The sequence below is a fragment of the Anastrepha obliqua genome, chromosome 4, assembly GCF_027943255.1.
Source record: "Anastrepha obliqua isolate idAnaObli1 chromosome 4, idAnaObli1_1.0, whole genome shotgun sequence".
In the NCBI taxonomy this organism is placed as follows: Eukaryota; Metazoa; Arthropoda; class Insecta; order Diptera; family Tephritidae; genus Anastrepha; species Anastrepha obliqua.
Window position 1 is genome coordinate 38,811,837 of NC_072895.1, and position 144,179 is coordinate 38,956,015.

Here is a 144,179-nt window from a genome sequence, read left to right on the forward strand (position 1 = left end):
ACAATAGAATTCGCATCTAAATTAACCTCAATTGGATTTGTGAAGAAAGTTGCACCAACGGAGGCCGAACCGCCTATAATAAAATCGGAAATATCCATCTTGAGCCTTTGAGGACCAGCAAATGTAGCAGGGAGTCCAGTTTCCGATAAGACCGCTTAAAGTCACTTGTCACAATGTCCCATATATATGTACGTTTTACATGCTTATTACCGCGAACACATTTGTACACTACAATGCACTATAATGTCAATAGTTCTACTTCGGTTGAGGTAGTTTATTATTCTTTTATGTAAAGTCGATTTTATACAATTCACTTTCTAGCTTTCTAGCGAGAAATATCAGCTGACAGCACACTACACCGGCGAACCGCTATACTATTTGCTTTGATTTCAGAGAACGCAGAGAACGTTAATGTGGATAACGTAAACCTGTTCTAACATCATTAACGTTCTCTGGTTCTAATGAGAACGCAAACTGAAAGAAGTAAATATGCTTCAGCGCCATCTGCGTTATACTGGTTTTCGAAAAGCAAAAAGGTTTGGCACTTGGATAAATTCGAACACTTTCGAATGCACTGCTCTCCTTTCGCATGCCCCTTATTCGAAGGTGTAAGTCCGAAAATGAACATTGTGCAGAAATTCGACAAATGCATAAATAGGGGAATGTGTTGAAATATATATGAAAACTTAATTACATGCTTCACACACTAACATACATTCATATTCTTATTGAAATCAACATTCGTTTCGAAAATGCATGGTTTTCGGAGGCGTGCCAGGATTTTCAACAATTTTCAAACATAATGAGCATTACTTGAGGGGAGGGGCCGGTGAGGTAGACGCGGCATAAGAATTTGATTTACCCGCGCGCATCTAAATGCACACAAGTCCATTTAAAATAATGTTTATTGTATTCAAAAATAAATTCGATTTTATAAGATTTACATAATGCTGATATTTTATTTTATCTTTTCCTTATAATATTAAATGCAAAAATTTCTTTAAGTAATACTTATTTTCATATACATATGTACCGAACACGCAAGTAAGTGAATTTTCAGTTCTAAAGGGTTTTTCAATAAGGGCGGGTAGATGTTGAAATGGAATAAAATGGCGTTTGCTGTGTCGCACGTAGCGCCGTCCTGCTGGAACCACATGTCGTCTCGGTCCATATGGTTCAATATGGTTGGAAGGGCCACCACGTCTACCGAAAAATGGGCGCAATGCGCGCAACGTTTGCGTTAATGAACACTCATTTTGATAATAAAGTTTTGTCATTTGAACGTGCTGTTCAATCGTGTAACTTGCCATGATGATTTGGCATAAACAACTGAATAATAAACAAAAGATTTGACAGATGTCACCAAAACAAAATGGCTGCCACAGGGCGCCAAAATCGACCCGCGCCAATTGAAGAGCTGGTTCAGCTCTTCTACTTTCTCCTTAAGGGTGAGTTATTTGAAAGTCAAGTTTGAAAAATTTCACTATTTCATTTTCAACGTATTTGGTTGTGTCTCTCATAAAAGTGCACATCACATCTATAGAAGTCTTTCCAGCGTCTTTAAGCGCAATAAATCTTTTTTGGTGCCAAAATAGATCTCACACATCGCCGCAAATCATCTTTAGTAAAGGGTTTTCCAATAAGAGGTGTTATTTTGATATTCAAAGAAAAATACTATTTTTTAATATATGTAGATGATCGGATGTTTATTTTATTATAAAGAGGCAGGTATGCCGTTAATAGTGAAAAATAACATCAGGCAAATGACCACCACGACCACGCTTACAGGACAATATCCTTTTCATGAAATTTTCCATAACCGAATTGCAAAGTGGCTGCCCTATGTCCTCGATAGCCTCACGAATTCCATCTTTGTGGCCTTGAATCGACCCTGAACAGTGGGCGTAGACCCTCTCTTTCACGTGACCACAAAGAAAAAAGTCACAAGGTGTTAAATCACAAGATCTCGGTGGCCAATTGTGATCACCTCTTCAAGAGATAACACGGTCCGAAAACTTTTCCCGTAAAAGACCAATGGTTTCGTTGCTTGTGTGGCACATAGCGCCGTCTTGTTGAAAATAAACGTCATCCAGATCAATACTCGTACCATCCAATTCCGGCCATAAAAAATCGTTAATCATCTCTCGATAGCGCAATCCTATTCAAAATAACACCTGTTATTGGAAAATCGTTTGTTTAGATTATGTAAATGTCTTCCTAATTTTTTTAAATTAAATTTAACTAAGAATAAACGGAATTTCTTTTTGCTCGCCAATAGCTAGTAGAATTTTACAGAACTCTTGGTCTTCTGACTCTTCTGTAATACCTCTTACCACGAGAAAATCTAGTTTAAAGTTAATAACATTTCAAACATTGCTGTGAATTGAATTGTTTGAATATTATGGATTTAATTGGATTCAATCAAGACTATGAAAATTATAATATTGGAAATTTCGAAATTCCTCATTTTATGGTGCGATATTTCGTTTTAAATTATGTATGTTTTTTAATATGTCTTGAAAGTATTGATGAATGTTTAAACATGAACTCATTGACTTATGTACTTTTACGGACTATAAAGAGGTAACCAACTTTTAATTAAATAAAAAAGTGATCCTTCCACAAATAAAATTCCTTTACTGACAATAATAATAGAAAAAGGTTAAATAGGGGAAATTTTATTTAGATTACAACTACATATGTTCAGATAATAAAAACGCCATAAAATGCAAAAAGCTTACAGCTTACATATTGACACTTGCACTTTAATTATTTGGCAGCCACCAACACGAAGTTGCTTGTGTGAGACTATCATACGGCTAACACCTCAATTGATCAACCGAATGTCTGTAGAGTAGCTGAAAGAGCCGGCGAATACCAGCACATACTACGAGTATACACCTTACCTCGCAGATCGAATAGTCTCGATACCGACTAATCCCCACAATCACCTGATTTACAATAACATCTGCCGAGCCTTGCTCGTACACTCATTTTTCTGCTTATTAAGGCATTTAAAGGAAATATGTATTATCCACTAACAATTCGAAGGGAAGTTGCTGAAATGACACTAAAGAAAAATGTTCTTAAAAGAGCTCAGGGCATGTTTGCCTGTATGTAGCAGTTGCCCTTGTTTGTAGTATGCACTTGTTTAATATAGGGTGTTTTTTTAGAGGTTAGGTTTTCAAGATGAAATAAAACGTGTATAATTTAATGTTAGCTTTATTATAAAGATAAGGGTATGCCATTATGTTTTAAAAATGATTTCGGGCAAGTGGCCGCCGCGGCTGGCTCGAATAAATTCCAGCCGAGAGGCCCAATTTTCGACCACTTTTTGCAGCAATTGGGGCCGTATGTCAGCAATAACGCGCCGAATATTCTCTTCCAAGACGTCAATCGTCTCGGGCTTATCTGCGTAGACAAGCGACTTCACATAGCCCCACAAGAAATAGTCCAGCGGTGTTATATCGCACGATCTTGGAGGCCACGCCACAGGTCCACGGCGCGAGATAATGCGCTCACCAAAAGTTTCCTTCAATAAATCGATTGTTGCGTTGGCTGTATGGCATGTAGCGCCGTCTTGTTGTAACCAAAGGTCGTCCACATCAACATCGTCCAATTCAGGCACGAAAAAGTCATTAATCATGGGTCTATAGCGCTCTCCATTGACTGTAACATTATGGCCGGCTTCATTTTTAAAGAAATATGGACCAATGATTCCCTCTGCCCATAGAGCACACCAAACAGTGACTTTTTGAGGATGTAACGGCGTCTCAGCAATGGCTTGTGGATTATGTTCACTCCAAATGCGACAGTTTTGCTTATTGACATACCCATTCAACCAAAAGTGAGCTTCATCGCTGAACAAAATTTTCTTCGATGCGTCGCGCGAACCGAACCATTATTTTCGTAATAAATTCGCACGATTTGCAAACGTTGTTCAGGTGTAAGTCTATTCATTATGAAATGGCAAACCAAACTAAGCATAAATCAAGTGACAGCTGTCAAAAAGACCATCTACGAAAAAAGTAGTGCCAACTTGAAAACCTAACCTCTAAAAAAACACCCTTTACATGAAAATTGAGTTTTCGAATTGAATATTTTCAATTAATACGCCTCGTGTTGACGATCGACATGACAGCCTGTCAAAGGCAGTGTGCATTAAATGTATTTTGACAAAAAAGTAACTACAGGTGTTGTTGCAAAATATGTCAATTACATTGCTGCTCACTAACATTTACATGTAAGTGAAAAATTGCAAGTGAGCGAGTATGTTAATACACAGCTACTTATATAAATTCTAGGTGCATACCTATTGTATGTGTATGTATATACATACATACTTACTACTACTTTACGTGCATTATTTGAAATTTTTGCACAACATTTTTCTGTGAACACACCATAATTTGCATTTACTGATGTCACCATATGTCATTTACAGCGTAAAATGCTTTAATGAAAAAGGGTTACAAGAATTTTTTCTCGGCAGAAGATACAATTTCCATCCACAACAATTTTAGCGCTAACGAAATATATTTTTGCTAAAAGGTGATATTGAAACCTGTTTCCATTTGCAGTTGCCTTGTTAAAGCTTTGCGAGCTTTATTTAAACTTGTATAAAATGTGTAACCTTTCTATTATGGCGCTTACAAATACCACCGTAAAGGTCATTGTGCAAGGAGAGTGTTCTGAATAATTTCCCATTATATCGGGAGTTAAACAGAGCGACGCTTTATCAACATTGATATTCAACCTGGTCCTGCACGCAGCAATTACCGAACTAAATCCAAATGGGACTTTATACGACAAGCCGGTCCAGCTTTGCGCATATGCAGATGATATACTTATCATAGCGCAGAGTGCATTTATAAAACTAGAAAAGAGTACGAACTCTCGGGCTAAGGATTAATACAGAAAAAACGAAGTTTATGGTTCGGTCCAGCTCCGGTTTAAGACATGACGACCTGCTGATCGGAGACTATGCATTCGAGAATGTACAAGAATTTACCTATTTGGGTATCAAAATATCAGCCAATAGGGATACATCATTAATAAAAAGGATAGCGTTTTAGCAGCAAATAAGTCTTATTACTCTAATTTGAAACTGCTTAGTCAAAAGTTAAGGATATACAAAACCTTGATCCGCCCTGTGATTACCTATGATTGTGAACTATGGACGTTAAAAAACACTGATATTAATTATGGACCATTAAGACTGCAGGACGGTACTTATCGAATAAGATATAATCATGAGCTGGAAATTTTAGCAAACACGAAACTGTGATTAGTTTCATAAAATCACAGAGGATAATATGGCTTGGACACGTGTTTAGAATGCCCAAGGCGAGAACAACTCGAAAGGCAGTTGAATTACACCCTGTTGGAGGCCGAAGGAGAGATGGCTCGAAGACATTGAAGGTGACCTTGCTAAGCTGAACGGGCGGCGGTGAAAGGAAGTAGCCTTAGATAGAGACGGGTGGCGCAAGGTTGTGAATGTAGCAATGGTTCACCAAGGTCTGTGATGCTAAGAAGAACGGTACACTAGGCAGGGCTAGTTTACTGGGGCGGCAGCCCTTGGTCGGGAAAAACCCGAGTCATTCCGGTATAGTAGAACCGGCTGCCATGGGAATGTCGAAGAGCTCCAGCTTCCCCGAGAGTCCCGTGTAACCTTGGCACAATTACGTTCTGGATACTGTAGCAGGTTAAACTCCTACTTATCCAGAATCGACCCCGACATACTAAACATATGTCCGGCATGTGAAGGCACACCGCACGACACTAACCACCTTTTCACATGCCCCATCAAACCCACTCATCTAACACCTCTCTCCCTCTGGACCCAACCCGTCGAAACAGCTAGTTTCCTGGACCTACCGTTAGATGAGCTAGACGAAGACGACCAGTGATTACACTACACTGACAGGTCGAAGATACTGCTACAACAACAACAACAACATGCTAAGAAGAAGAAGATAAAATTAAATGAAAACATTTTTTTTTTTAATTTTTCTGCATGTTAATACTAGATTAGATTGATTGTAATGAATTTAAGAAAATTTAAAATCAAATTAAGTAACTTTCTACATCCATCGTAATTTTTAACTTCAAAATAAAGCGTTTTTGTCATGCAAATGCATATATCGTTCATCAAGGTAAATTAAAATGTGTATGTTCTGTTTAAATATTTAACTAAATTTTTAAATGACGAACTTTCAGAAAATTTTAAATTATTATTATACAAAAATTAAAATTTTGTAAAACTACTAGGGTGTTCAATAATTTTTGCCGTTCGATAATTAAAACGCAATTTTATGGTTTGAAATACACTTTGTTATACAGTTGAATCGATCTGCACATCAATACACTTCTTCCAACGAGATTCCTATTTATGAATTCCATCCCTGAAGTGAGAATCTGAAAGGGCGGCAAAACAGACCTCTGCGTTTTTGCATAGATTAGCATATCTAGGCACAGCTAAAAATATATAAGTACATCTCAGCTCAACTGAGTACAGCTCCCACACACAATTCCAGAAATAGGTATGTCGCCACAGAGATCCTGAAGTTCAAAAATAAAGCCTTTTACCATCTGAGCGGAAAATAGGCATTTGGAACGTCCGTCGATAAAGCATCATAACTTTAACAATTCTTTTCAGATTTTCATATTTTGATATGCTAAAGAATACACACTAAGCTATTGATCCACCAAATTTCATTCACTTTCGATCATAATTGTTCATGCTTCTGCAGTTTGATTTTCACAGAATGATGGAAATCTATTAAAAAAATCATGCTTTTTCTATTCAACTATTATTTTTATTGACTTGCTCAAAAATAGCCATGAATTTTTGTATATAATTTGTCGGCGTATATCGCAATCGTAATTATTGTTTTTCATCAATATTTTGGTCGGTCACCACCCACAGGAAAAAATGGCTAATTTTGCATTATTCCAGAAATTAATATTTTTTCGGAATATCTTCAAAATAAGACCTGACCGGAACAAATGAACGTTATTTTCAAAATCAGCGACCCCAAAATACAAAAAAACAAATTCAGAACTCTACGCCAAATAGAAAATTGTTTCTTATATACCAGTGATATTAAAGATTTTACTTTTGAAAATGTTCCTTGAACAACGAAAGTACTGCACATCATCCCACATCACGCTATATTTTACATACGCATAAAAATCATTTTTTTCATATCCAACTAAGAAAATTTCTAAATAATTTGTATAATAGAAAAACATGTGCTGATTGTTTTGCACAATGCACGTGCGTAAAATGATGGCAACAGCTGCGTTATTCACAAATAGTTCCCATATTTATTCCGAAATATGCATAGCTTATTAAAAGGACTTAATGTCCAAAATATAATTATATGTAAAAACCGCGTGAATAAACCAACTAGATGCATATGCATACCATACATTGCAGTAGTCTTGCATACTTATGCAGCGAATGAACCAGTGCCAAATGCTGATACGAGTAGAATGCTTTGACCATTTATGCCAATTTAGTAGTTTTGTGCCTGCATACAAATAATTATTTTCATTTTCGCAAACTAAATACCTCCTATATATGTACGCATATTAGAATGTACGTTGTTTGTGCGTAAAGCTCGAGCCTGGTCTGAAAGGCTAATTAAATGTCACTCATACGTCCGGCGTACCGCAGGCACAAAACATAGCCAATTACGCCAAATGAACCACACGATACAGCAAAGCAAATCATCAGTGGCGACACACAAACGAATTTCCTGCAATATTATTGTATTAAATTGCAATTAAGCTACATGAAATTTTAAAACTGAGCAAAATGCCAAATTTCAATGTAATCAGTCAAGCGCGCATCGAGTACGGCGTGTGGCAAGTGGTGAGTGGTAAGTGTTACCTGGCTGTGGTGTGATATTTTTATTTGTTGCATACTTACTATTTCCACAAAGATTTGTTATGTTTGCCAGTGTTGTTGTCCTAACGACGATTGGAGAGGCTTCAATGCCGCTTAAGCTGTTACCGTTATCACATTGATGTTGCTATTACTGATGTATGACGAGTACATACGCATATGCAGGGGTACTGCTTTATTACGCGGTTAACTGTTTTGCATACATACATCGTATATGCGCGAGTGCAGCGAGTGTGAATATGCATGCATGTGTTCTGCCAATTGTGGTCGTTTGCACACGACTTCTGCTGCAAATAGGGAATTAGCTCAGTTGTGCTTATACACAACTCAGAGATATTAGTTGCCTGCAAAATGCATTTCTCCTCCCTCTCACTCATGTTCACATAAAATCATTGCACGTCGTGAGTTTATTTTGCGCGCACCCAGTCTCTTAAATATACAAACAGTGGTGGATATGAGAATTCAGTCAACTTAAAAGTAAAATTTGTTTAATATTATATTTTATGTACAGGGTAATTCAGTAACACCGTAGATTTTTTTTAATAAACAAAATGTGTCTAAATTTTATTTCTTATTTCATCAGTTTTTTAGCCTATGGTATTTATGTATGCAATACCCTATCCGTTAAAGGCATACCACGACTCCTCTGTATACATATAAAACAAATTTCCATGTCGAAAAAACCATGTATTTGTTATATAGATAAAGTGCGCAACAGCGTCAAGGGAAAAATTATAAAAAATCTTAAAAAATTTCAGCTGCTTCAGACTTGCACTTTATTTCACTAGAATTTTATGGGTTATAAATCTGAATACCCAAATTTCTTAAAATTCTGAATAAAATGTTTGAAATTTTTGATGATAATTTGTCAAGTTCTTATACATTTTATAAAAAAATTTTTACGCTGATTTATACAAGGTGGTGTAAATTATATGAATGAATTTTCGAACTTTAATTCTGTAAAACTTTTTTACTAAATAAATAAAAAATTATTTTGAGTGCTGGAAATCTTTATTTTGGCCTTTACACGTTCCAATGTTTGTCTGTTTGTGCATTGCAGCTGTTGTGTGTAAGACGGCATTTGAAAAAAATATATATCTTCCGATAAGGTGACTAATTTAGCGCTACCTTTTATAATCAACTACATTTTTTTTGTTTGATGACAGGAGCTACTTCGTTTTGTCCTAGTTCACCAGCAGGCCCTTTCGCTTAGCTTCTATTGTTTACCCACTGTGCTTTCAAATTACAAGTTCAGATTTGCATACCTGCTACTGTTGAAGCCTCATGAATTCAGTTTTCTCAAATTCAAATTGAAATCAGTTCCCAAACCATTGGTAATTTCATTTTTCACTCTCCTTACCTGCATACTCATACGCACGCCACACACATACATATAAGTATATATGGGCATACAAGCATATCAGCTTACTAGTATTGCATTGCACCGCCGTCCAATAATAAATACCATTTGATGCTTAGTGAAGTAAGATTTTCTCGTTTTGTGGAAATTATCTGCTGCCTGACCGTTACCGAACTGGGCAGTGACAGTAGCAGCAGTGTTTTATCGCCTCATCGATTCCACAATTAGTGCTTAATTATGTGTTTACTGGTATGGCAATAATCGGCGCACACGAGCCTCTCATTCTCAATGGATACACAAATACACATATTTATGTATGTATGTGTATCGTATGTTTGTAAGCGAACACATCTATCGCTCCTAAGACTATGCTAAAGGGGGCGTCAGCGGCACAACATGAAAAATGTTTATCTGCAGTGCTTCTGCATCTGACTTCTGCCTATGAAATACATTGCCTATCCTGACTGCTAAAGCGAAAAAGCCAGTGGCCCGCTAGTCAAACAATGTTGTTTACTTTTACGAAGGCACGTTCGTTGGAAGGTGGTTTCAGTTGGGTGATGGGATGAGTTCCAATTGCATGTGTGCTCGTACTAAAGATATGTAGAACATGCATACGTAAATGGAAGTGCTTCTATCATATCGGCTTGCAATAAATATGCAACAGAATATTGATTTGACTAACATTTCTTTCTAATCTACATCTCGCTCTAATCGTCTTCTCGCTAGCATTCAAACGCTCCTGCATACATATTTATTTATTTACGTTTATACATTTAAGTTTAGCTTATTGGTGCAATTTGTTTTTGTCCTGATTAATACAACACGTTTTCTAACACTTTTAGCACTTTTCTAACGATTTGCAATTTGTTGACTTTTAATGATTTGCCAAAGTTTTTCTACAAACTTTCATACAATCACTGCAGTGCCAACAAAGTGAAAATGGTCGATTTTCCAAAGGCAGAGGTTGTGCGAGTTTTGAATTGGAGTACTTGCAACAGAGCGTCGCCAATTAGCAACTGAAAACAAAGAAATTTGTTTTTGAGGTTGTGTTGGTAAAACGCTCAACGAATCGTTTTGGCAGGCAAACTTTCATTGGCACTGCGCAAACACTGTGGAAAATAAAGAATAAATAATAAATCATTAAAACGACACTAGCATATGGACTTCATGGGATCTTTACTACCACTTCGAACAAGGAGGCTTAAAATAATAGTAGTTTTTTGGCTATAGTGGTTGCGTTTCAAATTTGACAACTTGAGACGATTTAGAATTAAAAAAATTAATGCGCCATGTAGCATAAAAGAAGTAAAACTTCTTGAGAAATTACATTGAGTTGCAAATTTGGCTTTTCTTGGTGCGCTTTCCTAAAGTCACAGGGCTACGTGAGTAAGCGGTAGCCGACCAATGCCCTCAAAGTTAGCATACCCCGTTCCATCGCTCAAAACCTGATTAAATTCTATGCAGCAGTGTCACTGAAAATTGCACTTCTCCGTGCGTAGACACCTTAACGCTGGCATATTAAATACACAATGGCCATGCATCGGCCTTTCAAAAAAAAATATTTCGTTATTTTCTCACACACAGCTTATTTGATTTAATTTGTACCCATCCTTAGTGGAAACTCTTCTAGTTGAGGCTTTTTACTCTGTAATGTCCGGCATTGCTGCATTTAACAAAAAATTCCATTGAAAATGCGAAAACAGCGCAGCAACAATATCCACAAAACGAGGCTTACTTGCTGCATGACTGTTAATCGAAATGTATGTAGTGTGCTGCATATGCTGCCAATAAGCTTGGACAAGCAGGAACTCTGTTAATTGCAAATAAGCAATTTGTGTACCGAGTTGCCAAAGGTGGATGACAGAATGAGGGCAGATATATAAAGACCTGACACTAAACTTTACATAGTAATGGACAAATAGCCCTCCGCATTTCAGGTTTCCACTCTTGGCCTGCATCAAAATAAATCTTGATAGATCAAGCTTCTTCATCTTTCTATATAGCCAATCTGCCGTCAATGCTTTTTTCCAACCAAACGTTTATGTTCAAGCTTCTTTAGGATCGCTATGACTCTTTCCACTTTTTATAGAAAAATAAAACACAGTTATACCCGGGTATTTTATTATATTTTTTATTAATTGTATTTATGGCAACCATTTTGCCGCCGTAGTTAGCCATCTTCTATTACTGAGTGGGTAAACTCAGAGCGGAGTAAGTACCGAGTATCTGAGACAAGCGAAGATATTTGATAAATCCTTTGGTAGAAATTACATTAAGTTGTTAGACAGAGCTAACATTACAATAATTTTGTTTATTATGAGTGGCTTATAGCTGCCACATGCTACTTTCAGAAGCATTATTTGTGGTTCTCTGTACTCGACTTAGTGCTATTATAGTTTTTCGAATTTGTTACGTTCTTATCCAAATAAAATGTTGTAAATGTCTCATAATAATTCCTCTGAGTTCGATCACTGGGTCTCTAAATAAAAATCACAGATTAAGTTGCAAGTTGCCTATGCTTGCTCTCGCACCAATACAAAAAATCATCGGCAATTCAAAAATTTCCTTCAAGAATTAATGAACGAAGAACTTCCAAATGATATTAATTTCTTTTCCACTGTTAGATGGTTTTCTAGCAACAAAATATTAAATCTACAAAACGAGATTAATTTGATCCGATAACTGCATTTCTAAAAGAAAAGGAAATAAACTATTCAGCATTAGGCGATGACGAGTGGTTGCAAAATTTAATGTTTTTGACTGATGTCGTGGATTATTTGCAAACACTAAATTTACAAATGCAGGGGAAATATGGAATAATATCTGACCTTTCACAAGTATATTTACTTTTCAAACTTTTTCAAAAGGACATTACAAATAAAACATTTTCTCAGTTTCCTCGTTTAAAAAAAATTGTTCCAATATTAAACAGGAAAAACGCAACGAGTGCATTAAATAGCTAGAAGAAATATTGACGAAATCCCAAAATAGATTTCAATACTTGAAATATTTTAAATCGTATCTTCATTTTTTTCTGAATTCATTTGAAATGAACATAATTCAAGGTGAGTTTTCCAATTCCAATATATTGGGTTAGGGAATAAGATCATAGCGTTTTTATATTTTCTTTTATAATATTTTACAACGATTTGTTCGCTGTTTGGCAAAGAGTAATATTCATTAGATAGAACTCTTTCTGCTCTACAAAACTATGTTAATTGTATTTTTTAATTACTTAATTTTCACGAGTTTTGAGGCTTAGGAATGGAATACCCAGGAGGCAAAAATCAAAATTTTCCACACCTGCTCTACTTTGCTTTTCATCGAGGTCAAGAAACTGCCGAGGCAGCCCGGGACGAGTATGGAGAAGGTGTCATAGGCGAGGCTACGGCCCGGAAATACTTTGAAAAATTCAAAAATGGCAACTTTGACGTTGATGATACGCCCCACAGCGGAAGGTCTTCTGAATTCAATGAAGAATGTCTCAAATCACCTTTGAAGAAGCGGAGGAACGGCCACCAAACCAGCCGTGAACTGGTGGAAAAAATGAACTGCGATCATAAAAATATTCTCAATCACATTCAGTCTATAGGATTTACTGCAAAATTAGGAGTCTGGGTGCCTCAAGAGCTCAACGAAAAAAACAAAGAAAGTATCCTTCAAATTGCTTCTCAGCATCTCACCCGACATCGAGCAACACGCGGTCATAAACAACGCTCTTTGTACCAAATAATCACGGGAGATGAGAAATGGTGTCTATACATCAATATGAAACAAAGAAAGGAGTGGCGGCCAAAGCAGAGAGTCAAGCCGGATCTTCATCCCAAAAAGATATGTATTTGGTGAGACTGCGAGGGCAACAAGGAGCTCTACATTGCCTAGTTACACCGCGTGAATGAGGCTATTCGACTGAAAAGACCTGATCGACATGGTCAAACCTTACTCCTTCATGACAATGCCAGGCCCCATGCTGCACAAGTCGTCAAGAGCGCACTCCAAAAGCTCGAATGGAAGGTCATTCAGCATCCGCCATGCGCCATATTCTCCGGACCTTGCACCGACCGATTACCATCTTTTCCGCGCCCTGTCCAACCATATAAAGAGAAGTATTCGGTAAAAATGCTACGAACTTATTCCCCAAGCTAATAATTATGATCCAAGACGTTCCCACGACAGTCGGTTCTACGTAACCGGAACGACACGGATTTATATCTGGCCAAGGACTGTCATTTCAGCAGCGTTCCTCGTATATGCACGGGGAATGTTTATGCTGCTACAACAACAACATCCAAGAAACATCTGGAAGTTTAGAAAGAAACATTAGAAGTAATAGTGATGCAAGAAGATCAAACTCTACAATTAAAATCTAAGTCGACGTCGATTACTAAATTTTTGATATTTTTACCAGAATGAAAGGCAAATTTGTATCAGAATAATTCGACAAATTTCAGTATTCGGAACAACGTACGTACGTGAATCATTTTATTCCACTTTAAATTCGTGAAATCAGAACACCGTTCAGTATTGACTAACCAGCATCTCAAAGAATTACTGAGAAGTGCTGTCGCCAATTATTCACGAAATTTTAAAGAATTATCAAGCGAAGTAAAATAAATGTGTTTAATTTCTAATATTTATAGTCAGTACAATATGAATACTTTAATTTACAATATATGTTTTCAATAAATATAATTTCTGCAAAAAAATTTTTTATAAATACGTATTTAATTGCGGCTCGTGAAAAATTTCAAATTTTGAAAAATGTCTCAGACTATCAAGGAGCCGGACCACCCCTGGTCTATAGGCAAATTAAATCAAACATTGCTCAGATTTTGCAAGTTGCGTGAATATAATTCTAGTATCTCTTCATAATTTTAGAGCATACTTGCCCATACATTTGCACATTTAGGTACGAGTAGGTAAGGTTGCACATAACCAAGAATGTAAACTCGTACGAAATAAATATTTTATTTTTCGTAAAGTGTATCGACTTGATTTCATTTATGTTTACTTTGCAAATACGAACTCACTGCAGTTATTTACTGTTTTGGCACTTCGTCGCTGCCGACAGCAATAAAATACATCTGAAAAGCCACATTTAGCTTATTTAATTCTAAGAAAATATTTTACAACAGGGCTAATGGAAATATGCATCAAACATTTTAAGGAGCTTTTAAATTAATTATTTCAATTATTCAAGCGAAAAGATACTCGTACTTTTAGCATTTTTTTCTTTAGCAATTTAAAGGTTAATTTTGCAGTTGCCGTCTATAAGGAGTTTTTACACTTCGGTTAGCAGCTTGTGAAAATACTTATACGCGCAGGCATGTGTGTATATACGAGTATTTATGTTCGACATGAAGAATATTAAGCTCAACAACGGAATTGCTTTATTCCATGCAAAAAATTCTGGTATCGATTCTCAGTATCATATCTATATATATATATATATTGGCGCGTACACCAATGGGTACGCCGAGTATTTGGGTATTTGGCCGAGCTTATTCTCCTATTTGTGGTGTGCGTCTTGATGTTGTTCCACACAAGTGGAGGGACCTACAGTTTCAAGCCGACTCCGAACGGCAGATATTTTTATGAGGATCTTTTTCGTGGCAGAAATGCACTCGGAGGTTTGCCATTGCCTGCCGAGGGGCGACCGCTATTAGAAAATTTTTTTTTTTTTAATTTTGGTGTTTCACCGAGATTCGAACCCACGTTCTCTCTGTGCATTCCGAATGGTAGTCACGCACCAACCCATTCGGCTACATCGGCCGCCATATCATATCTACTTATCTTAAATTTTTCAAATAATTAATGATTTTTTACCCATGGACCAGATCGTCCAATTCTTATGATTGCTTTGTAACATCGATCGCTGAATCCGAAATTCTACATCATTCTTTTTTCTGTGTTGGAGTTTGTGATATAACGCAAAATTACGATTGTGGATCAAAGAAAATAAGGTAGTTGTAATATCTGGAGAATCTGTTAACCAATCAAAACAAGTGATACATCAAACGAAAGGTAGTTAAAATTTCTATACTTCGTTCATGCTTAATTTTTCTTTAAAATTAAGTATTTTCTATATATTTACAAAGTCTAAAAATTATGTAGATTTTCAGACTGAGCGACCGAAAAGGAACTGGGAGGTCCGGTTTTTGGGTTGTTTTTGCTGCAAACTAGTGCAATCTAGCAGTTATCAAATTATTAATAAAAAGACTAATTACTAATAATAAGGTTGTAGTTTTTGTAGTTGTGCAGTTTGTTGTTAACCCATAGTTTTCTCATCAACTAATAACAATTTTAATGTTTAATATGGTATACTTACTTACTATATCCGAACTACATTAGACTTCGGATTATCAAAAAGTGGAAATTACAAAATTCATAACCAAAATATCAACTTTTACTCCTGCAAGCGGCTATTCGGAATGACGTAGTTGCTCAATCTTATATCTCAAAATAATTATATTAAGTTAGTAAGAGAACAGAGGGCGACATGTGTGTGGATGATGGGCGCAATGAGAATGTACCCTACGGATGCCCTCAATGTTATTCATCTTCATATGATAATGCACACGTCAGCAGTGTCTGCTGTGAGAGCTCACCCGCAGTGTGCTTATATCTAGAAAAAAGTGTTGATGGTCAGATTATTTCTCCTTTTCTCGCCACTATCAGACAGAGCACTGGTTTGGCGTGTTTTTCCGACTCAAGGGGAACAGAAGAATGTGTTTTCCTTTACCTCATTTTATGACCGTTTTCCAGACAGAAATATTTACCATTACCAAAAACTGCAGTCCTTTGAAGCGCCACCTTTAAAACGAACGTGTGACATCTTCTCAGATAGCCGAACTGACATTTTGGCTCTGGCGCCATTCACAGCCAATTCGATTTTAATTAAGTAGAGCAGAACTTTATTGGATAGCGTCTGTAAATTTATTTGAATTCTTGGTGATCGAAATATTTCCGGAAACGAGTTCCTCGAAAAACATCTTGCTAGAAAGGGTTCCTTAACGGCCTCAATCTGGGATTGAATAACAGCCGGAGACGGATTTATAAACAGAAATCTGGTGATAGATAAATCTAACCTTAAGTGTACACCCGATTTATTAGCGAAACCCAGACCTAACTGAGGTCTACTGAACACCGAGTTTTTGTAATATGACTTAAAAATATATAAACTTTGTAACGGGTGTTTTTTAGCTACATGAGAACTATCGATATTGATAACTATAGTTTTACAGCTAAGAATGGAAATATGCGTTGACATTTCTGTTCAGTAAAGTTTGGCCAGTCATCATGAATTGTTTAACGCGAGAACAATGCTTCCAAATTATGTAAATTTTCTTTGAAAAAAAAAAAAAATCTGTTCGCGAAGTTCATAGAGCGCTGGCGCCATCATCGGTTCTTATTTCTTTCGAACTGAGGAAGTAGCTGCCGTTATGGTGAATTGCGATCGCTATCGAGCCATGCTGACTGGATTTTGGGTTTCCGAAAATGAATCAGCAAAACATCGTCAAATAGGTACCATGAGACATTACTACCAGATAATAATAAAAAAATGTATTTCAGCAATATTTGCCTCGGCCAAGCCCCCAAAGAAGTGTAATCACCAATTATTATTATTATTTTTTAATATTTGCCTATTTTCTACAAAATAGGTAACCTGTTTTAGAATTGCAGAGAGGAGTTTCGCAAGGGTCTATTGTTGATTCTCTTTTCTTTTCTTTGTAAAGGGTGGTTAAGTTTCAAGGGCCGGTGTTGATTTTGAATAAAATACAATGTTTTTAGGAAATTATTGTAAAATATTGGTATGGCTCATTTACGTATGGATCAAAATATTGGCCAAATGGCCGCCGCGGCCTCGGCGGCACACCTCCATCCGATGGTCCAAATTTTCGATGACGCTGAGGCATAATTGAGGTTCTATGCCGTTAATGTGCCGAATTATCTCATCCTTTAGCTCTTGAATTGTTGCTGGCTTATCGACGTACACCTTTTCTTTCAAATAACCCCAAAGAAAGAAGTCCAACGGTGTCGTTAACGTTTAGGTGTGGTTCACATTCAACATCGGCCCTTGAAATTTAACCATCCTTTACATCAACGACCTACCAGCAATATTTACCGAAATGCATTCTCACTTGTATGCAGATAAAGTCTTAAAACCAATCAAAATTTATGCCGCATTAACAAATAGGCATCCAACAATGCACTAACCCTAAGATGTTTCAAGTGCTTGTTATTTCCAGAAAGCTTCTCGGCACTTCAACTTTTCCAAAAATCTTACTTGACGGCATCGCTATCAATTATGTATGTGCATCCGACTAAAAATCTCGGAATCAGTTTGAACCAAAGATTAACTTGGGATAGTCACGTATATTTAATCGTAGGTAAGTTGCACGGAATGCTCTCTGGACTACGCAACGTCTTACTCCTCTACGCATTCGCATCCTAATTGTATAAACATATGTTACGCCATCGTTATTGTATGGTTGTGAAATCTTTGTAAAATGTGGTTATGCGTGTAAACACAAGCTTAATGTGTTGTTTAATAATATTACTCGTTATGCGTTCGCGATAAAGGCAAGAGACCACGTTTCTCATCCTTCTGAAGCAATCTACGCCATGTCCTTGGATAAGCTTCTTCAGTTCAGTTCCCCCTTATTTTTGCACAAAATCTACTACTCGAAAGTACCTGGGTACCACGCCCTCAGAATAACTGCCACGAAATCAGTGAAAAACTCCTAGCTGCTAGATATAAAACCCTAACGTCAGAAAGACAGTTCTTGGAGCACGTGACTTGACTTTTGTATTCAACCCCTTAGAATATTTTCAGAGCGCGTCGGAGTTAGTCACGGAGACAATAAAAAAAATACTGAGTTGATTGGAAGTTCAACAATTTTCCTTCATTCTATAGTTTGGATCGCTCATCACTCATTTCTCATTTATGAATGATTTCATGAGTGAATGGCTCTCTATACATATTTCCCTATTTTCGTCCGGAAAAATAAATGGTCTTCCTTCAAGAGATTCGCCTACAGAGCGATCGTAATATTTTATAATAGTTTTGATATTTAATTACTAATATTAATCCAGAACTCTTCAAAATTTGGCATAAAAAAGAAAGCCTTCTTAGTTTACTATTACTATTAACAGCGGAGGCGGCCGCCGTAGCCGAATGGGTTGGTGCGTGTCTACCATTCGGAATTCACAGAAAGAACGTAGGTTCAAATCTCTGTGAAACACCAAAAATTAAGAAAACAATTTTCCTAATAGCGGTCGCCCTCGGCAGTCAATGGCAAGCCTCCGAGTGTATTTCTGTCTTGAAGAAGCTTCTCATAGAAAAATATCTGACGTTCGGATTAGGCATAAAAAAAAACTGTAGGTCCCTCCATTTGTGGAACAACATCAAGGCGCACGCCACAAATAGGAGGAGGAGTTCGGATAAACACCCAAAAAGGGCGTACGCGCTAATTATATATATATACAGTAAAGCGTCGATTATCCGAAAGCCGGTCATCCGAAACGTCGGTTAACCGAAAGGAAACATGACGCCTTTTTCGGATATAAATAATAAAAAAAAGTATGTACAAATGAAATAGAAACGTTTAATTGAAATGACTCAGAGAGCGACGCAAGGGAACGTCATGATTTTGGCATTTTCCGTGTCTTCATCGATAGCATGTTATATTTAGAACATGATTCATAGGTATTAACAGCGTTGTACATATGTATATACTTGCTTTCTGTCACGCGCTTTATGAATTTAAGTTAGTGGACACTCATGTGGACACTCAAGTATTTATCGAGTGGTATGCCGCAGTATTCATTCCAGAGGTAAAAAAACATCAGATAGAATCGGCCAAGAGGAAGATAAAAGAATTCTTGAAATCTACAAAGATATTAAGTTGAAGGATGCTGTTTACATGGCAGCAGAAGCGTGGGCTTATGTCAAAGCGACTACTCTAAAGAAATCCTGGAATAAGCTTTGTCCGGCAGTTGAATCCAAAGGTAGCCTTACATCTGAAGAACCAACAAATGAAAACTTTGTTTCAAAAATGGTTGAGTTGATGAAAGAGGTTTCATGATTTGAAGAATGTGACCAAAAAAACGTGCATGAATGGCTAGAATTTGACGAGGATGATCCTGGCTACGAATTGTTGACAGACGACGATATAATAGCACAGGTTCAAGTTCCTGAAGATGACGACGATGAAGACGAAATTAGTGATGGCATCGTCTCAGCTGAAAAATGTCCGTCCAATGAAGAAGCCTTTAAATGATTTGAGACTGCTATTAAATGGTTGGGACACCAAGGCGAATGCGATTCAGTGCAGTCTTTAAAACGCCTTAGGGATTTGGCGGCAAAAAAACGAGTCTTACAACTTAAGCAAACATATACGTTCGACTTTTTTTTAGATTAGTTTTGTACTATTAAAAAATGTTTAGATATATGTATTTATGTACCGTGTGTGCAATCCCTACTTAAATGTGACTATTCATAATATGTACTGTACTCTAGTGTATCATTAAAAAGCATTACATATGTATATGTATTCCTAATCCAATGACATGTTTTATTACCCTACCCTCAACAAAGAACTGGAATTTCGCAAATGTTCGTTTATCCGAAAAATCGATTATCCGAACACCCTCTGCACCAATTGTTTCGGATAATCGGCGCTCTACTGTATATATAAATACTACCAGCGGAGGTGGTGCACTAATGTGCAATGTATAATTTAAAATTTATATTTAGCAGCATTTTATTTATAATTTAGCAAAGCGTCCTTATACAAAATAAGTTTCCTTGCAATATGCAGCTTTAAAATCGATATAAAAATACATACATTTAATGAATACAAATGTAACAACCACTTGATGAAGAAATTATTAAACACAAAAGGTAGCACAATGAAATAAAGTAGAAATAAAATATGTTTTATAAACTAAAATTGCGAAAAATAACATTCTGTAGAAAATTTTTTGTATATAACATAAATACACATACATATATACATATTCCGTATGTAACGGTTTATAACTTTCAAATATTAATTTTTCGAGAGTCTCCTTTAGCCAATGACATTAGTCCAACTTCTCTACTCATGGCTTCTCATTCAATTCCCTTTCAACATAGTCGCGCTTGAAAACCACTTTGTAGAAAGTGGCGCTAACTAGAGCACTGAGCATTGGAGCAGCCCAGTATATCCAGTGGTCCTGGTAATCAGAATTCCATACTGCGGCGGCAACAGCTTTCACTGGGTTCAACATGGCGCCCGACAATTGCCCCTATAGTAAGTTAATATAATACACAAATAACTATAAATCTGTTAACTCCATTCCACTTACCACCGCCAGACTCAGGCAAGCAACGGTTAAACCAAAACGAATTGGCAATGAGTCTTGGAATGGCATATTTCGTGAATCAGCTGCGCTGCAGGTGGTAAAAATCAACATAGCAGTGGCGATAAATTCAATCCAAAAACCCTGCATTGTGGTTATGTCTGGATGTGGTGTAGGCACACAAACGCCATGAGCGGCACCACCCAATGAAATGGCATCAGCTGGTACTAGCGCCTTCATAAGAGCATAGCCGGCAAAAGCGCCCAGCAGTTGTCCCAAAAAGAAGACGCCCGCCATTGTTAGTGAAATCATATCGTATATGTAAACGGCCAAAGTGATCGCGGGATTTAAGTGTGCGCCACAAACGCAACCGAAGCAATGCACGATCATCATAACAACCAAACCGACATTTAACGACGATTGTAAGGGACTGTTCACAAAGTGGTCGTTCTGTACACAGCCCGTACAACCCAGAAATACCAACATTGCAGTGCCGATGACCTCGCCAACGAACTGGCAGAATTGATCCCAAGTATTGACTTTAATATTCAATTTGTCCAACCAACTGAAAAGTGTATGAATGATTACAAAATGTTTAAAAGAGCACAATCAACACTAAATATCGCTGTAAAAATGCCAGAAACAACATTTAGATACCCTAAAATCCATTATTTCTAAAGCATGTCATATGGTAATGCCCTACGCACATAAGTATATATATACATATATGCGCAAATACGATATATACTTTAGTACCTAATATTTTTACTTACATATACTCGTGCATATGTATGAGTTACATTACGTTAAATCAAGTTATGATTTTTTTAGTTTCCGGTTTTATTGAAAGTTGTGCTAAGCTCAATTTTTATGGGTTTGTATGGATGGGTGTCCATTTGTGTTCATAGTTTTCTTCTTAATTAAATGTTAACTTCCATATATAAGTACTATTTAACAGTAAACATTGAATTGACTTTACTATGGAAATTTAAATCGATAGCTAATTTTCGAATGCGTGTCAACTCCCAACTGTTGAAACAGTCGTAAACATCGATACAAATTCGAAATCCATTAATTTGCATGAATTATAATTATATAATCATCTCCAAAAATTTTAGGTGCCAATTACGTGATAAATATTTACTTATAATGCATTCACTATCTAAGTCCATTATCGTTATTTATAAAAGGATTTTAATTTCCATCTAGAAAGTACTCAATTTATGTTAATAAAAGAAAGCTACAAAATCCACTTCTTTTGTTTCTTATTTGGTCTGGCACTTATTTCCGATATATTTTTGTGCACGTCATGGTTTTGGGAAACTTCAAAGAACTGCCGTGCTGGAGACTTCATCCTATGTGAGAGCAGGAAAACGCCACTCAGGGTCACACAGCTGAATTTGGAGCTAGGCTGACTCCATTTAACGAGGGGCGTTCTTTTCGTTCTAGACGGGATATGCCGATTATGTGTGTGAGAACAGTAGCAAGAGGGTTTGCAATTTTTGAAGTACTATATTTCTTCGGCCGCAAAAGTTCTCACAACAAAGTATCTGCCATTCGGACGTGGCTTAGAACTGTAGGTATCTCCATTTATGGAACAACATCAAGACGCACGCCACAAATAGGAGGAGGAGCTCAGCCAAACACCCAAAAATGATGTAGGCGTCAATATTTTTTTCTGCTATTTTTATAATAATTATTATTAATATTTTTACTATTAGGCTACTGCGCACTGCGACCAAAAAGGATCTAAGCCTGCTGAAGAACCCTATATTTTAAGGGTTTTTATGAATTCTAGCACATTCTGCGGTTTATTGTTCCATAATTTATATGAAGGCAGAGCAATACCACCAAGGTGATGTAACCGTTTTCTGCCTAGTGCAGGATATTCCCAAAGAATATGCTCAGTATCTATTTCACAGCATTGGTAGATGATGGTCTCAGAGAGCTGAATTTTGTTTAAGTGATATCTAAGGCTGCAATGGCCTGTAAAGTAACCAGTTCAACGTTGTAAATTCCTCTGTCCGGCATTAGGAATTGTTACGCTGGTCACTGTTGGAAAGAACTATGCCGGTGTTCAACGTAAAAAACCGTTTATGTGATCTTTTGTAATTCCACAGAAAGCTCAGGGCCTATTCGAGGCATGTTTGCCTCTTATTTTGTTAGCTATTTAACTTAAATCATATCCGTCATGTCCAGAAACTCAACCTTATAATATTTTGTTGAAGTTCCCTAATACGTAAAGAAGGCAGCCACTTACCATTTTTGAGGTGACTATTGAGGCTTTCCAAGCCGCCTAACTATCTGAAATTATGTAAACGTAGTTTACTTTCCGACGGAGACATTTCCTCGCACATATCTCAATGGCATGCATTTCTGTCTGGCAGATTGTTGCGTAAAACCCCATTTCACTCGATTTTTTGAATTCAGGTCCATTGATTTCCGACCTTTGTTCAATCATCTTCTAATTTCGGTCCATCAATCAACCATATCTGGGAGCCAGGTCTGAAGTTGATAGACTTATTTTTCCAGGCCGTACACAAAACAACAAAACTCCAATTTGGTTTCGCCTTTACCGTAGTTTTTTTAGTTTTAGCTCAACTCATTCATTGAGAAAGTTATTGCAATGGTTACGTCATTCGTTTCGATGCCATATTCATAGATCCATGTTTTGTCGCAGGTATATATGTGCATCTGCGATATTACATATTTTGTTTCAAAAAAATTTTCTCTAGCGACAACAATTCGATGCTATTTTTCCAGCTTTTTTTTGTTTTTCAAAATATTGCGTTTAACGCTCCGAATGGATACCAATATCGGCTGATATCTTCCTGACGCTTTTAATTTTTTCGAGGCTGCCGTCAATCAACAGAGTTCGACGGACGACTGAACTGTGTCCTCGACATTGGCGAGCTCTCAGTTTCGTTACCGTTAACATTTTTAATGCTTCCACAATGGACAAATAATTTTAATCAGACTCTTTGACTCATTTCGACAGCTAAGCTTGACACAGAAAAGTTTGCAAGATTAAAAAAAAAAACAGTGACAAGTTTACAAAACCATTGCACACAGATTATCACAGTTGGCGCAGTTACTTGCAGATGCGGGAATCTAAGAAAATATTACTTTGACAATAACTCAAACACAGTATTACTGTTTTAAAGCACATGCGATCCTGATATAAATATTATATTATTTATCCTCTTTTTAATTAGTCTTTAATGATTACACTTTCCAAAGGACAAAGCTCACTTAAAAAATAGGTAATATTACAACAAACCTTTTTGTCCACTGAATTGGTTGTGGTGTTCGATCATATATCGGCAGTTGTAATGATTCTACGGCCATTTTGCGTTATTTTTACTCCTTTAGGAGGGGAAAAATCAAAAACGTTACTGCTGTGGTGGATTGAAATGAAAAGTTTTAAATATCCGTGCACTATATGAAAATGAAAGGCCGCAATCTAACAAGCTCATCCAACCGAACGCTGCAGTCGCCAAACACTCCAATTGTAAAAATAGCGTATCGGTACTTATATGTTGTCTGTTTTACTAAGCAAAAAAAGCTCAGCCGACCAAATAATAAAATCAAGAAATACTGCATTTGCTGAACCCATTTATCGGTACTTGTATGTTGTCTACTTTTACTGAATCGGTAAGTGTTTATTTGACGCTTTTCCAAAACTTTTGAAATTATTTTAACTTAATCGCTATTCTACGAATGAAGTGCTAAACTATTGTAGATATTTGTTACATACAGCTGCATTGAAAATAATAGGAGAGGGCATGTGCCGATAAAGTTTTCATTGCCATTACGTTCTGAAAATGCCTCTATGGCAATGGAGCAAGGCCCACAATTCCATGTTAATTCCATTTTTTTATATATTATATGTATATACTCGTATAGTATAGCTACTTAAAACTCCACATAGCTATATCTTCTAGTGCGTACTGAAGCAAAGAGTTTATGAAGAAATCGCGAAAGCATCACCTGGAATATAAATTGAGTGCTTTTCAGTAGTCGCGCTCGTTACAGGGCCTCTCTCAAGAACGCATGGGAATTTTTAAAATTGTTTCTTATTGACCAAATATTTCGGGTGCTGCGTCCAATTTAGGGATTTCGTGCTGAACGACGTTCATTTCTGACGAAGTGATTCATCACGTGACTCTATACTCCGCAAAAGTCACTGTTTGGTGTAGATTTCACCAAACAATGTACAACAAAGCCAATTTAACATAGAAGCTTGAGAGTATTTTAATGAAAAACTTGTGTTTATATGTACCTAAAATTTATTTCGCTTTAAAAAAGATCAAACAGCTAAAAACAATTTTGTGTTGAAAAAAGGGAAGGAAAAATATATTGCATATTAAAAACTGTAGTTGTTCTATTATCTTGAGCACAGCTGTACGTGTGCTAGTAGACGTCTTATATGAAAAAGAAAAGATTGTGGAATGCCTACTGTCTGCCTAGTAATATTTATGTAGATGGATTAATACAAGTAGCTCTTCAATTACTAGACGCTTGCTTACTTAGTTTTAAAAAACTTAAAATCGGAAGACTATTCAGTGTTCATTACTGCGCTCGTACTTTTGCTTTTATCGTAGCAAAAATGTTGAAGTACAGGAATATTTTTAATTAAATTGCATTAAAATCATTTTCTGATGCAAGTCATTCATACATTTTCGACTTGGTTGCTAAGCGAAGAGTACAACTTAAATCAGTTTACTTCAAGCGAGCAGAGCAATAAGTGTTTTTAAGTAAGTAATTATGAAGAGGAAGGTGGAGTGGGCAAAATTTAGAAAATATATATATATGTGTGTACAATTGTTGAATATATATACATACATTTATATTAATATATATATTAAATATGGTGGAATAAATCTCTGCAAATAAGAAAAGAGGGCAATTAGAAGTGAACACATTTGCGAAAAAATGAAAAATCCCTCGCAACAAAAATTCTTAAAATATTATGGAATCGCTTCATCATCGGTAGAAATCAGAAACCCATAGTTTAATATACATAATTTGGATGCGGTCGTATCAGCACAAATGACGCCGATCGCTCTGGTCGTCCAATTACGATCACCACACCAGAAATGGTATATGTATAAATGAATCGTATGATGTTGGACGATTGGTGGTAAAACGTGCGCGAAGTTGAGAGGTTTTGCGTGCACGAAACATGGATTTATCACAAAATTTATTTTCTTTGTTTATTAAGTAGTAACTTAGAATTTAAACTATAGGAAAACTAAGTTATAGCAACAATGGCCTTCAGCTAATGCTCGACTGTAATCCAAAGGGATCAAGCAGCAGTTGTTGTTTTAGCATAAACTAATACCTATGCATTTTAAAGAAATGCTGCTGAAGTGGTAGTCCTCAGACAGATATAAATCCGGGTCGTTCCTGTAACTTTAACCGACTAACTGACTGTCAAGAGAACGATTAGGCAACAATTGACTCGCCGGTGAATAGAAGCAGTAGAAGTTCAAGATTTGTCTATCGACCAATGTGATCTTGTAAAGGGTAAGTCAACCACGGATGCATATTATGCGTAGCTGTTGGGTCAATTCGAAGTCGTTTTGAAACAAAACTGCTGCATGGGCGAGGAAGAACGCTTTCTTCCACTAAGAAAACGCACTCATGAAAAAGTCCCCAGTCTGAAGGTGTTATTTGGAGGAAATAAATAAATTGAGGAAGCATTGAATGCCATGTTTTGAGCTAAAAGGTAATGTGGAAAAGTAAAACTTTCTTTTGTCGAATAGAAAGGATATACATGGGAATAGGAAACTCTGATTTCGGGTGAACAATGTTGATTACTGTTATATATGATATATATATATAACTGATGCTTACACTCATTTTGGACGATTGGCCGAACTCATCCTCCTATTTGTGATGTGCGTCTTGATGTTATTCCGCAAATGGAGGGACCAACAGTTTTAAGCCGACTCCGACGACAGATATTTTGTAAGAGGAGCTTTTTCCTGTTAGATATGGTAAATTTTTTTCCTGTACCTTATCTGCCTTCACTACCCAGACCTATCAAAAGTCGAGACAAAAACACTAGAGAACATACTATATATTGTATTAGAGATATTGAATTTTAATATGAGTGAGAATAAGTAGCTCATTGGGACAACCACAAGCGAGAGAGCCGTCAAATGTGGCATTTTCGTTTCGAGTTTCGTTTTTTGTTTTTTTTTCTCAAGATAAACTTTAAGCCATATATTTCACGAAGATGTACTGCGGAACTTTTTTCTTCTCCTTCTTCTTTTAATTCTAGTTCTTCTTCATATCGATTGCCGCGATAACCGTTTAAGCGATTTTGCTCGCGGTAATCAGCACCAGTTGAACGCACCAAGTGAAGCCAAGTCCTTCTTCAAATGATTTTTTTAGACATTTTTTTAGAATTATGTTTACAAACCTGTTTTCTTTGCCAGCATCCATTTTATTTAGTTTTTACTTTTACGTTTCTCCATACATTCGTAATAATAATTATTGATACCACCGAAAGCGTAGGATTGTACAAATTGTTCAAAAAGCGTTTTAATTACGGATTGGGAGTAAAGCTCGAAAAAAAAGATAATCGAATTGTATGTTATGTAAACCTATTATAGCAAAAGATTTTTAATAGAGGCATAATAAATTGTTAGTTGTAATAGTCACCGCTTATCTTTTATACCCATCCTTTTTTGACTCGATCAAACAGAAAAAAGTCGCAGGGAGCCATATCAAGTGAATTCGATGGCTGTTGGATGGTATTCGTTTCGTTCTTGGTCAAAAGCTCACAGATGATGGCACTGTGCGACGGTACGTTAGCATGGTGCAAATTCCAAGAGTTGTTTATCCCACAAATCCTTTCTTTTTTGATGAATCGCTTCACGTAGCGTCTCATAACTTCCAAATAACAGTCCTTATTAACTGTCTGGTCTTCTGGTAAAAATACGTGGTGTACAATACTGCTTTATTTTTTGACTGGAAACGACGCGTTTTTTTGGTATTGGTTCTCCACTGGCTCACCTGAAGTCTGAATTGCGTGTCGTATATATCCACATCTCGTCTCTAATACTGATGCGTTTAATGAATGTTGGGTTCGAAATCACGTTTTTGGAGATACCAACGCGATCTCTTTTCCGCATGAAGTTGAGGTCCTTTGAGACCAACTTTGCCGCAACACGGCACCAACCCAATTCATTAACTAAAATGCCTGATGGGATTCTTTAGCAATATTCAAGTACTCTACCAGTTCTCTGATGGTTAATTTGTGGTTATTGATCAGCTTTTCTTTCACTTTTTTGATGCCTTCATCAGTCTTCGGTATCGACAGCCTGCCACTGCGTTCGTCATCCTCGATGGAATCACGATATCATCTGAAGCGTTCACGCCACTCGTAAACGGCTGCTTTCTTAGAGTATCATTGCTGAAACAATTTCCCAACATTTATAGGGTTTTCCCACCAATGAATTCATTTTTAACGCTAAATTCAAATACATTTTTAGAACTGTCAAAAATCAAAAACACGACAGAGAGGCGGTGTAAATTTTACAAATGTTAAACAATGGCAAAGTATTAAATTTTGGTAGGAATGTTAATCACAGATATGGCAACCTAACTAAAAAACAGAACTCAATTCAGTTGACTTAGAGAGTCATCTGGCAGTAGTTCCGGGAACTTTTCGATCAAGACGGTATATACGAATAAAGATTAGGATTTTTTTCTATGATAAAGTATCATATAACCAGATTCAACCTAAGCCTGAAAAACAGCTGGTACGGATATCTAAATTTACTACTCTGGCGCTTCTTTTGGCAGATGGCAATTGGAGTAAGAAAGTTGTACACCCAAAGAAATTAAAATAGGTAATATTGGCTGACTTCGAAAATGTACTGCTGCAATGCATCTATGCTTCTACTAGTACTATATAGTCTTCCAACACTGAAAGGTGTGACACTTGGTCTTTCCGATGAAGTTAAATATCTAGAAGTAATCTTGGATAAGAAGCTGACTTGGGAGACACACGTTTCACTGAAGGTGAATCGCGCATTGAGGATTTTTCAGCAATGCCGTAGAGCCTTTGGTAAAACCTGGGGTCTGAAATCTGCTATGGTCCTATGGATATACACAGCACTTAACAGACCAATCATCACTTACGCTTCTGTGGTCTGTTGGCGACGGAGCATGGTTAAGTCCACAATCCGGGAACTATACAGGCTGCAAAGAAGTGTATGCTTATGCATCACGGGTGCCATGAGTACAACCTCTGGTGATGCCCTAAATACTATGCTTGATTTACTCCCCCTGGACCTTAAGATACAACAGGAAGCAATGAAAGCAATGTGTAGCCTTCATAAATATGGTTTCTGGCACGAAGACGTAACTTCGGGACACAGAGAAATCTTTAAGTTGCTATCTGAGCAGTATCCACTGTTTCTGGCACCTAAAGATGACCTGATACCCACAGTTTCATTTGGAAGGAAATTTGATGTCAAATTTCCATTGCGCGAGCAATGGAGCAATCCAGAATGCATGCAGGGAGGTTTGACGGATATTTTCTTTACCGACGGGTCCAAGAATGAAATAGGGTCTAGAGCCGGATGGTACTTAAATGATAGTAATAAGTATCACTATGCTATGGGGGAAATGGCAACTGTTTTCCAAACGGAAGTTTTTGCCATCCTGAAAGTAGCCGAATGGATAATCGAGAGGAGATGGAGCGGGAAACAGATTGGAGTTTTCAGTGATAGTCAGGCTTCACTAAAGGCCCTGGAGAACGCGAAGCTAACCTCAAAGATTGTTCAAGAATGTAAGAAGAAGCTCAATTATGTCGCAAGACAAAATAGGGTTGTACTTATAGGTATAGATTCCTGGACACTCAGGTGTTCAAGGAAACGAAATCGCCAATGAATTGGCCAACCGTGGATCAGCGGTTCCCCCACAAGGTCCAGAGCCAATAATCGGAATCAGTTCCGCAGGAATCATAAATTGGATCAGCGATTATTTAGGCAATCTACATAAAGAGCGATGGTCTAGAAAGCTGCAGAACTGCAAAGTGTTTTGTGACAAGTCCGAACAGAAAACTGTCAAACTTTCTACTAAAACTTAGAAGAAAAGACGTTCGGTTGATGGTCGGTATCATTACAGGACACAACCCAAGGGATCAGCATATGACCGCTATTGGAATCATTGAGAACCTAATGTGGCTGTCGTGCGTGGAAGAGGCGGATAGCACTGAGCACTTTCTCTGTGAGTGTCCTGCCTTTGCTAGAGCACGGCTACGAGATTTGGGTTCTGATAACATGAGAATGAGTAATATTCGTTCTCTAAAACTGGAGGATATCTACAGATTTGCCAGAGAATCTAAGAAAATTCTCACAGGACTAACTATCTCTATCTCTGTCTCTATTCTTTCCTATCACTTTCTCTGATACTTTTCTCCTTCCCTCCTTGACTATCTACCCTCTTTCCAGAGCTTTAAATACAATGGGATTTTAGCCTGAGTGTTTTAGGAGCTACTAAATCTCTTGGTGCTTCTTGGCTCGACCTTTTCAAATTTCAATTTCAGTACTATATAGTACAAAAACAACATTGATCGGCAATGTTAAGATTGCTTTGTATAGTTTTGCATTATCGAACAGTACTTTTGCAAAGCATGACGTTTAGTATGACTAGAGCCCTATATGACACTGAGTAGCGAAATGGGCGCGAACGTAGCAAAACTAATTCTCTAGCGCAGCAATCAAAAGCGTTATAAGTCGAAAGGCCTGGAAACGTGTTTTTTCCGTTCCGTACGAAAACGAAACTAATATGACATAGACTAGTATAACATACCGCTTAAGTCAGGACATGATAGAGTAATTGAGGCACTCCGAGATCGACGCATTAATGGATCATTTAAAAAGCTTTCTTTTTTTGGATGTGATGATTTTAAAATAATTCAAATTTTGCAAATCGCTAGCATTTCCCAAAGAGTTACAACAGGGAGAATAGTTGGATAGTCCCGACGCGGTCGCTAACATTGCAGACTTCACTATAAGAAAGTTTGGATTGGCGCAACTAGTTTCCAATGAGACTACCTTTACGGGTACATGGGTGAGTGAAGTGTGCAAAGGAGACTTAGTAAAGCACAGTACCAACTTTGTGAGTAATGCTAAAAAATTGGAGCTGGTATTCAAAAGCGGCAGCTACTGAGAAAAGGTTATTGCGTGACAAGAGGCTTTTTCCAAAACAGGAATGTACAAATGTAGTAAGTAATGTAAGAATAATCGTGACTTGGAGGTAAAAACTCCAAACCTACGTGGGCAAAGCGTAGGAAAATAAGGTGTCAATGAGTTCAAAGTTCGTTATTAGTCAATTAAATGTATTCATCATATGAAATTCATCATGACCCTATTTTGCTTAGGTAACGTAAAATCTTCATATTTGCGAAACTTCGCGATCGGTTTAAGATTTAAAAATTAATTCACAAAATATAATCTGGGATTAAGTCAACCTTTTTTTTGTTTTAATATCACACTTGACAACTTGCCCCAATAACATATATTTGTACCATATATTTATTTATACACATAAATATAGACACGTTTGAAATATGTATAAATATATTTACATTGATCATAAATATGTTATTTCTATTCAAATACTAATTATAAGTTATGGGGAACAAACCTTTAATAATTGAATCATGCTCAGTAAACACCTTTCCCGATCCCTCTTAACAAATCGGCTCCCTTAGCAAGACTCTGGGTAAGGTTAACTCGTAAAAAATTTGAGTAAAAGTGGAGGAAAAGTAAAATTTCTAAAAAAAACACTACAGTTTCAAAATGGTCTGTCTAAGAGCAACAACTCGCTCAGGAGTTCGTATTGGTACGTCCAGTACCAGTATGGCTGGGAATGCATCCCAATATGGTATACAGGTTAAATCAGGACATCGTAGAGTACTTTTTTAGGACAATGCATGCGAAAGGTGGACTTTTTGACAATATGGGTTGCAAAAATACTTACCAGGTAAGGTTGCTTCAAATATACTCAAATTACCAAGAATGCATTACTCAATATTAAGTAATTAATCATTAAGTTACACATCTATGGAGAATTTAAAAGCTTCCTTTCTAAAGGATGAGCTTATTCTGAAGGAATTCGCTTTTTGCAATCAGCTACCATTTAAGAAAGAGCTAAAATAGGGAGAAGAGTTGGCATTGCAGATTTGATTGGAAGAAAACTAGGATTGTGGCACGTGGCACGTGGCACGTGACCCTCTATAGTGTCGCAGAGTTCGAGTGTGATCTGCTTGTGATTAGCTTGTTTTTATTAGGTGTGCTCTGCGATTTTCACTATGAATGAAAGTATCGAAAAAGAATTTGTCTTAAATTTTGTGTTTTTAACGGGATTTCGTACACCGAATCGTTGAAAATGTTGCAGAAAGCCTTTGACGAATATGCTTTATCAAAAACACGGATCTACGAGTGGTATAAGATTTTCGCAGATGGCTGAGAAGTCGTGGAAGATTTGCCCCGATCTAGTCGCCCATCAACGTCTTCAATGAATGAAAACGTCGACAAAGTCAAGGAAATGGTACTGGAAAACCATCATTTAAGTTTGGGTGTCGCACGAATCAATTCGCAACATTTTCCAAGAGAGTTGAATTTCTTTCTGGCTGAAGGCATGCTTGAGCAAATGAATTCGGACTCAACGTTTGTCAAGCACATAATGACAGGTAATGAGACGTGAGTATATGAGTTTGACATGCAAACCACTCAACAGGCGGTTGAATGGCGCTATCCACATGAGCCGAATCCCAAAAAACCACGTCAAAGTCAGTCAAAAGAGAAAGTCATGTCATTCAAACGTGTTTAAAAGGTGCTTTGATGACTGGACTAATCGTTGGCATACATATATGTAGCGCTTCGAATGGAGCCTATTTTGAGGGCGACAAAATAAATTTCGATGCTTAAACAATTACTTTCCGTTCTATTGAACAATTCCCGGTGCTTTTTTGGCAGAACGTATTATTCATGCTACATTCAAATATTAATTTTAATTTATTTTTTCATTTAAGAGCGTCTAAATGGTTTCATGATAAATAAATACTGAAGTTCCTGTGTTACACAATGGCACCACAACGGTCCTAGATGGTCTAAGTGAGTTTGGCTACTCTAAGCCGACTGCCACAAAAACCTAACCTAACTCTTCACAGTTTGTTTTCGTTTAGGTAAAAAAAATCGTTTTTGCTATCATTTTTACCAAAACGGATTTAATGTTTTCCACTTTCTTCACCCTTCTTAAATGTAACCTTTTGTAAGGAAGTGTCAAAACTCTAATGTCACAAGTAAGCAAACTTTGAATAGTACACTTAAATGTGTAAAGGAAATAGAATAAAATTCACTCTTTTCACTCTTGCAAATGGTCCATTTCTTCAAATTCGCGCGGAAAATGTTACAATGAAGCATAAAATTGTATCGGTACACAGTGGTCAAGTAGCCCGACGTTTTGGTCAGAAAACAATAAGTCAAAGAGAAATAGTACTATTTTGATGAAATTTTTACATATAGGGTTTTTGGGGTCGCTGATTGTGAATATGAGATCAGAATTTCAAAATTCATTTATGAAATAAACTTAAATTTTAATAGGAAGAACATAATATACATTTATTCATATCTCCTCGTCATTGTTCACATCAAGGATGCTGTCTGAAAACTTCATTAATGTATATAAATTAATATAAATACATTTATATTAATGTAAATTTATGTAAACTATTCACCGTTACGCTCGTTGAATCGTCCAACCAGCTTTTATTATTCTCCAGGAAACGATTTTTCGTACTGCGAGCATTTTTCCATTTCTATTTCAAAACAGAAATAACTTTTATCAAAGCCATTTTTGATTTTTCTTCGATAACATATGAAGGTGTTGCGTTGTCCATTAGTTTATTACAGATAATTTGTATTAAATTATCAAATTTTTCTAACAGAAAAACATCATGGATGGCATCGAATATTTTCCTCCTTGTCCTTGAAAAAATTTTTCTCTTGAATCCTATTAAAAAAAAAATTACTTTAAAATAATAATTTAATAACCATTTAAAAATACTTATTATATTAATTATTTTATTATTATTATTATATGATTTTTTAATATTATCAAAACATGATTTTTATCACTCTTTTGCATTTATTAATAATTATTTATTGTTTTAATAACAATATTCACTATAGAAATTGAGATAAAAGTAGAAATAAACACTCTGCATATATTACATTCATTCCTAACATTTCCCAGGCATACACACAAAAAAAAAACAGTTTCGATCGCCCCCCGCGGCTCAAATGCCCCAACACGCGCTTCAAGCTCGGCAGCGACCTGCTGCAAAGAAAGCGTATTTTTGACGAGCGGGGATAGCGCGGGAGTAAGATCTAAACGGATTCGAAATCTGTATACTTTTCTGCACTAGGAAACTTAAATATCTACGCGGCAATTCGTGGCAATAAAAATAATTATCTACGAGAAGAAGTGCAATTGAAAAAAAAAGGGAAAAAAGGCTTGTACTGCGTCATTAATATTGCCTCTAAAAATACAACAATATGGTTAATGTACATACCTTTCCGAACAACATCCATTTTAGTTTGCCCTTTTTCGTTGAAAAATGGTGAATCTGCAACTATTTTTGTGTGGCGCTCGAAAACGTGCATGCGTACTGTCCCGCGCGAGTCCCGACAAATGGCACTTTTGAGCGTTCACCACGGAATATCTGTTCAATGTAAACATCTGTCCCTTTAGATTTTAATGCTCCAGTGCCATCTGTTGACGAATATATGAAGCTTTACCTCAAACGGTAACTTTCGATTTTGGGATTTTTGGCCAAAACGTCGGGCTACCTGATCACTGTGCGGTAGTGTAAGTAATGAACTTTAACATTTTTATGCAATTCAACTACTTTGTGGATGCGTTCACGAACACAATACAATGTAAATGCATCGATACATGCGTTTTTGAATATACAACTTTGTTCGATTTCATTGCAATTGACGGTTCCAAGTCAGCCATTTTTTTGTTTCAAAAATCCTAACGATTTAAAAGCGATTATCAATCGTATTAGATTTTATTTAGTACGTATTTTTTCGACTTTTACGTAATACAATATATGTACTCGTATATAAAACAACTCTTCTATAAATTGGGATAGTTACAGTTCATCTAAATTTTTGAACTAAATTTATTTTGTTTACAAGAAGCGGCAAAATCTTTAGCACATGTGGTTTGGTTTTATAGGTATTTAAAAAGTAAATTTGTCTGCTTTGTAGACTTTATAAATGCTCTTCTTAAGTATACAACTTTATTAAAAATAAAATATTAATTACTCCAGAAGTTCGATTTATTCTGCAACATCCGTAAGAATGTCGATTTGCTTGTTTTACTCGCTCTTTGGTATTTCGACAGATATGTTTGGCTTACGAGAGTGGCACTTCTTCCATTGCACGCAATTTGTTGTTCACTTTATCTTCAGAAACTTCGCGTCTGAAAATCGTCTTATAGACAATGGCACACACCGCAGAACCTCCCAGTGGACCAACCCAGTATATCCAATGATCTGTGAAGTCCGTGTTCCACAATGCTGGTGCAAAGGACCTAGCTGGATTCATACTGGCACCAGTGAATTGACCCTAGTAAAATTGAAACAATTAGTAAACATTTGCCGAAATATTATATAGTACTTAAACATAAATAAACATCTTAGCTTACCGCTGTGATAGCCAAACACGAGATGGCTAAACCAAAACGAATTGCAACAGAGTCATGAAATTTGGAGTTTCGTGGATCCCATACGCCACAGCAAGTCAAAATTAGCACACCAGTGATTATAAATTCAATTACACATCCTTGCCATGACGAAATTTCCGTATTAACAGTGGTGACGCAAAGGCGATGAGCACCACCGAACGCTACGGCACTCTCTGGGATGAGTGCCTTCAATAAGCCATAACCAATGTAGCCACCCAACATCTGCCCCACAAAATAAACACCAGCCATCGTTAGCGACACCATATTATAAATGTAGGCAGCTAGGGTCACAGCCGGATTTAAATGTGCACCAGAGACGCAGCCGAAACATTGAATAATAACCAAAACAACCAAACCGAAATTGAACGTCGCCTGGAAGTGAGTATTTTCATATGTGTTATTTTTTATACAGCCCATACATCCGAGGAAGACCAGCAGCCCAGTGCCAATGAGTTCGCCGAGAAAGGCGCAGATTTTGTCCAATGTACTGGCCTTCATTTTCACCTTCTCAAAGCAACTGAAATAGAGAGAAAAAAATTAAATATTTATTATTACAAAAACGTAAATAAAGAGTACACTGCGTTAGATCACATAGTGTAATGATACAAAGTGTGCATTCGTTTTCAGTACGCACACCTGACTCATTTTTTCAAAAAATATTTTCAAAAATAGAAATAAGGAAACTGGAAATGTGCGAGCATCAAACTGACTGGCACACTTTTTTGAATTACATTTTGCATTAAATGGCTATAGTCTAAGACATACTGACAAGTTTTGAGAACTTATTTGTTTCTGAATTTTAATGCTGATTTTATGAAAATATAGTTCAAGCTCCTACAGGTCCCATATACCATATGTATGTGTGTACATCTAAGTGTCAAACTTTTCGCAAATTAAAAACAAAAATCAAAAAAGTTTCGTTATAATTCCACACTTTTTAAGCAGAATTTACAGAAAAATTTCGAGTATTCAGCTTTAATGCTTGTAGCTCACTTTGAGACCAAAAAGCATTTGAAGCTGTTCTTTAGTTAAACGTTATATCCTAACGACCTATTTCACTACCGCCTACTCTATAAAAGTGATGGAAAAATTATTAATCGACCAATTAATATAAGATTTGAAGAAGAAAATATAATTCCTGGGCACCAATTTGGATTCCGCACTATGACTATTGATCAAGTCCATAGGATTAATCGAGTAAACGAGAATGCATTTGAAGAGAAAAAACATGATCTGGTGTATTCCTCGACGTATCAAAGGCATTTGATAAAGTATGTCGTGCTGGGTAATAAACAGAATAAATGCACTATTACCAAATCAGCACTATCTCGTTTTACAAGTCTCTACAGACAAACAAGAAGGAAGAAGAAGTGGCTCAAGGAAGTGTGCTGGGCCCCTCCCTTGTTTACTATTTACATCTGACCTGCCATGCAATCAAAACTGCGTGACAGCAACATGTGCTGATGATACAGAAATACTTTCAGTAAGAAAGACTGCAAACGTATCGGCCTCGAAATTGCAAATCGCCATAAACAATATTTGCGATTGGACAAAGAAATGGCATATAAGACTTAATGAAAGAAGTCTGTACATGTAAACTTTACATACAAAAAAGCACAATACCTTCCTGTATACATAAATAGGGCACAAATTCCCTACCCAAATACAGCAAAGTACTTAGGCGTGACACTGGATGCTAAGCTCATATGGAGCGAACACAAAACAAAATGAGTTTGAATTTAAACATAGAAATATGTATTGGCTTATGCGGAAGCCAATTTGGACTTACGGCGCTCAGCTACGGGGTTTTTTTTATCGAAATCAATATTTAACTAATTCAATGATTTCAGAATAAAGTACTGAAATGTGTCATTGGTATATCCGTAGCTCTGATTTCCAACGTGACCTCGCTCTTGATTCAGCTCCAGACACAATAAAGAAGATAGGCAATTCTCATAATGACAGACTGAATAAATACATAAACACAGAGGCCTCCGTCCTTAATAACACAATTAAACGGTGAAGAGGATTAAACTCAAAAAGGCCAAAGGGACCTGGTGAATTAAAAAAGAAAAGAAAAACAAAACTCGTTTACTTATTTCCATTACATTTAAGCAGAGTATCGCAAGTTTTAGAGTATCTCGTTCGTTTTAGATATTTTGCAAATAGATGCAAAGAAAACTTAATAAAGCAAAACAAAAAGTTAAAGAATGCGGCTCTAGTGAACTCTGAACTTGGAACCCAATCTGATTTATTAAATATTTGGCATAAGACTATTTTTGACGAATGAAGCTAATAGCGCTAAAATCCATAGCCAAATATTTATGATAAAGTTTTGAAGCCTCATTATAGATCTGGGAAATAGATTCAGGATAATAAAATAACCAGGCATAACTCCATAATAATATTTAATCCTTTTGCATCACAATTTTTCATCTCGAATAATCAATGATGATTTTTGATAGGTATAGCATTGCAGGTAGAAAATGTGTGAGCTGCAGTATGAACTTTAATTGGCATATACATATGTATGTATATATGCATTATTATTTATTATTATTATGTATTATTTAATATTTATAAACGTATTTACTAATTATGTGTACTTGTAAACCCGCGTCATTCATTTCCTGCTGCATGTAACAAAAATATGGTAAAATTATTGCTTAGCAAGTATGTATAAAAATATAACTGTTATATAGTATACGGCATTTGAGCTTATGGCACAGCAGGCATAGCAGAGCATAAGCTTCGTAGCTAATCGTAGTGTAATCATGCAAAATGTGCCAGGTAGCAATGATATTCGTTTTCAGTACGCAGACCAGCAATTAGAATCTATTAAAGATGAGATGGTATCAGTAGAAAATGAAATGGCTATTCGCACCATCCTCGTATGTTTCTAGGTCCAACTACATGTCGGATGTGCAACGAAGTTCGTCCATTTACTTTACTTTTCTACTTTCTATTGTCGTGACATTCTAGTGAATGACTTTGCAGACTTGGCAATTATAACGGGTGATCAATTAAGAGGAGTTTTTTTCATTTGCGTTTTTTTTACAGATCGCGCGCGAGTTGTGGCAAACTGTCATCGTAGATTTGTTGAACAGCGTTTGGCATTTCATCATGGAAAGACTCACACCGCAACAACGTCTACAAATTGTTCAACTGTATTATGAAAATCAGCGTTCTGTGACAAATGTTTTTCGTGCGCTTAGACCGCATTATGGTCAACATAATCGGCCTGCCTTAAACACTATTCGACATACCATCAACAAATTTGAATCCGAATATTCATTGGTGGATAATTCTCGACCGAATAGACCACGTCCAGCAAGAAGCATTGAAAATATAGCGGCAGTAGCAGAGAGTGTACGTGAAAACCGCGATGAATCGATTCGGCACCGTTCTCAGCAACTTCGACTGTCGTATGGAACAACTTGGTCAATTTTACGGAAGGATCTTCATTTAAAAGCATACAAAATACAGCTCGTACAAGAACTAAAGCCAAATGACCTTCCTGCACGTCACCGTTTTGCTGATTGGGCTCTTGAAAAGATTGAAGAAGATCCGCTGTTTTCGAGCAAAATTTTGTTCAGCGATGAGGCGCATTTCTGGCTCAATGGTTACGTCAATAAGCAAAATTGCCGTATTTGGGATGAAGAGCAACCAGAACAGGTTCAAGAGCTACCTTTACACCCAGAGAAAACAACGGTCTGGTGTAGTTTATGGGCTGGTGGAATCATCGGTCCATATTTTTCAAAAATGATGATGGCCGCAACGTAACTGTGAATGGTGCTCGCTACCGTACCATGATATCGGACTTTTTGCTACCTGAAATTGAATCTAATGATCTCTACTACATTTGGTTTCAACAAGACGGAACCACTTGCCATACAGCTCGTGAAACAATGACTTTATTGAGAAGTCATTTCGGAGAGCAGCTGATTTCACGTTTAGGACCTGTGAGTTGGCCACCAAGATCTTGTGATATCACACCTTTGGACTTTTTTCTTTGGGGATTCGTGAAGTCCAAGGTCTATGCTGATAAACCAGCTACGATTGAAGCTCTGGAAGCCAACATTACGCGTGTTATTCACGACATACCAGTCGAAATGCTCGAACGAGTGATTGAAAATTGGACCTTCAGAATGGACCACCTTAAGCGTAGTTGCGGCCAACATTTGAATGAAGTCATATTCAAAAAGTAAATGTCAAAGAATGTCCTTTCAAATGATAAATAAAGGTTTTGAACATAATTTACATTTTTGTTTTTTTTTTAACTATTGAAAAAAGCACCTCATGATTGATCACCCGTTACAATCATTTTTCCATATTCTGCCTCATTCTCTAAAAAAATTTTAGCCCGCTTAGTTAATATTTTTTTGAAATTTAAAATAAAACGTATGTTGCCAACTTAAAATTGTTGAAAAGCCCAAGTCGTTTAAAATGCACTTGGCTCAATTAACAAAATTGAAAACTCTCCACAACTAGTTTTACTAAGTTAACCTATTTCTTTTTTATAATGTTTTACTATTTTAAATTCATAAATGTTTTTTTTTTCTACATATCTACATATGAATGCAATTGCAGATATTGGAAAAAGTTTTACGATTCAGCATCTAGAGCTAAATATAATGAGTTAAAATCAAGGCAAATTCATTAAAGGTGGCGACACTAGGCCGACAAAAACATGTTTTACACTATAATGTCACGTCAAAGTAGACACTAAAGAAGTAATTTATTTATTTAAAACAAATTGCGCACTTTCTTATTATATTATTTATTTACACAAATCCTTTTGCATTTTAATTCATTAAAAAACTTCAATTTTCAAATTACAAAATTGAATGTAAATAATACGTTTCGTAATTTAATTTTGTGCTGACTTTCGAATGTATACAGCGAAAAAAAAAATTATCTGGTCTAGTACTACCATCTTTAATAAATTCGCCTTGATTAAAATCCTAAATGGAAATTTGAAAACTTCAAGTGCGCGTACATCAAACTGGCTGGCACAATAAACTTTTAATGAACTCAATTTAAAGTGCCATCAATCAAAAATTATGTGGGAAATTTTCGAGCGAAAAATCAAAAACAAGATAACTGGCAGATAACTGGTTTATTAATAAGACAAAATATTTACAGGCGTAAACTTGCGGTTAACCGAAAACACTATTTAATTGCAACACTAAAATAAATATTTCAAAATTGTTTACTTTTTCTTCACATTGATATTTATATAGTAATTAATACTGGTTTCGTATGCATCAAGCAACACTTAGTTCTGAATCTAAAACAAATGCATAGCGGACCTTTTCTTAGACTGTGGTTGAGTGTTTGAAGCAGATACCGGATCAGGCGCGGACTCTACTGTCATATTAATTTATTACAGTTTAACGGTAAACACGTCCTTAACGAGCAAAGTGAAATCCAATACTGCACAATGCAGAATTAGAATGGTAAAAGTTGAGCTACTCTTACCCACTTATCCAAGAAAGAAATGACAAATGATTGACAAATTCAAAAATTAAAGTAGTTGAAATGTTTTCCTGCCCCCACCTTCAAGTAAGTAATACATATTTCCCATCTAAACTTGAGATTATTCTTATGAGGAGGATATCAGCTTGAAGCACTTTTTAATGCCACTCAAAGAGGTTTCACGATTACGATAGTGTGATTGTGGATTATTTAAGTAACGAGAACAAATCAAAAGTGGACCTGAGTAGATGGTATTAAGTATTTATTAACGTACATATCTATACTACATTGATACATATTTATATTGAGCATATAAAAATATTATTATCTAATCTCTCTGCACTTGTATACCATATGTTTACATATTCGCGGCCACGAGCTACTTATTTTACGGATATATTATACCCAGCGCATATACAAAATAACGGTTGTTCATTAAAGCCCAACAGAATCCGTATAGTTGCACATATATATACATTAGGGTGGCCGCTATTTCTGGAATTGTATGATATTGTCGAGTGTGAAGTTCGAAAAATTAGTACTTTTATAAAAGTAAGATCAAATAATTTAAAAGAAAATATTTATTTTCCAAACTACATTGCAGTTAATACCTATGATCTTCACATTTTCAGAATTCTATGATGGGCTGATGGATGGATTGTGAGGTAAATAGCAATACAAAAGAATATATTTGAAAAGGAAACTCTAGCGTACAAACTGTTGTATGCCAGCTCTTCGCTAAAGCTATATTTTTCACAGATTCGCTGTACGTATTTGAATGTAACCCCAAAAGTTGCGGTAGTTTCTTCATGAAAGTTGCAGGTATAGCCGCTTTATAATATAACAATTTTAATATATTGGCGCTTACACTCTTTATTGGGTGTTTGTCCAAGCTCCTCCTCCTATTTGTCTTGACATGCTTCCCGAAATGGAGAAGACTACAGTTTTATGCCGCCTCCGAACGGCAGCTGGTGAGCAGATTTTTCATGGAAGAACGCTCGGAAGTTTGCCATTGCCTGCCGACCATTTTCTATCATTCACAGTCTCGTGACCGGGGTGTCAGACCTGTGCATGTCCGAATGGTAGTCCGCACCAACCCATTTGGCTACGGCAGCTGCATAGTCTAGGCTATTATTAAACGAAAAGTAATACAAAAACTCTGAGGGGTTTTTAAAAAATTATTCCATAAAGCATTTTTCAAATTTGAGGCTCAAGTCAGAACCTTTAAACCTTTTCCAATCGGCTTAAAATTTAAAATTATTAGCTTTTTTGATAGAATTACAAATCTAAAGGGTGTCCGTGTATATGTTCTTTCCCGCATTTAAAGTATAACCATTCATATGAGCCTGCGGTAAATCTAATAAAAAATGGAATATCCAAATAGAACTTGGCACTTGTGATGGAAAATAATCATTATTCTTTACTCAAATTTACACAGAAAATTAAACGTTCTGAAGGTCGCGTAGTACTTTGGATATTTGTACATACATACGTATGCATCTGTTTTATTTTTATATACTGTTATAATTTGCAGCTATTTATATTATATTTCATAAGTGTTACCCAAGGTACGTTGAGCAGGTAGTATCAGTAGAGCAGCTGATTTGCTTTTTCTATTTAAATTGTCAAATTTGGTTTGAAGAACTCCCCGACTAGAATTACAGTGAGGCATGCCGAAGAATCAGTTAGGCCCGAATTAGGCAGGCCTTATTGAGGCACGCCTCACTATTACCTTACTAGGCCCACGTTAGGCAAGACAAAGATTGGCATGCCAGAACAATACCAAATTTGGTTGTGGTCACGAAAATCTGTGGCAGTGTCTCACTTAGGCATACATTGGAATCCCTAACTGATTTGTAGAAGGGCATCCGGAGTATTACCGAAGTTCGGTTTTTCGAACCTGCGCCTAATGAGGCAGATGTGTGGCAATACCTTTCGGGACTTGGGCCTAGTTTGGCTGCCTTATGAGGCGCAAATTTGGATTGCGGTCTGCCTTATTTGTGCCTAATCACCGCCTTACCAAAATTTCTAGTCGGGTCTAAACAGTTAATTTTTGGTGATAGATTTTCACGTTCTAGAGACCAAAATCGAAAACAAAATACATGGCTATTGTTGTTCTTGCGCCACTGACACTACCTGCTGAAGTCGCCGTGGCGTTACCTATAAAAATGGAATGCAATGATGATTTGTAAATTTTTCATTTTTATTTTCACAAATGTTTTTTCAAGAATAATAATGTTTTTTTGATTTTCTTTTTGCACCAGAATGATACTCAACCGTTGTTTTTTGTGTTTCTCAACTGTTTTTTTTTTTATTTTCATTTTTCATTTCTTGAATATTTTTATTTGTGTATTTATATGTAACTTTGTTTAAAAATTGTCGCTCTTTGGTGCAACCTCTTAAACTAATTTTTAACAAATCCTTGGCTGAAGGAATATTTATTGATGATTGGAAGCTGACTTCAGTCACTCCTATTTTCAAAAGCGGTAATAAAAGCGATATTGCTTCCAGGCTTCTAGAATGGTTTCCAAAGTGACGCTATATACACGGATTTCTCTAAAGCCTTTGATAAAATCTCCCATACGATTTTTAGTAACTAAATTGGCTTGTCTCGGTTTTCATTCAACTTTCCTTGATTGGGTACGATCCTATTTTATAAAGAGAATGCAGTACTGTAGTTATCGATGGAGTTTCTTCGAAACAGTACATCGACACCTCTGGTATCTCACGGTAGTATTTTAGACCTTTGTTATTTGTTTTGTTTATTAATGATATATAGTATGTTCGTGTTTTCCCTTCGCAAATTTTCTTCTCTATGCTGATGATACAAAAGTGTACTCTGAAATAAGAAATTCAAGTGATTCAGCCATCCTACAGTCCGAGTTGATTAATTTATTTTCCTGGTTCCTTATGAATCGTCTATTGCTTAATTTTGAAAAATTTCATAAAATCACATTTTCTAAGCTTCAAAACCCCCTTAATACCGCTTATAATATCAATTATACATATCTTGCTTCGTCCGATATGATAAAAGATTTAGGGATTTTCTTTAATTCAAAGCTTAATTTTATGACGCACCTAAAATTTGGCCGTTTCCAATTCACTTTAAAGCCTTTATTCTTGATCAAAAACCTTTTATTAAAAATTGTGTACTATTATTAATTTAAAATGACTTCTATCCCTGCTTAGTACAAAATCACACATTTAAGGATACATTTTTAAACTAATAAGAAACAAAAGTGTTCTTAAATGTACAAAGTGGCGCAAAATTAATCACACTATCTTAAGATGTATAATTGTATCGTACATCAATAATATTTGACACTTATGAACTAGACAGCTATAGTATAACATACTTATATAAACAGACAAGAAATGGAGCGCGTGAAGGTCAAAATAAGGATTTCCATCAACATCATTTGATATATACACACCTACAATAATTTCAAAATTTACAAACTCGTGCAGAAACCGCACGCACTTCAGAATTTGGAGGAATTCATTCCTTCTAAAACGTGCGCTAGGTGCGAAAAGCTCGCTTGTGTCCGAATTTAGATGCCTGTATACTTATTGTATATGATTATTTTGCATAAAAATAGAAAATATAGGTATATGGCATTTTTTGGCACATGATGAGTGGTAATATATATAAATGACTTTCACTCGTGATATGTGTAAAACAAATGATAATCACGAAAGTCAACTAATACGAAGTTCTGGCGATAATATTCATGTTCAGGTCGCCACCAGAAATTATGAGGGTGCATATGTATGTATGTTTAGTGAGACTCAACACGGTAAAAACACATAATATTTCAATTCAATTCAAATCCAATTTGGAGAATACTTTTTTTATTGAATACGAAAAGCCAACGAACTTTAACCTTTCGTCAGAACAATAAGCTTTTACAGCGCATTGAGTTTGGGATAAATTATCTAAATCAATCATTTTGCAAGTCATGCCAATTTTTTCGAAGATATGAAAAAGGCCGAACTTTAAAAGGTTGAGTGTATTTTTTCATTCTTAGTTCGCCTACAGAATTTGTAGACTATTTCCCGGTAGTTAAGCGCCCTCACGACCTTTCCTCTTTGCCACTCGTTAAGAATAGAGCAAATATATTTCCTTTGCAAGAATTAAGGTTTTCTTAATATAATATTTGCCATTTATACGGCATATGCCATAAGTCCTTTTATCGCTTCTTTGAGCAGCCTCCGGTTAAATTCATCACCGCCTGTTTAAATGGAGAAAGCTGCATTTTTGTTTATTGTTTCATTTGACGAGAAGATTGCTACATCAAAGGCTTATGGATTGCTAAACTTAACCCTGTGTGGTCGATGCAGCCATAGTGCCAAAATTATAAGTCGTTTAAACGTCGGTGCCGCCTGTCTGGCGGCAGGAAGTAGGAAGGAAGGAGGAAAGGAAAGATTTCGGTGTCAGTAGAGTTAGGATCTGTAGAAAATCGAAGGCTAAAATACAATAAATCAGTTTCGATAAATTTTGTGTTTTTTTAATATCAACACATGTAATTACTTTAATTCAGTAAAGGAGAAAAAATTCCGAAAAGGGGCATTTGCTCTCACTAGCTGGTACTCCCATCAGAACTGGTACTCCCGATCGTATAAGGTTGCAGCGTACACTGCGGGCATACTGGGAGCATGATGATACCGCAACGCATCACGTCAACAAGCTCTTCACTGCAAGAGCAGCTCCACGACCCAAGATCTCATCCTGAAGCTCAAATGCCGAATGCACCAACCCATTATATCAACAAGCACTTCGAGCGACTACAACACTCACCGCGCCACAAGGCTCAATAATTTTATCCAAAGGTATTCAGCCGTACGACACTGATTATAAATCCCAAATAAATAAAGCTTAAATAAAAATCACTCAATCTTCGGTCCCCCACTCTCCCTAACGCTAAACTGCGCTAGAAAACTTTCAGAAAAACGTTGGTCTAGACCAGCAAACGAATTTTTTGGTCGCGAAGTTCTATTAGTGGTTGGAACCCTTGACTTTTAGCACTTGTGAATTCGTAAATCGCAATGAACTTTAGGTAATTCGGTAATTGAACCGGTAAATTGAGTTCGGTAAATGAATCATTTCCATCATTTTAACTCTCATTTTAGCCGATTTGATATACTCGTATTAGACTTGATTTACAACGCTAAGAAAGCAACAGTAACTTCCTCTATTAAATGATTGACGATGGTGTAGACTTAAATTTGTATACAGCCGATAAATTATTTTACTTAAGATCCTGAAAGTCCTGCTTTTCATGTTTCCACTCCAAAAAAGGATACCTATATTAGATAATATAACGGATTTCCTTCAAATTTCCTCATGGTATATTGAGGTTTCCATGTTTGTCGAATTTTCGTAAAATATAAAAGTAAATAAAAAAGTATACTCGTGCATAGGTGCAGCACGTATTTTTAACCACCGCAACACTTATGAATTTAATGAAATTATCGATATAAGGAAGTACTCGTGCAACACCTTTAACCTCGCTCTATCGCCATTTCACTACATACATACATACATATTTACTAGCGTGATCATATTTTCAACACTTCTCGGCTTACTCATCATATACAGCTGTGCTTGCCCTTCAGACATATGCAAATACCCACCTTCGCTGCGTCTCTGCTGGCTCATCCACAATTTTGATCGCTTGCGTATTATTGTTGGACATTGTTCTCACTATAGTTATAGCACACTATATTAATTCAATTGCTTTTGTTTGAACACAAGTATCCAGCCTGAACTATGGATGGGGTTGTAGTATGATATAATATTTAATGTCGCTGTGAATATATTTAGAGAAATGCTTGCAGGTAAAAAGTGCTACTTTAGCATTCTAAAGCGCTTTGTTTACCACAAAAAATGCAAAAATATAGTTTGCTACACATAAACAAATATATGTATGTATGCAACTTTTATCGGGTCCAAATTATTGATTGATGCCCCAATCTTTAGACAACCATAAATTACAACGAATTTTTGTTAATCTGCGAGTGGCCCATAGCTTTATAAACCTGCTATCTTATCGACATTACCACCTTCAGCGAACAATTATCGGCTATTAAACTAAGTCGATGAAGCTCATTTTTTATGTATGTACGAGTACGTATATTTTTTTTCGAACTCTGTCAACTGGCACATCGGCGTCACTGGTATAATGCTTAAATTTAATTTTGAGCTGGTTATTCCTTTTTACTCTCTATCTAATCTAATGAAGCCCTCATGCGAAAATTTTTGTTTCGTCAACATTCACAAATTGGTAATAACTGAACTTCGACAACGTTTCTAAAACCTGCCAAGGTGTTATCAGCCAGCATGTCAGTTAGTCGCAGCATCACAAACCGCAGGCTGAAAGAGAAACACAGTCTCTAGTGGCACTGAGTTATCATTTCATTTTTCATTGTAATAACACTCAAGGCTTCTTCTAATAAATTATGATTAAGTTTAACGACGATTTCATAAAAGTGTCCCAAAAATTTATATGTAGAGCTTACACTGTCGCTAATCAGTTAAATGTCCTGACGTGGCTGAATTATGTGATTTAACAAGTAAATACTTGGCATGCTTACGCATTATTTTACGTAAAAACTAGTTGCATCCCTTTATTTATGATTTTCTTTCATTGATAAGCAACTTTAATCCTCTAACATTACTACAAGGTGGCGCAAACTTAATTATTTTGTTTTTGAATAACTTTTTACTAAATAAAGAAAATTTTTGCTAGGTTGCCAGGTCTGTGGTCAGCATTCCTACCAAAATTTGGCATTTTATCATTGGTGAACATTTATAAAATCTACGCCATCTTGAATAAATCTAGATCTAAACGTATTACAGTTTTGAAAATGGATTTGTATTTCCATCAACGGGTTTGTATTAAATTTTGTATTAAAACCGGATTCAATGGTGGGAAACCCTTAAAAATGTTGGGAAACTATTTAGATAATGATACTCTAAAGAAAGCAGACGTTTACGAGTGGCATGGACGCTTCAGGCAAAATCGTGATTTCATCGAGGATGACGGGATGACAAACGTAGTGGCAGGCTGTCGATATCGAAAATTGATGAAAATATCAATAAAGTGAAAGTAAAGCTGCCCAATAACCACATACTAACCATCAGAGAGCTAGCAAAGGACTTGAACATTGCTTATGAACCCATTCAGATCATTGTATTTAATGATTTGGGCTTGACCGTGTTGCTGCAAAGTTAGCTCCAAAGGCCCTGAACTTCATCCGGAAAGGGGATCGCGTTGATATCACCACAAACGCCATTTTCCAGGCTGAATATGACCCAACATTTTTCAACTCATCACTACTGGAGACCAGGTGTGGATTTATGTATACGACACAAAATCCAGACATCAGGCGAGTCAGTGGAGAACCAAAACCAAAAAACCGCGTCGTTTCCAGTCAAAAAAGAAAGCGATGCTCACGGTTTTTATGGATTACAACGGTATTGTACACTACGTATTTTTACCAGAAGACCAGACGGTTAATAAGGACTATTATTTGAGAGTTATGAGACGTTATGTGGAGCAATTCTCCAAAAAAGAAAGGGTTTGTGGGAAAACAACTCGTGAATTTTGCACTATAATAACGCACCGTCGCACAATGTCAACACTATGCGTGAATTTTTGATCAAGAACGAAACGAATACCATCCAACAGCCATCGAATTCACCTGATAAGACTCCCTGCGATTTTTTTTCTGTTTGATCGAGTCAAAAAACCACTACGAGAAAGGCGTTTTAACAGTCGAAAGGAAGTAATGGAAAAATCGAATACGACTCTGATGGCTATACCGAAAAGAGAGTCCCAGAAATGTTTCGAGAGATGGATCAAACATTGGCATATCAGCGTTGCAGTTGATGGGGAGTACTTCGATGGTGATAATATCACTGTTGAGGAATGAACTGAATTTTCTGAATATATTCTAAGAACTTTCTGATCAAGCCGACGTTTACTTAAAATTTGGTCAATCCACCACCTTTCATAAATATAACGAGAGTCTTCAATGCTTCGTTTTTGCCAATCACCTAACAGCATACTTACATAATTTTTTGTATTTACTGATAGAAGAAATATTCAGTTTTGTTGCTGTAAGCCATGAAATTCACATTTGTGAAAGTCAAACAAATAAATACAAAATGATATTTTTTATTTGGACGTATTCAGCCAAGTTTGTTATTTCAATAATTTTAATTTTTTTACTCAAATGAAATTCAAAACAAAACTTCCTACTCTTGTTATTTCATCATCTAAAATATTATAGTGAAATACGGATAAGTCTAATACTTGTACTACAACAAAATGTATAATCACCACTTATTGAATCACGCCACATACATAATCGCTCATACATACATACATACATCAATAAGTAAGGAAATATACAAGCACATAAATTCTTCACACTTAAACCTCCTTAAATGCTAGTATTAAAGCATTTGGCTGCTTGACCCTTTTGACTCTTGGCACTGCCCTGTGCTCTACTAAAGCAAATAAGATGATATATTTTTGATAAGCATGTTAAATAGTTTATATTGATAAGCCCTACTCAAATATCAGTTAGCACTTACATAAATATGTATAGACAATACATATATACAGTGGGTGTCGCTGAAAATCGTACAGCCATTTTTTTTTGCAATATAAAAGAAACTTATAAAAATCTACGAAAATTCAACAAAATAAAAAAAAAACTTGTGTCAGTTTTTTAGATTATTTTTGTGTTAAAGGTAGTAGTATGAGGAGTGGTCAAAGAGTTCCCGCAATGATAATCTAAATTATTTTTACTTTTCGACATATTCATCTGGAAGTGAAATCTATTTTTCAGATTTTCTTAAAGTTTATTTTTACCATCAACAAAAAAATGTACAGCAAAAGTCGACTGCAATTTAATATCATCAGTGAATTTTTCTCCGCGAACTTTTTCCCCCTCTGAAAACTCCGGGCCCGGGGGAAAAAGTACCCGGGGGAAATGTACCCGAGCCCGGAGTTTTCAGAGGGGCCCGGACTCGAGATTATACATATTTATATGAATTAAACATAATTGAAAAGGGCCCGCATTTTCAATTTTCCCCCGGGGCCCGGATATACTCTCTACGGCCCTGCTAGTAGTAGTCGCCTCTCGACAGGTAATGGCAAGCCTACGAGTGTTTGAAAGTAATGAAAAAGCTCCTCATAAAAGCCATCTGCCGTTCGGAGTCGGTTTAAAACTGTAGGTATCTCCATTTGTGGAACAACATCAATAAAAAATAAGAGGAGGAGCTCGGCCAAACACTCAACAAAGGTGTAAGCGCCAATTATATAAATATTAGATATTTAAAAATCTGAAGGGACTGAGTCTTTGAATAGATTGTGATCACTAAATAGATGATTATGTGTTTTGAAGCCACTTTTTGAACTGTAGATTTTATTGAACTCATTAAGTGTCCGAGTAACAGGGGAAAAATTAACATAATTAAATTTAAATAGGACATCATTAAAAGGATAATAGGAACTTACTATCTTAACTTACTATTAGGTATATTGAACCTTATCTGCTTAAGAAGTGTCTGGGAGTTAATTAAACCATATTTTACCATATATTATCACTAAAGACTGAATGGTCCGCCTATTCGAAAGAGGATTCAGTTCTGATATCAGTTGGTCAATAAGATTCCTTCTGAATCACAAACACTCGTATCTATGATCTTTCCAGCAAATTATATAACTTGAAGTTCTTAGGCGGTACTGCACATATTTTTGCAAAGACCTTTGCTCAAATTTATATATAAAAGCGGTCCGTTCAATGCATCTCTTTTTGCTTTACGAAAACTCACAATCTCTCGAGTGAAACTTATGAATAATAAAAAATTGTTGAAGATTCTGATCTTTTTATACTCTTTCAGAACTGGTTTTCCAACTTTATCAAAAATCCAAAGGGGCTCCCCTCAATCGGCTCTCCGTGCTTGAATAAACTATGCCACTTACAAATCAATGCATTTAATGGGCAAGAGTTTCCATAAACGTATTAAATCGAAATTTTCAAAATTAAGAAAAAGTTTTTTCTAATACCGGTCGCCCCTCAGCGTTTCCTCCATTTGTGGAACAACATCAAGACGCACGCCAAAAATAGCAGAGGAGCTCAGTTAAACACCCAAAAAGGGTGTACGCGCCAATTATTTATAGATCTTAAATCTATTCCATATTGATCTGATATATTTACGCTTGCTAGTGAGAAACTTTAACCATAGGTCATGTTCTCCTCACTATGGAGAGGTTTGTCTAGCGATCTATACAAAATTAATGGATGATTTAAATAAAGTTTCCAAATAGTTCTTAATAAAAACAAACCACGCTTCTCCTCCCCATTCTTCGATTCTCGGTGCTACCATTTTGCAAGGTTATTTGTCTCCTACTGTACATTAATTTATATTATAAATGGTCTTAACAGGCAGCGCTTGATAATTCAGAAGTGATAAGCAATTGCCTGACAAACTTGCGTACTTCCTCTGCATAAAAAAAATTCCTTCATATGGAGATTATTTACAATACTATCAGTCAAGCTTCTATGCTATTAACAGTATACATTTAAAATGTGCACCTTATTGCATTAAAATTTAATGAGCTTCAACACTGCATACCCCGAAAAAAATATTGAAGACTCAAATTTTGGATTTATTTTCTAAGTTTTAAAAAATAAATTGTGTCTTCCATTTATACTGTTTTTGTTAGATTCTAAGCTACATTCTTATATTAAATTAATTAAACAAAAACCAATAATTTCTGTACTATTTTCAGCCCCGCTCACTGTGCTTGCACTTATACAGCCCGAAAGTACTAATACTTGACGTAATGTATTTACGATCATCCTTGAAGTGGTTGTATGAATTGCATGCTCATAAACATGCAAACACGTGTAGTTCGATGCAAGACTTTCAATCAACAATTCGAAAGTGTCTTTCAAAGTTAACAGCGAACTGCATACTGGTTAGACTCACTCAAAATGCACAAATGCGTAAATTGTGCGTACAATAATAATAATATCAATAAGTATGAGCGCAAGTGCGTAACCGATCAGTGACGATCAGTGACGATCAGTGCCATAAACTAGTATGCCATTGTTGATTGATTCAATCAGTGGCTTAAATTGCAATATAGACGCAATTTGCACTCATTGATCTACTATCGATCAATTGATCTCTTGCAGCTCGCTTTAGTTTCGCTCGATTTCTACGTGAGAGGTGCATGCTGAGTTTGACAGCGGAGTTAGATGTTTTCGTTTTTCCCTCTTTCCATTTAAATTTATTTTTCCTTGAAGTAAATAGCGTACATTATTGGCAATTATAGCCGCCTATTTGCGCCTAACAAATAGTTTAAATTTTCCGTAAACTCAAACCCAACAATAGTAAAGGGCATAGAAATTGAATTTTAAATTGTAAATTGTTTCTGACTCGAAATGATCTAAACCATTTACTCAATGAAAAAACTACTACATTTACAGTTCTTTGTTCCAATTTGTACAGAAAAAATATGCAAACTGCTTGACCTTTACATTCATCTTTGTAATAAAATTGTTGCTATCAATGCGAACGTTACGAAAAGGCTTTTCTTAGAATATACGAATGTGCAAAGCTAATAATACAGAACTGTTAGTCTTAGTAACGAAGCTCAAGCTTAATTAAACTAAAGTTTTTTTAAGTTGAATGGAAAATATCCTTTTTCTTTCAGCATTGGAGAGCGCATATTTGACCTGCTAATATAGTTTTTACGAATAGATCAATTTGTAAGTGTGCTTGTATTTGTTCAACAATATATATATATTTGTTCTTGTTGTATCAGCATGAACATTCCCCATATATGTACGGAGGATGCTGCTGGAGTGACAGTTCTGGGCCGCATATAAATCAGAGTCAATCCGGTGACGTGGGAACAAACAAAAACCAACAATAAACACAAATATATGTATATAACACCACTATTCTCCAAAGCAAGCACAGATGAAATGAATGCATGTATTTTCGGGACCAATTAACAGTGATAATTGAATTACTTTGGTCATTCTTTCGTATTTTTGTATTATACTAATTGGTGCCCGCGGCTTCGTTTGCGTATGGAATAAAATAGTTAATGTACTTGACACTTATAAAACACTGTAAACACTTGGGAAAATAGCTTGTTTTCTCGGTAGATGGCTGTAGTGATCGATATCTCGTAAAGTATCGATCAAACAATTTAAGGTTTATGCGCGTTGTCAAGGTGACACTCCACACTAAAAAAAATGTTTCCTATTTTTTGTTTGTCTGTTGTGAATTACAGTGTTTTAACAATAGAAGTCAACAAAGAAAAAAATTCGGCACATATTACAGATTTTCTTAGATAAAGGGGAAAATGTAAGCCAGGCCAGTAAATCTGTGAATGGTGTATATAGTGCCAATACTTTCGCCGATACCATTCAGACATTTTTGATGTTAATATATGAAAATGTCGATAAAATCACAGAAATATTTAGTTGAAGATGACCGGCACGCTCGTAGTCGTAGCATCGCCCAGGAGCTAAAGATCGACCATAAAACAGTTTAAAACCATTTGCGAAAAAGCTGGATGCAAAAAGATGGATCGAATCTCCATCTGCGAAGCCTTGACCAAATGGAATGAAATCGACACATTTCTTAAACAGATGGTGACTAGGGATGCGAAATGGGTCACATACGACAATATTGTGCGAAAACGATCGTGGTCAAAGCGTGATGAAGCAGCTCAAACGGATCGGACTTGAAAGGAATAATTTATTATGAGTTGTTTGCGTATAGCCAAACACAACATTCACATCTCTACTGTCAACAACTGGATTGTTTGAAGTTATCGAATGCAAAACGGTGCACATTTTACCCAAATTGGACAATCCGAAACATCTTAAATAAAGTTTTGAATTCTATGAAAAAAATAGTAGATTGGCGCGCACACCTTTTTTGGTTGTGATTTGATGTTATCCCACAAATTTTAACGTATGCACATTATTTATACAGGGTGGCGCACGAATCGTGCTACAAAAACAAAACGTAATAACTTTTTTTCTGTGTGAGTAATCGGCTTTTTTTTTTTTATTTTGCAGATTAGTATTTAGATTTACAAAAAATGGAGGCTTGGGATACCGAAAAGAGGATTTGGATAGTGCAGCGGTACCATGCTTTGCACTCCATCATTTCCGTCCAAAGGGAATTTAGGCGGGAGTTTGGCGGCACTCCCCCGAACAGATGGACCATTATGAGGCTGGTGAACATGTTTGCTGAATCTGGAAGCATCGCACGCAGACCGTACCATCGAGATCCCCATGTTCGGGTCGAAGCCACAATCGCGGCTGCAGCATCGTCAATTCAGGCAAATCCAAGAGTTTCGACTCGTAACTTGTCGGCGCAAATTGGAGTTAGCAGACGGTCATTGCAGCGGATAGTTCATGATGACTTAAACTTGTTTCCGTACAAAGTTCAAATCACAAGCAAATTAAACCCTCTGGATTTGCCTATTCGCCTGGAATTTTGCCAAAAAATTATTGAAATGGCCGAAGAAGACAACAACTTCATAAATTGCTTGTTTATGTCTGATAAGGCCCATTTTGATCTAAACGGCAATGTAAACAAGCAAAATTGCCGTATATGGAGTCAATCAAATCCGCAAATACTCCATGAGATGGAACTGCACCCAGAACGAGTCACAGTGTGGTACGCAGTTTCATCAAGGTGCATTTTCGGGCCATACTTCTTCGAAGAAAACGGTGTAACAGCGACTGTAAATGGGGGCCGTTATTTAAACATGTTGAAGGAGTTTTTTTATCCAGAACTGCGGCGAATACGTATCCCTTTTAACAGCATTTGGTTCCAGCAAGATGGAGCAACTGCACATATAGCCAGACCGGTTATGGAGGAGCTCCAACGAAAATTTAGAAATAAATTGATACCCAAAAATTCCACTTTCCGCTGGCCCCCAAGGTCACCTGACCTCACTGCACCAGATTTTTTTTTATGGGGTTATCTCAAACAAGAGGTGTATAAAACAAAACCAAGTAATTTGACTGAATTGAAGCAGTCCATCACAACAATAATTAAGGCGATCCCGACTTCAACCCTTCAGTGCGCAATGAACAATTTTCTCATCAGGTGTCGCATATGCGTGAATGAGCATGGAAGTCATTTACGTTCTATTATTTTCAAAACTAATTAGTTACATAAAATAAAATTGAATTATCTATACAATAAAAAAACAAAAAGTTAAATACATTGATTAGAAAAAAAGTTATTACGTTTTGTTTTTGTAGCACGATTCGTGCGCCACCCTGTATTATAAGGCAGTTCCAAGAACCGGCACCCACTTTTTAAATACAACATTCTCAATCATAAGTTGGGCCATAACTACATCGGAATGCATCATTTTTTTACACAGTTATTTATTATTTGAGCCTTAGGAGTTAGAAGGCATACGTCACAAATTTGAATTAAAACTATGTCATTCTTTTAAACATATTTGCTTAATATAAATATCATAAACTCTAATGAAATTTTGTTACTAATTTAAATTTTGTTTAATTAAAAACGAAAATATTTCAGAAATGTTATTGGATTAAATATATTACATAAATATGTTTTTGTAATTTCTATCTAATTTCTAAAACAAAAAAATAGGTGGCAACTCCAGCAAAAAATATGTTTTTATTAAAGCCTATTTAAGCATCTTTTTTTCGTTACATATATATTTATTTTCGACTAAACTGTGTTATTTTTGCACAGATCCAGGTGGCAACGCTATAACAAAAATTGTTGAATATATTTTTCTAAAAATGTTTGCCTTGCTACTTATGTTGTAACACTCATGCCTAGGTTTATTAAATTTTTTTCAATACAAGCAGGTGGCAACACTCTCTTAAAATAAATGTTACCTTTTCCAAAGGTGTAGAAAATATTAAACTTGTGTAAATAGGTTTTAATGATGCTCTTTCCAAGAAATTTTCTACGTTTTTATATATTTTTTGTTTTCTGTTTTTATATTTATGTAGAGATGTAGAGATTACACTGCCGTACGAGCTCTATGATTAACTCTCCGGCCAAACTTTATAACCGAAACTACTATCAGTTGAGCTGTCATAATACTTCACACTGGTGCCCGCCTATCTATGTATTCTCTCCCTTAACCGATCGAGCCATCTGCTCGTCTTCGCCATGTACAAGTTTCACGTGTAAATCCACGTCCAACAAGCTCTACAGTTTTATGTCACCTCCGAACGGTTTAAACATACAAGTAGATACTCGTATACTGTTAGTGTGCTTCAGTAAAACACTTATACAACAAGTCTCATAATCATACTACATAAATATGTACGTGGGTATATGGGAAAAGTCTACATTTAAAATTTGTTATACCCGCACACTTGTGCTCAAGGGTATCATAGTTTTCTTCACCATAACGACTGTATACAACAGCATGAAGGTTATTCTCTGATCCCGATAGATACAGAAATGTAACACCAAAATATCTTCCATGTCTGTCCAACCGCCTATCCGCTTGTGCGCACGATAACTCGAGCAAAAATAAATATCAGTATTTCAGCAAAACGTTGTAGTTTGAAAATGGACGAAAACGGACAATGACTACGCGCACCGCCCATATAATGGTAATTTTCCAAAAAACAAAAACCGATATCTCTGACTTCTTTAATATCTCTCTTATAAACCAAACAACATTACTCAAACAAGAAAATAAATACGACACAAGTAAAATGAACGGTTCTACGCTCACTTTACACGAGCATCTCGATAACGACTTATCGGACATAATTATTTTTGAGATCGGATACAGAACTTTTTTAAATGATGAAGACTAAATTCCCCGCCATCCCTTTAATGTTACCAACTATACGATATCTCTCATTATCTATGAATTTGTTTGATTCCGAAAATTAGCAGTCTGCCCAAAATTAAATTTTACTAAAATCTACGCGGGCATATAAACTTCAGTCTGGACTGAAATCAGCTTTCCTTACTTGTTAATGCTGTTCCTGTTATCACTGGTTTAGCCGCATTTTTTATATTCTTTTTTTGTTTTTAGCTGTTTCTACTACCTATGGAATTAATACCAACAAAATAAATTCTCTGCACGTAACCACGCGCAATTTGACGCATGTCAAGCAAACATACAAAGCAACAGTCAACAAACAAATATGCCATAAACATATCAACTAACACACCAAAATGCATACAGTGGCAATCAGAGAAGCATCAACAACAAGTTGAATGGCACCCGTCGCTTGACGGTTGAACTTGCCACCGTCGGCATGGAGCCCTAAAGCGTGCGACTATGTAAATATCACGATGATTATGCATAGATTCGTATGCAGGTATGCACGAGTATGAGTTGGCGATTTTTTTATAACACGAACGAATTTACATAAATGAATAGTGAACATTTTAATGTGGACTTCATTGTAGTTAACTGATTTTTTCCTCTAATGTGTTGAATATTAAATTGTTACAACTCATATTTTATTATTCAGTTGATAGATCAAAAGCATTGTTTATTAAATTGATGAATGTGGGAGTACCAATAATTGGATTTAAAGTTTTATAACGGTTGTTTTGCATTTTTCCTAATTTTAAAAATAATTTAATATGTACATAAATAATTTACATAATAAATAAAGGCGCCTAAGAATAATAAACTGAATGTATTTCGAACAATTCGTTATAGGTGGTTCACGGAGCCTATTTGTAAGATAGCTGACAGGTCTGGATGGAAATAGATCTTGGTCATTCATCTATCACGACCGATCTCCCATTAGTGTAGCAAATGATATCACACTGGGCACTGCCTAATGGGTGCTCGTCAGATACGTTCGAGGTTTCTTTCTTGTGACTTCTGTCGCAATTGCAGGAACGAGGAGGAGGTGGAGAGTTTGTAGACTTTCTCTGTCACTGTCTACCTCTTACTAAAACGCAGCATCGCTGTCTAAACTCTTACTTCTATGGCTGTCTGGCAGACTTAGAATCCGCAGCCATACACAATATTTCAAATTTTATTAGACAGACGAATTTACTCCAATATATTGGGATCAATTGAGGAAACTTGAGTCCATCACAATGAGTATTCACGCTTTAGTTGACCTCCTGTACACTTTCAATAGATTTGGCAGCCAGCGTAACATAACCTATCCTTCCTCGATAGCGAAATATTGCAAATAATTTTTTATGTGGACTCTTTAGAATTAACGCTGTTTACTTTCTGAAGGTTTCAGTTTTAAAATCAAGCATTGATGTACTACTGTACTCAAATCAAAAGTAGTATCTACAGTTTTTACAGTCTTTATTTGCACATCTGTACATCTATTGGGTACCTGGTCATAAAGGCATTATGGGAAACGAAATAGTAGATGAGATAGCAAAAAGTGTTGTTAGACTACTATTTGAACAAGAGAACGACGTACAAAATCCACTGAATACAGTGTACAACGAAATGGACGACTGCAAGAAAAAGCGAGTGGAAGCTAGGTGGACTAATCTGACCACATGTAAAACAGCAAAAGTCATTTGTGGAACAAAGTACAAAAAACTGGTTCAATTCGTGCTTATGCTTTCACGAAAGGACTGTAGAGCTATTATAGGCATGCTGACATTATAGGTTGGCTGCACATGCTCACACAATAGAGATTGCTAGCTCGGACAAATGCAGGAAATTCAGAGAGGATGTTGAGAAAACTTTAGAACACCTTCTGTGAGTTTGTCCGGCATTATCAAAAACGCATTTAAAATGTCTGGGACCAACACTGTTTGAGAGTTTGGAGGACGTCTCAAAAGCGGATCTCCCAGCTCTGCTTAGATTCGTCAAAAGCGTGGATGTCTCCTTTCAGTATGCATAGAGGTCAGCCTCCATCTGGTATCGCTAGGGAGCAAATGGTTTATGAATGGCTTAATTCCGACCAGGCTAACCTAAACTAACAGTCTCTATTTATCCTTCCAACTTCGTGCTTCGCGTCACTACCATTCGGTAGTGCCTGGATTCTAAACCCATTATGGATCTGAAATAACAACTGATAGAAAAATTGTTCTTCTAATAGCGGCCGCCCAAACTTGAAATATGAAAATAGTCAAACCCAAATTCATTTTTAAAAATTGTTTCAATTAATCCATATAATCAGCCAATAGTATCAACGAGGTATTTCAAAAAAATCGAAGATTTTCGATCCTTGATTTTCTTGACGTGTTGCTCATCAGTTGATGTTTTTGATCGATCGGAAACTTTATTTCCTAACAATTTTTTTGTGTTCTTGCATTATTTGTATGACTTGTAATATATATTTTTTTTGTTTTAATAAAACCTGGTTATTAAGACATACCTAATGATTTCTCGATACCTGTACTTGCAAGTACTCTTTTTGCTCGATGCTTTTTGCAAGTTTGGCACATGGGATCGATACTTTTGTCTCTATAAACCTATAAAGATTGGCACTTGGAATCGATACTTTTGTTCCTATAAATCTATAAATACATGACAACGCTTTAATTGCCATACATCAAAACTTCACTCCATCATGTCAAAGTAGGTCATGTGAATTTGAATTTTTTGTATTTAGTTTTGCAATTTTTTTGTCTATAGTCAAAAGTATTTACAGAAAAGTATTCGCAATGTTTACTAGAAAGCCTTTGTTAGTTGTTAATAAACAACTGCATAGAAAAATATTGTTTTTGTTGAAATATTTCTACTATGCAAAAATAATTAGTGCAAATTCAAAGGCAACAACGGTATATTTTACATTAAAGCAAGCGCTTGAATTTATGAAAACTTTCAGCTTTGTAAATATAATATTATTTTTTATGCATATCCCTGTATACAATTCAAATGAGCAAATTAATTTCCGATCAGTAATAAAAACAAAATAAAAATTTGCCTGAATTTTTAAATTGAAAATTTTTACTCGATACTTCAGTGCACACTATACTTTTTACAAATATTTATTCGGTACGCGATATTTTTTTCCGATACCAATAGCAAGTAAAAGTATCGTTACCCAGGTCTATCGCATTCAAAATAGGGAAACGTTGGAGAATTCAATCGGTCATATAACCACTGAAAATGTTTAGAAATTATGATCACGGATAATAATATTGAATTCACATTACTCATACGACCCGTCGAACATCTTATTGTATTTTTTTCCTGTAAAGTAAGTATGTGTGATCATATATTCGTACTCGAATCTTATCCTATAACATATATAATGATTAAACAGCCCTGTTTCTCGTTTATCCGGAGTAACTTAAGCAACACTTTGATTAGATACGCTAAGCCGGTTGAAATCTTGGGAGAAATGGAAAAGAGAAAAAGCGGTGCCACTCCAAAAGAATTTTTAACTTCTGTATCAGCTGTTCTCCACCATTTTTAACTTTTTCAATAGTGCCACTACGTTCATTGCATTATGAAATTTTTGATATTGAGAATTTTTACGAATCGAAAAAAATTGCATTTTTTAAAGAGTTTTTTATTATTAGATAAATGTGAAAAGTATTGATCTGAAGCGTACGTAACCATTTTTCACCAGAAATCGTTAAGGAAATATGAAAAAAAACAATGCCAACGAAGGATCATTCAGTTTGTTAACCTCCTAGTAAACTAACAAAACCAATGACAATCCTCTTGATTTTCACACAGAGCAATCAGGATTGAGGACATGAACCTTGTATAAGGTCCAGCCATGTCTATCTGTTCACTCCACTTCACCAAATCTGCTTTGTTCGAGTAGCTCAGTTGCTTAAATCATTCAGATGCTCTGGCGGTGGTGAAGCTATAGTGTGCCGAACTACAGGCTGCAAAGGAAACAATTTATGCTAATGAAAATAAGCTTTTTAAACGTCGTAAGTGCCTACTATGACATGTGTGTATGTTTTCATATAGATAGAAGCTTTACTGTTTAAAATTGAAGATCAATACTAAGGGGGCTTTCAGACATAACCCGCATTCTAGGTATGCTTCTATGTCTACTAAGCAAATTATATTTATGAAGATGGTCGTAGATTCGAGTTTTTAGTACTCATAAGCACGCGTATTTATCTCATTTTCTATATTAAACACAAATATTTGGAACAAGTGTTCACACATCCAAATGCCCATACGACTATCGAGCCTCGTCGTCACACTAAAATTTTGTCATTCATATATTAGCATATTTATACTTATACGTATGTATGTAGGCTAATATTTGACGGGACTTTATTGATTCTATGTCTGAAAGCCAACAAAGTTTACAGTAATCGAAAACAAATTACCTGCCTAAAACGTGCAAATCGTACTTTGACACTGATAAAACTCTGAAAGCACTTACGTAATTAGTTATATAGTGCTATAGTACGTGTTGCATGATTAATGAAAATGTGTCTACCTAAAATGATGCGATATCAAGTTTCTAGAGCTACGGTATAAGCTCCCTGTCATGGCAAAAATACCAATATTCCAGGAATCTACAGTTTTTAGATAAAAATAAAAATATCCGCCAAAGTTCGACAGTTAGCATTTAAATTTGTTACTTAAATTTGTTTTAATCAAAAGCATTTTATTTGCATATTTTTTATTTAAGCAAGACAATCCTTTCCTAATACTTACAGTATGCGATAACATTTTGCGTACAAAAGTAGCATAGATTTATCTAGTATTTACTTAAGCTCAAACTTCCTTTTTTGTTTGCCATAGTAATTAAAAAAATTGTACAAAGGTCTAAATGACATAACTTGCTTTACTCTAATTCATTCACATCGCCGCTTGTGTAGACAACCTGTAGCCCCACTAGTAGTAATCAGTAAAATTGACAATAATAGAACTAGTCCAGTTTTAAGGGTAGTGGTCTAGCTATTGACTTCATTGCCCGTGGTTCCACTTTTATATGCTCTTAATCTTAAATATAAATTCGAAGTTTCTGGCTCTGTGGTGCGTGAGTTGAAAACATTAGCCACAAATATTTAATTTCCCATGAAAATAGAATTTATTATCCGTCTTACACCAGTTTTAACATTAGTCATGAAGTCATTGTTTTTACGGTTAGATGAACATCCGCCAATTTCTATTGCTGGGTACGCAGTTAGCCTATTAGTAGCAAAAAAGTGACAACCATGCAATTACCACCTAATTAGGCCGTTATAAATCGTGTGATAAAAACTTATTATGATAGTTAGTATTCGATAATGAGGGAGATGTACAAAATCAACAAAAAATGGTGATGTTCATGAAGATAATGGCATGTGCTTGCACACTAGTGGGTCAACAACACTTTCAAAATACTGCATACATATGTGCGTACATATGTTTTTTCCACTGAGTAGACATGCTCTAACACTTATAAATAGTATTTCAAATCAGCAGTGCAGATAAAATCGTTTCATGCTTGAATTTTATTTGCAAACTAATAAGTTTTCGAAGTGAAACTTCAATTTGTCCATGAATCAGAGTAAATAATGAAAATGTTATAAAAAATGTTCATACATTTAATGCGCATTTTAATTATATTCGATATGCGCTTCTTATAGGAAAAATATTTCTATCAAATAGTGAATAGCACTAGCCAGCTAATGGCGAATATTACATAAATATTGTATTATATTAGTTACCATATTCCTAATTTTTGGTAGTAGGCGTTCGTTAACGCCATAAAATTATCCGTATCTCAAAAATTTAGAGCGCAGAGCGACGCGCACTCTTTGTGTTGGAGAAATTTAAGCTAGCAAAAATTATCCATCCAAAGACGTATAATCACAAAGCATACGACTAAACTTTTTGTAAACAAAAAATTTAATTTTCGTGAAATCTGGTATTTTGTCCACTTTTGCCCTGGTGACAGTTTGAAACGTTTACTTTATAGTCAGAAACGGTAGAATAGAAAACCGATCGCCAAAAAACCTGAGTACATAAAGTATATTTATGATAACTTTTTTGGACAACACAAAAATGTTTAAAAAAACTCAACTGATATGGCTTTTTTACCGGTTTTTGCAAATTAAGTTAAATTTTCCGTTCCTTAACTTTTTTGTTTTTTCATCTCCCGTGGAGATAGTTTTCGCTCACACTCTTGATTTGGATTGGTGCCTAATTTTGTTATAGAACACAACTATTATTGGACCAGCAAATAAGCTCTAACACTCTACAGGCTCTCATCATGCCCGTCCTAACGTATGGTGCAAAAGCTCGGACGAGAACAACATGTGATGAATCGAGAAAAAGATTCTGCGGAAGATTTTTGAAGCTTTACATGTTGGTGACGACATAGACATAGAACAGCGATTAAAAATCCAGCTGTTCTCGTGCTCCGAATACCCACACTCCCGCTCTGAAAGCATTCGATGCGGTACCAGCTATGTAGTAGTAAGAGAGGAAGATGAATGTGTCCTCTAGATTGAAAAGATCAGGTGAATAAGGACTTGGCTTCACTAGCAGAAGAAAGAAACGACTGGCGCCCTTTGCTAAACTCGGCCAATATCAAGAAGAAGAAATCAGCTGATTATATTAAATTCACTGAGAGCAGGATAACGACTCGCAGATGTTGCCTTCTCTGTATTCTTTCCATCGTGGAATAAAAATATTCCAGTTGGGAAAACAAATGCTCTTACCATTGGTTAGGCAAAATCTTCCAACTTTTACCATATTTGGTGAGTTCACAATAGAAATATCATTACTCAATAGCAAAGAAATTTCAATGCCTCCTGCAGACACTTAAACTAAAAACCTCACAGATTGCAATCAATGCCTGAAAATGTCTGTAAGGAGTTTTATCAGAAAAATATCTGCCTTATAATGCCTCCTATGCGCCCAAAGCTTCTACATAGCCAACTTGAGTATCAAAGCTTTTATATAGGAAGGCCTGCAGTGTCTTTCCCTTTGCGTGGTTTTCGACGCCCTCACGTTTCAACTCCTACGTTATCAACCATATACATACATATAAGTAACTATTAACGATTCAAGTAAAAATATCATCAGCCACTTTTATACTTCCGTTCATTATAGTCACCACAAATAATAAGTGCCCAATAAATACCCTATTAAGGGAAATTGTACATAATCAGTGCTGATAATCTAGATTAAAATATTAATATTTACAATTGCACTTAGTTTGTGCAATTTTCAGCTTTATTTATTAAATTTATCTTATCCACCCAAAAACTCTATCCAATGAAGAAATTTGGTAATTAATGGGAAGTATCGAGCGAGGTGCTAACTGAGAAGTGTTGTTTCATGTAGCATCTTCAGTATGCTTCCCTTCTGATTAGTGATAACTTTTATTAAAATATAAACTATTAACTTCTATTTGCGTATAGCAAACGTATGTATATGCATAAGAATATATTATTTTTTGCTAACTTTTTTTCTAAAGCCTCTTTTGTACATTAGGCGTAAAATGAAAGTTTGCTACATCTCAGTAGATTCCAATATCATTAGCAACATACTTCATACTGCTTTTCAGTTTGTATTAGAAGTAATCATTTTATTGAGCCAATATAAATTGAAAGGTGTAGCTCAGCTGTTATTGATTTAAAACCCGTAATAAAAGACTTTACAACTTTGCTTTGTCGATTGAAAGTGAAATGTTGAATTCATTATCAATACCAACTATGTCTGAGAGTGCACTAAAAAGCTTAAAAAAACTTTCTAAGTTTATTTATGTTGGCTCGTAAAACCTGCACGAGCTCTTGAACTATTTGAACTATAGCGCATACGTTTCACGCCTTTCACTAAGGGTAGTTAAAAAATAGTTATAAGAAAGTCCCTAACCACACTCACTCTACTGTTTGGTGTGGCTGGGGCAGCCCATAGAGTATTCGAAGGAAAAATCTTGCGGGGAATTTAAAAAAAAAAAATGTATATTAGTGACGGCGAGTAGCATGAACGATGAAGGGACGAGCTGTATAAGTTTTAGAGCAAGTTCGGCCTAGTAAGAATTCAACGATTCCTCTGGCTAGATCATATTCTACAAGCTCTGAAAGTTTTGAATGAATTATATTATATATGCAGCGTCTGCTAATGGTTAGAGAGGTAGTTAAAGACCTTCTCTGCAGTAAAAGAACCGAGTGGAGAAAGACCGGTTTTCACTTGATGTTTATAATTGGTATTGATGAGTACGCAAAATAAACAACTGGTGCGCTTTGTTAAGCTCGGCCAAAATCTCGGAGTTGGTTATAGCGTCAATTAAGAAGAAGAAGAAGAAGAATAAAGATTAACCTCTCTAATTATTTGAGACCCACAAAAATTCTCACATATACGTATGTATTACTAATACAATGTGACGCAAATTTAATCATTATGATTTTGAGTAACATTTAATTAAATAAAATAAATGATTTTGAGTGATCGAAATCTTTATTTTGGCCTTTACGCGCTCCAACGCGAGTCTGTGTCTACGTCAAAGCTATATTGCTGAGAATTTTTTTTAATCCAATTATTTATTGCAATCTGTTTTCTAACATTCACCAGTATTTGTACTTAAAACTAGGACATGTATGGAAAGCACCCAGTGGTGCAACCATTTGCTTTTTAGCGTAATAAATCCACGGTAGACTTCCTCTTCAGTCTATTAAAGGAGATGGGATTGAGAGCTATTTCTGTGATTAAAGAGTTTGAGTGTGATTGAAGGTTTTTATTGTGAGATGTGGCAAGCTTTTTTATTTCTTCAGGTATTGTGAGAAATCTGAGATCAAGGTATATTTGGGCATTTGTGATGTAATACTTAAGGCTTTTGGGTGGAATCTTTAGGGTATTTCGATGTTAGAGTTAGCTGCTAAAATGTTAGCTGCTATAAATCACAAAAAAAAATTGAATAAATATTTATTATGAAATTTTTTTTTACGGAGGTATTTGCCTGTGCCCTCTAAAGCCCATTATTCATGAAATCTTAATCCGTGTTTTCTGGAGTCTCTTCTCGAAACAAAAATTTTGATTAAAAAATTAAAAATTTTGATAAATTTCAATTTTGGTTCGTTGAATGTTCTTGCATTTTTTTTGTTTTAGTTTTAAAGTAGAATTTTTATGGTTTATGTTATTAAATGAACTAAGTATATTTTTATAAAAAGCAATGAAAAATATTTAGCATAAAGATCAACGAGAATGTTGTCAAAATAATCACGGTACACAGACTTCCGCTGATGGGTGTATAATGCTTAAAATCAGAGAACTTATCGCGTTGATATGAACAATCTATGTAATGATTTGCTGGGATCAATTTATAAATGCCTCTTTGTGCGTACGTTCATGCGTGTAAAAGGTAGCTCTTTCAAAAAAAATTGATTTATTCAAAAGTGTCTACAGCAGTTTAAGTTCAATGTAATTATTATGACATAAAAATATTTTCGGTTAATAAAACTTCGCTGTCACATTAATGGCATTTATAAATTTCAAAAGTAATTATATTTTCTAAATAAAAGGCCTGGCAATTTGAATTGCTTTAGAGTTGGCACCATCATTTTGATAAGAGTGACACAAAACAAAAACAAGAAATAAATACTTCAAAAAATATTGCATAAATATGTATGTACGTGGATACCTATACATTTACTATTTAATAAAAGCTTAAATGATATCGCAATTATGTACATATCTATGTATACTCACATACGTAAACGACACTACTTATATTACATATTAAGCAAAATTAGAAGTGGTAAGAAATTTAATTAAAACAGTCAAAAAACTATAGCAGCGCTGTTGCGCTTTGTCACAGAGAATTTTTTTTTCAATACTGATATTGAATTTTCATTAGTTCAATTTAAACAGATATGTAATTTTCGCATAGTGTAAATTGCTTTGGAAATGCGAAAGTTTGCGGTGCATTACAACGTTTATTTAACTAGCATATATTGGCATTTTTTAATCACACTGTTAAATAAAAAATGCAAATCACGCCACTAACACTTCTAATATATGCAAGTTATTAAGTCGTAATTAATGCGGAATTACAATTACCTATTGAAATATTCTATCAAATAAAGTGCATTAATTTTATATTAAAATGTATACAATGCAATGTGTGAATGTTTGCGAATATACAGTCTACATGTAATTATTATTAGCTTTGAGGCAAATGTGTGTGTGCAAAAAGTATGTATTTACAACTACATACAGATATACTGTCTGAGTACTTCAAATGATTATTTATAAAAAGTTTATTTACTTGCTTACGTAAAGGGTAAGTATTTTTCTGTGTAAAAAGCTTCCAATTCTATTTCTGTCATAAAAATCTTCATTAAAAACCATTTGCGACTTGAAGGCGGCTTAACAATGTAATTATCCCTATTGGCGTGAGAAATTTGGTCTAAACGCAGATCACCTAATGATTGCTCAAATATGGTAACTTGAGGTGATGAATAAAATGCCGAATAGAAAACAGCTACATTGTGTTAACATAAGGCCTCTTCTTTTCGCCAAGACTTAGCAAGTGGCGAATAGATGAATCAAATGAACATATATCGGCAACGCGGGAAGAGAACTGCCTTAACCCTTTCGCTACTGCTGGGACACTGATATCCCACAGCATTTTCACTTCACCCTGAAACTTGCAATTTTCATAGGAAACTCAACCAAAATGTCCTAATCAATAACTGCGAACAATACCTTCAATTTACCGTTATCCGCACTGTTTCAATCGTGTTTAGTTTTGATCAGTTGTTTGAGAGCAGTCGCTAATATTGCATCAAATTTACGCGTAATTTTGGTGAAATAATACGTATTTTTATAAGAAGTGTTAATTTTTCTAAAGAAAAATATTGCCCATTTACTGGTAAGTGCAAATATATATTTTAATAAGAGTTTTGTGAAAAATATTCAGCGAAAATAAATTTTGGGATGCATGTGTCCCAGCAGGGCTTATATAGGGACATATATGTCCCAGCAGTACGTTGTACATAATGTATCACACAGCTAATTTTTTTATTTTTGCAACTTCGTAGACAGCAAAAATGTCGAAATTAAATCGCGATCAAATAAGTGCATTACTTTAAGAAGATGATGATGAATCCATGGAATCAGGAACTGATTTTAGTGACGAAAGTGGTGATATTTACAGTCCTGAGTTAGATAAAACCACTGGCAATGACGATTCTTCCAGCGATTCAGAGGAGACCGGATTGAGTGACGAGAATGGTGGCATATACGATCAACCTGCACGAGGTGAGGAAGCCTCAGGCACGGTTATTTGGAGCACACCGAATGAGTCGTTTGTTTCAAGAAAATCGGTTAGTAACCACCGCGAATGCAAAATTGCAGTAAATATTGGGCGCCACTCAACCCCCTACGAAATTTTTCGCAAATTGTTTCCAAGAGGCATATCTTTGTATATACATTGCCCAAGCAATATATGCCACTCAAGCCAGTGAAACGGCGCATCAAAATGTGGCTTCGCTGCGATTCTTTGACTGGAGACACCTATGACATGAGTATCTATTGTGGAAAGAAGAATCTGTCCTTGAAAGGACACTCGGCGAACGAGTTGTGAATGAGCTTACAGCAACGATTTCTAACCATGACGTGACACTTTGCTTTGATCGTTTTTTCACCACTGTTAATCTTATTAACAACATACAATATCCAGCTTTGGGAACATTCATATCCAACCGGAAGAATGTTCCGAAAATACCAGAAAAATTGCAGCGAGGCGAAGCTATTTTCAAAGTTAATTCGGCGGGTACGAAGTCAAACTAAAACCCTTTAATTAATTTTTTAAGTAACTTTCTTGATTGCAGGTACCATAGCGGTAAAGTGGCAGGACTTCAAAGAGGTAATGCTGCTCAGTAACTGCCACACTCTGAAATGAGCACTATTAGACGCAAAATGAAAGATGGAACTGAGGCAGAGTTTCCATGCCCTGACATCGTAAAGACGTACCGCGCAATAATGGGCGGTGTGGACTTGGCAGATCAAATGTCGGGATTGTATGATATAAACAGAAAATCAAATAAATGGTGGAAAAAAGTATTTTATCGTGGCATGATGATGGCTGCTGTAAACACTTGGATTATATATTCGGAGCTGAATAGGAAGAAACCTGCCTTCTTACCAGTGCTGGTCGAGATGGCTGAGTCGCTAATTGAAAAAGGAAAGGAATCTACCGTATATAAACGATCCCGTCGGTCTGGAAGATCATCGAATGGGTACAAATCAATGACAAATGTGGGGGATCATTTACTCATAGAGCAGTATAAAAGGCATCGGTGCGTAGCATGCGCCAATCGAAAAGTCGAGAAAAGAACAAAAATTATTTGCCGGGCTTGTAATTTGCCATTCTGTATACAATGTTTCGCTTCATCACATTCATAAAATAAATGAAAGTACAAATCATATGTTATTACCAAAAAAATGTTTCTACTTTCTAGGTGTAGTTTGTACCCTGTTGGGACAAATATATCCCATTTTTAAATACTGTAGGGACACATATGTCCCACCTTAAAATACCGTTATCTACATAAGTTACAAGCTTCATCTAGTTTCTATGCACATAAAGTACCAATGGGTATCCAAAAACTCAAAAATAAAGTTTGAGCAAATCCCCTGCAAAAGTCGGAGCGAAAGGGTTAAATTGCATGTGTTGGTAAGGCAGTGCGGCCTAATAAGCTATAGCCATACTCACTAGCGGCGAATCTTACTCGCTAACTTTGTTGTTGCTTTCGCATCTAAATTTTTCGTCAAGTTAATCGAGCACAGAGATAGCTAGCGGGGAAATGGCGAATAGAAGACGCCTATAGTCATCACTAAACACAATTTCGAGTGACATAAATAGCTGTGACAGAAGCGATTTTACTTAATTTGGAAGAGAAATGAGAGCAAAGAAATCAAAGCAATATGGCAATTAAATCAAATAAGAGAATAGCTGCGTGACGTTTCGAAAATACCTCTAACGGAGTAAATCCATCATAGATACACACTCAAGAGTATTGAAGAAATGAGTAGCAAACTGTTTGACAGCAAGCCGACTTGGCAAAGTATAATGAGCAAGACTTTAAGTAATATTGAGTATCACCTTAACAAGTTCCCTCACTTTCCATGGCTTTGTCCCAAAGATGATATTTTGCAAGGTTTGTGAAGAATTGTGAGAGTAGCTCCAACTGCTACGTCATGGTGGATTCGGCAGCAGAATTCTGCCCGTTCATTTCACACATATTCCTACGCTCGTCCAATCAGTCGTTGTTCGAGAACAAAAATTGAATCGATTTTCTCATTTTCATTCCTGCTTTTATGAATATTTGTACTGACTTTCGCGCTATACAAGTGCCAATGAGCATGTTTTTTCTTTGTGTCTCCTATAACTGAAAGCGTTGCCGCTTAACGGCAATACACTTCATAGCGTCACAACATAAACTTAATGCTAGTTGTTTTAAATAATCGGCTAATATTTTAAATCAAGAATGAACGTGCAAACATTTTCTGAAAAAATTATGTACACAGTCGCATTATTAATATAGTCTCGTCGCCAATTATGCAAACAATGACATCGAAGATAAGCAAACACTGGTCGTACAACTGCAAATAATTTTCACTGGGAATGTTAATATTTACACTGCATCAAAGCAACGCTTGAAATACTTTTACGAATATTTATTTTACCTTTCTCTTAGAGAAACAGCAAATTAACTGACTTTTAATTAACTATGACAAAGCGGAAACAGAGCTGCTACAAGTACTAAGTTTCAAAGCTATTGGAACTGGGGTTGTAGTAATAAATGCAAATGGGCTATTAAACATTTTCGGTTGAACTCTTTCTTCTGAGGCAAAAAAATTCAAAATTTAGAAAAAAATATTTCTCGCTGGGATCCAAAAGTGTCCAGCACGTCATGGTTTCGAGAAAAGTGGAGGCAAAAACCCATAAAAAAATGTTGAAAAACTATCTTCTTCTTCTTAATTGGCCGAGTTTAACAAAGCGCGCCAGTCGTTGCTTTCTCGTGTTAATCGGCACCAGTTGGACTATGAGCGAAGCAAAAAATCCACGAGTGTGCCGACGGTTTGTTTGATGACAGGAGGTACTTCGTTTTGCCCTCGTTCACCACCAGACACCGGCATACGCCAACAAGTTAAAGAAGTCACACGACATGAATCACCCTGTCTTTGTTTAGATTTCTTTGATATTGGCTTTCCTTATTCAAGCATTTTTCCTTACAAATAATCGTTTTGACAATTGAGCCCAAAGGGTACCATGGAATCATCCATAAGAGCGTCTACTTTCTCCCAACACCGGATAGTTCCATAAGGGAGTCAAAAGACTGTTTTTCTAATAACTCTGCTCTACTCCTACTCCTACTCCTACTCTACTCCTAATTACAGAGGAAGTGTTTTATTGTTTCTTCCTCTTCCTCGCCTCTACAACTTCTGCATTATTCATGAGAAAACACTCCTAGCCTAGAAGAGCGCCTACAGCCAATGACCGGTAACACCAGCTACGACATCCGAGATATTCTCTCTTCAGAGATAGAGCAATTCTACGCACCTTTCCTTATATATTTGCGGCCAAATTAGCCTGGTTGTACTGTCTTCTCTCTATGACCGATTGGCCTCCTGTAGAATATTATATTTTATCCTTAATTTTCAAGTTGCCATAGGAATTCCAATATTGCTTCTGTTTTCAAGCAGAGTGCGATTAGCACCCCCTTGCAATTTCCTTCAATATCTCTATGTTCCGGAACCCATGTAGGACTGACCTTGAAGGCGGTGCTAATATCATTTAGAGCTGCCAGGCAAAGGGTAACAGGTGTACCAAACTTCATTGAAATACAGTGATGGACAAAAATCTACATAGAAAAGTAGTATGGTGCAAGTGTCTATCAACTTTTTGATTTTGAAACCACTCTTCATAGTTTTGTTATGTGGCGCAAAATTAACCAATTATGGAAAGATTTATAATATTTGCAAATATCGTCCTACGGCATTCATATTTAATTCCGTCATTCAAAATAAATTTTTTTTTAGTAAAAAGTTGAATGGTTAATTTTGCGCCACCCTTTACAATATTTCCTACACCAACGATGCAAGTCATGACATATGATTTTACTTCTTAGTTGCGCTGCACGGATTGCTCAAGCACTGATAAGCAAATTCGTATATTGAAAAAAATACGAGATAACCTCCCTCGGCACTTTGGCTCCAGAAAGTGACGTAAGAAATATTTCAACTAGTGGAAAGAGATGCCATTTGTACCAGTGAAAACTATTTCAATCAGTTTCTATAAGCATTCCCGAATTTTTTCTTAACTTGTGTGCGATTGAACTATGATATTTTGACAGTGTAGTCAATAATAATAACAATATAATTTGATAACGAGATTATCAAACAGTGCAATTAATTAAAACAGCATTTATCAAGAACTATATTTTAAAAATATTAACCAATTATATAATAATAAAATTATATTAAGCAATTCAAGTATTTTTAGCAGCTGCCGAAGTGTTGGACTATGTACAACCCCTAACTCTTATTAACTTTGTGTCGATTTTTCCTGATACTACAAAGCAAAACAGTTGTCAAAAAAACCTGACCAGAATCGAAGAAATCAAAATTGCACGTTACAGTAGCGTTAGCTGTTACAGTATCGGCACCATAAACACCATTCGCAATTTCAGCGGCCTGGCTTCCATTTTTGCCTTTATCAGAGAAAAACTGTAAAATGTACCGAATTTTCTCTCTGTTGACTTCCACTGCCTGCCGATGAGCGACTGCTAGTAGAAAAGTCGTTTTCTATCATTTGAAATTTCACCTGCACAATACCGAATAGTAGTCTCGACTAAGTATATTTCAAAATTATCCGAACGTTTTGTGTATATTTACTTAGCATCAAAAAGATAACCCATCCGTAGCTCAGAAGCTGATCAAGCAATTCGCTTAAGCATTTACCGCGCCAATTAAAAAGAAGCTCTGGAGATATGTCCATGTAACGACACAGCTATCGCTGTGATTGGCATCATATATATATATATATATATATATATACATATTAATATATAAGGCTATACAAAATATTCAAATGAGCTTCAATTCAATGAGCGAATATTAAGGTCAGTCATTTCAGTAAGGTTGTCCTTGCTCCCCAAATATCGTGAAAGCGCACTCTTACTGGTGGAAAAAATTTTTATTTTTATATTTATATCTCATATGTATGTGCCAAAGTCTAATTGACCACTCATCCCCAAAGAAAATCATCTCCAAATCAACCGTTTGACTTGTCACTTATGTTGTACAATAATTTTTGGATAGGCATGTTTAGATGTATTTTTCAAAAATAGAATTGCGCGAGAGCAAGCAAACAAACAATATTAATAAAGTACGTGATCCCAAAAACGTGGAGAATGTGGCGCGTGAGATTTTATCACCCTGTTGCGCACTGTTCCATTTTTTTTATTATTACAGTGCGTGTTCGATAATGTGAACGAATTAAAACCAAGCTGGTATATAGATTCGAGAACGTCGAAATCTAAGGCAAAAAATATCTCCATTTTATCCCAATTTTCCATTTTATAATAAAAATGTAGTTTCTTGAAAGAAAATGTTATGGATTTATTCAAAAAGGAACCTAATACAGAAATGCGCTTCTTACAAAATTTTAAAGCATTCATTTTAAGCCCACCATTATTTCCATAAAATTTCATCTTACATTCACAGGGATACAACGCGTAGGTGCATAACCTACTCAAAAACAAACAGCATTTCTTCTTGCCTTTTCCTCCTTCCCTCCCTTAAGGTTAGTTTAGAGGTGTTATACCATAACGTCATAGCCTTAACCGTGGACTTAACCATACTGATATTTACTGTCATCTATTATTGGTGCCATAGCCCTAAACAGCTGATATTTATAATTTTACTTTGTCATTTATTTATTTCATTTCGAAAGTGCAGAGCATTGACGAGGAAATTAATAATTTATTCATTAATTAAGGGCATTTATACCACAATACAGCAAATCAACAATCAGCTGCTTATGGTTACGGCGAAAAACCAAAATTCTAATGGTCTGTTCAATTACGGTTATTACTTCGACTTTATGACAAGGCACCAATCGATTACAGTGTTGCCCACAAGTTTGTTCGATCAGCCGATTTATGTGGTTATGGTTGTCGCATCTCTAACTGGACCTTTAGACATCTAAATTCATTGATGTCGATCGATTACTTTTGTTTCTACTCAAAAGCTTTTTGGTGATCATAGGAAACTCGAACCATCCTCTGCCTGAAATATGTGGGAATTAATTGAATACGTCAAACACGCACATATCTCACTGCACTATTGTCACCCTAGCCAGTAGAACTCATATACCTCTCACCTCCTCTGTGAATAACCTGCACTTCAAAGAAGCCGTGCTATTGGCTATTTTTTTTTTGTAGACCAGGAAAATTCGCAAAAATATCTCACTAGAGGGACTAGTTACTAGTTAGATCTAAGTGGTTTAAACAACTCACTTAGTGGATGAAAATCAAATGCAGGTATCACATGGGCCTTAAGGCCACAGACTGTCATGTCTTAGACAAACAACCTGGTTAACCTAACCTATGGGGTAGGCTTAAATCCTGTTGACAAAAATTTAGCCAAAGATTTTTTCAATTATTTAAAGAATTTTCATTTTTAAATTTTTTGAAGATCGCTTTTCAGCGTTTACTATTTTTTCTATGCGTTGGTTATTTGTCCGAGCTCCTCGTTCAATTTATGGTGCGCTTCTTAGTGATGTTCCACAAATGGTGGAACTATCAGTTTTATGTAGCCTCCGAAAGATAATATTTTGAAGAAGAATATTTTTGAGAAGAACTAATGAGCTACTATAAAAGAAAAACACCACTCTGCACGTATAATCGTTCCTAGTCGGAGCACAGGACAGCTTCTTGATAACTATCTTGAGGTGACCTAATGTGAGAAGGCGCCAAGTACAGGGGGGCTACAAAAAATTTAAACATGATTTACCTTTTATTCCCCCAAAACAATAAAAAAAATCACTTTCATTCCAATTTTGCACAAAATTTTCAATTTTAATAGTTCAGAGAAAAATAAATACATTATTTTCTCGGTAGATGGCTGTATTGATTATATCTCGCAAAATAATGATCACACAATTTAAAGTTTATGCTCGTTGTCAAGGTGATATTTCACACTAAAAAAATCATTTTGTTGTGTTTTGTGTGTTCCGTTCAGTTGTGAGTAAAAGGGTGCTAACAATGGAAGTCAACCAAGAGAAAATCCGGTACATTTTACAGGGTTTCTTTGATAAACTCGAAAATGTAAGTCAGGCCACTGAAACTGTGAAAGCTGTTTATGGTGCCGATACTTTCATAGCAAATTACGTGCAATTTTGGTTTCGTCGATTGCATTCAGGCATTTTTGATGTTAAATAAAATATCGAAATTGTCGATAAAATCACAGAAATAATCGAAGTTGACCGACATGTTGATAATCGTAGCATCGCCCAGGAGTTAAAGATCAACCTTAAAACAGCTTTAAGGCATTTGCGCAAAAATAATGGATTTCTTTTTCCACAAGCCAATATGTAAAAGTATATTCTATATACATATGTATGTATTCGTATTTTCATATTTCTTATTTTTATTCATATTTCATTTTTTCATGCGCCTATATCTACAAACTTTTATATGTATATGTATTTGATGTATTTTTAAACTCAAAATAAAAGGAAAGAAAAAAGTGATAAAAAACATTTAAGAACATTTGAGAAAACCGTTATACAATATTTCTTTTTAGAAATAAAGTCTTTTGCAATATTTCAAAATTAAATTCAAGAACGCATCCACAAATATACCCAGCATATGTACAAAAATACTTTGTAATCTCTCTGCCTTTCATTACGAAAGTAAAAACGAATTTAAAAAATATCCAGCAACAGACCAACGAAGCAAACGTAGTGCTGAGATGAAAATTTTTTTCTTTTTATTTAGCATGTGTGTATAGTAGGGTGGCAGTTATTTTGCAAGATTATTTTTTTATTGATGCTACCCCCCAGATTGGTTCCTTTGTGTATAAAAATGGTGGAAAAAAAATTTGAAGTAAATCTGGTAAGTGGAAAGTGTGCCCCCGGGCCTTCAAAGTTTCAAAAAACCCGAAAATTCGTAGTATAAGTACTAGTAGCAAGTAAAGTAGCCGAGCACTTAGTTTATCACATTACAATGATAATTCAAATTATTACTCTTAAAAAAATATATTCAATGCAGAATCTACCAAGTCGTTCGACCCTTGCTTTTTGACAACTCTGTCAAAAATTTTCCATTTTTCTTCAATTTCTGAATTACAAAAACAAAACGGAAGTTAAAATATGTGAGATAACTTATACTGATCACATTTTGAAATTCGAAATGAAAATAGATTTCTTCAAACAGATTTCCGCGCATAAAAAATTGGGTTCGCGTTTTGACTAACGTACACATCGTGTCTTGGATAATATCAATATCAAAAACTAGTACTAGTATCAAATAAAGTAGGCGAGCATTTCGTTTCTGAAATAACAACGGTAATTCAAATTTGTATGGCTAAAAAAAGTTTTGTATTAAAGTTTTTAAAAAAAATCATTAGTTGCGTACAACATTTGACGTGAAGGCATTCGGTAGTACAATGTCGCGACCTCTATTACGAGAAAAGTTTATCTGCTCGGGTATTATTCAAATGAAATTTTTGGAAACAAACTTCTATCTGTAAAACAAACGTTACAAGTTTTTTTTTTCAATTTACGGGTGTGTAAGTTAACAATACGAGGCAGTGCTTCACTAGCTGTGCGGGAAGTGATGATATATTGTGAGAAAGCCCCAATTCCGACGCAAGAACTAAAGAACTGCATACCAAAGTTAGAAGGTCTCTATCAGCAGTGGCGGCAACTTTTCAACTTCATGCTGCAAGAACGTCGATGGATCATAAGAAAAAAGACAAAGATTTCGTTGAAAAACTCGAGGATCTCTTCGATATTGCACACGCCAATGCATTGAATATCATATCCATTGAAGAAGATAAGCAGTTCTTAAACAATCAGCGGATGAAAGGACGCCCGGGGTTTATTTATGGAATTGATTACCAGCTAAGTGCGAAAGAGACTCGAGTTTCTGAGCGAAAATTACGAGAGCAATAATGAAGTTCTTCAATTGAGTAAGTATTTATCTTCATCTTCTCTAGCTACCTATTTAACATGAATATTTATTATATCGAACTAAATCGTACTTATATTGTTAATATTATTTCTAGCTCAATCTGATATACTGATGACGTCGAGTTCAAGCAGCGGAGAAGATTTAGAAGCGCGTGCTTCAGAGGAAATTCCGCAATGCTCAAAACATTTGTCTGTACCAGCAAAACAAAAAAGAGGACGACAAATAAAAGCCGTTTTCGAGGAGAAGATGGGTAAAACTACCGGCCCAACCATACCAATCGTAAAAAAGTTCTAAACTGCTTGGCCTAAAATAAATGTAAATAGTTTTAAAACCGGAATCGTGAATAAGAAGATCAGAAAACATTTGGATCCGGTCGATGTTTCCCGAGTTCTTGATGCAATTTGTGATATTTGCATTTTCCTTATCAGTATATATATCGAAGCGTGGTTTTGTGCACCTTCTGCAGCCAAAGCACCATTTTTGGATTTCAGTGTTCTTTCCAAAATTTATAAATACCGGACAGTTGACGAAAACATCTCTCGTGTGGTTTTACAAAAAATCAAAAATCATTTGTGGTATTTATCACCTGAATCCATCGCCTTGGCCTTCTTTGACCCAAATGTGACGGCAGAATCAAAAATTAAAATGGTAAAGGCGTTGAATCGTGAAACTGATGCTGAATGTGAAAAAAGTATTAAGGCAGTAGTCTGCTTTAGAAGCCGAAAAAAAGCGTTTTTTTAGCAATTTTTTTTGAAAGGGAAGGAAATGATTGCGGTAAACGGAATTTTAAGACGATAGTGTACTATATTTAAGGTTTAAAAAACAATATTTATTTTTAAAAAATATTGAAATTTTTTAAAGTTGTAAGTATTTTTCTGGAGCGCCTGGAGTCTGCACTTGTAAATCGGTGCCGGTGATGGAGGTCGTGCGATGCATCTGAAACAGTCGAACCAAATTTTTTTTTAATTTTTATAAGTTTCTTTTCTTTATGAACTAAAAAAATACCGAAGAAGTTATAAAATTCCAAATTTTTTCGAAGTTTGAAAAAAAAATTCACTTTTTTAAGAAAAAAAATTGACTTTAAGTTGCAAAACAAGTAGTTTAAATAATACTTTTGTCCAACTTTTTTAGTTCAAATAGAAGATAATTTAATACTGAAGCTAGATCACTTTGGTTTTTTTCGATCGGACATATATTCTTTTTGCTATCGCCGGCACCGTTTTCTAACACTTGTGAAAATGAAAACTCGAGAAAACGCGCTTTAAAGTCTGCCTGAGCATTCGCACCTGCTCGACGCTCGGCCACCAAAACTGCTCTAGCTTCGAAAATATGTCGAATTGGCCTCTGGAATTTTAAAGACATATTCTTGGATAGTTTTGGAAGAGATTTAAAACAAAACAAAAAAATCGATTTTTTGAAGCCTGTAAAGCAGACTACTGCCTTAAAAGGATAGCCGTGAAAACAAGCCAAGTTCCTGAATTATTAAACCAAGGACTTGAACAATTTGTCTCCAACAAAACAAAACGATTCTTTGCAAGATTTAACATAAATGACGAATTCCTATGCACAGATCCTGCCCGGTGGCACAAACATAAAGATTTCGTCCAAGCTTTAAAATTAGTTAATAAACTTAAAGTAACAAATGATACTGCGGAGAGAGGTGTTAAACTAATATAGTAGTCGTAGAGGATTTTAATAAGTTATATACAAAAAACGAGCGACAAATGCAGTACGTGCTCCAAGTTGTAAGTGACTATCGACAGAACTTCCCAGACTGCAATAAACAAACTATATCTAAAAAGAAAGATTTTTATTTTATTTTCTTCAATGAGTTATTTCTTTTTTTTTAGTTTTTTTATATGTTGTTATTAAACTAAATTGCAATGAAGTAAGCGTCATATGGAACTATATATGCTAAATACTGTATGGATAAGAATTTCCTTCTTCAATTTATATATGTATAATTTAATATACTTTACCAATTAAATTCTTTTACTACTTATTTACGCTGTATATATACTCATGTAAAATAAAAAACACACTTTTAATGAAATTAAAATTTTTTGTCATTTTGGGGTAAATTTTGCATATTGAAAGGCTCGGGGCACACCTTTCCCCTATCCGATTGGCACCAAATTTCACAGAGGTCATTTTTATATAGAATGGAACCAAACTGGAGGGTAGCCCGCGAAAAAATATTGTATATAAAAAAACAGGTCAAATAACTGCCACGCTAGTGTATAGGTATGACAACTTTTTATATAAATAAATACATTAGGGTGGTCCCCGAAAAAGTAAAAATACAGAATACCTATCACAGCACTAACCAAAATTGTTTGAAGTTGATCGATTAAAACAAAATGTTGTATCTTCTTTTTTAATATCAATTCAATTCCGTTCTGGATGTGTTCCAATAAATATGCAGTACTTCGACTTGTTGTTGACCACCCTAGGAGTAGTAACTTAAAGTTAATCCATAGTCTCGCTTATAAAGATTAGAAATCTGAGAACGGAAAACTACTGAGAGCCATACATGTTTGTTGAATAAGGTCAGTTTTAAGAGAAATTTCACTTTAAACCACAAAACGTGTTTTATTAAAGAAGGAAACCCAATAAGCAGAACAAGAAAAAAGCACAAAACCAACCAAACTCTGGTGTTATTGTATGTGTGCATAGTTATTTTGCAAATGAAATATTTGCTTGACATTCTGCTCTCAGTAGAGATAAGAGAGCTAGAAATATATTTTTAAATTTTTATGCAAATATTTGGTTAGTTGTTTGCACATTATCAAAAAGAGTGTCAAAAGTGCTGTTTAACTTATTATATAAATGATGTAGTCTTCCAACTGGCTTAACCGACAAAAGTTGCTCAATTTGATTCTAAGTTTTCTTTAATGATAAACAGTACGCATTACTTTGGCTCACAAATATATCGCCCTACTTTAATCGAGCTCTCAGGAAAATTTGTAGAGTTTAGCCATTGCGTAACCATAATTAACTACAGGTATGCCGACAATATGACATCGAAAAAAAAAACTGTGTATTCTCCTTCTTAATTACTACGTGCCGCTTGATTTCTGTAGCGGCAGAGCTTAACTAAAGAGGAAACACTTAAAGCAGAGGCAAGTTGAAGGCAGTTAAACCATGGAGCTCAACTGCACCGACTTTCCGTCTGGCGAACGCAAATAAATGTAATCACTGAACCAAAGCAATTTTGTGCTAATATGTAATGCAAGTTAAGTTATGCAACAAAAATGGGACAGTTAATCTGGTAGAGCTCAGTACTGTTGTCGTATATTTGCGTATAATTCAAAACAGAAATCAGCGCTTTATTGTCATACGCTCAAATATCATCTAAAATATCTTCACAAAACTTCTAAGAAACTCCAAAAAGTTCTCAAGCTGTCAGGTTGAGACTCTAATGAAAATATTCGGTGTTTGCAAGAAGACTAACAATTAGTGTAAGCTAACCATATCGATAACGTTCATCTTGAACACTACCGCTGTGCTCAGTTCACGCAAATACCCTATGCGCCAAAAGAGTTTCCCTTCTGCTACCTAGTACAGGGAATCACTTTATAGATGCCTGACAATTTACGGCCCTTCTTCATCAAATCAGCTAGTGCAAAAGTCATTACACTGCTCCGTAGAATCTTCCCCCAATAAAAGAAAAGTCTGTAAGTAGCCAGGGGCAACAAGCAACGCTTTTGATTTTCTCATATTCCACTACGACTGCATGAGTTTGGCTGCGTTGCAGATACTAATGGCAGTGTAAACAGATACCCACTCCCGTGAGGCTGGACTATTTTATCCCGAATTTGCAGAACGCATTCGGTTTAGCTAATTTCTACCCGATTAGTGAAAGTAGCACGAAAGTATACTTGCTTGCGATTTCGTCTGCTTTCTCATCAATTTCACCTCTTGTTCAATGTATAAGTATATCCTCATTAAGTAAGTAAAAATTGGTAAAACTTCGTAATTTTTATTAAATCATGTTACGAGAAACACAAAGTATTGTAAAACTACCAAAAGCAAACACTTGCTGTTATTCATTTAATACTATTTAATATGTAGAAAGTTTTCAAAACAGTGCACGCATACAGGAGTTGCTGAGCAGTATGGCTTTTATCACTTTCCATGTCGCTACTTTGCCCTACTCACTCAGTTATTTAGTTACTCAATCGCTCACCCACGTGCTCAGTGAATGTAGATGTATGCATGTAAGTGCAAGTATACCACTCTTCAGTACACAACTTTAGATGCACATGCGTATATGTATGTATATGTTCACATGCGTATAAATGCATTCGTTTTTACTACAAAGTTATTATGGAAAATACGCTGAGTGGTAGATGGAAATAAATTGACAGCAACGGCAATCGTAGAATTCCAAAATGTTGAACTTTTTATTTTAAATTATTTCAATGAGTGTCAAAATTTCCATCTTGAAATGTGTATCAACCACACACTATAAAAAAACAGAACCCCGTCAATTTTACATTCTAGAATTCTGTTACAAACCGCAATTGCGACATGCACCGCCGAATTTCTGCTGTGCGATACCGCCAAAACTCCCAGCAAAAGCAACAGCCTTCACCCAGTAACCAAACCGATAGAGAATTCACACCAAACTCACCGTTTCGGAAACCGTACAAAGCAAACGCGCTAAACAAAGTGTACTGAATCGAATTCGGACCAAACCGATACTGTTGCGGTTGATAATATTAAGAAACATTTTTGATTTACTTTACAAAAAAGCGCAAAACACAAAACTAAAAAAAACCAAAAAACAGTGCGTACACATCTAATATACATATATATCATATTCATGCATATGTATGTGTATAAATATGTATGTATGTATGTATTACTGTGTGTGAGCATTTGTGTGCGTCTGTTTAAAAAATATCAACCGGCCCCCTGTTTACGTATCAAGTGAGTGCATACATACGTACAAAGATACTCTAGTCCAAGCATGCAATTGTATATATGTATGTATGTATGTATGCCGTCGCCTTGTGCTTTTGCTCTCCGCGGACTCAAGCATTTGCGGGCAATATACGGCATGTGTACCCTCTTACCAAAAACAACAACAACAGCGTAAGGAAGTCATTCACAAGAGGGTGGTGGGTGGAAAGGTGTTTTGGCAGCAACTAAAACAATAACAAAATGTCGAAGACAAAAGGAGCTAATCAATATGCTCGTGCAAGCAGACGCGCAAACTTTGGTCATATACATATTTATGTATGTAGAATACTTAGTTGATTAAAATGTTTCTATGCGCTCTTTCTGATTTTGCTTTTGATATATGAGCATACGATTTAATCACTTACATACATACATGTATGGGTACAAGTATGTATGTTAGTATAATGAAATAAATTTAAGCGATAAGAAGAGAATGCAGAATTAGTGCCGCGATTCAGACGCCTTCGTTAGTATGTAGATTAAAAACCTTCATTTGCTTCATTGTTATTGTACGTAGTGCGAAGTTCTCGACGCTCTCAGTTTGTTTCTCTGTTTTCTTGTTTTTTAATTCTTATGAATTACGTACTATGATAAAAACAACTATCAGCTGTTAATGTTGAACAGGACACAGCTATGAAAGAAAAGTCTATAGTGTGTTAGAACTACGAACAATTTTTAAATACACTCAGAGAAAGTTTGGGCTAATAATTCCGGGTAAAAAGAGGTAAGAATATGTTTGAACAACTGAATTTCAATGTTGCGCATGCTTGCGCAAATTTTCTTTTAGCGATGTGACTGAGTGGCATAACAATACCAAGGAAGAAGTCATAATTTGCAATCCCACCCGAAACTTCCCCTATGGTAAATTTGCGTCCAAAGAATAACTTTTTAAACAAATTTACTTAGTGAGAGCATAATTAGATAGTTTCTCGGAAAATTTTACCTTGAACATACAAATACAAAAATAGCCATTATCGATGCTTACAGAATATTTTGTTTTTCGAAATATGCTAATAACATAATAGATTAGTGTTGACAGATATTCAACTCGTAAAAAAACACCAACCCCATTATTTAACATATAATCAATTATATGAATCGCTAGCATCAACTATGGGTCGTGTGAGTAAAACGTAGTTCAAGCAAACACTAGCAAATTTGAAGTTTAAACCCAGAAGAAAAAGTTTAATTGCGGTTATATGCATTTTTGAATTTTACGAAAGGGTCTGCTGTTACATATTTCGTATTATTGGCCGTGAGCTGGTAGATGGCACTAGCTAAAAATATTTAAATTTTCGAGCAGCATCAACAGCGCTTTATATGTTTGTGACCTTTGCTGGTGTTGTTTTTGTAGCAGCAAAAAACATTTTCCAACATGTACGGGGAATGCTGGAATAATTATAGTCTTAGAATTTAATCAAGTCTCCGAAAGCCTCATTTCACCCAAGATAATGCGCTTCACAAAAGCCATCTACCGTGTGCTCGGTCGAACACCTAATATAAGTATGTAAGCACCAAATATAGACACACAAAAGCATACATATATTAGGGCAAGTCATTGTTTTCAACATCATTCATAGCAAATTGGGACTCTACTTATAATTCTAAGAAAAAAGTCCACTAGAGCATATCTCTGAAGTCAATTCCCAGCCCCCAAATCTAAAAGAAACCATTCTTAATCAGTACGAAATTAAAATGAAGATTAATATTGAAAAGCAACCGGCCAACAACAACAAAAATATTGTCCAAAGTGTTATAAATGTTATTTATTTATAATACAAACTGATTATTTTTGGTACGAAGAATTGATTTTTCATATCTATTTTTTATTTAAAGAATGCCGTGAAGGAAATGCTACAAATCTAATAAAATGTAATATTTTAATATTGTAATAAGAAAAGTGACTCTATATAATTTTTTTTATATTTTTAAAAACAATTAAATTTTACAAAATTTCCGAAATTTATTTTGAACATACTATTTTTTTAATCCTAAATTTTTTCTATTAACAACGTATTTCACAATTATTTTGGTTTTATATCCTTTTTACATGCAACAGAAGGAGGTTTCTTTCTACTTTGTTTAGGCACTGCCATAGCTCCCTCCCAATTTTCATATTAATAAAATTAGCTTCTTTTAATATTTAGGGGGCTCGAAATTGACTTTGCTTTAGTGGACTTTTTTTCTTAGAGTTTTATGTAGAATCCGAATCTGCTAGAAACAATGTCGAGAAAAATGAAATACAATTTAGTGACCTTTACCACATTGACCACATTTGTGCACCTTTACATTTAATATTTTCTTTAAATTTAAAAGTTTACAAACTGACCTACGAAATTCCAATTGGCATGCGATATTTTTGCATTATAAAAGAGGATATATGTTTGTATACTTGTGTGTTCCCCATGGACTAGAGTATTGTTGCAAATATGCCTTGGATGGGTTATATAAGTAAGTTTATTTAAATCCACTAGGTGGCACTGTGGTCTGTTCATGGTCCGATTTCGATTTGTGATTTGAGATTTGAGTTGGGTACTTTAGAAATAATGTTTTTAGGGAAAAGTAACCCACTAAGTGGCCGCCGTAGCCGAATATGTTGGTGCGTGACTACCATTCGGAATTCAGAGAGAACGTAGGTTCGAATCTCGGTGAAAGATCAAAATAAATAAAAAGTTTTTCTTAATAGCGGTCGTCCCTCGGTAGTCAATGGCAAACCTCCCAGTGTATTTTTGTCATGAAAATGTTCCTCATAAAAAACTATTTCCCGTTCGAAGTCGGTATAAAACTGTACCTCCCTCCATTGGTGGGACAACATCAATTCGCGCGCCACAAACAGGAGGAGGAGCTCAGTCAGACACCCAAAAAGGCTGCAAACGCCTATTATACATTTCAGTGGCATTTTAGTAATATAAGTATTTATGCTCCTGAGTTGTAAAGTATTTACGCTCCGTGCACTAAAAAACTTTAGCTAGTGCTGGACAACTTTCAATGGTAAATCGATAAGAAAGAATGTTTTGTTTCCAGAAATTACTGTGATTCCCATCAACATGCCATTTGAGCTCAAGTACTTATAGCTTCCAGTCCATCTCGCTTTCTCCATACCAATACAGAAAGGGCTAGGCAGGGGTCGGCAACCTTTTTGGTCGGAAGAGTCAAAAATTTAAATTTACTAAATTTTTAAAGAGCCACACAATTTTTTCTTGCCAACAATAAATAGTACTCGCTTAAATAAATTTGAGTGTTTTCAGAAAGTTTAAATAAATTTGTCTCACAACTTATTTCAAGTTTCAAACACGACTCTAAATTTTAATTTGTTAGTTGGCTTCTTACTTCACTTTTAATTATATTCATGCAAGAGACCGCTTTCTGGCACGTCGATCCCAAGATAGTCAGCACTCCAAATGCCAATTTCTTATTTCACTGTAGCAATCTGGAAGACTATTTCCTGCATCGAATATAAGTGCCCCAACTCGCGGAATTTCTTTTAAAGCTGTCCACTTTAGTTGTATCCATTCTCTATCCATTCCAAATGGCTCGATGTGAATTTCCTTACTATTTGTGTTGAGAGGATTTAGTATGAATGCTAGAGTGGTTTTGTTAGTTTTTAATTGTTTAAATCTGTCAGCAATTCAACTTTATTTTTTTGTTTGTTTGTAACTGTGCTGAAATAATTCGTTCCAAAAGTTGTCCTGATTTTATCGCGATTATATTTAGAAATTGAAGATCATTAAATTTGCCGGTCTGAATATCTTCTGCAAAAGGAATAAGTTTTTCTTCAAAACAAACCAATTTTCTAAGAAAACATAGGCTAGGCTTCGCTTTCCTTGCAGTTTTAGATTCAGCTCATTTAATTTCGCTGTGATATTCATCAGCTTACTCTCGAGTGGGAAATCCAAAAAAATATTATTTTTACAGAAGATTAATAGCAAAAACTAGCCGAGCAGCGTATGCCGGATATTTTTTAGTTATATTATATATATTTGTTAACAAATTTCCCTTAAATTAGATAACAATTGGAATATATATTAAGTTAATATATTAATTCACCACCGGTGGCCATTTCATATTGAAAGCAACAACAAAGTTCTCGTCTGGTTTCTAATTAGCCACAAACAATGGGCTACACTTGTCACAAGTACCATTGGGTTAGCCAAATATTGTCCCGCTGCCACATATTGTATGACTCTATATATAATACGTACATACTCGTACTTCAAACAAAGATAACGTGCATAATAACCGTGGCAGTCACTCAAATATGAATTTCTGCAGACTGTCCTAAAATATCTGAAAGGTTTTTAATAAAATTTATTTTATCACAAAAATGTTCGCACTTATCTTTAAATAATTTTCAAAGTAAATACGCGTATATGTTTGCATATTTACTCCCGTTTAATCATAATTCATGATAAGGCCTTTCTTCACTGAACAAATTAAATTTAAATTTGGCATAAGCATAGCTCTCTCCATATCTTATACTATTCGAAAGACAAAAGTTTAGCAGGGAGTTCTCTACCTTTTTTTTTTTTTTTTTTTTTTTTTTTTTGGCGGTGAGGTTGGGTTAAAAATGCCTTCGCACCATATAGTAACCGTCGCTACTACGTGTGTGGTGAATCCACTAAAAATATCCCCCCTCTTCTCTTGGAGTTTTCCCTCCACCCCGGGACTGCTTCCGCATTGCTTCGAGGTAGAGGGCCAAGACGGCGTCCTAAGAAGGACACTTACTTACTCACCCTGCGTCCAGGGTCGCCTGTTTTGAGAAACCTATGCTCAATGCTCTTCAGCATGACTTTCCATTTCTCGCTTCTTTTTTCGGATAATATCCTCTACAAAATTTGTGACGGCATTCCATTTTTCTTCGTCTATCATCATTTTGTCGATAATTTCTTCAGGTGTAAATACACCAATAGCTCGTTGTAGACCTGTTCTCTCTACGTTCCACCTCTCGCATTCAAAGAAGGTGTGCTCCGCATCATCATACTCAGTATCTCCATATATGCAGTTTGGTTGGCTCACTTTACCCATTCGCCACAAATACTTGCGAAAGGACCCATGTCCGGACAAAAACTGTGTGAGGTAATAGTTAACCTCACCGTGCTTTCTTTCTACCCACTTTTTTAGATCGGGTATTAGTCTCGCTGTCCATCTACCATACCGTTCAGAGTTCCATCTTGCTTGCCAAAGTGTAAGTGTTTGGACTCTAATATCGGAGAGGCGTAGTACTGGGGTTCCTGCGTTTTTTGTCTCCCATCTCCGTTTGCGCTCTTGTGCTAGAATATCTATAGGGATGGTTCCGCTGATAACTAACACCGCTGCTTCAGATACTGTTCTATATGACGAAGCCACTCTGAGAGCGCAGGTGCGTTGCACAGATTGCAGAGTTTTCCGCCGGCATTGCACCCTTAGCGAATCTGCCCATATTTCGCATCCGTATAAGAGAATCGAGTTCGTCGTGTCCATTAAAAGTTTTCGCTTGTTCTGCGTTGGACCTCCAAGGTTTGCCATGAGCTTACTTAACATGCCACTTACTTTGGCAGCTCTTGTGGCAGCATGGTTTATATGCGCCCAGTAGATTAGCCTTGTGTCTAATTGCACTCCTAAGTACTTGACCACTCTTTTTGTCGATAAAGTGGCATCGAGTACCTGTATGTCTACTTCTAATGGGATACGTCTGTTCGTTAGAAGGATTAGCTCTGTTTTCTCTGTGGCCAGCTTTAATCCATGGTCTTCTAGCCATGTCTGAACTCGGATCATTACCTGATTTAACTTTCTTTTGGCTTCGTCAGTGTTCCGGGCGATTATTACAGCCGCAATGTCATCTGCGTATCCCACCAAATGCACATCCTCGGGCATCTCTATTCGAAGGATTTCATCGTAGCTTATATTCCAAAGTTCAGGTCCGAGTATTGATCCTTGGGCCGCACCTGCTGTTATTTGTTTGGTCTTACACCCTTCTCGCGTTTCGTATAAGAGCACGCGATTGCTTAGATAGCTGCGAATAATCTTCAATAGATTACTCGGGGTCTTGAATTTTACCTTTAAGGCTTTAATTACGTCGTCCCAACTTAAACTGTTGAAAGCATTTCTGATATCCAGTGTGGCTAGTAATACTAAACGTTTGGAGTATCGATTACCTGCCTGGGCATATTCTACACTAGTTATTACATCTTGGATGGCTCCTAAGGTAGATCTGCCACTTCTGAAACCATGCTGCCTGTCGGAGAGGCCGCCGCTGTTCTCTACGGCTTCGCTAAGCCTATGCTTTATCAATTTCTCAAAGAGTTTTCCTGCGCTATCCAGCATACATAACGGTCTATAAGCAGACGCTAATGTTGGGTCTCCCTTTCCCTTACTGATTAGTACTAGTTTTTGTTTTTTCCATATTTCTGGAAAAATTCCTTCTTTTAGGCATGCGTTGTACATGTTTAGCAGCAAAAAAGGTCGTTCGATTGCCAATAGTTTCAATATTTCTGCAACTACCTTGGGGCTGTCCTAAAGGCGTCGCAATATAATGAGCTCAAATCGCCTTCCGACGAAGTAATGAATGTAAGGGCGAATGCCAAAGTTTACAGATATGCGATGCCTAGAGTATAATTAAAAAAAATGGCTGTACAGATAGTCTCTACAACAATAACAAGTTGTTATTACTGATTGATAATCATCACAGCTACGAGTACTAACAACGAATTGGATAAAAATAATTTTTTTCTACTAAAAGAATGAAAATTTCCTAGAAAAGAAATGGATTCTTCTAATGGAAATTTATTCGCAACTAAATATTGATCAATGCGACTGGATTATAGTTTTCTTATAATCAACTGCTTCCCTTTTGCAGTTTCAATAGTCGAATAAGAAAGAATTTTTCAATTTCAAGCCAAAGAGTAACAAAAATATTCTACTCTCGGTACTATAGCTTCCGTATAACTGTACTACGTCATACTGGTGTGAAGTTGGGTTCTCTGCAGTTGCCGGAATCAAGCCAAAGTGCGAAATAAGAGAAGATATTTCGAAACTTCAGCAACATTTGAGGAATTATGTTTGAAAAAAGAAGCTCATCCTTCCCATTGTTCTATAATTCTATAGAATTATTTTAAAATAATAAATAAAGTCATCTTAATGTCTGCTATAGCAACACGCAAATATCGATATTACTTTCAATTTTTTTAAGTAGGGTATCACAAAAAACTAAACCAGGTATTTTTAAGGGAATTCATTACAGAAACCGAAATCTGGTCCTAGTACTAGGTATTATTTTATGCTCTTAGCTACATGTCCTACAAAAATCCTTACAAGTTTGTTTGTGATATGTCGGTAGCAGCAGCAGGGTAGAATCCAACCCACCTCCTGCAGGTGAAAGATATAAATATAAATATTTATATCCAAAATTGAAGTACTAATTTAGCCTTACAAGGATATACGAGTACATAGTACAGTGCGTAACTAAGTTCTTGCTGTTTTTTTTTATGAAAATACAACTTAATTCTGAAAAAATAGTTACAAGTGAATCATTGCCCATCGCTGGCTATTACTTTTTCTCATCTTTCTGGTAGATCTCGTATACTGTTGCTGTAAAACTGTTCCTCTTTTCCATTTTTTATGTCTTCATATGAATGGAACTGCTGGTCAGCTAAACCATGTGCCATAGATCGGAACAGGTGATAATCGGACGGTGCAATATGTGGAGAATATGGCGGATGGGGTAGAATTTCCCATTTCAGTGTTTCCAGGTAGGTTTTATCGGGTTTGGCAACGTGAGGCCGAGCGTTGTCATGCTGTAGAATCACTTTTTCATGCCTCTCCGCGTATTGCGGCCGCTTCTCAGGCTGTACTCGGCTCAATCGCATCAATTAAAGTCGATACCGATCCCTCGCTTAGTTTCGCTCGGCTTTAACGTTTATAATAAATAAAACCAACGTGGTCCCACCAAATACATAGCATACCCTTCGCAGCGTGAATATTCGCCCGAGGCGATGACGTAGAAGCATGACCGGGCAGTCCCTATGACTTTCTTTTCTTTGGATTGCTGTAATGAATCCGTTTTTCATCACCCGTCACGATGCGATGAAGAAAACCCTTCCTTTTTTGCCGTTGGAGCAGTTGTTCACAGGCGAAAAAACGACGTTCAACAACCCTTGATTTTAACTCATAAAGAACCCAAGTCCCCTGTTTCTGAATCATTCCCAAAGCATGCAATCGCTTGGAATTGGCGGGTAACTCCTAATACTGAAGCAAGCTCTTCTTGCGTTTGACACGGATCCTCATTGAGCAATGCCTCCAATTCAGCGTCCTCGAAGGTTTTTGGCCTTCCTTCACGCGGACAGTCGTCAATGTTAAAATCACCGTCTTTGAAGCGACGAAACCAATCTCGGCACGTTGTTTCATTTAAAGCAGCATCTCCATAAACTTTTTGTAGCCCTCGATGCGCTTCAGCCGCCGTTTCTTTTCGAATGAAAGAAGAAAATCACCACTTTCCGCAAATGACGATTATTCGGCACAAAATCAGGCATTTTCATAAAACCAAAAGTATATGAAACAAAACAAAATCACTAATGTGTCGAAGCAGTTTGTTTACCATATGTCTAAGCTTGGTTTATGACGTTTAGATTATGTTAGAATCGACTAGCACACACTGCTGCTATATTATTGTATATACATACAGTCATTTACACCTTATTTGACACAGATACGATTTTTTTATAAAGTGTTCTATATTTTGTCTTATTTCATTTTTCAACACAAAATACAAACAAGTGGCCACTCATTTCGTATAGTGCAAAAACATACAGAGAATTCACGTCGCAGCTGCAATGGTACAGTTAAGCTATTTATTTCTAATTTTGGAAATTTTAAGGCTTTGGTACTTTGTTGGGTATCCTATATTATCAATTACAGCTTGAAGACTACGTGACATGGTATGAACCAGTTTTTTTTTTGTATTCTGGACTAGTTTGGTTCCACTCTACAAGTATCTCCTTTTTAAATCGTTCAAATCCGGTGATTGTGCAGGAGTTAAAAGAAAGTGGAGGCATTCATATATTAACCAGGTTTGTACTATTTTTGACTTGTACTTAGGATCGTTGTTTTGATAAAGGCGAAAGTCGTCTTCAATTTGTAATTTTCTGGCGCGTGGAACTATATTTTTTTGCAGAAGTTTAAAAAACACATATTTGTTCATTGTTTCTTCGATAAAGAGCAAACTTCCAACTCCATTTGATAACATGCATGCACAAACCATAAAGTTACCACCGCCGTGTTCTATAGTAGCTCATAAATTTTAGGGTTTGAGCTCCGTATTAGCCCCGTGCCATACAAAAGGTCTGCCATCTCGTCCAGTTTATTCCTACCTTGTCTGCACAAAGTGCGGGCCTCCAAAATGCTGGGATTCTATTTAGGTGGGAACGGGCAAACTGAAATCTCATACTTCTATTCTTTGCACTTACAAACGATTTATTACGGGCTATTCTGTCATTTAAATTTGTTTTCCTAAGTATTTTTCGAACAGTTTCTGGATGGCAAGTCTTACCTAAAACCTTTTTGGTCATTTTAATTAACTTTGAAACGCTTGTTGCTGGATTTACGTTCACTTGGCGCACTAACCACTGAAACTCTTTCTCTGGAGTCTGTCGTCCTTTACCACGCGATTTAAATTATTAAAGCGTTCGATAATGTGCTGAACAGTTAACAAACGTAAATGTACAATTTCAGCTATTTTACAGTGTGACATTCCTTTTTTGAAAACCTCTAAAACCAACTCATGCTTTTCTATCGAAGTTCTAACCCATGGTTACAGAAAAAAAAGCGTAGATAAAATTTCAGTATTGCTTTATGTCAAACACTCTCAACTATAAAAACTCTCGCATATTAAAAATATACTTTCGTTTGTTGAAACTTGCGCTGGGAATAGCGGTACTTTTGACTGTATTATTTAAGATCCGGCGTGAATTCTCTGAACTAAAATTTTATTTTTAAAATTTAATTTAAATTCAAATTATTTTCTCTTTAAAGTGCTTTTAAATTTCTTGTTATTTCATATCTTCCTTATTTTTCTGTGCAACGAAACCTTAAAACGTCAACGAAAACAAAAAGTTCACCGTTTATAAGTATTTCACAAACTTCTGCATATTTCCAATGAAAAACACATGTTGAATATATCCCCTAGCAAATTTATACGAGTAATATATTTCTATGAGAAATATCGGTCTATGCACATCAAGTGAATAATTTGGTTGCTCACGATGTTCGCGGTCAAATGTAATACTCTTTTTAATTACTTTTAACTTTTAATTTGTAGTGCACAAATATGTATTTTATTTAATTGTGTTGTTAAAGTTTTACTCCATATTTTATTTTCACGTTTTTAAATTGAACTGAATGTGTGACGGTTTAAATGTCCTTCATGGGAATAGTGAACCTATCCGTAGACATATGTAAATGAATTTATGCTACAATATTAAATCAAGCCGAAAACACAGAATTGCATTAATCAATGTTGTCAACTATATTTTTCCTCCATTAAACGCACACACCATTAATGTAATTTTCTACTTACATTTTCCCCACTGTTCGTTAAATTCGCCAATGTACTCGTCTGTAATTTATTTTACTTTCGCTTTCAGCAAACCACAACTTACACTTGAACGCGTGTAGACGGCCGTTTTGCATCTGATTTAATCGAAACCCATTAAATACCACATTCACTACAATTTGCAAAGAAATTATAATTTCAAATAGGTTTGGCGCGAAAACCGCACTGGTATGGTAGCACACCGGCGTCGGTGAATGTGTTTGTGACTCCACAGTTAGAGCACCACTCAGTCGAAATCGGTTCCGAAATGAGTTGCTATACTTCGGTATTAAATTTTTTCCTATATACATATGTACACACTAGGTGCCATGTGGTAGGTTATCCAAATATTTTTATTAAATTAAACACAAACAAACCAAATTTCCTCTATTTTCGGTAGGTTTTCGGTTATATTAGTCGCGTGTGATAGTAGTTGGTGCTCTTGAACTCATTTGCCTCTGTGACAATTATCGTTTGTGTGGTATTATGTTATCTTGGCGAATATTTTTTAATGTTTGCTTAGTCGCGATTAAACACTTTTATCAAAACAAATAATACAGCAGAATTTTAAAAATAAGCAATTAAAGAACTTTTATGGTGTTTAAACAATTTAGATTATTTAAAGAACCTCCTTCTAAATATATAATAATTTCTCTAAATACAGTCAACTACCGCACGTATCGATTGCACTGGATATTAGCTGGTGAATTCAACTGCAGTACCAATGTAGTGATCTGTTGCACTTCGTTCGCGTATTTGTTTTCTATTGACTACAAAAGTATTGAACAAGTGGTTTATCAGCGATCATCATTACTTCAACAGCAGCAAGCGTCAATTGCAACACAAACCACTATCATAAAAAGCACTGCCCTACACAAAATCTAGTATTACACTCGAAGATGCACGTGAACAAGTTTACAAGAATATAAAAAAGCGGGTATTGGTGTCTTGTGTTATATGTAAATTTGTTATAAATACGAATATATACGAGTACACGCATATGTGCCTTCATAAAAATATAAAAATGCAATTATCATACAGAGCGCAGCATTAGGTAGGAAATCGGCAAGCCAGATTTACTCACTCAACAACTTAAAACTGTGAGAGTAACTTCTGTTACGTTGCGATTAGTAGCTTAACATCAGAAAATGCTGTCTGCTAACATTCCCGATCTCCTACATTCTCTGTACTTAACAGTATTTAGTGTCCCAATAACATGGGCTGTTAAGAAATTATGTAGCGAACCTTCTTATCATTTCGTGCTGCCGCTGTAAGCTTTAAATTGCTGCTGGTATACTCGTAGATAAATATAAATTAACCATGAATGAAATAGATATTGAAAAATGTTAATAAGCGTATACTTTCTTAATTCGGATTGCAAATTGGAAAATTCAGCTATTCAAAAATTTAATTCGAAGCTGCTTGGGTAAACTATCTTTTCGTTATTACTGAAGCTGATGCTTTCCATTTCAATTCAACCGGGCTATTCGGGTCATGTTCTTCGATTTCTGATAACTGAAATATGTTGCTCTCTGGTCAAAATAATGAGACACGTATTTTTTTGTTCGCCCGAAAAAATTTTTTTTCAAGATTTATCGGCAATTTTGTTTTTCGGCTCAAACTCGATTTTTTTAATTATATAAGAAAAAAAATTTTTAAATGCCCATAACTTAGTCAAAAATGAACCGATTTTAATAATTTTGGGTTCAAAATGATTGTCATTACTTACACGAGCGATTTCGTGTAGAAACAGTTGCAAAAAGGTAGTTAAAAATTTTTTATTTTGCAAAAAACAAAAAGTGCGAAACAGGTTTTTTACTCAAAAATTCATTACTCAAAAACAACGCATTTTAGCTACTAGGTATTCAGCTCAATTAAAGTTTGAGATGTTCTTTTGATTTGGAAAAAGTTATAAAAAAAAACAAAGTACACTTTTTGAAATATTGAATTTCGAAAAAATTAAAATTTTTTTTTTCTTTTTTGCTAAATAAAAAATTTTCAACTACTTTTTTGCAACTGTTTCTACATGAAATCGCTCGTGTAAGTAATGACAATCATTTTGAGCCCAGATTTATTAAAATCGGTTCATTTTTGACTAAGTTATGGGCATTTAAAAAAAAAATGTTCTTATATAATTAAAAGAAATCGAGTTTGAGCCGAAAAACAAAATTGCCGATAACTCTTCAAAAAAATTTTTTTCGGGCGAACAAAAAAATACGTGTCTCATTATTTTGACCAGAGAGCAACATATTTGAGTTACATCGAAATCGAAGAACATGACCGGAATAGCCCGGTTGAATTGAAATGGAAAGCATCAGCTTTCATTGGAATATATTTTTGAGGTACTAGCACTTGAACAAGCGGCGTGTATCTGAACTTGTGGAAAAAAATGTTGTAGAATTCGTAAGCAGTATCGCGACGTTGGGACATCGGTGGTATCGCCAAGTATTCAAGTTCACCTACTCCTTTGAATTTAACTGATTTCACTAATATGTATACATGTATATGTTTCCCCATTGAATAAACTCATTTATACCATAATATGTTATACCATTTATTACAACTGAGTTTTTCACATCCATTCTAAATTTAATAGAAATAATTTTATGTCTTCTATCCACAGTAGCCTTACGTGATAACAAAAAAAACCCCAGCAAACTAAGTAGCACATTGTTGGCATGTTAACTGTTTCATTACTCTCCTTACGATATATCATACAAGCATTTTTCTTTTAACATGTTTTAAGTTTATAATGAGTCTCGCTTGTGTATACTATACTCAAACATTTTAACACCGATAATCAGACTTAAATAATGAACTATATAAGACTTGCTATTATGCATTTGTGCCAGTTTGTTTTGACATTTTCACCGAAGAACAACAATCACTTTTGTTTTGCTTATTTTTGCACTAACCGACCCACTGTTCTACACACCTGATCAATCAATTTAATGTGTAAACAAATACAATATCGACTGTAGACGTAACGTAAAGCACAAACAGTGAGCTTTTCAAACTCAAAAGTTTATTGATACATAAAAGGCATACACATACATATGTTTGTTTATGTTAACATTTGGATTTTAAACACAACTTGTATTGTTTTATTTAACAGATGGACACAACTTTAGTTAGGCGACTTTATGTTATAGAAGCAGATTTGTGATTTGAGATATATATATCATATGTACATATATATGAAAATTAATATTTTTTAACAGTTTTTTTTTTTGGTAGTGCAAAATATTATTCTTGTAAAATATTCAGATACATTTGAGTTTTTGAACAACGCCTAATAATAATGCATATTTTCGTTTCCATTTGACAAATAATAATGTATTAGTTGCAAAATACGATTGGTAGGATAAAGAACCTATCGGTTTCGGAAATTAGCTCGATAAATTTTTCCTTAGTTTAAGTTAAGACAAAAGAGTTAAGCAACAAACTAGCATTTATCTGTAATAATATACTTTTTTCGATCGATTTTTTCCATCTATTTAAAACACAAGAAAATAAAAAATATGTGTACTTCTTTCAATTTTTTCAAATAAAATTGCAGAATATTAAACGATTAGTATTTAAAAGCAATTAAATTTAAGAAATGTGAGGCTGTGCCTAACACTCACGTCGCTTTAATATGAAGCACATTCATTACTTATTTATCTTTAAAAGGAAAAGAGAGTAAATTATTTAATTTTATTAAAATTTTCATCATCTCTAATGCAGGGGCTGTAATTGCTGTTATGATGGCTGTAATATCACATTTGCACCATTAATTGAAGAGAAACCTAATATCGTGAGAAGTCTGTATCGATTCAAGAATTATAGAATAGAAGTTATAAATATTGAAGTGGAAAAATTAGCGTAACTTTTTCACGATGTATTTGAAAAGGTGGTGAGTGAGATAACTAAAAGGAGAGTGCCAAAATAGCCAGCTTTTGTTAACAAAAGTTAGCATTAGATATACAAATTATGGACCAAGATCCAGACTACTTCATAACTTCAAACAAATCGAATCATATTTTTTAAACTTTAATTCCGGATTATCTTGGAAACGTGACTGGGGCTATTTTTATTTAATTTTTTATTCTGTAAGTCAATTAAATTTTATCAGCCGGTGCAATGAAAAAGTTAATAGAAAAAGGAATTTGCGTCAGCTCAACGGCTAATTCCGTGAAAATCACTGAGAATCAAGTGGCGATACCATAATATGCATAACCTTCTACATTCTCTTAACCGTGATGTCAATTGTAAATTTAAAGTTGGTTCACAGAAAGTTTTAGTTTGCATTCATTCTCAAATTAAATTTTTCTGTAGCAAATATCAACTACACACATTGGGGCCTGCTTTAGTATTCGTTACCGTAATAGTGTTTTTATATTCGCATTCTAGGCGGCCGCCGTAGGGCCGTAATTGGTGCATGACTACCATTTGGAGTAGGTTCGAATCTCCATGAAACAGCAAAATGAAGAAAAAGTTTATCTAATAGCGGTCGCCCCTCGGCAGGCAATTAAAAAATATCTATCCGCAATTCTTTTCCGTATTTGTATTCGGTTATCTGGCGTTTGGAGAAGCCGTAAAACTGATTTTTCCTAAATTTTTTGATACAATATTATACCAACAATTTTAAAATTATGTACACACATACATATACACTTACAATAAAATAGTTGCGCTCACTGTTCTTGCTTTTGATTTGTGCCTTAAATATTGTCAACCTAAAGGTTAAATTAGAGGTGCCATACTAAAACGTCATAACCTTAACTGTGGTCTTCACCATAACGATATTTATTGTCATCTGTTATTGGTGCCATAGCCATAAGCAGCTTATAATTACATATATTGTATTATTATTTATTTGCGCAAAAGTGCAGAAAAAAGATAACAAAATGGGATTATTATATAAGGATATTTATAACGCAAATCAACAATCAGCTATTTATGTGAAAACGGCGTAAAACCAAAATTCAATTGGTCTGTAAGGTTACGGTTATGACTACGGAATTATGGCATGTCGCTTCTAATCGATTACTACCCACAGGTTAGTTCGATCAGCCAATTCTAGTGGTTATGGTTATGGCACCTCTAATTTCACCAGTAAGAGCTTCCATACAGTTCTTTTTCGTTCCTGAACGGATTCACATAAAAAATCTGCATTTGTAGTCTCCTCCGGACACTACAAGCTTATTCAGAAATTATATAAAAAGATTAGTTTGTGTGCTTATTTATGTAAATTTCACAAACTCAATTAATTCGTGGGCACTTAAAAAATATATTTTCGTATGCTGCCAGAAAAATAGGAAAAAGGAATAACTAACGACAAACAATACTCTCAATGGTAGTTTTCTAATTCACTATTAAATTCTACGAAAAACAGCAGGCGTTTATTCAAGTCCTCAATATTGGACGGTGCCTTTAAAGTCACATGATGGGAGAAGTAAAGCTGAAGCATTTTTTTATTTGCATACAATCACATGACACATTGGAGCTACATACTCATGTACATACATATATACTCAAACGCGTACCAGCTAAGCTACCAGCTCAGCGCTACTGCAACATAAATTAGTAAAACAAAATAAACTAACCGAATAACTGGTTAGTCTAAAACAAAGCGAGTTATTTTTATTTTATTTTATTCTACTTTGCTCTTCAGGCATTTACTCATTTTCCATAGTTTTTAAATATTGTTTTCATTTTTTTATTTCGTTTTTTTTTTTTTGCAAAACTCGATTTCTTAATTATAATTGTCAAACTAGTGGAGCGTCTGCCCCATTCATGTATTTGACTCATTAGCCTAATACCGATAGACATTTCTGCAAGCCTTGCAATGAATATGTAAAAGTAGTACATACAAGTGTGTATGTGTGTATAAACATATATGTATGTAGTTGTTTATATGGCTTGTGTGCGCATGCAATGAACGGCTAAATAAATAACAGCAAAATTATGCAAATCGGCGCTAAAACGCCAATAGCCGGTTTATGATAATTATAATTAATAAAGAGCTTCTTCACCTAAATTCATTTTGTTTTACTTTGAGACTTGAATTGTTTGATTTTTTCGATTTTGTTACTGCTAAAAGAAAATTCCAAGTGAAGCCAACTTAAAAAAGTTGTGCTAATGAATATAAGTAATGTAAGAAACATTACCAACATTATAATTGACTTATTGAGCTTGATTATGAATTTGGAAATAAGAAAAAAAAGAAAAATTTATTTTTAACTAAATATACAGATAAACAAAATTTTTTGTGAAGTATTGTAAAAACAATACAAAATTCATAAATAGCTTCTCACCCAACAGTCCAAATGCAAAGTGTGCAAATTGAATTACATTCAACTTCGACATCGGCTAACAATATCCGGAGGTTATAACTATTTACTTATAGTAAATTCATTTTTTCAAATTTGTAGACTAGTGTAATTGCTGCAAAAGCGTTAAGAAATCATCGCTATTGAGTTATTTTGTGTATTAAGTGTTTATATCCATAAATAAATTTTCTATCAATTAGCATTTTATAAAAGTCGCAACTAAAAAGGATCAGAAACCATAGATCTGAAAGGGCAAAACTGAACCACCCCGTGTAACTGTAAACTGTGCTAAATGAGTTTACTACACCATTACAACTTTGCGGTTTTAGTTAACAGAACCTTTAGCAAGTAGAAAAATGTTAGAAGCTTATATACTATAGAAGCATTAAAAGAAGAAGAAGAAGCTTATATAGAATTATTAAAAGAATAAAATAATATACATATTTTGTAAAAACGTTGTTTTAAAGCTTTCGCTTAAGTAAAAACAATGGCAAGAACAAAAGAATCAAGTCATTTTATGAGAGGACAGATCGAAGACTGAACAGTCAGAAGCACTGCCGCAGAAATCGGGTTATTTAATCAACGACCAGCAAAAACGAGTTTTATATTGTCAAAAAACAAGAAAGTCAGACTTTTGCACGTATTCGTCAAAACACATCGTGACTGGAGTATAAAAAATTGTATTGTGGTCTGATGAATCCTACTGCACCTTACAGGTTGGAAGAAGGCGCGTGCTCAGACTATAAAGAGAGAGATTAAATTCTAAGTATTATGGAGCATGGACGAAGCAATAAAATGGGCTAAGGATTCTCTAATTGTATATAGATTGATCGAATTTTAGTGTGTGTGCTCATAGGTTATTATATTAAAAGAAATAATGCTGGTACACGTCCACAAACAAATGACTTAAATTCCATAATATGAGCAATATGATGAAATTTCTTAAATAAGCTGTACAATTCCCCAAACTTAATCCTGTTAAGACCTTGAAAAAGTACACAGCAAATTTCAAGCTCATGTAAAATCTTTTCGAATCCATGAAAATAGCATGGGAAGGCTTTTAACAACCGCTATGTTTAAGGCAGTAGTCTGCTTTAGAAGCCGAAAAAAAGCGTTTTTTTAGCAATTTTTTTTTGAAAGGGAAGGAAATGATTGCGGTAAACGGAATTTTAAGACGATAGTGTACTATATTTAAGGTTTAAAAAACAATATTTATTTTTAAAAAATATTGAAATTTTTTAAAGTTGTAAGTATTTTTCTGGAGCGCCTGGAGTCTGCACTTGTAAATCGGTGCCGGTGATGGAGGTCGTGCGATGCATCTGAAACAGTCGAACCAAATTTTTTTTTAATTTTTATAAGTTTCTTTTCTTTATGAACTAAAAAAATACCGAAGAAGTTATAAAATTCCAAATTTTTTCGAAGTTTGAAAAAAAAATTCACTTTTTTAAGAAAAAAAATTGACTTTAAGTTGCAAAACAAGTAGTTTAAATAATACTTTTGTCCAACTTTTTTAGTTCAAATAGAAGATAATTTAATACTGAAGCTAGATCACTTTGGTTTTTTTCGATCGGACATATATTCTTTTTGCTATCGCCGGCACCGTTTTGTAACACTTGTGAAAATGAAAACTCGAGAAAACGCGCTTTAAAGTTCTGCCTGAGCATTCGCACCTGCTCGACGCTCGGCCACCAAAACTGCTCTAGCTTCGAAAATATGTCGAATTGGCCTCTGGAATTTTAAAGACATATTCTTGGATAGTTTTGGAAGAGATTTAAAACAAAACAAAAAAATCGATTTTTTGAAGCCTGTAAAGCAGACTACTGCCTTAAGTAATGGACAACTATCATCCAGATAATTGGAACACGGAAACAATTTCGAAATTTTTATTTGCTATAAACTTTTTTCTTTTGTAATACTGAATTCTTTAAATTTTTATTTGTCAATAGCAAAGTTATAGATAAAAAACTGAACTAAAAATAAATCAGAACGCCGTTTTCAAAAAAATGCTGTAATATAAAAAAATTCACTAAAGGTTACATTAAATTCACCCAAATATTTGTTTTTTTATGATGCTACCCCCTAAACCTTTTCTATGTCCGAAAAAAATCGACAACTCACTTGTATGTTTTTTATATTTAATATTAGTTTGGGGATATTCGAATCGTCCAATTTGAGTCAAAAATGTATCATTTTGTTGAAAAATTTGTTGCCATTTTAAAGGTAGGTTCATAATGCCTCTCTCATAGAAGTTTTAGTCCATATAGGCGAAAAACTCTTGTAATCGATTTTCACAATATTCTCTTCCTATCACTCAGAAAGTTCCCAACCAAGCTCCCGGAGTTCTTGGGGAGTCACTACAGACGTGTGTGGCTTCCGTTCTATTGGCCAATTCTGGCCGTTTCTAGTCAATCGCTACCATCAAACTGTCCAGTTGTTGACATTAGAGATCAAAACAATAAATAATAATCATAATAAATGAATTTCTTTGATACACAGGAGAACTCTCCTGGCCGTTAGACCTGGTTTGGCCTCCTCTTGAGCTGCTTCATCAAGCTTTCACCACGATAATTTTCGCACAATATTGTCGTATGTGACCATTTCACCATCCGATTAAGAAAGGGTTCAATTTTATTCCGTTTGGCCAATGCTTCGCAAATGGAAATTCATTCGATCCACGCTGCTTTTCGGTGTCAATTGGTGTGACACCCAAAAATCGAGCTCCTTTTTTAATCCAGCTTTACGCAAATGGTTTAAAACTGTTTTATGGTCGTTCTTTAGCACTCTAAACTTCTTTTATCTTCACCTCGATTATTTTAGTGCTTTTATCGACATTTTTGACATTACCAACATTTCCTCACCAAAAATGCCTGAATGGAATCGACGAAACCAAAATTGCACGTAATTAGTTGTTACAGTATCAGCACTTTAAACACCATTCACAATTCAATTTTAGTGGCCAGCCTTTATCAAAGAAAACTTTAAAATATACCGAATTTTCTCTTTGTTAACTTCCATTGTTAACACCCGGTAAGTCACAACTGAATGGAACAAACAAAAAACAGCAAAAACCCCAATATTTACCCGTGCTAAACGCTTTGCATATGATCATCGAACTCCCATAAGGACAATGCACTTTTGCGTAAATTTGGTACAAAATTTGTACAGATCGATATTATTTAATCTTCCCTTTTAATTGATCTTCATAAATGTCCAAAACACCTTTTGGCTTATTTAAAAATAAATTATAATATAAACTAAACCTAAAAAAAATTCTCAAAATTAATTTAAATATTTCTGATATTTGTTAACTTTCTTGTCTTACCTAAAAAGTTCTAGCTTCAAGAGAAAAATATTTGTTTTTTGAGCCATCCGATTCTGCATCCCTATGTTTCTTAAAAGATGAGTAACTTACTAAGAATAGTTAGTTGAACTAGAATAGCACAGAAAGTTCAGGATTAAGGTCGAAGAATCGACAAATTAATCAAAGCAGTAAATCAAAGATCAACAAAATAAAAATACGAAAATATAAATTCGTTCCCCTCTTTTTTGTTTGAATTATACCATGGTAATGGTAATGCTAATGGTTGTACGGATTAGGCTAAGGTATTTATGCACTGCGACCAGATTGATCTATTGTGCGCCCCTAATTACTTAATTGTAATTATTTGGTAAAGCGAGGAATCGAACCAGCTCCTTAGGAGGGAGCAATAGTAGGTCTTCCTCCTTTAGTAGGTACGAATGTGTCTCCTGTGGCCTAATGCCTCACAGTTGGTGATTAGACTCCTCTTCATCACAGCAGAACCTGCATAATCTTGTACTAGATAATCCTACTGTGTTAGAGTGTTAATTACAGGCAAAGTGACCTGTAAGTGCTCCACAGAGTAATCTGAGGCCCTTTTTATCTAGGATTAGAGCAGATTTTGCTCGGTTGGTATTGAAGTTCAAAAACTTTTTGGGGTGATTAAGGCTACTTATGCCGTTCCAGTGTTCCCTGATTTTAGTTTGGATCCATATTTTTGGTTTCCTGTTTTATATTATTTTTGTTAAAGCCGATAAATGGGGTTGATCCCAATAAATAGCCTTTGTGCCCCTTTTTTGTCATAAAAGTCTGCCTTCTCGTTTCATTCGTGTCCCTCATGTCCTGGCACCCAAATCAGTGAGACCTGATTATGAGTGGCCAGTTTGTTCAGTGCATTGTTAAACTCTTTTTAGGATTTTGACTTGAATGTGAGCTCCGCATGGAAAATTGTGGTATCTGTACTTAGTGTTAGGGATTTGTGAGCTCTAGGCGCCACTATTCTTGCGTTCTAGTTTTGGAACCATCTGTGTATTATACCATACCATTTTTGTGAATTATACCATACTCTGAACTGTCAAACTTTGTTAACTATTTTTGACATTGGAGTTCTCAAAAGCCACAACAAACTACAAGCCATTGTTGTTTTTGCTCTAGTGCTACTAACTGTGCAATCTGAATTGGAAATTTTTTCTTTCTTTATTCTAATAATTATTTTACAAAATTTGAAAAAATAGTTTATAAATTTACTTGCTTACTCACTTCATATTAATTATATTGTAATATTTCTCGGCAGTCATTTAATGAAAAGCACAATTATCCTTTTTAAGAAAACCTCAACAAATATTTACAAATCGCTTTGTACACCTCGAGACTGAAAACAGAACTCAGATATTTTGCGAAAATTGCCAAGGTATTTATTTGGGCTAACATAAATTTGTTTAACGCGCAAATTTGAGCATAAAATAAGTACTTTTAGCATGTAAACAAAACATAAATTAAAAAACAAACATGTTTCTACTATTTTCTAAATTATATTAATGACTTAGTATCACAAAAATCGAAAACACTGGCTTAGGCACCAAATGTAAGGGAAGCAATCGAAGTAGCACGTAAAAAACACGAGAAATTACATTTTGTATGTTTAGCTAAACGCTATAAATCTCTTCCTGTATATTAAATTACATTTAAATTAGCATAAAATAAACTTTAATCATTCAAATTGAAATAGTTTTCTTTTGTTCTAATCATAAAATGACTAAATAACATTCTATATCAGTGACTTCTTATGACATGAAATTATTCAATTCCTATGTTTTACCTACCTACATAGATTACTATTTAATTTAATTTCTATTTCTTTCTGTAATTAATTTTAACTTGATTTACATGTGTTATTTACTGTTTGCTTGACAATAAACAGTACACACAAAAACATCCTCTTGGCGGCTCAAACACAAAGCCACAGGCATTATGTTAATGAGGATGCTAATTAACATATGACTATTAAATTCATTGCAATTAACACCTTAGGTATGCGCATGCACACAAATGTATTTACTTGCATGCAATCTCAAAACGGAAGACGACTCACGGGCATCAAAAGAAACAGCCACACCATCTTCTTTAAAAACTACTTTTTTCAAATGAGGTATCGAACAGGCGTCTTTTGACTTACAACAGAAGTCAGTGTACAAAACTTTTTCTCGAGATAATCTTATCATCGAGCATTTTCTTCAATAAATTGATGTTTCGCGGGGAGTACGATCAAAGGTCCTCAAGACCCTGATCACGCACTCCTGGAAATGAAAAATCGGTTTGCATGGCTTATGTTATTTTCAAATGTTTATTTATAAAATGTATTCAGTATACATATTAGGGCGGGTCGATTTAAAAATCGCTCATTGCTCTATGAAAATCGTATTCTAGGGATCAAAATAAGAAACTTTGCCGAAGGAAGGGGGGAATTCTGATGTCCCCCAATTTAAAAATATCACCATTTTTGGCCTTTACATAAAAAAATCAGCTAAATGGCTATGTTTTTTCTTTTTTTTTATTTATTTATAATAATATTTATTATTTATTTATAATAATATCTATTTTTTCTCGTAAGAAATTTATTTAGTCAGAACATATGTAAATGAAAAAATTAATTTCAGTGAGTTATAGACCCAAATTGGGTCTCCCAATTGGGAGACATCAGATTTTTTTTTAGAGGTATGAATATGATTTTCACAGAGCAATGGGCGATTTTTTTGCCTCTCCACAAACCGACCCGGCCCAATACATATACATATAATTGACTGTTTTCTCCGATTGCCAAGGCGTAGTGCACCATGAGTACCTTCCATCGGGCCAAACAGTCAATAAAGAATATTATTTATCCGTTTTGAAGCGTTTGAGAGATTCTTGGATTTTGCGTGATGATAACGCACCATCGCACCGAGCCCAAATTCTGCTGGATTATATGACCAAACAGCAAGTAAATACCATCGTGCAAGCACCGTATTCACCTTATATGGCCCCGTGCGACTTCTTTTTGTTTCCCAAGTTGAAGTTACCAACCAGGTGATCAAAGCGAATGCGACGAAGGAGCTGAAGGTCATCCCTTCGTCGGCCTACCAGGGGACATGGAGGACTGGATTAAACGTTAGCTGATGTGTGTTGCTTCAGACGGGTCATATTTTGAAGGAGATAAAATAAATTTGCCTGTAATTTAACTCTGTTTCGTTTTATTTAATCATTCGCGGTACTTTTTGAACATAGGGTAAATGTGTTGCATACACCATGATGGATCAAAAATGACTCCGGCAAAATGAATATCAGTTGACGCAAGAAATTTGGTAATAAATAGAAAAGAAAAAGTGATATGGTGAAATTTCACAAATTTTAAACTTGAGTCGACCAACAGTAAAGACTAGTGTAAAAAAGCTTTAAAAAAAAATAAGCCACGCAGTGGCCGTCCGAAGAAGAGACATTCGCATGGTTCCCAAAAGTTATAGCTTGAAAATTGGCCGAACATATAGCAAACAAATAAGAAAAGTAGTCCATCCAGGAGCAATTCGAAGAACTGTGAACTATAACGGTTTTCACAGTATAACACCATGCAATTTCTGAAAAAAATCATAAACTGCGCTCCCAGTTCGCCAAAGCACATAGAAGAAAAATTGGAAGCATTTTTGGCAAAAAGTTTTGTTTACAGATGAGTCAAAGTTTAATATACTTGACAGCGATGGAAGCACTAAAGTTTGGAAGAAAAAAAAATTGCTCTTAATCGAATGCACTTGTCAAGAAATGGTCGCCGCAGAGTAATGGTTTAGAGAGCTGTTCCATCTGGAGTTGGAAAAATAGCATTTTGAGGTTAACCTGGATCGTTATAATAAAAACCTCTTTGATGGAAACTACCGTTTGATGGTAGTTTGAAATCTTCAGTGGATAATTGTGAGTTTGGTGCAGGTTGGATCTTTCAACAAGATGGCGATCCAAAACACACCACACACTATGCACCAAGCCACTTAAAGACACCACCGCAAAGCCCAGATTTCAATATTATTGAAAATGTTTGAAACTCAAAATTAGAAAAACCCAGGTTTTTAGTGATGTTTTACTCAAAGAGCGCATGAAAGCAGCCTGGAATAGTAAAAAAAAAATTAGTTGCCTCAACGTCACGTCGGTTTCAAGCAGTTGCTAGTGCTAACGGTGGACCAACTAAATACTGCATAGCAAGAATCTTACACTAAAGTAAGTTATTTTTGTATTTATGTATGATTTTTTCAACGCTTTTTTAATGTTCTCCTCTCATACATTTGTTATTTTATGTGAAAGAATGTTTTTTTTTAGTTTATTGTAATTAGAAAAACGTTTCAAATAAAACTGTGTCAACACATTTTACAATCAATTTTTTGGACTTTCAACCCTACAAAAATAGGGGGTGTATTTAGACTTTTGTCCATGCCTGTATGTATTTGTTATTATTACATTAACAATTAAATATTACGACGATTTTTCAGCCATGGGTGTTTAGTAGTTCACTCGATTTAAACTTCTCGGATACACAAATGTATATAAATGTTGTTTTATAGCGCTCGTTTGCTGGAAGAACGTCATAACTCAAAATAAAAAAACAAAATTTGAGAAAAACTGCTCCAAAGTTTCCAATTTACTATGCCTCTCTAAGTAAAAGTAAAGACAAATAAATAACTGGCGCGTACACTTCTGTTAAGTGTTTGGCCAAGCTCTTCCTCCTATTTGTGGTGCGCATCTTGATGTTATTCCACAAATGGAGCGACCTATAGTTTTAAGCCGACTCTGAATGACAAATGCCTTTGCTAAATATCGCCATGCGTTCGCCATTCTGATTACATTCTCTTGTTTCTGAAGTTATTGAAGCTTGTTTTTAAACAATTTTTTATTTTTAATTAGACTCTTAACCATCTGCGTTTCAAAAAGTAATAGTAGAGACACCGAAGATGCTTCTCTGAAATGTTTGTTAGCCAAAATGAATGTTTTTAGCCAAAAGACGATGAAATGAAGATAAACTTGCTATAAAGAAGAAGAAAAATATAGGAATGTTTTAAATGCAACACATAGTAACCGCTGCTTTCGCGTTTTTTTTTTCAAATTTAAGATTTTTTTTTTCAATATAAATAAAAATTTTTTCCTGTGTATATTTGCATACGTGCTTTCTGGGAGTAACTTCGAATACTGTAAAGTTCAAAAAACAAACCAATTAAAACGTGCATACAATTAGCCAGCATTCCTTTGATCAATGCATGTACGTATGTGTGTATGTATGTATGTATAATAGATATAGGATAAATACAAAACACCTTCATAAACATACAATTCATACATATTTACTGTTTAAGAACGATATGAAATTTTTGCGAAATACATTTTGTATCAAAAACAAAGTTTTTTGCAATTAACGGGTGATCAGATAGCATTAATAGTTTTCCAAGTGGTATTTTAGGTACAATGGCATCCAAATGCGGTCGTTTCACGATTTTCGAACGTGTGGAGATAATTATAAAATATTATCGATATCACGTATCGGTTGTAAATACGAAGACCCGAACAACCATCTTCTCGAACGATACCGATTTCCGGCGCAGTGGCTATGTCAACAAGCAAAACTTCCATTATCCAACACAACCCACAAATGTACGGTCAAGCAACACTGCATCCACAAAATTTAACAGTTTAGTGCGGTTTGTGGCATAGCAGCTTCAGGGGATCTTATTTCTTTCGAAATAAAGAAGAAGATTGCGTTACCATCTATAGTATTCAGTATAAAGCGATGCTAATCGAATAAACTCGGCCAAAATCGCTTAAGCGGTTATCGCGCCATTTCAGAAGAATAATCGACTCTTTATAATCAGAGTTCGACAACATCGATATATCCGATGCTTGAAGTTGTGAGCGATAAATTTGACGACTGGGTCATCTCGCGGCGAGTGTTCATCAATCGGACTCCGCGATCATACGACTTTAACCCCCGGGAATATTTTCTCTGAAGCTATTTACTCTACGCCAGCAAGCCAACTGTAGACGGGCCGCTATTGCGGGAATAATGCTGCACTTATTGAACTGAGTCATCCAAAATTGGAACGATTGCTTGTAGTACTACCGGCGACCATTTAAATGATGTGCTATTCCATACATAAAGGCATGCATGTAACCTCAAAATAAATTGAGTCAGAATCAATTTGCCATCTTACACCATTCTTGTTTTATTTAAATTTATTTTCCTATCATTCTCAAGTATGATTGAATACAAAATTGTGCAGAAAATAAAATACATAAAAGAAAAAGGGGAAGAGTAAGCGAAAGTGTGGGTAAAAATAAATTGTGCATGCATACATTTGCACACAAAAGTTTATTTATCTCCTGTACTGACGTCACTCAATTCCCAAAAAAAAAAACAGCGGTATTCGGAAGGCTCCTTCTCCTGTATACCCTACATCGTGTAACATTCTTATCTTGCCACCCTATACGTACCCAGAATGCAAACGGTAGCGGAACAGTTATAAACGTACCTGTTAATTGCAGTGCGACACCGGTCCAACATGTTTTCAAACATTTTTTATGCGTGCGCTCTTCAAGTGCGTTTGTATGTTTGATTGCTTAATTGCAGCAATAACTTGACCTGTAAATGTGTGCGTGTATGAGCGTTGATATGAAGTGCGCGTGAAAAATGCGCAAATACAAAATATTATTTTTATTTTTTTATTTATTTACGTTTTAGTTTGTTGCTTTTATTTTGTAATACAAAATTTTATATTTTCACTACTTTTTACGCCAACTCTGATCTGCATGTAACTCATACACTCATAAATTTTAATTTTTCATATGTATTTATGTATTGAATAACTATTGCTATTATAATTATTATTTTTTGTTTGTGTTAACTTCTGTAAGAATTTGTCAAAACTGGTTTTTTTCATATGTCCAACTTTCAATTTCAAATTCAATTCACACTTTCCGCACTCATGCAACTATATGTAACAACAAATCACAGCCGTGTAGTATCAACTCAACCGTTAGTTATGAATATGAATTCGTTTCTGCAAAAATGGAGGTACATAAATGTGTAAGATGCGCGCGCACAGCTAGCAGCGATATGAATAAGTGAAGCGAGGTATTCGCGTGGTCGGCATTAAACTCCATATCGGGCTAAAATAGCAAAGTAAACATCACAAAAAGTAGTGCCGATAGACAACACCACTAACACTAATACGGCAGCCCTCATGACCGCTAATAAAATATTAATATTAGTTTTTTGCTGAAGGCACCCGCTTGACAGAAAACATATGCACTTTTATAAAATTGTGACAGCTCATCATTATTGCAATTTTGCATATCATAACTCAGTTTTTGTATCCATTGTGTTTTTTTTTGTTGCTGTCGTAACGAAATTGATATTTCTTGCTAGTTTATTTATTAACTATTTACGTATCCACATTCATTCTTCTTTCCGATTATGACTTTTTTATTTTAATTCCACAATTAGATTTTTTTGTTTTTATTGAAATTTTCTACTTTTAATACGGTAACAATCAATTGTTTAGTGTGTTTACTTTTGCACATTTTAATTTTAATTTTAATTTAATTTTTTATTTAATCATTTTTTATGATAATCCGCCTATTTATCCATGTGTTATAGTCTCGAATCTACCAAGAGATTGACTGTTTCGATTTGACTGTTTGTTTGACTTACTTTTGGCAAACAATGCCGTACCTGCACTTGCCTACAAACATACACCTGCCAATACACTTGCTTATTGTATTATTCCTCATACTTTGGCTTTAACGATTCTTAAATGATTACATATCTCGTATTCTGTGCAATATTCCGAAATATATAAATTCGTAAGTTGCACTCGCTTGCCATACAAATCGCACTGTCCGCAAGAGCTCCGAAAATTTTGCCATTGCTTGGCTTTGACACTCGTTTCTGCAGCTCAGAAAAAATAAGCATTAGCAGGTTTGCCAGCATTGTAAATTCAAACCATGTACCCGACCATTGAATTGTTTTTTGTTAGGCATCAACGAATATCGTGTGTACGCTACGAAGCCAAGCAATGCATGTATGCATATTATTTTGTGGTAATTATTTAATTAAAAATTTTTGTTGTTTTAAGCACAAAAAACAGTTCTTACATAAAATTTGAATATGTGATTGTTTTTTTTGTGTGATATTTTTAATCGACGGGATCGAACGTGCACAATTCTCTGTCTCTTAAATTTATACCAGGATCAGTAAAATTTTCCGAACCTATCCCAACTTACACATCCCGTTTGATCAACTTGAAGTCTTTAGAAAGTAGAAGATCAATTCTTGCTCTCTCTTTTGTTTTCAATATTATTAAAGGCAACATTGATTGCCTCTTTCTGCTTCAATGTATTATTTTTCTTCTACTACCCAGAATTCTTCGTATTCCTCTTCCTTTCTATTTAAATAAGTTCAACACAATTTATGCTAGCAATGCTCCTATTGAACGCGTTCTTCGTGATGTTAATGAGATCTTCAATCTAACTTTTTAGATTTCTAATTTTCTAAGAAAAAAATTTCTGTATTATTGTATATTTTAGTTAGATGGATCAGAATAGCCGAAATAATGAAACGCGTAACATAAACGGTGATAATATTTAAAGTAAATTTATTGAATATTAGAAGAAAAGTATTGTACTCAATAACAGAGCTCCAAACTAGCGACTCAACTGTGCGCTACCGATGCCAATCAACAAATTCCTCTCCTTTCCCTTAGCTCGCGCTCTCGACCTCGCCCTCATCCCCTGCTGGGATTGCCAACTATATGTTTTCATTATTGTTTAGTTTTAGTGGTCTGAATTTATGTGTTTTTGACTCCCTTACAGAAGTGTACTTCAAGTTTAGCAATTTCAGCCAATCAAGCAGATAACTAAAAAACACAAGACGATTAGCAACATCAATCCAAACTGCAAAATTATTTAGATCTCATATAGAGATCTACGACAATGCAGCGCAAGTTTAAAATTAAAAGGGAACTTGTTCGGATCTATCGCCTTCACAATACTCTGCAAATTCCATTTTAGTTAAGTATTCTGCATGAAATATGCTACAGTGCGAGAAAGCAAATGGAAAATTTGAGTAGCGAACTTCGCTTTGATGACCCATGTTGAATTTGGTTGTTGCCATTCCACTCTTCAAATTCGCATAATATGTTGCTCTCAGCAAACAAGGTTAGATCACAACACTCAATAGTTGAATTTTTTAGTATGCCAAAGTACCCTCGTTTTTCGTCATTTCACTGGAATGTTTCTCTTGAATGCAGCCCATCAAGAAGCGCCCGTGGCCCTATGATTCACTATAGAATAAAAGAAATAAATATATACTTTTATATCAAGAATTGTCAATTGATATTCCAAGGTCTAAGAACACAACATGTAAAAAACATACTTACATTGTCACTGAATGTAGTTCTGAGATGTCCCGCCAATGCAAATCATATTAGATATTTGCGCTCTTGACAGAAGGTTGAGGTTATTTGTCTTACTCAAAGAGGACCATATCGAATAATGTATAGTTCCAGCGGCCAATGTTGGTATTTAGTCCCCAATTTTTGCCTCTGGCTCTCTATGACTATGACGACTATGGACGTATTTTCTAAAAATAAATAATGCCCTGAAAATTAACTTTATTTGAATAATAAATATTAGGCAGCCATCATTTAATTTTTATAGATTTAAAGATGTCATTTTATATTATTTTATAGAAACAAAGCAACTAATTAAAATAGCTTAAATATTAACGTGGATCATCATTCAATCCTGCAAGCGCACCTCTCTAAACTGGGCTGGCCAGATTCGGCATCTAGACATCACCAACAACGTTAGCTTGGAGGCTAAGCTAAGAATATGTGTTCGCTTAATTGCAAATCAGAGCTCTTTTTTGAAGAATATACGCCTCTGTCTATTGCAGAGAATTATGACTTCTTTTGGCCCTGTCAGTGTTAGCGGTGAGCACTAAAAAGAGAAGAATCGATTACGATGTAGCCAGCGCACAAGGGTAAAAAACTGAAGCTTCGAAGAAAAATATTACATTCGTCAATCATTGATGGGTAGTAAATTCAAATAATATTAATAATTTAACTAATAGAAAGGCTTAGAGTAATTAGCTGGCGCAACTTCCCAAAAGGGTGAGATAACTAGAAAACGGTTTTTTGATGGTCTACCTCGACAAATAGTTCTGGTGCCACAAATTATGAAGTTATGTAAAAGAGAAGGACATTTGTGGGTAGGCTAATAAAATAACTCGTAATTTAGTCAATAACGCTGAAGATAGGTCTGGTCAAATACTCATTTTTTATAGGTATTTTTTAGGAATTTTTTTTTTAAGAAAATAAAATGCGATCGTTTTGATTTTATAGTATGTTATTAATGACATCAAATACACCTTTCAAACATACCTTTTTTCAAAAGTCCCCCATTTTGTTATTTTTCAAAAAAAATTTCACATTGTCACACCTGCCAGAATGACAAGCCTACAGAATAGTAATCAGTTTAACTTTTTCGTTTCAGATCTCCTGAAGAGCCAAAATCCTGTTGACAAGCTACCTATCTTTTTTTAAGACGCTTACTTTGGTGCCACACTACTACAAAAAAAGATGTAAAAAACAAATTGTTTTTGTATACTATTTGATGTCAACAATAACATACTTTAAAATCAAAATGATCGCATTTTATTTGCTAAAAATAAAATTCCTAAAAAATACCTATAAAAAATGAGTAATTGACCAGACTACTACCTGAAAAAATATAAGAGCTATTAAAAACTAATTCCAAACATTAGTATCCACGCATGGCATGGAAAAACAAAGTAAAAAAGCAAGCCAATTGTTAGGTCAGTTGAAGCTTGCACTTATTATACCAAAATTAAAATTTTCTGAAAGATTTTATTAAAGGTGTGAAATTTTGATGACAATTTGCTGCGTTTTTTTCTTAATTCCCGCAAAGTTGAAAGCTTGGGCTTATAGAGTTTTTGTAGAAAAACGAACTATATTTTCATAAAAATGTTACTACGCTTGATTAGGTTGTATCGGTTGTCCACTATGGGGCACACTCAGACTCATAGCTCATTATGCTTATCTCGCCTAAACCTGTATGAGTTTTTCAAACATTTTTTTGAAAAAGGCGCCAGATTTCCATAGTACTGAGATCTTCCAAAAAATTTTAAAATTGTCTACCTAAACCTGTGAATCTACGTCTGGATAGAGCAGAACAATGGCACAGAACGTGCGCCACCGCGTCTTCCTCTTCCTCATTTAGACAGCTTCTGCAGAAGTTATGTGTTTGCATGCCCATCCTCTGGGTGTATCTGTCTATAAGGACTGCCCCGTTATAACGGAAATTAATGTGCTAAGACTATAGCTTTTTTAGCTTAACAAAGAGATTCTGTGGGTTTAGCATAAACAAAAAGTCACAATTGTCGGGCGAATATGCAGACTTAAACATTTTATATCTCTAGAAAATTTATAATTAAACGATCTATTGTCTCTCCTCATTTGTTGGAAACTACTAGATTTTGTGTATTCAAGCGCGCTCTTCGGAACTCCTTGCCCTTCTATGGGGATAATGCAATAGCTAAAGATACCTGTAAGATTCCCATTTTTCGTGCTTTGTGTGAACTTAACCACTTTTTTCTTTCAATGGCAGATTTAACAAACTTTTTCGAATCGTTTAATTTAAGCTATTATTTTCAAAAATCGTTTGTATCTTAGCCTGAAATGCTGTAAATTGAAGAAATAAATAAATATTTGGTTTTTCTGATTTTACTATTCCGCATGTAGCCATATGACTTTTGTAGTGCTAAGTAGGTTGATCAATTCGTTTTATACAATCCATCTGATAGATAATACAATTATTTACGACTGCTGCATTATAGCATGTAAGATATGTGTGTGCGACGTTGTACAGAATTATTATAAATAAACAAATAAAATAGGGAACAAAGTAGTGACGATAAATTTGAGTTTTTATTGCTTCATATCATATTCGTCATGCAACAATAAACTTATAAAGATTTACCACTTAGACTACATGGCGGATACGTAATGTCAATACGTCTAAAAAAGCTAAGAACTCTTTAAGTACTAATAGTCGTAGATAATAATTGCGCTTTATCAATTACTCTTGCTATTCGATTGTGTGCCATCTGTAATTATTGTAAAATTATATTATATGCAAATATTATTTTTTAGATATTTGTATGTACACACGTACAGTTGTGAGCATAAAAATAGGGACACCAAAAATGTTTATTCGATACATAGTTTTCTATAAAAGTTATCAATTAGCTATGGGAAATAACTTACGCAAAGTATGGTTCGATATAAATATTTAGCATACATGCATAACATTGAACGTTTGGTTGAGGTAACAATTGTAGAACTATTTCCATATGAACACAAATTCTGCACCTCCAAACCCGACGTGTAGGTATGCTGCCATTGCAATTGAATTTTCCACGTTTCTGTGGGTAGCACTTGGAAATTGTATTCCTCGCTGATTTAAATTCATGGTTTTATATCCGTAGCTCAAAATATTGTGCATTCATAAGTTACAAGCCTAAGGCAGATCTGGTGAGCTCTACGGAGTGAAATAACCAGATACTCTATAATATAATATAAGGCCACTTCTAACCTGGAGAACATACGCCTTTTGCAGCCACTCGCTCCGAGACAGACGCTGCGAACTTTGTGAGGCCTTTTAATTGCATATTTACAGGTATAAACATATTTATTTTATCACATTTGCCTCAATGACTGAAAGCTTCAAATATTGAAAGCTTTGCTTAACTAAATATGTGTTATTATTTCATAGCACTTAAATTCGTTTTTTTTTTTTTGTAAATTCTAAGTAAAGCTAACAAAAATTAAAAGCTTAAAATAAAGGATGTATAGTAAGGGCACATTTTAAAAAATTCTCTAAACGAAAAAATTACATATGTATGTATTTTCACAACGCAATTAAATCTGAAAAAAATTGATACAAAATATATAGCTGTTGACAGCTAATTAGAAACGACACTTATTTCAAAATAAATTTTCCATTTTCCTTTTAAACACGTATTTTCATAACTTTTTGCCAATTTTATTTAAATATATGATAAACTTAAAAACTAGCGGAAAACAATTTAATCGCACTTCCTTATTAAATATATATATTTTTTTTAAAGCATGTGAAATGCACGATTTGGATAGGGCAACTAATTAGAAACAGTAATGTATTATCAGATCAACATAAAGATTATGTTAGTATTTGGTTCCATAACCCTTTTGCTTCAACACTGCCTCACATCGATTGCGCATTGATGTAATGAGATTCTGACAGCGCGCCACAGGTATTGCTTGCCATGCCGTTTTTACTTCGGCAAGAAAGACATCCATATTTGGGATATTTTTGGCACTCACGGCTTTTTTAACGTCACCCCAGAGCTGCTCTATTGGGTTTAAGTCCGGACTGGATGATGGCCATTCCAAAACATTGATGGAATTTTCGTCGAAAAACTGTTTCGTCAACTTTGACGTGTGCTTTGGATCATTATCCTGTTGAAACTTCCATATAACAGGCAAATTTTCCTCAGTCCACGGCAACATTACATTTTTTAGTATATCGACGTATTTCTCCTTATTTAAAATTCCATAAATCCTATGGATTGGGCCAACACCATTCCACCAGATACATCCCCACACCATGATTGATCCTCCACAATGCTTCACTACCCGTGAAACGTAGCGAGGATTGAATTCTTGGTTGATTGGCCGTCGAACATACCTTTTACCATCTGGGCCTATGCCATTTATCTTGGTTTCATCGCTCCAAACGATATATTTCCATTGATTGGGAGTCCATGACCAATGGGATCTCGCAAAGACTATTCGCCGTCTCCTTTGTATCTTGGTTAGAAGGGGCTTCTTGCGTGCTGCTCTGCCATGCAGTCCAGATTCGACCAGACGCCGAGCAATTGTCCTATTGAATATTTCGAAATTATATTGATCCTGAATTTCCCGTTGGATGTCAGTGGAAGTCTTTTTTGGGTCTCTTTGATGATTGCTATCTTGCGGTCAATTTCTGCTGAAGTTTTCCGGGGGCTTTTCTTACGTGGAACATTGTCAACAGTCTTAAAAAGTTGGATATGCTTTAAGGCGTTAAAAACCATTTTTTTTGAGCATTTGACTTGCTTAGAAATTTCACTGTACGACTTTCCAGCTTTACGAAGGTCAAAAATGGAGCTTCGCAGGGCAGGTATACAGCTGCTGCTTTTTCCCATTACACATCTTGAAGACGAATATTTTAGTTGCTTTTAAACAACCAATTTAAAATATATACATACCAAAAAGTCGATTACATTACTATTAAAATAACACAACTTGCCGAATATGCTTCCATTGAACAACTGTTTCTAATTACTCGTCTCAGTTTATTTACCTTGAACTAAGTAACCCATGCACTGCGTTGGATAATATTAACGGTACTTCAATTTCACAACTACAAAACTAGGCGCATTGGGTAGTAAATAGAGTAACAAAAGCAATGCAAATGATTTTAAGAGAAAAAATAACGGTAAATTTAAACAGTTTAATATTATGCTCATCAAGCGTTTATCAAAAGTGAGCGTTTCTAATTAGCTGTCAACAGCTGTAGATCATAATGAAATAATAAAATATATATTAAGTTAGTTTTATCATTTCAGCATTCTACTCAGTTTTCAGTCATATTTTCTTTGTACGCCTTTTTCTTAGAATATCGTCCTTTGGCATGCTGAAATAAAACGATAGACGTTCGCTCGAAATCTATGTCTGCCGCATAAAAGAAGTTGAATGAAAATTTACCTAAAAATGAAAATCAAAAGTATAAGGGCAGCAGACTTAAATTAGAATTTTGTATTATAGTTTTTAGTTTTTTAGCTCTAACGGTCAGTTTGTCCTTCGTCCCTTTCCAACAGAGATGCTGTGCAACACCATGTGTGAGAATTTTGCCCCAGGCACTTCTCACGAACTTTTCCGCTGTATGAGAAGTTACGGTGGATAGTTCATCAATATATAAGGTGCGCCACCTTTTTGTCCCTATCTAAACGCGGAATAATTTCGTCGTTTACCAACCAATCGACTTCAACATACATGTGTTCGATACGTCAATTCAGTACAATTTCAATCATGGATCGCTTTACACCGAAACGACCGAAATCGGCGCTATAAGACCCGAAATGCTTAGCAAGGTGATGACAAACGCAGAAAAAAGATCGCAGTTTGTGATTGCTAATAAAGGTGGGCACTTGATTGATATTGTATTTAAAAAATAGTTTTAAATAATAACCAAACCAAATAAAAACGCCTCACTTATACCAATCAGTTTTTTTTTTTCAAAGTAATTCAATGTTTTCATACCAACATAAAAGATGGCGCACATATATAAATAAAAATAGTATATAATTATATAATGTATATGTGTAGTATTTATAGATGTTAAATAGATAATATTACCAGGCTCCCATATTTGCTGGCATGTTCCTGCACCTCCTTTTCGAAAGTTCGAAATTGATCCAAGTCATCTAAAGGGGTTTATGGTTTTGGGGTGGTTTTTGCTTTGTTTCCTGTAAAATGCGTGTCAAAATCCTCTTCACAGATCTTTGGTTCCCATATACCTATTTCTATAATACGGGCATATTAAAGGATTAGGGGTAGTCAGGGGCCCGAAAAAATGATAAGTTTCAATATTTTTTTTTTTGCTAGTCAATTCCTTTATTTTACAAAAATAAAAACATAGCATTAATATATATATATATAATGTTTCGACTTGACTTAAGAAACATTAAAAAAAAAGACAAATTAATAATTGTACAAGTTATCGCAAGTCCTGGAGATTCATCTAAAATCAGTCAGACAAGAGAAATTAATTTCATTAATCGCTAATCTTGTGCCTTTTTCAAAATTAACAAAATGGCGGTCTCAGGAAATATTTTTCAGATTTTTGAAAAAAAAACCGATAATTAATTGTTTACAAAAACATAGTTTTGAGAAAAACACATTTAAAGTTTTGCTGCTGACACTTGCTCTCGAACGGTCCGGAGCGCCCTTTATATGTTACCTTATTTTGGGCCGGAAACACCACGCCGAATCATGAAGCAAACAAATCACCCACAATACACGACTGTTTGTTGTAGTTTTGAGGTAGTGAATGAAGAAGAGCTCTCTCGAAAGATGCTGAAATGTGTCACAATATTGTTTGCGCTACCGAAACCATCGTAAAATCGTTTGACATTTTCAATTATTATATAATACAACCTTTATAATGGAAAGCAGAGTATTCACAGAGAAACGCAATATATTCGTAGTTTTATTTAAAACATTCACTTTACCGATAGAGGAACCAACAGTATTTCGTACTCAGTGAGCGTAATTTTTTTTATTTCTTTAACTCTGGTTGAAACATAGGGCCAGAGCGTAAATAACGGGGTATTTATGATGCATACACATACATTCTTAGTACGCATAAATATGTGCATATATTTTCTTTAAAATAATCACAGAATAACAGCAGAAATTTGTATTATTTAACATTATCAATAGAAATTAAAAATAACGCTTAAAACCTCGTATGTACGTATATATAATATATGAGATACATGAAATTGAAACTAACCCCAAGTAAAGATAAAATTAATGAGTAAAAATTTGTATTGCCTACAGCACAGAGAATGTGAAAAAATTTGATTTCGCCTAGAAGTATACAACGATATCGATATTAGATAGTCATTTATGTTAGTTACCCACAAGCATGCTTCAACGATTTATTTTACAGTAATACATATATTTTAATTGAGTCCGTTAGCTGTTTGCCATTTACCACAAACACATGCATATAATACGAAATTAAAATAGTATACATATAGTATATGGATGTACATATATACATCATGTTTGCGCTCAAATTAAATAAATATTTTATTTTAAAAGCGCAACGATAGCAACAGTAACCACAAGCACTGGTAACCAGCAATATATTATACATATATAGTATTTTATTCCCCACAGTTCACCGATTTTACACACTAACGCACTCGTGCCATGGGTGGATATAAATATGCCTTTCTGTGTATGGAAATCACAGTGCTTACGAAATATATACGTTTCTCCATGTTTCTCCACATACACAGACGCAAAAATGTGTAATAAAGATTTTATAATTTTTACAATTTTTTATATGACCAAGCAACCTGGCTGGCAGGCAAAAAAAAGTATGGCAATTGTATTAAGAGCAATGCCGGCAGTTTATTTAATCAAAATTAAAAAATGTATAATTTAAAATTCAACATTTTTCCCAACCACAGCGACAAGCGTTCTATGGTACCGCAGAAATGTTTAAAGGTAACGGTCGCAGTGATTAACATGCAATAAGCTCGTCTGTGCAGGCAGTATAAATGCATACGCCATATATGTAAGTAAAATGTTCATATTGGTGGCACTAACAATGGTACAACAACACATTGCATATGGATAGGGCTGTGCAATGTCCCAGCTGCAGCCTGCCTCTTTACATACACGGTTGTGTATATTTATTCATACAAGCATACCATGCCTTGTAGAGGGGCTTACAATAGAGATATAATAATTTTATATTTAAATAAAACACAGAAAAAATGAGAAACCCGGCTGAAATTTATTCCAGATAGAATTAAAAATTAAGTTAAAGGGGAAAGTTAAAGTTATCTCATATTTTTGGCTTGTCGATATTAAAAATAAGACTAACAGAACTGAATAAAAAAATCCACGACCATAACATTTCTCGAGATTAAACTATTACCAAACTTTCCCTTTAATTCATAATATATTTGACTAGCTGTGTCGTCATTTTGTTAGGATCACATATTACTGGTACAGTTCCAGTTAAAAAATAGTCTTACACTATGAGATGTTAACGAGCTAACTACGAGTACAAGCCATACGGTCAAATGGATTTTGGATTTTTTATTATCCAATGACGTATATTTTTCCTACTAATAAAATAATTAAGCCGTTAATCGCTCTATAAATATAAGATTTGTTTTTAAATCTTCTGAAGAGCCTAAACGACTTAATTTCTTGAGTTAATTTGATGTTGCAAGGCTATTTATCACGGTACTTTGCGTTGTTTTCGGTTCTTCAACTAGTGCGTCGTCTTAGTGGCACGGGGGCATTCTTGTTGACAATTAATATGTCGGGAATTATAAGCGATCTTAGAGGTGTTGCACAAGTGGTAAAAATACAACACAACTTGATAAAAATATAAGACAGTGTTACACATTGCACCCATGCAAAATATGATCGACAATTCAAAAATTTCTTTGATGAATTACAGAGTCCGGCACTCGAAGTGTAACCAATTAAAAAGGCCAATTAGTTAGGAAATTCAAATAAATCCTATCGTTTTGAGAGTTTACGAATTGCCCAATTTGAAAAATTCTCTTGTCAGAAAACACAATGTTCGGAAATTGACCGCTTTCGGCCAAGCGAAGCATCTCCTTCGCTCTCTCAAGTCTGATTTGTTGTTGCTTTGGTGTGAGATCATACGCCTTTTGGATTTTGTAAGGCTTGACTTTGAGATCATATTTCAGTATGCGGCGGATACTACAATCAGATATATTCAGTTCTTTCGCCATTTTATTGGCACTTCGTTGGGGATTTCGTTCAAGTCCATGACGTTTCGCGATGCTATCAGTATCATCGTAACGAGTAATGGTGGGATAAACAAAAACATAATTTACTTTAAATCGCTCAAACTCACGAACAATCGCTGGTTGTGATTTTCCTGCCAAATATAATACAATCTGTGACGTTTGAAATCCACAACTGATTTTCTTTTTTCGCGTTTACTCTCTGCAAAATGCTTCCGCGCGCTTATAAACAATACTATGGACTGATCGCGAGCGGTCTGAAGTTGGCTACACTTCGAGTGCCGGACCCTGTATAGAACGAAGAACTTCCAAGTAACATTAATTTCTTTTGCATCGTTAGACGGTTTTCTAGCTACAAAGTATTAAATCGTTTTGTGAATCTGCTTGACCCGATAACTGCATTTCTAAAAGAAACGGAAATAAGCTATTCAGAATTAGACGATGACGAGTGGTTACAGCGCTTAATGCATTTGACTGATGTTACGGAACAATTGCAAACACTGAATTTACAATTGAGGGGGAAAGATAAAATAACATCTACCTCTCATAGTTTTCAAACTAATTTACAACTTTTTCACACAAAATAAAACATTTTCCCATTTTCCCTTCTTTTATGAGGGCGGATACTTATTCCCATACCCAATATATTAGTGTGGCGTATTTATATATTGATATTGATATATACAAGGTGGCGCAAAATTAATCACTCTTTCGGAAGTTTTCTAACATCATACATCAATCATATTTGACCCTTGTGAAGAATACAACTGCAGTACACAAACAGACAAGCAATAGAGCGCGTAAAAGGTCAAGATCAAGATTTCCATCACTCTAAATTTTTTTTATTTAATAAAAAAGTTATTTAAAAACAAAATTGGATGATTACTTTGTAGGTATATGACTCGTACATCCTTTATTAAGTGTTTGGCCAAGTTACTCGTCCAATTTGTGTTTTGTGTCGGGTGTATGCCCGCCTCCAAAAGGCAGATGGTTTTAATCAGCAGAAATTTTGTTTTTTTCATAACGAAAATACACTCAGTACTTTGCCATTGGCTACCGAGGGGTGACCGCTATCCGAGTTTTCTATCATTTTCAGTTTCATGCCTACAGTGATTTTCCGCCGTAACCCTACCATATAGTCACGCATAAACAATTAGGCTACGGCAACGCCGCAAGAAAGACGAAACTTGTATTTAAATACAAAATTTGCAGGTCCCTATCGAAAACCCCTTTACTCACTTACCTACTTTACTAAAATACATGAAAGCGTAATTTTCATACGATCCTTTGCCGCTTGCATTGCACACCTCTCTGCGTCTGCATGTCCCTCATGTTGCAGTTGAACGCGTGACAGCTCTTTTGTGTCGTTCAAGTCGAGGTTAAAAGTGGCACTTGCACAAGTTATACAATTTGTTACAGCAGACTTTATTCACAATAGTAGTGAGAGCGTGGCGTGCACGACCATTACAGACTTAGGTGCGGCTTTCGTTACATTTTTTTAATTAACCTACAAATATAGGTTTTTACACTTTTAAGCCGCTTCCGAATGGAATGAGTTTTTTATGAGCATATTTTTAATTAATTGTGAAACTAGTAAACATGAGAAAAATAAACCGTTTTTTCACACATTCCTACTTAGATGAGTGCTCATCCTGTGACTTGTAACCAATATGCCGCATGCAAGCACTTTCAGTTACAGTGCGCGGTTTGTTTTCATATTAAATTACACATTTTTAGTAATCCAAACAACAGAGGAAAATTCCCATGTGTACTGGCTTAATTGAACCACTCTAAAAATTTAAATGCAAGAAAAGTCAGTTCAAGCATTTCAGGATGACTAATAATTACATACCTGTTTAGTTGCAGCTCAAAACTTATGCCTGTCATATTTTCGTATTCTTGCAAGAAGTCGCACCATTCTTCAAGCAGTCTGTGATCCTCCGAAGTTAACCCTTTCGGTCCACTCCTGAACCAACTGTCAGAAAATTTTTTCCCCATCATTCCCGTGGTTATTAGACCTAATTATGGTCTTATTTATTTATTCTCTATTCTCTATTATTATTGACTTCTTTAACCTGATGTTGGAGAGCATCGTACGAGCCGCAGAACTTAATCGCTCAGGTACAATATTTTATAAGAGCGTACAATTGTTGGCGTATGCCGATGATATTGACATCATCGGCCTTAACAACCGCGCTGTTAGTTCTGCCTTCTCCAAACTCGATAAAGAGGCAAAGCGAATGGGTCTGGTGGTGAACGAGCACAAAACGAAGTACCTCCTGTCTTCAAACAAACAGTCGGCGCACTCGCGTATCGGCACCCACGTCACTGTAGACAGTTATAATTTCGAGGTTGTAAAAGACTTCGTCTATTTAGGAACCAGCATTAACACCGATAACAATGTCAGCCTTGAAATCCAACGTAGAATCTCTCTTGCCAACAAGTGTTACTTTGGACTAAGTAGGCAACTGAGCAGTAAAGTCCTCTCTCGACGAACAAAACTAACACTCTACAAGACTCTCATCATGCCCGTCCTAACGTATGGCGCAGAAGCTTGGACGATGACAACATCCGATGAAGCGACGCTTGGAGTGTTCGAGAGAAAGATTCTGCGTAAGATTTTTGGACCTTTGCACGTTGGCAACGGCGAATATCGCAGACGATGGAACGATGAGCTGTATGAGCTTTACGACGACATAGACATAGCGCAGCGAATAAAGATCCACCGGCTACGTTGGCTGGGTCATGTCGTCCGAATGGATACAAACGCTCCGGCTTTGAAAGTATTCGATGCGGTACCAGCTGGTGGTAGCAGAGGAAGAGGGCGGCCTCCTCTGCGTTGGAAAGATCAGGTGGAGAAGGACTTGGCTTCACTTGGTGTGTCCAACTGGCGCCGGTTAGCACGAGAAAGAAACGACTGGCGCGCTTTCTTAAACTCGGCCAAAATCGCGTAAGCGATTATAGCGCCAATTAAGAAGAAGAAGAAGTTATCAGGTCGCTAGATATTGGAAGTACTTAATAGCAACAGTGGGCCGTTCATTTATTCTTCCCAAATATTTTTTAGCCATTTTTCTTTGTGTTTCAAAATAGGTGGGCAGATAGTCCGGGAGCCAGGGGTCATTTTGACCTCATCATTTCATGCCGACTGATTTTAATACTGAAGGCAGATGCCATCCAATGAATGACGAAACCAACCGTCACCTGGTCCAGTAGCGGTGGGTACGCGCGTGGGATGCTGCGAAAAGTGTCGAAAAAAAAATGTTTAACAACTCATTTTATACCGGCTGAAATTTTTTTCATGTATTGTCGACATTTAGTAGAATAAAAAAATAGTCAGCTGCGCGGTAGAGGGGGGAAAACACGTCACAAACACAAATTTCAGCCGGTATAAAATGAGTTGGTAGAAATTTTTTTTCGACACGTTTCGTACCCTCCCACAATCACACCCACCGCGGGTCCGCCAGCTGACGTTCACTTTCGTTATTCATGAAAGCTAAATCACAAGTATAGTCAAGAATTCAACAGGATAAAAACGCAGTCCAAAATGGACCCCTGGCTCTTGGACTAAGAGGTACTCGCATCATCCACCTTTATGCCTCCATACCACCTACTGACCGCTTTCATCATATCTCTTAGAATTTGGCGGCTCATAATTAACTTTACGGCGCTTGAAACTGGAACTTGAACCGAATGCAAAAGTATTTTTTCTTGTTCCAAAATATTTCCACAGGCTCTCCTCTTTTTCTTTGTACTGAGCTCGACGAGATTGAAGCAGCATTTAGCCACTCTTTTGCTATTTCAATCTGTATTTCTATAAGTGGTGCATGTTTTGCGTTCGGCTCAATCATTTGAGATGCTTGCGATACAAAAGCTAATAATTCGTTTCTGGCATTCCCAAAGTCATTACAAAAAACATAAACTTCCTACAAACTCTCATGGAATATTAGGTATATTGAGGAAAGAGTAAAGATGGCCAACGTTGTATTATACACTTGCAAAAAAGCAGACGGTATTAAATGGGGGTTAACCCCTCGAGTTATACATTGGCTCTATACTTCTGTAGTTAGGCCAATCTTAATATATGGAATACTTGTATGGTGGCTCTGCTCAAAGGGGAGTCATGAGATAGGTTCAAATAACAGCTATTTATGAATCTCTGGTGCTTTAAGGACTACCCCAAACAAAGCGCGGGAAGTGATCAATCAAAAATGGCCCCGACGCCTCGGCGCTTAGACTTAAAAATATGGCGCTATGGAAAGAATGAATAAATGAATAATAACAATAGTAACAAACAAGAAATGGACTACTCTTTTCCTAGACCCAACTTCGACGGACTCTCCAATACGAGCATACCGTCAAATGCATACACTCAAAAGAGTGGCAAGCACCAAGATCATGGGGAATAGGGGATAGTTCAGATGGTTCAGAGCTAGTCGATAGGGTTCGCTATGGAGTATTTTCGAAAGAATTAGGACTTGAGCTGTCCGTTCGACCACCAGACTACTGCTATGTCTATCAGACAAAAATTGTAGCTATATAAGCTATGGCATGTGGTAACATCAACTATCATACAATAAATATATTATAGAACAGCCAGGCGGCTATTAAATCAATGAATGCGGCTATACTAAGACCAGAGCTTGCACGGGAATGTCGAGCAGCCCTGAATGAAATTAATATCGTATTCAAGATCTGCCTTATTTGGGTTTCGGGGCACAGAGATACTGAGAGAAATTGTAAAGCCGATGAGCTAGCGACTCAACTTCTCAGTGATAGAAGTACCAATGAGATACGACCACGAGCAAACTAATAATTAAAAACAACATTAACCAAGAGGCCAATAGATCATGGACAGATGAAGGCACATGCGCAACAGCTAAGCTACTGTGACCCGCAAATAAATATAAAAAAAAGACGAAGGAACTGCGTAGCCTTTCAAGAAAGGATATCTCGAAGGTCGAGGCTTGTATAGCCGGGCTTTGGCTATTTGGCAGGCATTCCTTGAGACTAGGAGTTTTCTCCCATAAATATTGTAGAAGCTGTAAAGATGACGAAAAGGAAGAAATAGTTGAGAACTTCGTTTGCAATTATCCAGTCTTAGCTAAAACCAGAGCAGGTTTTCTAGGTAGACACTTTTTCATTTCTCTTACGGAACTGTCCGGCGTGGGGATGGGACCAATTCCGCGCTTCATAAGAGCCACGAAATGGTTTCACGAAGAAAAATAAATGAGGTTCCCGTGTCGCACACCTGTAAAATCTAAGTCAGTTGGTCGCACAGACCGACTACCACCATAACCCCACTAACCTACTGTCGTTCCCAAGGACCAAAAAAATTTAACAGAGCGATAATTAATGGTACATACACGCTCAATCAGCGTATGAAAGAGATCATCTCCTCAGATGTGTTCGCTGTATTTTGATACAATAGCTAATTTCACGACATCAAAAAATTGTTTTTTCTTTGCGCTCCAACGACGCCATGTTCCAATTGACTAAGCTCCAACAATTTTAGTTAACAGCAGCACCGCTTTATTGCTCAACAAACGAACCGCAGCAATTTCATGATTAATTTCGATCCTCATGTCATAAGATTCTTTACCAAGGGAAAATTTTGCGTGTCCATAATTTTTAATGAGTGAATGAATAAAAATGAGATTTGCGCTTTGACCTCATGGTCTTTTGTGCTCCCTACCTCATCCAAACCCAGTTGCTTAGTAAGTCTTATATAGAACTGCGTTGGCGGAGCATACGTGCCTTCCTTCCGGCCGAAATATCAATGCCGTAGACATTCTCAATTTATATTTACGGAGGGTTATGAGTTGCTTGAACCTGCTTTGAATATATCCCACCAATAAAGACTTCGCCTGGCGTAGCCCCATAATTTGGTGTCTGCCCATGTCTCTTAGCTGTAGCTCTTTGCTTCTAAGCTTCTCCTTTATGATGTGTTGTCCCATAGCGAGAAAGGTCGTATTAATAATCAGGCCGCAGCCTTTCCACTGCATCCGCCACTTCGTTCCCATTTCTATCCCTGTGTCCTGAGACCCATATGAGCCTTCCTAGCAAATTCAGTTTCTTGATACACCTAAGGACTAACGAGGACTTAACCTCAAAGAAAGACAACGCCTTGAGTACCGACTGACTGTCGCTTAGAATGGCAATTCGCTCATTCCGGAGGTTTTAGTCGAAGTTATAAAGTTCATAAATACGTAATATAATCGCTTAGGCGATTAAAGCAGATATAATGAATAAAAAAAAAATTATTTGTTTAATTCAATACAAAATTTTAATATAAATCTAATTTAAGATAAAATCACCATGGCCAAGGATCAAATGAATGTATTTACTCGCATAAACTATACATTCTGGGTGGCTCACATTATTTGGACGGCGTGATTTTGGAGAAATTGAATTTGAAATCCAGCTAAGGGTGATGAGAAGACTAACTAAGCAAAGCTTGGTTAAAAATTATAACTTACAAGAAATATACAATACGTAAAAACAAATGCAATTCTAAATTTAGATGCAGCAAAAATGAGGGAAAGGAGAAAAGTGTTATTGCTTAGCGCCCAAATTGGGGGACATCAGAATTCGTTTTAGAGGTGTGGTTCCTTCGGCAAAGTTTCGTATTTTGATCCCTAGAATACGATTTTCACAGAGCAATGAGCGATTTTTAAATCGACCCGTCCTAATATACTTATATTTAGTCGCATTAATGTAGGGACTTTCAATCTCTTGCCCCTTCCAAACAGCAGCAGATTTTTATTCATTTCATCGTGGCAGAAATACACTCTGAAACGTACTTATATTGTATAAAGCTAGCCTTCCAGTCAATTCCCTGCTTGTAGTAAAGTTGTACAAATGTTAAAAAAAAGGTAACTGCAAAGTGTTATTAAGATTCTTAAAAACTTTACACTTTTCGCATACCCAATTAAAATATTATTTTTTTTATTTCTTATTATGTAAATTTATATTTGACTCTGTCATAACTGAATTACTCATCAACGATTCAATATATATGGGAATGAGTAATTACAAATAAAGCAATACATTTCTTTTGCATGCAGAATGAAGATGAGCAACTGGAAGCAACGAAAACCAAAAATGTGTTCAAGGTAGCTTTAACCAGAAGCAAGTTATAAAGTTATAAATTTCTACACTATTCCCTGGTATTGGTATTAATAACAAGTGTGCTTCGAGTGTCAAGTTCGCAGCATCACATTTGTGATCAGAAATTTCATTTTTTTTTTAAACTACAATAAAAGTATAAATAGTCATGTGCATTGATGCAGGAAGTCGGAGTTCATGTCCAAGCATATGCGGATGAAGTTTGTGCGCTAACATCGGATAAATCCTTAAGAAGACTTTGCATGAGAGCGCAGAGAATTCGGGATAAAATCGACGACTGCTGCACGAGACAAGGTCTCTCCGTCAATCCGTACAAAACAACCTTAGTCTTGTTCACGAGAAAATGGAAACTGGATGGACATAGTCTTCCAGCACTGAAAAGTGTGACACTCAGTCTCTCTGAGAAAGTTAAATATCTAGGAGTAATCTTGGATAAGAAGCTGACTTGGAAAACACATGTTTCCTAGAAGGTAGATCGCACATTGAGGATCTTTCAACAATGCCGTAGAGCCTTTGGCAAAACCTGGTGTCTAAAACCTGCTGTGGCCCTTCATCATTTATCAGACCAATCATCACTTACGCTTCTGTGGTTTGGTGGAGATGGACTATGGTTAAGTCCACACTTCGGGATCTATACAGGGTGCAAAGAAGTGTATGTTTATGTACTACGGGTGCCATGAGTACAACTCCCGGTGATGCCCTAAATGCTATGCTTGATTTGCTCCCCTTAGATCTTAAGATACAACAGGAAGCAATGAAGCAATGTTTAGGCCCCATAAATATGGCCTCTTGCACGAAGAAATCTTTAAGATGCTATCTGAACAGTATCCACTGTTTTTGACACCTGAGGACGACCTTATACCCAAAGTTTCATTTGGAAAGAAATTTGATGTCAAATATCTATTGCATGAGCAATGGAGTAAACCAGAGTGCATTGCAAGAGGTTTGACAGATATTTTCTTTATCGATGGATCGAAGAATGAAATAGGTTCTCATAGGTTTCATTACGCTATGGGAGGAATGGCAACTGTTTTCAAACGGAAATTTTTACCATTCTGAAAGTAGCAGAATGTATAATTGAGAGCAGACGGAGCAGAAAACAGATTGGAGTCTTTAATAACAGTCAGGCCCTGGAGAACGCAAAGCAAACCTCAAAGATTGTTCCAGAACGTAAGAAGAAGCTTAGTTCTGTTGCAAGACAGAATAAGCTCGTACTTATATGTGTTCAAGGACACTGCAGGGTTCAAGGAACGAAATTGTCGATGAATTGGCCAACTGTGGGACAGCCGTTCCCCCAAAGGGACCACAGCCAATAATAGGAATAAGTTCTGCAGGAATCAAGAAGTAGATCAGCGATTATGTATGAAACTTACATAAAAAGCGATGGTCCGGTCTTGAACGCTGCATGATTGCAAAGTATTTTGTGGCAAACCCGACAACTGTCGGAAAACTGTTCATCTAAAACTTGGAAGAAAAGAGGTTCGGTTGAGGACACAATCAATGGGGTCAACATATGGTCACCATTGGAATCATTGAGGGCCCGATTTGCCTGTCTTCCTTAGAGCAGGTGGATGGCTCTGAGCATTTTCCCTGTGAGAATCCCGCATTTGCTAGAGCAAGGTTACGAATTTTGGGTTCCGATATCATGAGAACAAGTAAAATTCGTTCTCTCAAACTGGAGGATATTTTCAGATTTATCAAAGAATCTGGAAAATTCTCACTAGACCCTACCTCTATTCCTCTATCCTATCTTATATTTTTCCTTATGTTACTTCTCTCCTTTCTTCCTTGACTATCTACCCTTTCACTTTCCAGAGCTTTAAATACAATATTGTTTTTAGCGTGAGTGTCTTAGGAGTTACCAAATCTCTCGCTGCTTCTTGGCTCGACCTTTCAAATTCCAATTTCAATTTCATGAGCATTGAAAACTTCTGGACTTTTCCATTTGCTCAAAAATTTTGTAGCAAAGCATTTTGGAGAAACGAAAAGTTTCGTTAGAGACACTTTTAGATCTTAGAAGAAACATTATAGCCGTGAAATTCTCTCAAAACTCTTCTTCGTTCCATATCCTCCTTTCGTTAACAGCAAAGCCGCTCATTTAACATTTTACTTTTTAATAATATTAAAAAAATATTTATTTTCAATTATAGGACTTTTTCAACAGCTGTTAGTAGAGTTCGAGCATTCTATTTTGCGTAAGAATACCAGGGCACCCACTTGTAATCGCGTTGAACTTTGTGGCATTGTTAGAAGAGGGCTTCTGATTCTGATGCTTCACTGATTCAAGCTTTTTTTCAATTTCTTCCCAGCCAATTAAATATGTGCATGATGACAGGTGACGTACAGTCACGCGATTTATTAAAACATTTGACAACAAAACGAGCGTTTCATCGCTAACTCCACCTTTCCAAAATGTTTTCACTTATAAATCGGAATTTCCTGCTATACAAGAGTCCATTTTAACCGTGACCAGTAAGGAGAGCATTTGCGGTAATACGGAAGAAAGCGTCATGTATAGCCAACGACCGAACATGAGCCTCGATTTTGGTTTAAAATAAATAAATAATTGGCGCATACACTTCCGTTAGGTGTTTGGCAGAGTTCCTCCTCCTGTTTGTGGCGTGCGTCTTGATGTTGCTCCACAAATGGAGGGACCTACAGTTTTAAGGGAACAGCAAATGGCTTTTTATGAAGAGTTTTTTCATGGCAAAAATACACTCGGAGGTTTCCCATTGCCTGCCGAGGTGGGATCGCAATTAGCAATTTTCTTCATTTTGCTGCTTCACGGAGATTCGATCCTACGTCTTTCAAATAGTAGCCACGCACCAACCCATTCGACTACGATGGCCGGCAGATATACATATACAGAGTATTAAAACAGAATGTCAAATATTTAAAAGAGGCAAAAGCAGTAAAAAAATCGTGAATGGGTCCGCAACCCAACGCTTTTGGAGATATGGCAAGTTATTGTTTTTTTAGCTCCTTTGTTACTTGGGTATTCCTATCATATGTAGTTATGTAATGCTAACTCATTTGTACTGAATTCGAAGAAGATCATCCGTTGTCAACTTTGTACAGAGAGATTCTCACGAACGATCGAGAGAAAGAGCAAAATACGTTTCAGTCTTCTTCAAGTTTTTATTCATCATCCGAAACACAATTTCAAACTCAACAATTTGACAAGTTTTCGTTCGCAAAATTAACTCTCATGCATTCTATATATTCTTAAATATTTCATATCCTTTTTTAACACACTGTATACTTGCATACGATAATGTTTATGTCAATGCAGACCATTCAAGGCATTTTAGTTGTCCTGCTGTGCATCAACCGCATCGCCACGTTCAAATTAATTATTCCAACGATGGGCATTATGCAAGCTGAGAACTGTTGTGCCAACCAACACTTGGGAAACTAAATTTCAAACAACTTTACACCAAACAATAATTTCAATTTGATTTTCTCCACAACATCCATGCAATACTGCTCGCTGTGTGGTCCTAAGCGGACGTAATTGCAATTGCAAGGTATGCAAAAGCTAACAAAAGTGTGGTAGTTATACAATGACCGCATCTGATAATTTGGTTATGTCGGGGGCAGGTGGAATACAGGTTGCTGGTATATGCTCGCATGTTGCGCTATATCCTGAAAACAATACCTTGAAGAAAAACGAGACGTTTTAGAAATGGGTATGCATGGAAGAAAATTTAATTTAAAGTGCTCCGTGACCGGAAACGTTGACAAAAAACACATTTTGCCAAAGCCAACAGTCTTAACTCTGCTTAGGTATTTTGTGCATCGGTATGGGCAGCAGTCACACCTCCAATGCTTGCACAATGACTTCCTCACATTCCGTGGGTTAAGTGAAAAGTACAAATATTCAGCTTCCATGCAACCTTAGCAGCAGACAGAGAGCGTTACGAGTATAAGTCATGAGGTGTTGCATAGCATTTGCATAGCAATTTTTCAACAAATTTGCGCGCTTACTCATCTGCATACAAGCAACATCCAGCAACAAAGCAACTATGTTGTTAAGCTGTGTAGAACTTTTGTGTGCGCTCCCTGGCAATGTACTGAGGCAACAATTGCTCGTTGTATGAAGGATTACATCAATGGGCCACAATGTTTGCGGAAAGCATGCAGCTTTTTGGATGTTGGCATGGAACTTTTGTTCGGTGGCTGAAATGTTTACTAGATGTACGTACAAATATTCAGCTTAAGGTATATACTACATTTACAATATGTATGTGTGTGAATGAAAGCATAAACAGCTAGTAGTATTGATGGCACAAAAACATATATTCGTGTATGCTCCAGTGTTTTTATCTCGAATTCAAGCGGTAGTGTGGAGAAGTAGAAATAACTTTTCGAGTACCTGCATGAAAAAAGCTCGCAATAAGAGAAAGTATATTGACTAGCACTAATTATTCGTATGCTCTTTCTACAACCTGAGACCTTCTGAACATTTTATTTATATTATTTTTTATTTTATTTATAGTTCTCCATCTTCTGGATTGACGCGATAACCGCATAAGCAGTTTTGGCCGAGTTTCTTTCTCGTCCAGTTGGACACAACAAGTGAAGCCAAGTCCTTTCTCACCTGATCTTTCCAACGCAGAGGAGGCCTTCCTGTTCCTCTGCTACTACCAGCGTTTGTATCCATTCAGATGGCATGACCCAGTCAACGAATCCGCTGGATCTTTAATCGCTGTACTATGTCTATGTCGTCAGAAAGCTTATACAGCTCATTGTTCCATCGCTTACGATACTCGACATCACCAACATGTAAAGGTTTAAAAATCTTCCGCAGAATCTTTCTCTCGCTTCATCGGATGTTGTCATCGTCCAAGCTTTTGCACCATACCTTAGGAAGGGCATAATGAGAGTCTTGTAGAGTGTTAGTTTTGTTCGTCGAGAGAGGACTTAACTACTCAATTGTCTACTTAGTCCTGAGTAGCACTTGTTGGCAAGAGAGATTCTCCATTAAATAAAATAGAAAAAGTTGTTTTTAATAGCGGTCGCCCTTCGGCAGGAAATGGCAAATCTCCAAGTGTATTTCCGCCATAAAAAAATTCCTCATAAAAAACCCTTTGGCATTCGGAGTCGGCTTAAAACTGCAGCTGCCTCCATTTGTTGAACAGCATCAAAAGGTATACCACAAATAGGAGGAGCTCGGCCAAACACCTAACGGAAGTGTACATGCCATGTTTTTTTTATTAATTTAATATTTTTTATCTGAACAAGTTATGAATTTATTATTTACTACATATGTATATTATAAACATTTTAAACATATTGAACTCAAATTGTTTACAAAATTGAAGTATATTTTGTTTCGTTGAATGTGTTCAAGGGTCTTAATACTTTTTTGGTTCAAGAGGTACTTGATAGTTTTTTGGTTCGGACTGATGAATCGACAAACACTTGGCATATGACAGCCTACAGAAATTAAACATTGTCTGTGCAGTAAGCCAACGCCACCTCAGCATTACCAGTAAATAGCAGAATACATGTAGGGGGGCTATCGCTACCTCTACAATACACTTCGCCAGTCCCTTCAGAAATAGTTTAATATAATACATGCAAGAGGACAATAACCTTCAGAAATTAAGTATGCAAAATAAAAGTGCTTAAATTAAATTAATTTATATTTCATTTATTTTTCAACATCATAGTTGACTATTTGTTTTTATAGAAATACTTGTAGAATTTTCTTCCTAGAAAGTTTGTGAAAAGAGAGCTGTGAAATAATGATGGGGATTTTAATAAAAATTTATGAAATTAAAAAGCAGCAATTAAAGAGAGTACTGCTCAAATACGCCTTCTAAGACATGCTCCTGGTATACTTTTGCCCCTGTTCTAACCCCTTTTTCGCAGAAATTAAGAGACCATTACGGAGGCTGAACCCTCGGAACAAAATTTTTTGAGCCTTTTGAAGTTTATTAAAAAGTTTTTCAAGTTTGGAAGTTTATTAGAGATTTTTCATATCTGTGAAAAGAATATTTTCAAGGCCGTTGACCGCGTGCCACCGAAGAAGCTGCTTGCATCTGTCGAGTTTAATTTTCTTCAAAGACGCGTTGTCAAAGATGATGCGATGGAATGCTTTCATGTGGAGATTATCTCTAATTAGTTTGGACATGGATCTGGTCGATGCATTCATATTATTTTCTGCTTTCTAAGGGGATTTTTTCGAACTGTTGCGAACTGCAGGAAGACTACCACTTCCTTTTCTGTCCGTCACTTCAGACGTTTGGGAAAAACGTGATCGTGCGGTAAACAAACATTCTCGAAATACTCAGTTTTTTCAGTGATTCGTAAATCTCACTTACACTTTTGCCGCTTTTATGTAATGCAATCCAGGCAATGCAATTTTCCTGAACTCCCCACTCTATTGCTAACAAGCGAAATGTGCCACGAACAAAGGTACCTATAAGTTATGAGTAGACAATGCAAACGAACAAATAAGAAATAATATTCAGTTAATTAAAAAATTAAAAAGTTCTAAAATAACCTACCCTCCCCTTGAGCGGACACCTCTTTTGGGCGGGAAAAAGTTGGCTGACTGTGACTGAGAGGTTTCACTGTCACTCTTAAGCCTTCCCAGGTATGTATGCTCACACCAAATCAATTTCACCGAACTCGGATTAGGCTTTGCAAACAGCTATTAACGACTATCAAATAGTATAACAGTAATAATCTCATTGGAATCACCCATAATAAATTCGATAACGATTAGAGATTTCATTGAGTTCAACGGCTGATTCAATAAGCATTTCACTGATCAGTATTCCGCCGCCGTAGCCGAATGGGTTGGTGCGCGACCAAGATTCGGGAGTGCATAGATTCGAATGTCCATGCATAAAACAGCCTCGGCAGGAATGGCAAACCTCCGAGTGTATTCTGCCATGAAATAACTCCTCATAAAAAACCATTTCCTGTTTGGATTCGTAGATCTCTCCATTTGTGAAACAATATCAAGGCGCACACCACAAATTGGAGGAGGAACTCGGCCAAACACCCAACAGAGGTGTACGACCGAATTATTCATTTTTTTTTTTTTAATCTGTGTTCCACACCATATTATTTAAAATTTAAAAAGAAACTTGACTATTTTGATTTTCCTTTACCCCTCAAAATTCTTGATATCTTCGATGTTGTTTCGTAATTAGAAGAAAACTATCCGTTTTTTAAATTAATGCACACATTCTTTTTGACTCTCTACATTAGTAACAACAACGGTTGTTCGCTCCTTCCGGCACGAATAGCGGTTCAACAGCCATTATTTCTATTACTACTCGTAGTATGAATATTTATGTTCCGATTATATTTTTGTAGATTTTATCTATTTTATAGCTTTAATAAAAAAATGTGACTACTTCCTCTGTCATTATAGTATACACACATACACATACGAACACTATATATGTATGTAGATACAAAAGGCAGTCGTTTCGAAGAATTCTTACAGCTAACAAACAAAATGACAAATTCCCTTTGAGGTAAAATTTCAATAAAACCGCTAAAACACATTTCCCGCAAGTTGCCGGAATGTGATCGTCATACAAAATATTTAATTAATAAAATAATATGTGCCCATACTGCATGTATTATTACGCCAGTGCTTTGGGAATGCGTTAACCAAATGTTTCTCCGCGACTCTTCGCCATCAGCTGTATGCGCTTGTTGGCGGTTGGGATGACGGCAAATCCATATACTCGTACTTGTCTCAATACGCTTGTGCCCGATCGCTGCTCGATCCAAACAGTTTAATATTTTTGGTCATATGATTAAAACACAAAAAAAAAGAATAAAACATTTTGCTTTTCCTTTATTGTTTATTGCTATTGTTATGGTTCTTTTTTCTGTTTTCAGTTTTTTTCTATCTGCTGGTTATTGGTTATTGGTGCTGGCATACAATTCCATCACGACAATGGTATCTAAATGTGGCAATGGATACATAGCATATTAATATCGAAATTAAATAAGCGTACTCAAACGGAAATAAAAGTAAATGGAAAATAGAAAAAAGCAAATTTTGGTTATTTGAATTTCGTTCAAACGCGTTACAAAAGCAATGCCTGCGTGCCTGTGTGAAAAAAAGAAAATTTAGCAACGAAAATTGGCTGGCTGACCCCGCTACAGCTATAATAAGAATATTAAAAAACATAATATGTGTACCTCGAAGATTCATGTATGTATGCAAGTGTACTAGTTATGTATTAGTAAATAACTAAATTCAAATTTCAGTTTTACATTTCATGTAATTTGTCGACTTAGTGTGCCTGGCAGCGAATTTAATGTTTACCATTGTGACTATTGTGAATGTACCTACTTCAGTATTTCCTTGTGTTTGTGTGTGTGCTGTAGACGTGTGTCGGCATAGTCTTGGAAATGAAGCGGCCATCCACAAAAGTCTGCGCCCAACAGACGCGGATAGCCAGTGCCATGTTTCGGACCAAACCAGACTAATACTGGTCAGACGAAAAAGCCAATCAGGCCGCCATTGACTGTTAGGCAAATGACAATGCTGAAACGGTACCGATACAGGGCTCGTGCAGACAAACCAGCTATGCACGTATGTACATAGCTATTGGCTGTTCTGTCAAGTCGCGATTAAGCAGCTCATTGGGATGGTGAATACCATTGTTGCCACTTGTTAACGATCATACCGTATACCCGACAACATTTCCAGCGAGGCGAGTGGCTCAGTGGTACGTGAGTTGAGTGTTAATGAGCAAAGATGCAGGTATGGTAACACTCGCTGTGTCGACCTGTATGCAGAAACAAAGAAACCAAAAAGACAAATCGGTAGGCGAAGACGGCGAAAAAGACGAAAAATATTTTATTGAAAATATCACTTTATTTTATTTATTAGAAGAAAGGTTGATCGAAAAGCGTCTATATGTATATGAAGAGGAATATAGTATATAAATGTATAACGATTGCTGAGAAAGTAAGATCCGGTAGTCCATACCAGCTTTAGCGGTACCTATTATGTAAGTACTATTGGTATTTGTTTAGTCGCGCTGTTACCAAAGTTCTTGAAAAAATATCGGCTCTATTCTAAATATTAAATATACCAGAATATTTTCCCCGCATACTTTCTCTTTTTTCTAAAACATATTTGCTACTTCAATTCGCGGAAATGCTCATGTGGTCGATGCCCTTTAGATCAGCAGCCCTCCCAAAATTTACCGAAATCAAGTTCTGAATACAAGTTTTATAGATTCTTAATCAGCGAAGTTTCAATCAAATCGACCAATGACCTGATATTTTCAACACTTTAGAGGCACTTCCAGTCCATATAGCAATGACATCCTGAGAACAGCTCTCAACTAGAAAAACAAGAAAATCTTATGAGATGATTTATTTTTGACAATGGCAGAGATTTTTATATTACGATTCGAATCGGACAAAAAACTATTTTTTTAGTTTCAATCTGACATCTCTATACCCAATTTACTCAATGAATTCTACCCAAAATAATAACGTAATATAATATATGGTACCAACTTTTAGATGCATTTTCAAGTTGAAAATTACTCTTAAATAGAAGTAGAGTTGGATTGTGAATGCAATTTTTCAATTTACATATACCTTCCTCTAGATCTCTATAAGCCTTTCTTTGCTCTCTGCAGACAAATTTAGATGAAATAAGTTATATTATCTGGCCGTGTGCACTGCTAAATATTCAGAGCACGACCTCTTGCTGACGATAAATGTAATTTTTTTATTGCAAGTTTTATTTATTACTCTGATTATTACTATTAGTTTACTCTTGGGTAAAAAAATGTGACCTCAGGACTGTAATTATAACTATCTTAATAGATAGCCCAGTGGCAAGGATTGAAGATTGATGGTCTGTGCTAACTCAAGGGAAGTGATGTCGTGGGAAGGAATTCTGATATTCAGGCAACAACATTTCTTGAGGAATTCTTACAGACATTTATAAAGGGTGGTTAAGTTTTAAGGGCCGGTATTGATTTTGAATAAATACAATTTTTTTAAGAACTTATTGTAATTTCTCTTTATTATGATAATATTGGTATAGCTCAATTACGTATGGAACAAAATATTGGCCCATTGGTCGCTGCGGCCTCGGCGGCACACCTCCATCCGATGGTCCAAATTTTCGATGACGCTGAGGCATAATTGCGGTTCTATACCGTTAATGTGCCGAATGATCTTATCCTTTAGCTCTTGAATTGTTGCTGGCTTATCGACGTATACCTTTTCTTTCAAATAACTCCAAAGAAAGAAGTCCAACGGTGTCAAATCACATGATCTTGGCGGCCAATTGACATCGCCGCGACGTGAGGTTATTCGGCCATCAAATTTTTCGTTAGCTGTGTGACAAGTGGCACCGTCCTGTTGAAACCACATATCGTCCACATCCATATCTTTCAATTCGGGCCATAAAAAAAAGTTCGTTATCATCTCACCCTATTCTCTACACTATTCACAGTAACTGCCTGACCGGCCTCATTTTGGAAAAAATACGGCCCAATGATGCCGCGGGCCCATAAACCGCACCAAACAGTCACTCTTTGTGGGCGCATTGGTTTTTCGGCAATCACTCTTGGATTATCTTTCGCCCAAATGCGGCGATTCTGCTTATTGACGAATCCACTAAGGTGAAAATGTGCCTCATCACTGAAGATGATTTTCTTCCCGAAGCGCGCGATATGCATTTTGATTTGAACGCCCGTTTTCATAATAAGCCTGAGCAACTTGAACGCGTTGCTCGATTGTATATCTTTCCATGGTTTAAATTAAGTTAGTCTGAAATTGAAAAATGTCAAATGAAATGCAGAAAAAAACTTGACGTTTAGGTGTGGTTCACATTCAAAATCGGCCCTTGAAATTTAACCACCCTTTACTAGTAAAATGTGTTCTAGACCAAGACTATGTAACTTGTATACAAGCAAAGCTGGTAAATATGACGGGATTTTCTCCGAGTTGGATAGTTAAACAAAGATTATAGCCATACAGTTCGTTATCATGACTTGTTGGTTGTATGTGCATAGTCGAAGATGACTACAAACTTTTTACCATACATTTTTTCTAAATTTCGAAGAAAGATGAGATGGAAAGCAAGTAGAACCTATTTAACACTCTCTTAGCAATCATCCACCAATAAAATCCAGAACACGTCTTATATATCTAAAAACCACGTAGGCAAAAACATAGACTGCCAAGGAACTTGATCTATTTTTGGAAAGGTTGGCTGAATTCCCACAAAGATAGGTCTGGTCTGGAGATATGTAAGTAAAGGTAGAGGGCGACCACTCTAATCGAATGCGTTTGTGTGCGATTGCTATTAGTTAGGGCTCGGTTTCAAAACCAACTGTGGAGATCAATTTCGAAATGACAGATATTGCCCCTCAACAAGCAATTGCAAACATCAAAATGTATTTCTGCTATGAGACGATAGAAAACTGTAGGTCCCTCCATTTGTGAAGCAACACAGAAGCCATATACCATAAGTACAGTGTACAGACAGACAATTAACGACATTCATCGGGAGACTCTTACCACCTTCTTAAGCTCCCGACCTCCGAATGCCGTCATCGGAATCCAACCACCACTCCTTGTAGAAGAAGAGCTCCAACTTCACCGAGAGTCCCGCGTAACCTTGACACAATTACTTTCTGAATACTGTAGCAGGTTAAACTCCTGCCTATCCAGAACGATCCCGACATACTAAACATATTTCCGGCATGTGAAGGCACCCCGCACGACACTAACCTCCTTTTCACATGCTCCATCAAACCCACTCATCTAACGCCCTCTCCCTCTGGACCCAACCTGTCGAAGTTTCCTGAGCCCACCGTTAGATGAGCCAGATGAAGACGACCGGTGATTTACACTACACTGACAGGGCACAGTTACTGCTACAATAACAACAACATATACCACAACTTGGAGGAGAATCTCGGCCAAACTACAAACAAAGAACGTTCGCGCCATTTGAATTTATATATGTATTAGTTTTTGGAAAAATAAATCCATTATTTTCTCGGTAGATGGATGTAGCGATCGTTATTTCGTAAAGTATCGATCAAACATTTGTGGCATGTTCCAGTTTTTCCTTGATAAAGACAAAAATGCGCTGAAATTGAGAAGGCTGTTGATGGTGCCGAGACTGTAACAGTTAACTACGTGCAATTTTGGTTTCGTCGATTGCGTTCAGGCATTTTTGATTTTAAAGAAAATTTTGATAATGTCGAAAATGTCGATAAAATCGCAGAAACAATCGAAGTTGACCGGCATGTTAGTAGACATAGATTCCCCCAGGAGCATAAGATCAACCATAAAACAGTTTTAAGCCATTTGCGCAAAAAATGTACGCAAAAATAACGAATTTCGCCCACAAAATAATATATTGGGGTCTGTTAACCCTCAATGGGCCTTTGAAAAGATTGACTATTCACTTTAAATGTATAGTAAACAATACAAATGAATTCTTATAGATATGTAATTTTTCTCAACACCTGATTAGCATTAATCACACTTTGTTCCAGCACGAAGTTTACAACAATGTAAGGAACTATGAAAAGATACAAAGATACAGGATACAAGACAATCCAGGCAATTAAGTGTAGAGACTCAGTGCATTGTATTAAGCTTTTTTATACATATGTTTCCGGCAGTGAACCAGATGACAAAAGAGACGAGGATTGGTATAAAATATTTACTTAGGTACCATCCTAAAGAGACGCTTGAGAAAAGCAAGCAAAGCGGGAAGAGAGCGAGCGTACATACTTCCCTACACTGTATATAAATATCTACTTCTCGTTATATATGTATGTACAATTAAATCAATGTGTGTATGCAGATATATACTTATACACACTACACACCTATACTCGTTTGTCAACCAGCACCCACCGGAAGAAGTCGATGGGGTCCAAGATATAAACAGACATAGGTTGTGCAGAGCATAGCCAATATATTTATGTGTATGTATGTATGCAAGTGCGGCCGTAAGTTTAGATTGTCGGCTAGTTGCTAGCAGCTGCAGTGGGTGCAACAATGTAATGTCTATTAGTATTTGTGCTTTTATTGAACTTGTATGCGCTAAAATTGAATGATTCTGTGCATGCGTATGTGTATATGTGTGAATTACTATAAGAGAAAGGTATGTACATATTTGTATGCTTGTGTATGGTTGCACTTGTGCGGCACTTTCATTCAATTCTTGACTTGCTAATCGTAGTTTCACACTGGCTCGCTTAAAATGTGCGACTATTATTATTACAGCAACAACAACATGCATTAGTTTGTACAGCAATTTCGTGTTGATTTGTATATATATTGAATATCTTTATATTTATACATATGTACATATGTATGCATATACATATGCTTACTTAGTTCAAGCCTTAACACGGAATGAAATGAATTTAATTAAAATTCAGCTCAGGCGACATTGTATGGAACCGCAATGCGCACCGAAGCACGCACACATGCGCACGCAAACACAAACAAAAGCATGACTGCATATGTACGTATTATGTGGGCTTGTGTGGTACGTTTGTTTAGCTACCTGTTCGACTGCCAATGCGCGGTTGGTTCGATTCGATAGTATTGGTAGGCGCTGCCTACTGCAGCACCCCCGCTTTTCGTTCGTATACGTGCACATGTATGTGCATAAAACCCTTCGCTTCGTTGGGCCCCTCTCCATTTTTGAATCCATATAGAGCGTCGCACTTTAAACGTATTTGGTTACTCTTACTTTAAAAGTTCGTCAAATTTTTTCTTCCATTTTACCTAGTAATTTCTTGCCACTGTTCTCAAGTATATTCAGTTGTAGCTGTCGCACACGCACTTTGCGTATATGTATGTGCACGCACCACACATACGCAGAACAAATTACTTGCGTTTATGTATGTACAATTGAACACTTACTATAACAATTATTTTTTAACTTCTTCAATAAATAAATTTGTGTGTTTTTTACTTTATGTTTTCAGTGAATTTCTTGAGCCGGCGAGAAGGTGTGGTGTTGAGGTCGTGCAGGGCCTTTCAAATCAGTTGCTAATCAGTCTCCACGACTGACGGATTAAATTTTGAATTTTGCTGTGCTATTTCGAATTGAACACTTTTTATTCCTTTTTATTGAATCAAAAAAAAAATTGCGTGAAGTATCACTATTAGTGAAGGAAGTAGCACAAATAAACTGGATAGCTTTTTGCTGTCCGCTCAATTCGAAGACGATTTTCCGAGTCTGTTGATCAGTTGGCAAGATGTCGGCATAGCTGAGGTTGGGCTTGAGCGCCATTCAATTTGAAAGCGGCTATGCTGCATCTAGTCAATTATTTCAACGGATCAGTCAACACTTGCGCGAATATGTACAAAACTAAATGGTCACTAGAAAAATAACTTTTAACTTAACTGTGAATGTAGCGCTTAAACGATAGTGATAAAAAAAAAAACCGAAAAAGTAAAATATACAAAAAACAAAAAAGAAAAAACACAATGAAATACACGCGCTTTAATTGAGGCTTGCAAAAAAATTAAATTTAAATTAAATTTTTAGAAAAACTAGTTCATTAGGAACTAGATAAACAGTTGTGTGCAAAACATAAGCATCCTTTACTACACTACGCATCAAATAGGTCATTTTCTCTTCAAAAGTTTGTAATTCCTTGAGACTACTTTTATGGTCGACTGTTCTCACGAAAAAATGCCTTCTTACAGATATATGGCAAACAACTAAAATCAAAAGCTTCTCGCGGCCGAATTTTTAACCAAGCTCAATAAATCATTTCTATCACTATTACGTTCTCATGTCAGCTGATGCAATTTATTACACCCAGAAACATCAACATGTATTCCACTCGATCAGAGCGGAAGGCCGTGACTAGCAAGTAGACCGCCAAATAATTTTAAACAGCAACATTTGTGCGCACGACTTAAACTAGCCAGCAGATCAAGTAAACAATGTCAATGCCTTCGTAAAGTTCAATCATCACTCAATTCGTGACTTTCGCCGTCTCCAAGCTCCTAAGGTTCATAAGATAAACATTTAGTGAGATCTACTTTGAGGATATGGTCAGTTTGGGCACAACCTCGCTCAGCGAGCGTTTTAGATTCGAGAGAACTGTTGGATTATATAAGGATATTTGAGAGAATATCTTTCCCAGTCACCATGACCATGGCATATATATTGTGTGTGTGCTTTTACTCGTCGAAAGATTTACGAGTATATAGTTATTGTCCAACTGCCCAACAAAATCTACAACTAGTTTAAAGCTACATTTTCTAACTGTACAGTTATCTCTTAATAGGAGAGTATTGATTCTTCATACTGGGGGAGAATATATAATATTAATATATTCCGTCTTCTCATTTTTCAGCACAATACCATGTATTTTCATATCGCTTATTTATCCCACATTGAGAAGGCAAAGCAAATAGCGCCGGCTCATCAACATCAGATTGAAACACACGGCAGAGATTTTCTCTGCATGAAAACACATTTGATAGCAAACTAAATAGTTGGAGAAGTATCACAATCCAGACGATGTGGGTGGTAATGACAAACTTAAGTCCAATAAGTTCAGCCTAACATTAATTTTATAGTAAACTAATTCAACGGTAGTTGGAGTAGATTGCAGAATCATTCCGATTGTGAATTTTCCACACTCGTACGTATTCGATTCCATGCCGCCGTTGTTCATTGCTATTGGTATTTCGACACACTTAGCCGGGCAATGGGATATCAATTCTATGGTCTCTGTTCAAAACTTCAACTCTGAAATTACTGTTAACCTCAGGCAGAATTTCAAACGCTAAAAATAAGATATTTAAATAGTGAATATGCGTAGCCAATTGGGTATGTGTGTGATCACCATTCGTTAGGGCCCCGGTTCGAAACTACTGTGGGCATGGAACACCAAATAATGAAAAAGTTCTTTCTCACAGCGGTCACGCCCTCGGCAAACAATGGCAAATTTCCGCGCGTATTTGGGCCGAGGAAAAAGCACCTCATAATAAGTCCATTCGCCGTTCGAAGGCGGCATAAACCTGAATGCCTTCATTTGTAGGGCAACGAGGCGCCTAACTCAAATTCGTGGGGCAGCTTTGGTTAAGCAAGTTTTCATGATGTATGAGCCAATCTATTTTTATTAATATGGATTCCTTGCTTACATACGAGTATATTAATGTCGACTAAAAAACATAACAACCAGTTGTCGT

At 35.8% G+C, this 144,179-nt stretch overlaps 3 protein-coding genes across 9 annotated transcripts in view; all 3 read right to left on the minus strand.

The window, feature by feature from the left end:
• LOC129245703 (solute carrier family 25 member 35-like) overlaps positions 1–362 on the minus strand; it is a 2,283-nt gene extending 1,921 nt beyond the window's left edge. Inside the window, exon 1 of the mRNA XM_054884046.1 lies at positions 27–362. Within this exon, the coding sequence (XP_054740021.1) occupies positions 27–98 (72 nt within the window). The 5' untranslated portion in view covers positions 99–362. The remainder of the gene's footprint in view (positions 1–26) is intronic.
• Positions 363–20,302: 19,940 nt separating this feature from the next.
• Positions 20,303–93,380, minus strand: LOC129243912 (aquaporin AQPAn.G-like). Of its 2 annotated transcripts, none has more exons than XM_054881361.1 (3): positions 92,923–93,380; positions 20,625–21,183; positions 20,303–20,564 (listed from the first exon to the last, which is right to left on the minus strand). In XM_054881361.1, exons 2-3 carry the CDS (start codon positions 21,102–21,104, stop codon positions 20,379–20,381), a joined length of 666 nt encoding a protein of 221 aa, XP_054737336.1. In that variant the 5' UTR covers positions 21,105–21,183; positions 92,923–93,380; the 3' UTR covers positions 20,303–20,378. The 2 variants fall into 2 exon arrangements, with proteins under 2 accessions (XP_054737336.1, XP_054737334.1); XM_054881359.1 differs by lacking the exon at positions 92,923–93,380 and adding an exon at positions 23,899–23,966.
• Positions 34,798–108,905, minus strand: LOC129243911 (aquaporin AQPAn.G-like). 6 transcript variants are annotated; one of them, XM_054881354.1, is made up of 3 exons: positions 108,694–108,905; positions 35,364–35,919; positions 34,798–35,284 (listed from the first exon to the last, which is right to left on the minus strand). In XM_054881354.1, the coding sequence occupies exons 1-3, from the start codon at positions 108,735–108,737 to the stop codon at positions 35,072–35,074; spliced, it is 813 nt and encodes a 270-aa protein (XP_054737329.1). In that variant the 5' UTR covers positions 108,738–108,905; the 3' UTR covers positions 34,798–35,071. The 6 variants fall into 6 exon arrangements, with proteins under 6 accessions (XP_054737329.1, XP_054737332.1, XP_054737331.1 ...); XM_054881357.1 differs by lacking the exon at positions 108,694–108,905 and adding an exon at positions 92,531–92,884; XM_054881356.1 differs by lacking the exon at positions 108,694–108,905 and adding an exon at positions 81,650–81,726.
• Between the last annotated feature and the right edge of the window lie 35,274 nt (positions 108,906–144,179).

Excerpts from the sequence above, each read along its gene's own strand:
- LOC129243912 (XM_054881359.1), bottom strand. The coding sequence starts at position 23,966 with ATGGCCGTAGAATCATTACAACTGCCGATATATGATCGAACACCACAA. Across the intron at positions 21,184-23,898 it reads CCAATTCAGTGGACAAAAAG|TTGGTTGGACAAATTGAATA; the intron begins GTTTGTTGTAAT and ends TACACTTTTCAG. Across the intron at positions 20,565-20,624 it reads CTTGCCTGAGTCTGGCGGTG|GGGCAATTGTCGGGCGCCAT; the intron begins GTAAGTGGAATG and ends AACTTACTATAG.
- LOC129243911 (XM_054881353.1), bottom strand. The coding sequence starts at position 46,576 with ATGTCCAACAATAATACGCAAGCGATCAAAATTGTGGATGAGCCAGCA. Across the intron at positions 35,920-46,514 it reads CCAGCAGAGACGCAGCGAAG|TTGCTTTGAGAAGGTGAAAA; the intron begins GTGGGTATTTGC and ends TCTCTATTTCAG. Across the intron at positions 35,285-35,363 it reads CGTGTTTGGCTATCACAGCG|GGTCAATTCACTGGTGCCAG; the intron begins GTAAGCTAAGAT and ends CAATTTTACTAG.